This window comes from Dromiciops gliroides, chromosome 2 (assembly GCF_019393635.1).
Source record: "Dromiciops gliroides isolate mDroGli1 chromosome 2, mDroGli1.pri, whole genome shotgun sequence".
Classification (NCBI taxonomy): domain Eukaryota; kingdom Metazoa; phylum Chordata; class Mammalia; order Microbiotheria; family Microbiotheriidae; genus Dromiciops; species Dromiciops gliroides.
Genome location: NC_057862.1, coordinates 521,104,776 through 521,248,954, shown reverse-complemented (window position 1 = coordinate 521,248,954; position 144,179 = coordinate 521,104,776). Strand labels below are relative to the sequence as shown.

The following is a 144,179-nucleotide window of genomic DNA, read 5'->3' as shown; positions in this document are numbered from 1 at the left end:
CAGTAGCTCAAAGAAACGTGAGATGTGCAAATTTAGAGACCTCACTACTCCAAAAGATCAAATGGACTATTTGTGCCCAACCTGGGCTTAAAGCCTTCTGAGCTCGTGTCAGTCTGATCAGCCATAATCAGACACACTGTACTTTGACGCTGACACAGTGATGTCATTTTGGTCCTCTTCTAGAATGAATGACAACAACCAACCAACCATCCCAGGTTTTTAATCTTGGCATTATCCCTCGAATCCTCACTTTGCCTCAGCCCACATAGCCAATTGGTTGCTAAATCTGGTTGTTACAACCTTCACAAAATCTCACTCATCTGACCCTCTCTTTCTCCTAAACCACATTATTTCAGACCCTCATCTTTATTCCATCAGCCTCCTTATTTGTCTCCCTTCCTCAAGCAGCTCCCCATTCTAGTCCACCATACATATTGCTACCCAAGTCATTTTCCTTAAAAGAAGATATGACCATGTGATTCTCCTATTTTATAAACTACAGTGACTTACTATTGCCTCCAGGATAAAACATAAATTTCTCTGACTTTATCCTTTGACTTTTAATGCCCTAAACAACCTGGCCTCAGGGCAGCTAGGTGGTGAAGTGGAGAGAATTCTGGGCCTAGAGTCAGGAAGACTCATCTTCCCAACTTCAAATCTGACTTCAGATGGTTACTAGCTGTGTGACTCTGGACAAGTCACTCAACCCTGTTTGCCTCAATTTCCTTATATGTCACATGAGCTGGAGAAGGAAATGGGAAATTACTCCAGTATTTTTGCCAAGAAAATCCCAAATGGTGTCACTAAGAATCGGACGTGACTGAACTGACTGAACAACAACACAATCTGGCCTCAACTTATATTTCCAATCTCATTGAACATTCATTTTTCTTCTTCACTCTGTGATTCAACTAAATAGGCCATTTTGTTGTTCCTCACAAACAATAATGTATTTCCTCCTCACCTCCACTTCACATAATTTTTCTTTTCCTTCAAAATGCATCAGAAGCTTAACTTTTTTTTGGTAGGGCAATGGGGGTTAAGTGACTTGCCCAGGGTCACACAGCTAGTAAGTGTCAAGCGAGGCTGGATTTGAACTCGGGTCCTCCTGACTCCAGGGCTGGTGCTTTATCCACTGCACCGTCTAGCAGCCCCAGCAGATTGACTTTCTACTTGAAGCCTTTCCTGATCTTACCAACTGCTAGTGAACACCCTACCATACTTCCTTGTAATTAACCATTTTGCATTTATTTACATTTTTCCTTTATTCCATATATGTGTGTATGTATACATATATGTGTGTGTACATATGTGAATATATGTATGTATATATACTTACATATGTACTTCTCTTCCCCTTCAGAATGTAATTTCTTTGAAAACAGAGTTTGTTTCATCTATTATCTTTGTAGCCCTGGCACTTAGCATGGTGACTAACATAGAGTAAACTTAAATAAATGCTTGTTGATTGATTAATAGAAAACTTAGCATAATGCCTATGAAAGTGCCCTATGAAGTGTACCCATGTAGAGGCATGTTCATAGGATCATAAGATTTAGCTGCAATGGAACTTGGATTGGATCTAGTCCTGCCCCATCATTTACAGATGGAAGAACCAGGGGGCAGCTAGGTGGCACAGTGGATAAAGCACCAGCCCTGTATTCAGGAAGACATGAGTTCAAATCCAGTCTCAGAAACTTGACACTTACTAGCTGTGTGACCCTAGGCAAGTCACTTAACCCTCATTGCCCCCCTCCAAAAAAAACAAAAGCCAGATGGAAGAACCTGTCCAAGGTCACACAGCCAGGATTTAAATCTGACTCCAAATGCAGGGTCCTTCCCACTACGTTATGCTGCTACTAACCCTTACGGACATTAGTGACAATATATTCTCTCTCCTAGAGATATTAACATTTCAAGAGAAAGCTAAGGTAATGTTTAACCCAAAGGAATCCTACAATCATTTATTAATTAATTATGATAATATCAATAAATTCAGTGGACTTTTACAAGATAATACCCATTCATGTATAAAAGTTTTTTTTTAAAGAAAACATAGGAAAAAATAGACTTTTCCTTAATCTGTATATAGTATCTATGTAAAACCACTATATGTAATGGGGGGAAATGAGAAACTTTTCCAACAATAACAGGGGTATAAAGCAATGCTGTCCAATATCAACACTACTATTTGATGTAGTACTAGACATGCTAGCTATAACAATAAGTCAAGAATAAGAAGTCAAGAGTGTAAAAGCAGGCAAAGGGGAAACAAAGTCACTGCTTTTTGTAGATGATATAATAACTTCTTTAGATAATTATTTTTTTTCTTTAGAGAATTTTAAAGTTAATCAAAAATTATTGAAACAATAACTAACTGCAAAGTTATAGGATGTATAATAAATCCAGATGAATTGTTAGTATTTTTATGTGTTATCAATAAACTCCATCAAGAAGAGATAAATTCCATTTCAAGTAATTACAGAATGTATAAAAGTACCCAAGATTACTGACTAGGATATGTATTTATATATATATATATATATATATATATATATATATATATATATATATATATATGAATAATATGAATACAACTATAAAATACTCTTCATGGAAGTATAGACCTAAATAATTGGACTAATATTAATTATTTATGGGAAGGTCAAGCCAATATAATAAAAATGCTAATACTACCTAAATCAATTTACTTATTTAGTGGCATACCAATTAACCAAAGGATTACCTTATAGAGTTTGAAAAAATAATAAATAAATTCATCTAAAGGAAAATAAGTAAAGAATCTCAATCATGAAAAAAAATTAAGGAAGGGGTCTTAGAAGTACCTGATCTCAAGCTATATTACAAAGCATTAATCATCAGAACAGTTTGGTACTAGTTAAGAAATTGAGAGGTCAATCAGTGAAACAAATTACATACACAAAATCCAGAGGCAAACAAACAAAATAGTCTAGTGTTTGATAAATCTAAAGATCCCAGCTTTAGAATAGAACTCACTATTTTATAAAGACTTCTGGGAAAACTGGAAAGCAGTCTGGAAGAAGCTAGGTGTAGATCAACATCTCACAGCTCTAAATGAATATATGACTTAGACATAAAGGGTGGCATCATAAACGAAGAAGCAAGGAAAAAAATTCTCTCTCAGATCTATGTCTAGGGAAATGTTCATGATCAAACAAGGAATAGCAAGAATCACAGAAGATAAAATGGGCAATTTTGTAACATAAAACCAAAACATTCTCACACAAACAAAGCCAAAATTAGAAAAGAAATGGGAAATTGGGGAAAAGAGGTTTATCTGGTAAGCATCTTATTTCCAAGACATGTAAGAATAAGATCTATCTCCCAAAGGATAAAATGATCAAAGGCTATACACAGGAAATTTCAGAGGAAAAAAAATCCAAAGTATCAATAGACATATGAAAAATGCTACAAATCAATAATAATTAGAGAAGTTCCAATCAAAGCAACTCTGGGTTTCTACTTCATAGCAAAGTAGATTAGAAGAGTTGACAAAAATGGAAAATGACAAATGGTGGAGGGGCTATGGGAAAGGAGGCATGTTAACATACTCTTGGTAGAGCTATGAATTGCTTATCATCCCATAAAGCAGAGGGTTTCATCCACTGTTATAACAAATACTTGCTTCCCTTGGATAAGAGACCCTACAGTTTGTTTGTTTTTTCTAAAAGGACTGCTTTTACAATTGTCAAAGTATGTGGTCTCTTCCCCTTGTCCCCTGTCCTTTAACAGGGAATGTTTTCTTGTTTCAATAATAAATCTTACCAGTTGCATTCCATACCCTCCCCTTTTCTCCCTTGGCTGATCTTCTTCCTTCCTATCCCATCCTCTCCTGTGAAATGCTTTATTTATCCATCTTGATTTGCCACAGAATGCTGCTGATTGGCTTTGTACCATAAGCAGGCTTGAAAGGTTATCAGAACCAAATCTGTAACCCAGGAATATGAATCTGTTCTCAGCAAGAACAGATTCCTAAGCATGCTAAAAAAAAAAAATCTCTTGTCCTCCCTTTGGCCTCCCATCTTTGACCCACAGTCATGGGACCTCTGCTAATGGGTATGCTTCTCCCAAACAATGGAGAGAATTTCCAGAGTCCATGTGAAGTTCCCTTTGGGTGTGTGTGGTTCTCTGTTGCACTCCAAAGGTCAGGCCATTGTAGAGTCGTGAAGCTATAATTCCTCCTGACTTGAAGTTGTCTTTCTTCAAAGGGCTTAGCTTTGCCTCTCCAAGTCCCTTAGCTAGATTTTTACTGAGTCAGTCTCTCTGACAAGTTGGTTAATGGAGGAGAGAGGGAGCATGACGTGCTCTGGTCTCACTGCCCATCCCTCTTTTGCTGTCCTCAGGCGAATATCATAAGGGCTAGGCCTTCTCAAAGAGCTACCAAAGCTTGGCTCCTGAATCAGGTGCTAGAATGATCCTTCTGCGATCTCCTTCCTTCTCTGATATACATAGGCTCAGAGACGTCTCTTTCTGTCAACTATGCTCAAAAAATTTTGTTATCTGATTTCATTCTGAGGCTCAATGCCCTTTACTCCTTGCTAATTTAACAACATTATCCTTATCTAGTTTATGCCTTTGATTCATTGATTTAGTGGTGGTGTCTAGGAATTTTTCACACCTATTTTACAACTTTGAGTGACTGATAAAGGTATCAGGTAGTAGAGTTACATTATTTAGGGCTGCTGTGATGACACTTCATAAACTAGAGAAGAAGCAATGAAGCCTAGAGAAGAAGCCTGGCCTAGGATGGTTGTGGTAAGAATTATGAGAAATGCAAGAGATATTGAAGAGATAGAATTGACAAAAATGACAACTAATGCCTTTTGGGCCCTGCTCCTGACTCTTTGGACTTTTTTTCTACTGAGGTCCCAGAAGTCTTCTCAGCCTGGAAGATCCCTTCTCCCTTATAGCTTTCTCACTCTGAAAGATCCCTCCACCCTGAAGCTCCTTCCTCTGATTGGTCGTTTCCTCCTGGAACTTTCATTGGAAAGAAAGGTCCAGACCAGACTTCTTTACTGCTTCATTCTTCTTTGGACCCTGTTGTGATCCTTCAGATTTCTTTCTCCTTTGTGGCCCTGTATAGATAAATTTACCACTTACTCTGATTTTTCCATTTTTAAAAAATATATTTTGGTTTCCCCCATTATAATGTAAGCTCTTTGGGCATAGGGACTACTTTTTAAAAATTCTCTTTGTATTCCCAGAACTTAGCACTGCTTGGCACATAGTAAGTGCTTAACATATGTTTGTTGACTTGATTTGACTCATGGGGGGCAGCTAGATGGTGCAGTGAATAAAGCACCAGCCCTGGATTCAGGAGTGCCTGAGTTCAAATCCGGCCTCAGATACTTGTCACTTACTAGCTGTGTGACCGTGGGCAAGTCACTTAATCCTCATTGCCCCACAAAAATAAAATAAAATTGACTTATGGGGGTAGAGGGGGAGTGAGAATGAAAAGAATCAAAAATGACTCCTAGGTTGTGAACCTGAGTGACTGTTGTACCCTCAACAGAAACAGGGAAGTTAAGAGGAAGGGTGGACTTGGGGAGGAGAGAAGGAGTTCTATTTCAGACATGTTTAGTTTGAGATGCCCATGGGCCTCTTCAGGCAAAGATGGTGGAGTATACAGGTGGTGATGTCAGACTAGAGTTATGAAGGTAAATAAAGGCTGGGATATGTAGATAAGAGAGTCATCTGCAGATTCTTTGACTATAACATCTCTTTTAATAGCAATCAAGGGCCATGAAAAGTCTATAGTCAAGGAGGTATTATAACCCAATCAGGGCTAATTCTTCATGGATTGGGAAGGTTATGGGCTAGAAGATTTCTCATTATTGGGAACCACTCAACTCTCAAGTTGGTACATTATATATACTTTTACACATGTTATACACCATATACACATGATACGCCTCTAATTCATCCTCAGGCTCCCTCTAAAAGAGCAGATGCTGTGTAGGTCCAGGGACGTGCTGGAGCCAGCTCAGACCCACTCCAGAGAGTCAGTTGTTAAGTTTTCAGGGTAAGCATTTGAACTCAGAAACTGACAAACTTTACAAATTAAGTCTTTATTGTTTTATTGATTTTTAATGTAATAAACATTTTTATTTATAGTTTTGGGTTCCAATTCTTATCCCTCCTTCCCCTTTCCCCTTCCTGAGGCAACAAGTCATCGGATATGGATTATACATGTATGATTATGTAAAATATTACCATATTTGTCATTTTGTACAAGAAAACTTGATTGAAAGAAAAAATGAAAGAAAATGAAAAATAGCAAGCATCAGCTTGTTCCACCAATATCAGTTCTTTGGAGGTGGATAGTATGTTTCATCATTAGTCCTTTGGGATTGTCTTGGATCATTGTATTGCTGAGAATAGTTGTCACTCACAGGTCTTCATCCGACAATATTGCTGTCTCTGTGTACAGTGTTCTCTGGGTTCTTTTCACTTCACTATACATCAATTCATACATGTCTTTCAAGGCCTTTCTGAAGTCATCCTGCTTGTCATTTCTTATAGCGCAATAATATTCCATCACAATCATATACCACAGCTTGTTTAGCCATTCCCCAATTGATGGGCATTCCTTTGATTTCCAATTCTTAGCCACCACATAAAGAGCTGCTGTAAATATGTTTGCACAAATAGGCCTTTTTCTCTTTTGGGGGATGTCTTTGGGATATAAATTGACTAGTCTTAAGAATGCAATGGAGAAGTGAATGATGCAAATTAAACTTTAACTTGTGCCATCTTTTTTCCCAGAGAGATGCTTGTTAAACATTTACCACTATACAACTGTCTAGACCCTGCTACAAGCAGAGGTATAGCATTTTGGTGAAGTTGTTGACATATGGAACCAGTACTTTTGCATAAGATCTACTCTTTCCTATTTTCTCACATTATTCCTCCTTCCTAAAATTCTTCCCCTTCTCCCATTGTATCCAAGTCCACCCAAGCTCTAGTGTCCAAAGCAAGCACTTTCACATGCCTGACACTTACTGACACTCCAGTCTACACTGATCTCTTTTCTCCTCTGAATCACGGTCTTATGATCTGTATACAGCTCCTTGACTCCAATGACATTCTTGTCAACTCTTCAACCCATTGTTATGGCCCCATTTTAATCTTTACCATTTTGCTTTGCTATACCACCTATATAATGATAGATTCTGAAGTCCCATTCTCTGACCACAACCTTTTCTTTTTATAAATTTTCCACTCCCTCATAAAGCATTTGCTTCTTTTTCCCTCAATGGGACCTGTTTCCTATTCTTCCAATCCACCTCAATGGTGTTTCTTCTGTTGTCTCCATACTCAGCTTAGATGCTTATGACCTGTCACCTTTCTAACACACCAGCCAACACTAGAACCCCTTTCTTGCTAACCCCCCCTTCTCCCAGACCTTCAACTGTTCCCAAACCACTACTCCATAGCTCTGGATGACATCTACCATCTAACTCCATTATAGCATATACCTTTAAATGTATGATACATAATTCTGAAAGAGTCATACTGCAACTTGGCAATCATTTTATTCTATTGTTATCGACTCCCTCTGTCCTTCACAATGATTATTCCAAGACATTTTCTTCTTTCAAGTTCCCAAATTCCTGCTCTTATAGCAGATGACAATCTTTTTTTGTGGGCCAATGAGGGTTAAGTGATTTGCCCAGGGTCACACAGCTAGTAAGTGTCAAGTGTCTGAGGTTAGATTTGAACTCAGGTTCTCCTGAATCCAGGGCCAGTGCTTTATCTCCTGTGCCACCTAGCTGCCCCCTTAGTAGATGACAATCTTATATTCAACCAAGGCCATCTGATGGGAATCTACTCAACCTCCCCCATGCATTATTCAAAAAGTCTCTGCATCTCACCCTCTCTTCCATTCTCTTCTGGTTCCCTGATAGCAGTACATTAAATTAAGTCCAGTTAAAGGAAGACTGGTTTGGAGAATAATGGGTAATAAGATTTCAAACTTGAAGGAAAGTTAGAGGTGAGCTAGTGAAAGTCCTTCATTGGCAAATGTGGCCAAGAGATGTTTTAAAAAATACTACAAGGGGCAGCTAGGTGGCGCAGTGGATAGAGCACTGGCCCTGGAGTCAGGAGGACCTGAGTTCAAATCTGGCCTCAGACACTTGACACTTATTAGCTGTGTGACCCTGGGCAAGTCACTTAACCCCAATTGCCTCAGCAAAAAAAAATACTACAAGCATCCAAAAAGAAAGAGTTCAAGTAACAAGGAATCACAGGACCATTCAAGACCTGGAACTTTCTACTTCTTTATAGACCTTAGGATATAGAACTCCAAAAGGAAATAAAAGAAAAGATACAGCTTACAACAAAGAATGACTTACCCTTCAAAGCTGATTATAAGCATATAGGGGGAATAATAGTAACAGTGGCAATAATAACTGCAGCTAGCATTTATATACTTACTATATGCCAGGCGCTGTGCTACACACTTTACAAATATTATCTTGTTTGATCCCCAATTTTACAACTGAAGAAACTGAGGCAAGCAAAGGTTAAGTGATTTGCCCGATGACACATAAGTAATGTGTCTGAGGCTGGATTTGAACTTAGTTCCAGGACTCCAGGACAAGTGCTCTATCCACTGTGGAAAAAAGGAAGCTTCTTTTTTCCGTTTTAAAACAATTTATTATTTATTTTTAGCATTAAAAAATATTTTTAGTTACAAATTCTCTCCCTTTATCCAGGCCCTCTGATAAAGGCAAGCAATATGATATCAATTCCACTGACAAGGCAAGCAACATGATATCAACTATACATGTGAAATCATGCAAAACCTATTTCCATATTAGCTGTGTCACCAAAAAAACGCAAGAAAGTGAGAAAATTATACCTGAATATGCACTGAGAGTTCATCACTTCTCTCTCTGGGAGTGAATAACATTTTTCATCAAGAGTCCTTTGGAATTGTCTTTGATCACTGCGTTGATCAGAGTAGCCAATTCTTTCAAGGTTGATCATTGTTACAATATTTTTATTACTGTGTACAATGATCTCCTGGTTTTGTTCACTTTCCATCAGTTCATATTCATGTTTTTCTGAAACCATCCTGCTCATCATTTCCAATGGCATATTATTTTCCCCTCACAATCATATACCACAACTTAATCAGCCATTCCCCAATTGATGGAGATACCTTCAATTTCCAATTCTTTGTCTTTTTATAAAAGAGCTGCCATAAACATTTTTGTAAATATAGGCCCTTTCCCTTTTTCTTTGATCTCTTTGGATACAAACTTAGTAGTAGTATTGGGGAATAGCTCTTATTTTTATAAATTTGACTTAGTTCCTTATCAAGGCCTTTATCAGAAAAACTGGCCATAAATTTTTTATATAACTTCATTGTCTATGGTACCTTTTAGTAAAATGTAGTTTTCCTGATTATCTCTTTTAATTTGGTCTATTTTTGCTTTTGCTTTGTCTGAGATCATGCTTGCTACATCTGCTTGGAAAAATAGGTAGCTTTAATGGAATAAAGGTCTTTTGAGCATTTCTAATTAAAAGACCAATGAAATACAAACAGAAGAATCCAAAGAAAACTAGAAAGGTCAATTTATTTGAGCAGTTAGAAAGGGCTATATGATAATATTCTAATAGGAAGAAGATGCAAATATCCCTTCAGAAGCTTAATGTCTTCAAAGAGTAGTTAGGGAGTTAAATAAGAAAACAGACCTGGGGGTGGCCTGGGAGATTGATTCTGTGATGAGAGTTTAAAAAGAAGGAAAAGGGAGGCAAAAAGAGGAATCTGATAGTGTAGAAAAAAGGTAGTAATAGAACTTGATATTTCTCATAAATGGAGAGGAGTATATAGGAATGGGTAGGGGAAGAGGACATCAGATAAACCTCACTCATATTTGAAACAGATAAAACAAGGTTGGACACATACACAAAAAGAGCTTGGTGCAGAAATACATCTAACTCAACCTGGAAATAAGTAAAGATGGTGATAGAGTTAAAAAGGGAGAAAATAGTTTCAAGCAAAACAAATTACCCAGTCTTGAAGAGCAGATTAAAAAGAAGGGTTAAAAAGTAAAATAAAGTAAGAAACTAGAACCTAAAGGACGTCCATCAATTAGGGAATGACTGAACAAACTGTGATGAATGAATATCCTTTGTTTGAGGAGGGCACAGCAGGAATTAATTTCATCATTTCCCAAATAGCTTGTCTCCTGGATTTGATGATTTCCAGAAACTCATCATTCTGAAAGATAAAATCAACTTGGAAACTCACACCCTCTCAAATCATTTTCCACCCTAGCTGTAGGATTTCATAATATGCCTGACCCAGGTACTTCCCCACTCCCTGCTTTTCAATCTCTCTCTCTTTCTTCCTTTCTCTTTCTTTCTTTCTTTCTTTCTTTCTTTCTTTCTTTCTTTCTTTCTTTCTTTCTTTCTTCCTTCCTTCCTTCCTTCCTTCCTTCCTTCCTTTCTTCCTTTCTTTCTTTCTTCCTTTCTTCCTTTCTTTCTTTCTTTCTTTCTTTCTTTCTTTCTTTCTTTCTTTCTTTCTTTCTTTCTTTCTTTCTTTCTTTCTTTCTTTCTTTCTTTCTGTCCTTCCTTCTTTCTTTATTTTTTTTGGCAGGGCAATGAGGGTTAAGTGACTTGCCCAGGGTCACACAGCTAGTAAGTGTCATGTCTGAGGCCAGTTTTGAACTCAGGTCCCCCTGAATCCAGGGCCAGTGCTTTATGCACTGTGCCACCTAACTGCTCCCTCAATTTCTTTTTTTTTGTGGGTCCTTTTCCCTTTTCCATGATCTGGTGAGATTTTAAATTGGATATAAGAGCATTAAACTCCCCTTTAACCTTTCCCTTATATATCTCCCAGACCAGTAAGAGAAAGAAGCCTCTGAGCTTTAATTAGAGATGGATTGCTTAGCTTTTATTGTTTGGGAATTAATTAGCCAACAAACAAGGTGATGCTGATTAGGGAAATATGAAAGTAGAAATACAAATAAATAGTCTTAGATCTAAGCTTAGTCTATATTCCTTATAAAACTCACCGAATCCTCAATTTCTTTTTATGTTGTCTCACCCCACACACACACCAATTAGATTATAAGCTCCTTGAGGGGAGGAATTGTTTTATGCCTTCTTTATATCCCCTAGTGCTTAGCACAGTGCTTGGCATATAGTAGGTGCTTAATGAATGCTTATTGATTCTAGCTCTGACTATATAGTCTTTGACTATATTACACCATAAGAAATAACGAAAGAGATTATTCCAGAGAATCCTTGGTGATGTCTAGTGAGGTGAGAAGAATCAGAACAACTGATACAAGGACAATTACATTGTAAAGGTTAAAAAAAAATTCTGAAAGACAATGTTGATTAATGAAATGACCAAGCAAGATTCCAGAAGACCTTTGATGAAGCAGAAGAAGTGGTTATGGACTCAAAGTCTGGGAAAGGACAGCAATTTGGGCCATGATGACCACTGTGTGAATGTGTTTTGTTAGCTTATCCTTACTTGTTATGAGGTCTGGGGATTTTTCCCCCTTCTCTCTTGATTTTTCATTAGAGAGGTCTTGGGTTGGGAGAGAAGTTAGCAATGGCGATGCAAAAAACAAAAGCAAAAAAGTTAAAATCAGGGCTTTTGGAATTTTTTTTAATTCATAGAAGGTAACAGAAAGAAGGAAGCATAGATAAACAGGACAAATATGAAAATAATGTGTGAAATATATGTGCTTTTTAAAATACTATTTTATTTTCCCCTAATTATATGTTCTCTCTCTCTCTTTTGGGGGGGGGTGTGGGAGAATGAGAGTTAAGTGACTTGCCCAGGGTCACACAGCTGGTGCACGTCAAGTGTCTGAAGCTGGATTTGAACTCAGGTTCTCCTGAATCCAGGGCTGGTGCTTTACCCACTGCACCACCTAGCTGACCCCCCATTATATGTTAAAACAATTTTAAACATTTTTTTTTAAGTTTGGAGTTCCAAATTCTATCCCTCTTTCCCTCCTCTTTCTCTTCCCTGAGATGGTAAACAATCTGATATAGGTTATACATGTGCAATCGTGCAAAACATTTCTATATTTGTCACTTTGTGAAAGATAGGAAGAAAGAAAGGAAAAAAGGAAGGAAAGAAGAAAGGAAGGAAGGAAGGAAGGAAGGAAGGAAGGAAGGAAGGAAGGAAGGAAGGAAGGAAGGAAGGAAGGAAGGAAGGAAGGAAGGAAGGAAGGAGGGAAGGAAGGAGGGAAGGAAGGAGGGAAGGAAGGAGGGAAGGAAGGAAGGAAGGAAGGAAGGAAGGAAGGAAGGAAGGAAGGAAGGAAGGAAGGAAGGAAGGAAGGAAGGAAGGAAGGAGGGAAGGAAGGAGGGAAGGAAGGAAGGAAGGAAGGAAGGAAGGAAGGAAGGAAGGAAGGAAGGAAGGAAGGAAGGAAGGAAGGAAGGAAGGAAGGAAGGAAGGAAGGAAGGAAGGAAGGAAGGAAGGAAGGAAGGAAGTCTGTATTCAGATGCCATCAGTTCTTTGGAGGTAGATAGCCTTTTTCATAGTGAGTCCTTTGGAACTGTCTTGGATGATGGTATTACTATCACAGCTGATCATCACACAATGTTGCTGCTACTGTGTACAATGTTCTCCTGGTTCTGCTCACTTCACTTTGGTGTCCTATTATATGCTTTTTTCAAAAAGCAAATATAGAGATTCATAGTTTTATATGAAAAAATCCTCTTTTTATTATTTTGTATGTAAAACTAAATTTTTCTCTCTTTTTTTGGTGTTTGAGTTTAGAATAAAAAATATTATTTTAATGAATGGCAAGGGACAGAAGTACTGGGACAAGTTCATTATCTCAGACTAACTGTTTAATTTGCTCTGGAATTCTTTAAAGCCTCAGAATGTCTTCTAAGGTGTGGAATGCTTCACTTCCACCTGCAATAACTCTATTCTTACTTTTGCTCCTTAGGACCTGAATTCTGAATTCAACTTTGCCGAAATCTGAGCAAGACAGATTCTTGTACCCTTCCCATCTCTTCCCTTCTTTCCAACCCCACATAAAAATAATAAATAAATAAATTAAAAACCAAGCTTAAATGATAAGTAATTTTTTATTGTTTTTAAGAGCATTTTTTCTCAACCACATGTGAACAATTTTTAGCATTCTTTTTTTTTTTTTTTGCAGGGCAATGGGGGTTAAGTAACTTGCCCAGGGTCACACAGCTGTTAAGTGTCAAGTGTTTGAGGTTAGATTTGAACTCAGGTCCTCCTGAATCCAGGGCCAGTGCTTTATCCACTGCGCCATCTAGCTGCCCCCTTTAGCATTCATTTTTATAAGCTTTTGAGTTCCATTTTTTTTCTCCCTCTCTCCCCCCTTCTGAAAATGGTAGACAATTTGATATAGGTTATACATGTGCTATATGTTAAGTATTTCGATGCATCCAGTCAATAATTTATTAATCACCTACTATATACCAGGCACAATTCTGGGGATACTAAGAAAAACAATAATAATAATAACAACAATAACAATAATAATAATTCCTGTCTTGTAGGAGTGCTCACAATCTAATGCAACATGCAAGAAACCCTGTACAAACAAGATAGATGTAAGTTAAATGAGAGACAGTCTCAGGGGAGGGAAGTAAAACTGCACAAAGACTTTTGGGACATGGTCACCAAGCATGCTCACAAAGGTTTGAATCAGAGTGAGAACTCTTACAACTTTGACTCCCATTGCACAGAAAATCAGAAATTCTTCTGCAGACCAGTTTGGGAAACATGGTTAGGTCCAACTGAGCCTAAAGGACCAGAGACTTAAATTCCATCCAGCCCACGAGCAGCTCTGAAGTGGCACTTTACTCTGACTTGCCCTTCCTATCTCCTGAACAATGCTCTTCAACAATTCATTAAGCCTCCCTCTTGACAGGTGATGCCATTATTTCCTCCGATGAGTAGATTAAGACTTAGAAAGGGTGTCTTTGTTTGATCATGGACTTAGAACTGGAGGGGTCTTAGAGGTCATTCAGTCCAACCAGCTCAGGCAGGATGCAGCTTTGTGGAGGAGACCCCTGTTGGGGTGTATGCCAGAGGGCAACAGAGGCGGGAGGGGTTTTCTCCTCCTCTCCTCACTCCAGCCACTGACTGTGACATTTTGCTTCAGAGACAATGTTACCTTCAAGGAGGAGAGGAACACATCCTGTAGGTAGACACAGAGGCAGTGATTTGTCCCAGATTCTTTGAGCAGAGTTGACAGAATCAGCTTTAAGAAAAAAAAAAACCCTAGGGGCAGCTAGGTGGCGCAGTGGATAGAGCACTGACCCTGGAGTCAGGAGTACCTGAGTTCAAATCCGGCATCAGACACTTAACACTTACTAGCTGTGTGACCCTGGGCAAGTCACTTAACCCCAATTGTCTATCTGAAAGAAAAAAAGAAAGAAAAAAAAAACCCTAATGTATTATATATGCACATACAAATACATACATACATATACATATATGTATATATAAGTATATGTGTGTATATATATGTATATATAGTGCTTACCATGTGCTACTCTAAGTACTTTACAATAATTATCTCATTTGAGTCTCACAACAACCCTGTGAGGAAGTTGCTTATTATAATCCAGAGACAGAATAAGGGTCACACAACTTTATAGTGTCTGAGGTGAAATTTGAACTAAGGTCACCCTGACTCTTATGTCCAACACTCTATCCATTGTACCATCTATCTGCCCTTCTTTAAGGGGGTTAGGTGGCCAGTTTTTGTCTAGCCAATGACCTTGATCTGTTTGATTCAATCAAGGAAAACCCTTTATGCTTGGTTGAAGGATGATAGGAAATAGGCAATCAGCTGCCCCACTAATTCCATCAAGGAGAAACTTTCTCATACTTTGGGTATGAGTATTAACAGGTATTAAGTGGGGGTAGGGCTGGCTTGGCTGATGTAGCTTCCATATGGTTGGGGCCCCTGCTTCTGTATATGCATGATGAGATCTAATAGAAGACCCTTGCTCCCTAATTTGGAGCACCCACAAATATTCTGTAACTGGTTTTGGGCTGCTAAACTTGTGGTGGAGAGACAGATGGTATCAATTGACTACTGAGTTGGAAGTGGAGTACATTCCAAAGGTTTTGTTGTTCAGTTGTGTCCAACTTTTTGTGACCTCATTTGGTGTTTTCTTGGCAGAGATACTGGAGTGAATGAACTAATGAATGAACGAACAAATGAACAAATAAATAAATGAATGAATAAATAGATAAATGAAAAATAAATGAATGAAGAAAAAAGGAAGGAAGGAAGGAAGGAAGGAAGGAAGGAAGGAAGGAAGGAAGGAAGGAAGGAAGGAAGGAAGGAAGGAAGGAAGGAAGGAAGGAAGGAAGGAAGGAAGGAAGGAAGGAAGGAAGGAGAGAGAAAAGGAAAGAAGAAAGAAAGGAGCTAATTGATTTTAAATGGTTCAGTGGAACTGGGGCATTAATCACTGGCTGTTAGCAATGGGAAGAATGTGCCAGAATGGGCATTCAGTTGGTTACCTTAGAGAAAGTGGCTCCCAACTCTTCAAGGTAAGGTCTTCTAAGGCCCAGAAAGAGAGGGACTAGTGAACTTTGCTCCAGGACAGAGGTGTCCAGCACAGAGTTAAGCAGCACATCAGGATCAAATTAAAATGTAATTGGGAAATATTTGATAAAATTAAAATACCGTAAAACACAGATAATGTTAATGTGTGATTTTTCTAAGTCATTTTAGGGATTCTTATGTATGGTTTAGTGGCCCATTTCTATGTTTCTATTTAATAAGACTGGTCTAGGGGACTTGACTCATTAGCATGTGAGATGAGATACCTGCTTCAGTTTCTTTACCCAGGTTATTTGCTCCCAAATAACATATACTCGGGACTTGGCCCCACTCAGGCTGGTCCTCTAGTAGGTTATGTTTTATACTGGAATGAAATGATACACTCATGAATCGTTCAGTATTTAACAAAAGGAGATTTACTTAGCCCTAGCAAGAGAAGAATATTCAATAAGGATACAGGCATTAGGAACATTCTGAGTTGATTTAGCTTAAGTTCCATTACTTGGGTTGACTATTGCTAAGCTCTGGAGTCTGAGTCCACAAGGCACCTGGAGCTCCTCTAAACTGTTTTATATACTCAGGTGACCACGAAGTGATGTTGACCTTCCTAGCCTTCAGTCCCCTGTCAATTCACTCAACTTCCATAGGGTAGAAGTCGAGCACTATCCCTACTGCAACACATTCATAATGCTTCATTAACCCTGATATATGCACCTTGCATTTTATAATTACATCAACTGGAGGATGGGGGTGGGGAGGAACCAGGAGAATCAGTTGTTATAGACCCACCTCTGTCTCCATTGATCCCAAATAAGATATAAACAAAAAGGGTGATTCATTAGATTCTCCTATCTAGACTTCTGCATTGCCCAGAGAGTTGATGGAAAACTTACTCAAGATACACATGAGGATTTTCCCATGTCACTGCCAGCCCTCCCCAGACTTCTATGGCCTGTAAAGAGTATCTTTTTTTTTCTTTTCTTTTTTTGCAGGGCAATGAGGGTTAAGTGACTTGCCCAAGGTCACATAGCTAGTAAGTGTCAAGTGTCTGAGACCGGATTTGAACTCAGGTCCTCCTGACTCCAGGGCTGGTGCTTTTTCCACTGTGCCACCCTGAAAGAGTATCTTTCAATAAATTTCATTAGGACATAATATTAATAACTAGCATTTATAAAGTGCTATGAGATTTGCAAAATGCTTTACAAATATTTCATTTGAGGCAATAATCCTTGAAAGAAGGTTCTATTATTATCCCACTTTACAGATGAAGAAATGGAGGCAAATAGGGATGAAGTGATTTGCCTAGGGTTACACAGCTAGTAATTATAAGAGGCAGAATTTGAACTCTTGTGTTCCTAACTCCAAAATCTGGCTCTTTATCCACCATAGCACCTAGCTGCCTGAAGATAAAGTTCTGTGCATGTCACCTTATTTTCTTCACTTTGTGGCTTCATTGGCCCAGTTTTCTTACCTCTTCTATGGGAGGTCTTCTATATGACACTGGCAGGCAAAGAAGGATTATCAGGAGAAGAAGAGCTAATCAGAGCTCACAGAACATTTGAGCTGGAAAGGACCTTCATAAGAATCACAGACTGAGGGGCAGCTAGGTGGTACAGTGGATAAAGCACTGGCCCTGGATTCAGGAGGACCTGAGTTCAAATCCGACTTCAGACACTTGACACCTACTAGCTGGGTGACCCTGGGCAAGTCACTTAACCGTCATTGTCCTGTCCCCCCCCCCCCAAATCTACAAACCCTGAAATTCCTTCCAAGCAAAAAGTAAAAAATAAAATAAAACAAGAATCACAGATTGAGGGCTGGAAGCAAACTTCTAGTCCAGAGGTGGGCAATATTTTTCTGTAAAGGACCAATAGTAAATATTTTAGGCTTTTGGGACCAAGAAGTAAAATCAAGAATATTATTAGGTAATTAAATAATGAATAAAAATAGATTTCCACAAATTGTTATTGATGAAATTCAAAATATAATGATAATGCTAACAGAGTAAGTTTTTTCTCATTACTCATGAGAATCGAATTCTTTTGGGGGGGAGATAACATTTTTCTTAATTGGGGTTCAAAGTTAATGTTCCCTATCATGAAAATCAAATGTAAATATTAATGCTGATATGCAATAAGATTTTACATATTTCATCACTGAAAATGTATTTTCACATGAATAAGTACTGAGAAATAATGATATGTTTTGAATGTATGGTTCTAATTGATCATATTCATTGTTTGGAAAGCATTTATAGAATTTTAGTAGATTCTTCTCTTTATCTTGTAGCATGTTGCAGGGTTTTTGTTGTCGAGTTGTTTCAGAGATGTCCAACTCTTCATGACCCCAGTTTTTCTTGGCAACAATAGTGGAGTGATTTGCATTTCCTTCTCCAGCTCATTTTGCAGATGAGGAAACTGAGGCAAATAGGGCTAAGTGACTTCCCCAGGGTCACACAGCTAGTACATGTCTAAAGCCAGATTTGAACTCAGGTCTTCCTGACTCCAGACCCAGTGCTTTATCCACTGCACCACCTAATTGCCCACACTGCAAGTTAATTGCTTCCAACTGAAGGGTAAAAAGAAGCTCCTCGGGGCGGCTAGGTGGCGCAGTGGATAGAGCACCGGCCCTGGAGTCAGGAGTACCTGAGTTCAAATCCGCCCTCAGACACTTAATACTTACTAGCTGTGTGACCCTGGGCAAGTCACTTAACCCCAATTGCCTCACTGAAAAAAAAGAAAGGAGAAAAAAAAAAAGAAGCTCCTCAACTACACAGTTAAATGGTTTTTGAAATATGAAGATTTCTTTTGCATATGTATGAAGGTCCAAAAAAACCACTGCTAGAACTGAAGTTTGAGATAAGAAAATAACTTCTGTCACAAATTTGTTTGGGGATGAGGATCTTGCTTGCTTTACCTTCTGACAGCATGAGCAATGCATAAAGCAGCTTGACATTATTTGTGATGCAAACAACGTTGGTTGTCATCAAATTGACTTTACTGCATTTGAAGTTTCACATCTAAAGGCTGCTTTGCTGTGTAATCTGACATTGAATTTGTTAAAGAAACACAATCAAATCTGCAGTAAAATCTAATTTCCCAAGCCCTGCGGTGGTTGATAATAGTTGTTGAAAGTAGTTCTTTTTCAGAAAAATTTCAATCCTGGCCCTGAGCTCAAAATAATCATGAGAAAACCTCTCCCCTCTTTTCTTGTTTTGACATAAGTATGTACTAGTGATAAAAAAAAAACCCGCTGCAACACACAAAACACTGTTGAGTTACAGCTATGTCGCTGTGATTTATAGTGTTCTGAGCAGCACTTGAGAACCAGTGAGAACGCCACGTAGTCTCCGTGGCAACTCCTCGGCTGTCATCATGCAGTGGAAGCAGACATAGATAAAGGAATCAATGAACATGCATGGCTGTGTTCCAATAAAACTTTATTTATGGAAACTGAAATGGGAATTTTATGTAATTTTCACCTCTCTCAAAACACTGTTCTCCTTTTAATTGTTTTTCAATTACTTAAAATTGTAAAAAAAAAAAAAAAAACAAACCCAGAAAACAATTTTTTTCTCTGTCGGATCATACAAAAAAAAAAAGGATGGATTTGGAGGCTGTTCTCGTATAACCCTTTCATTTTTCAGATGAAGAAACTGAGGCCAAGAAAGATGAAGTGATTTATTCAGTCACAAAAGGAGCAAGTGGTGGGGCTGGGACGTGAAGCAAGATTCCCTAGTCTCCGATCCAGCATTCTTTTCATTGTCACACTCCTTAGCAATAATATTAGCTAATATTTACATAATACCTGCTATGTGGCAGGGACTGCATGCTAAGTGATTTTTACAAATATCATCTCATTTAGGAGGTAGGTATTATCATTATCCCTGTTTTATTATTGAGGAAACTGAGGCAAATGGAGGTTAGGTGACTTGTCCAGGATCACACAGTTATTAAGAATTTGAGGCTGGATTTGAACTCAGATCTTTCCCAGGCCCAGCATTCTAACCAGCTTTTAGTCACAGACCTAAAAACACAGACCTTTAGAGGTGCCAGAAGGAACCTCAGATGTCTACTTCAACTTCTTCAATTTTATAGGCGAGGAAACCAAGACCCAGCAAGGCTATGATCTGCTTGTGATCACATAGCTAATTACCCATAGCACTAGAACGACCTGGGGCCTAAGGAGGTGTGATTTCACTCGATCATTGAGTCCCCTTTAAGAATCCTACTTATGGGAATTGAATGAAAATTTTAGCTTGTGATTTCTAAGATACCTCATCCAAAGTCGGGGAAGCGTTTCATGAGGGGTGGGGGTAAGAATCAACCCCATGCTCCAAAGTCAATGAGCATGTTATTTTCTGATTCAGAGCTGTCATTTCTATTTTTTTTTTTTTTTTTAGTGAGGCAATTGGGGTTAAGTGACTTGCCCAGGGTCACACAGCTAGTAAGTGTTAAGTGTCTGAGGCCAGATTTGAACTCAGGTCCTCCTGACTCCAGGGCCGGTGCTCTATCCACTGCGCCACCTAGCCGCCCCCAGAGCTGTCATTTCAATGGCTCGTGTGAAGACTCTCTCAGTTGTTCTTCTGTAACTAAGACTTAAGTGACTTCCATAGTCACAGGGCTGATTTAGATTAGGGACAGGAAGGATTAAGCCCGGCTCAACTGGATTCCCCAAACCACCCATATTCAATCACACTTTGCCTCTTTTTCCAGTTTATTCCTTTCCAGACTTTCAGTGAGGAGTTTAGGAAATGGGGTAGTCACAGAACTATTTGGAATTGGAAATTGGAAAGGACTTCAGTCCTGCATCTAGTCCAGCCTAGACTTCCCCCACCCCCACACAAAAGAAATCTCCACTATAACATTGTCTACCAAGGGCATCCTGCCTTTACTTGAAGATACCCAGTGAGAGTAAAAGTACTACCTCCTGAGGCAGCCCCTTCTGCTTTGTGATAGAAATTTTTTTTTCTAATTTTCTAGATTTGCTTCTTTGACACTTCTGTACACATTGCTCCCAGTCTTACCTGCTAAGGCCAAATACAATCAATGTAATAATACATCTTCCATGTATCAGCCACTTGAATACTGGTCCATTTGAGAGTAGGAGAAGGTATTATGGCATCAAATGGAATATGGAACAGGAAAGATTTCCTGGTCAGGAGGAAGATTCCTATATACAGGCATACCATGTTTTATTGCACTTTGCAGATATTATGTGTTTTTTACAAATTGCAGGTTTGTGGCAACCCTGCAGTGAGTTAGTCTACCAGTATCTTTAAAAAAAAAAAGCATGTACTCATATCATGTCTCTGTCTCACATTTTCATAACTCTCACAATATTTCAAACTTGGGGCAGCTAGGTGGCACAGTGGATAAAGCACTGGTCCTGGATTCAGGAGGACCTGAATTCAAATCCAGCCTCAGACACTTGACACTTACTAGCTATGTGACCCTGGGCAAGTCACTTAACCCTCATTGCCCGACAAAAAAAAAATCAAACTTTGTCATCATTATTATATATTAAGGTGACCTGTGATCAGCAATCTTGTAATGTAATTGTTTTGGGTACCATAAACCATGCCCCTATAAGATGTGAACTTAATGGATAAATGTTGTGTGTGTTCTGACTGCTCCACCAACTCTCTCCAACTGCTCCATTCCTCTCTCTCTCTCTCTCTCTCTCTCTCTCTCTCCCCCCCTCCCCCAGCTTTCCTATTCTGAGACACAACAATATTAAAATTAGGCCAATTAATAACCTTACAAAAGCCTTTAAGTGTTCAAGTGAAAGAAGGAATGGTTAATTGATGCAATAAACTTAATTGTCTTACTTTAACAATTTGTCAGTCACCCCAACTTTCAGCAACCACCAACTTGATTGGTTGGCAGCCATCAACATCAAGGTAAGACCCTCTACCAGCAAAAAGATTATTAGTAACTAAAGGTTCAGATGATGGTTAGCATTTTTTTAGCAATAGTATTTTTAATTAAAGTATGTATATTGTTTTAGACATATTATTGCACACTTAATAGACTGGAATATAATATAACTTTTGGATGCACTGGGAAACCAAAACATTCATGTGACTTGTTTTATTGAAATGGTCTGGAACTGAACCCACAATATCTCTGAGGTATACCAGTAAATAAAGTGCTAGACCTGGAATTAAGACCTGAGTTCAAATCCAGTCTCAGGTACTTATTAACTGTATGACCTCCTTGAGTAAGTGATGTAACCTTTATCTGCCTCAATTTCCCCATCTGTAAAATGTGGATAAAAATAGCACCTACCTCAAAGAGTTATTGTGTATTTTTGTTTGTTTTTAGGCAATGGGGGTTAAGTGACTTGCCCAGGGTCACACAGCTAGTAAGTGTCAAGTGTCTGAATCCGGATTTGAACTCAGGTCCTCCTGAATCCAGGGCCGGTGCTTTAACCACTGCGCCACCTAGCTGCCCCGTTGTTGTATATTTTTAAAATGCTTTGCAAACCTTAAAGCACTATGAAATACTAGCTATTAGCTCTAAGCCTTCCATATCTGGAGGGCTATGACTACATCTTCTACAGCCACATTACACTTATAAAGAATACATTTTGGAGGGTTGGGAATAGTAGCACACTTAACATTTGCTACGAAACTTCTACTCTCACATTCACTAAAATTACTATCTTTAACTCTTCCTAACTTCTCCCGGCTATCCAAGTTAATGCCCATTTCCTTGTATGCAACAGTTCCCTGAATGTTTATAAAACGCTTTCTGCATGCAAAACATTGTGTTCTAGCGGTAAATTTAGAGCCATGTTCTTTCAGTACCACTGGAGCAGCTTTGACATTCATTCCTCCAGACTCAACTTTTTCTCAACAGCCATCCAACCAAACCTTATGAATATTTTGTGAACCCATTCAATTTTATTTTATTTTTTCTTTTTGGGCAATGAGGGTTAAGTGACTTGCCCAAGGTCACACAGCTAGTAAGTGTCAAGTGTCTCAAGATGGATTTGAACTCAGGTCCTCCTGAATCCAGGGCTAGTGCTTTATCCACTGTGCCACCTAGCTGCCCCCTATTCAAAGCAGTAAGTTAAACACAATTTGGGAATAACTACTCTTTATCTCATCCGTGACCCACAAGGCTGCCAGGTCCCTTCTGACCTGATTATTCATCCACATTTTTTCAAGTCATATATAGTGTCAACTTGATAACAAGCCAGTACCTTGGGCCCAAATGTCCAGTGGGATCACACTTTTACAGGAATGATTAAACACATACTTATTAAGAACTTACACTTAAGGGGCAGCTAGATGGCGCAGTGGATAGAGCACTGGCCCTGGATTCAGGAGGACCTGACTTCACATCCGACCTCAGACACTTAACACTTACAAGCTGTGTTACCCTGGGCAAATCACTTAACCCCAATTGCCTCACACACAAAGAAAAAAAGAAAAAAAAGAAGTTAGAGGAAAGACAACAAAGGCATGAGTTGTGGCACAGGTTCATTGCACGGAGACTGAAAGGGGAATTATAATATGGAAGATTACAATCAAAGTATCTGTAGATATATGGCTATGCAGGACAGAGCCAGTACTTGAACAGTAATAAGTAGATCTTGAGGCAATCCAAGCTGGAAGCTTCACAGAAATTGAGTGAAGAATGGGTAGAGGCTAAATCAGAATGTACTGAAGGTTCTTAAACCCCTCATTCTGGTTATAAAGAATTTGCCCAAGCTTTCTCTATTGGAATAGGGAGTAGGAAGGGGCTTGGTTACCGAATTACTTTCCAGAGAAAGCAGGATGAAGTTGTTCAGAAAATTGTGATGCTCCTCATTACTATTCTTGGTTATGTTTTGCTCTTTGGGGGGTGGTAGGGCAATGGGGGTTAAGTGACTTGCCCAGGGTCACACAGCTAGTAAGTGTCAAGTGTCTGAGGCCAGATTTAAACTCAGGTCCTCCTGAATTCAGGGCTGGTGCTTTATCCACTGTGTCACCTAGCTGCCCCCTTAAATGTTTTCCTCTTAAAATACTTTTGATTATGGACCCTTACTAGTTAAGCAAAAATTTTGAGCATGTAATACCTAATGTGTATTATTGGCTCACTTATACATTACAGATGCCTATTACCATACTTACAATTATGTATTTTGCAAGGTATCTATAAGATATTAAAAAAAAAGGATAAAGATTAAATATTTGGTCCTAGAATCAAAAGGAAGTCATTGACATTTGAATTAGAGGAGTGGTATGGTCAGGCCTGAACTTTAGGGAAATGATTCTCACAGCTATCTGGAGGATGGATAAAAGGAAACAAACTTGAGGTAGGGAGGCCAATTAGAAGACAAGTGCAATAATCCAGGTGAAAGGTAAAGACATCAACTAAGGTGGTGATTGTATGAGTAGAGACAAAGGGACAGATGTGGTCACTGGTTGGACATGTAGATATGGGGTAAAGATGATGAAGTGAAGAAGACATTTGAGGTCAGGAAAAACAAGGGTGACTAGGAGAGTGGTGCTCTCAGTAGAAATAGGGAAGTTTGAAAGATGGGTGGGTTCAGGGAAAAAATAACATAAAGCTAATCTGTGATCTAAATCACAATCCATTGATGCCTACTTATCCTTTGACTTGAGTCGAAGTATCATTCAGTTTTACTACATACTAAAAAGGTATGTCCTGTGGTGATCTGAGGAGCTAAGGGAATTTTTCCAAAGGCACATGTATTGCCACTGTGGGTAATGAGTTCAGGTTTACAATTACCAAAGGGGCTTTCACCTTAAAAAGGGGGAAATTGGGAGTTTGAAAAGCAGAGGAAAAGATCAAGAATGGTGGACTGTTGGAAGATAAGGGTGGTTTGGAGACAAGCCCCTAGATAAGCTCTTTCAGCAAGAGTGGAGTACAACCTATCTTCCTATCCATCAATGGATTAATCCCTTGGAGTCAAGGCACAGTCTACCTGGAAAGACAGGTTCCTCTTCCCTCCACTTTTGAGAGACTGACCTATAATTAAATTGGTTGCTGAACGGCTAGGTGGTGCAATGGATAGAGCACTGACCCTGAAGTTGGGAAGACCTGAGTTCAAATCTTACCTCAGACACTTGCTAGCTGTGTGACCCTGGGAAAGTCACTTAACCCCATTTACCTTAAACATCTGGGGCCATCTCTAGTTGTTCTGATCTATATCTTGTCACTGGATCCAGATGGCTTTGGAGGAGAGAATTAGGTTGATGACCTTGCACAGCTCTCCCTTACTTAAATCCAATTAAGCGCAAGTCATGACATCACCCTGATGTCATGGTCCTCTTCTACAATGAAGGACAAACAAGTTGGTTACTTCAAGTTTTCAGCCCTTCCCCACCCCCCCATTCCTTTACAGAACAAAAGTGAGACAGGGAGGTAAATAATATCAATTATTCCTTATAATTTGAACATGTCAATGAGACACTTTGGGGTCTTTGGGTGTCAATGACACCTTCATCCTCCTACCACTCACAAGCTACATGAGCCTTTCAACTGGATTAAATGGTTGGTACTCACTTTAAGAATATAGTTTTCTGGTCAAAGATGATGACACAGGAACACAGGATTGCATCTAAGTCAGCTTTTATTTATACTGAACAGCTTTAAAAATACAGAATAAAATAGCTTTATCTCTACTATTTATTCACAACATCTGGTCCAAATATTACATATTTTTAAATATTTAAACGTTTAATGAAGCCATGTTAGAAAAACAATATGAAATCTTTTAAAAACTCCATAAAAGAATTACACATCTCAAACCCTCCCCCCCCAAAAAAAAACCAAACCCTTGGTATGCAAAATAATAAAGACAAACAAGAGAAAAATAAAAACAATTCCTCCCCCCGCCCCATAAAACACCAAAAAAACCCAGAAAGGTTTACAGCCAAATTCAGCCACAAAACTCATGGAAAATATAGGCATCCCCACTGTTTTAAGAACATCCAGTCTGTTAATATGTCAAAGGTTGTTCTGAACCAACAAAAAATACAATAATTTGAATTATCAGCAAGATGGCAACACTGGTTGAGATGTCCTAAGTGCCTGAAAAATACAAACAGCAATCTAAGCACGTTTGATAGTGATAATATATACCGATGACAAAGCACAGTCACAACCAACCTAACAAGACAGGAATGTTTTTGGATGCTGCTAAAAATGGACTCCTCAATACAAAAAGCAGCCCAGCACAAAGCTAGATGGATGGATCCTTCGGCAGAAGCAAACAAGTGTACGGCCTTCTCGCAATACTGCTAATGACTGGCAGACTGTATGGTGATGTAGGAGATGTCTGATTCTCTTAAAAGCCACAACAGGAAATACTATGATATATGCAGCATGTGGGAATCAAACCATTGGTCACTATTTCAATTACGTCTCTGACTAAGGGAGAGAGTTGCCTTGTTTCTCATCTATGGAACTGAAGAAGGCCACTCCATTGGAGCATTGCATTTGTGTTAGGGCATTATACGCTGTACATTAATATATGAATTATGTGCATCGTAGCACAAAGGGATGTGAACTGTCCGTCCAACATCTAATGGTTAAGCTATTTTGAAGCTAGCTATGTCAGTCATTGTTAATCTGCAGTCCCCTTTACACCACAACTCAATTTAACCTGCTGAGTGTTCTCTCTCCCCTAAACCCTGAAACTCTAGGTATAAAGATATTGCCACAGCTGGTTGTTCTTTGACTGATGCATCTGGTTTAACCACTCTTGTGGCACATAAAAGCACAGAGGATTACATCTGCAAATGTTCACTCTAATTTCCTAGGACCGATATTACAGCAGGGACATGAATAAAAGAAATAACTTCAGCTCTTTGTTATAAAACAGAAGCGTGGGTAAATAAAGTATACACAACTACTAGAGGTTCATCAATGGAGAAATTCTATTATCACATGACATTGTCATGAAAATCATATCACTCCCTCCCTGGAAACCTGTGACCATTATCCTGGGTGGAAATGTTATTTTAATATATGGAAATACTGCCATATTCATGTACAAACCAAGCTGTTGTATTTAAAGTCAGTATTTAAAGGTACAAAGCAAATTCTGTGTATCTGGTCACGCACGGAGACAGGAAAAGTCAGAGATCATGACTGTTTCTCTCTGTTCACTAGTCACTCAACATGACCTGGTGCATTTAATATAGTCAATCACAGGTAATTTGCTACAAAACTGAAATCTGTGGGTTCCTTGAAATAAAAACCTTAATTTTAGTGTATTGATTAATTCTGAATATGATTCTCAGTTATACTGCTGGTAAGTTAGAGAAATCCAGGGTGAGTTTCCAATTCTATGACTATGGTAAAGAAAGTGAATATTTCTGCCATGAATCAGGAGTTAGGACACATTTTTCATTCTGAACATGTCAGACCTTTTACATACTTTCTACTACATACATGATTTAGTGGACAAGCAATTCAGTAAATCGCTCTATTACACACACACACACACCCACACACGCATGCACATCCATACACTACACATAGTGTGAGACACAATTAATTCACCCTTATATTACCCTCAGCTTCACACCTAGCTATTTCTGTAAACAGGAAATAGAAACATATCAAATTATTCCCCTGCACCAAATTAACATCTTTTATTCCACAGTTTATTGGCCAGCAGTTGAGACTATACTGTACTATGTGATTAACTTTATGTGCTGTGAATATGCAAGAAATGTATTATTGTCCAATTCAGACACTGGACTCCTACCACATTCTGGTTATATTTTCAACTCTTTACAAATGGACCTATTGGGGACCTGGTATATTGTCCTCTTTAGCACATTTCAGTCCCTGATTCACAAAATTGTTCAAAAAGGGTTCTTAATCTGGCAACTCTTAAAATTCATCCCACCAGACATGTCAACAAGATGGGAAATTTTCTCCAGAGGAAGCCTAGTTACTTTATGTCTCTTCTCTATTCGTTTAAAGTAAAAGGACATCACAGGCGGATGCTACAAAGTTAAGATTCTCCTGTGCTGGAAGAGTTGAAAACAACACCCCCCCAAATCTTTTGCAAATGAGGTTTCAGAAGCAGTTTGGCATCTGAATCAACACAAAAACCTTTCACACATATCAAAAAGGCAAGTCATTCATGTTAAGCAGGATGTGTTACTGAATTACAGTGCTAAGCTTCAATTGTTCTGCTGAGATATTTGGCAGCAATACTGTGCTGGACAGCTAGAGATAGTGTCAAGGCACATTTACCAAACACCATCGATTTAGCTTAGTTTTCTCCATTTGTCAGGGCAAAGGAATCAGACAGGGTTAAACTAAGCACAGCTTAACAGAGAATGATATTGTTTGACTCAGTCTCATACAACAAAAAGGATGAGACTAATTGAACCACTGGGTAATTTTCTTTTAAACAATACTGTATCTAATATACACCCAAACAGCCAGAACCTATAACATATAAAATCACAAGAGAGTCTGAATACATGTGCTTCATTTAATCTGTAATAAGATCTTGGCACAAATCACAGCCTCTTAAGCCAGGGTGTCCTAATGCAATGCTCACTGAAGTTTCCTGGAGTCGAAGGGTTAAAAACAAATAGATTATTTAGCCAACAACCTCAAAAGGTGTTTTCTCTCCTTTTATAACAAACTAATCTTGACTCTGACTTGAGTGTCAAGACTGGACATAACAAATTATTGCAAAAAGAGTTGCACACTACTTGAAATTATCCATTTTGGGTCCTTTTAGCTGCTCAAACAGCAGCTGACTGACCACTTTCGGTATTTGGTGTAAGTAAATGTAATCATGTTACTAAGTTTCTGATTCTTCTCTTTCTTTACCTTTCCCTGAGCTGAATACTCCAAACCAAATAAACAGGCTATTTTTACTAATAGTTTAGTGTTCTCAATTAGAGTGCCCAGCAGGGAGCAGGCAGTAAGGCAACATTCAAACACATGTCTTTCACTTGATGTGGATCAGTAACAAAAAGAAAAAAAGGCTTTGTTCAAATGGTTAGCCTAACCTTTATCTATTGCCAAGGAGGAGCAGGGCCTACCTCAATGACATCCAGTGGATACGCAAGTGGCAAGCTCCTGAATGTTTCCATGAGCTAAAACGGCTTGGAAACGTCTTCCTTGCACAGCTGTGCAATACAGCATTTATGAAGATATTCCATAAGCCAGAAGCAAAGGCATTTATACTCAGATGTGGGGTCATTCAATGCTGAGTGATCCAGTAACTAGACTGGGAGAAAACCATAGCCTTCCCATGCTCTGGCCCAGTAGTCAGTTCAGATAAATTTAAAAAGTGAGTTACGGCATCTACCTTCATTTGATCAAGAAATACAAAATGCAACCACAGAAATATCATACTGGCCTCAAGAGCACATTATACTGAGCTTCCCTAGTGATTTCCATGGCATTGCAAACTTGAGTTCTTTTTCCTGTTTTTCTTTGGGGGATGAAGCGGGTGGGTGGGTGAAGGGAGGATGATGGAGATGAGCTGGACGGATCACAATGAAAAACACTGATGTAAAACTAATTTGCAATAGTCAGAACATTAAACATAAAGAGAGCTTCACAATGATGAATGCCTGGTAACTAAGAACATCCACACTACAGGAGAGCCCAAACTTTCAGATACCAAAGGTTGGTAATCTCAGGTGATACCCTGTGCCCATTCAATAATCCTGGGGATGAGGATGCTACCTATATATACATAGTGCCTCTGCTATTAGGAAAGATTTTGCTGATCCAAAAAATCTACTGCTCTAAGCCTGGAATGGGAAGTAAAAACATACAGTAGTAAATGATTGCCAACTAGACTCCTGGGCAGGTTCTTTAGTGTTAATAATTTGATATGAATGACAGCGGGTTAACAGTTAATAGATATTGACTCAAATTACACATGACCCTCCCCTCAGATTCATTCAAAACAGTATCTGTGATTCTCACAAATGTGTGCGTCTATATGGGCCATAGGGCAATCCTATAATTCTAGTTCAAGAAAGCTTACTAAAATGCTAATGCAAAAGGAAAATATGACTGTATTGACAATTAAGTCATAATGATGCAGGAGAAAAAGAATTTTTGCTTCCCCTAAAACTTTTTTAGGCACAGATGAGATGAAGAATTGTAAAGAAAAAAAAAGCTATCCAAGGAAGTAAGTACGATTGCTTGAAGGACCCAGGAAGAGGTCGTGTGAATTCACCTGTGCAGTGGGTACAGAAAGTATAGGTGAAGAAGAGAAACTGTTGACAAGCATCTTGGATGACTTGGCATGCAGTCAAACATTCAGAATGCTGGGATGAAAGACAGCACAATATCCAAAACAGTACTAGGCATTTACCAAGAAAGAGGAATGAATAAAACAAAAATATAAAACCCCAAAAGAACAAAAAACCCACAACGAATTCCAAACATCTCTCTTCCACAGGAGGATCGGGAATTTTCAGGCGCAGCTATCATTGCCAGCAATGGATGCCCTGAAAAGAGCCAGGATCAAGGATTTAAATAATAAGATGGTCGAGACACTATATTAGACAATATCACCACCCACAACAGAAAAGCTATGTATAATCAGTCTCGGCTCTGGGTTTCAAAATTTAAATGCAGATATACAAAACATATATTTTAATGCTTATTAATCAGTAAAGAACTTCAAATACATCTTTTACTACAACTAGATAATAGAATTTCAACTAAGGCTATACAGTAGCCTCTGAATCTTCATCTGAATTTCTGCAGTTACTGCTTTTCCTGAAACCTTTCCATGTGTAACCCATAAAGGTTGGGCTGATGGGTAAATAGCTAAAGCATCGGAATTTTTTGATAATGTTCATGCCAAATGGCAAATCGTAGGATTCCATGCCATCAAGTGATTTACTCCCCTTTCCAACTCCTTTCTTCCATTTCCGTATTCCTCTTTCTTCTGGAGTACCTGTCAAAAAAACAGGGTGAATCATGAAATGGGAAGAAGGACCCAACTGGGGAAAAAAAAGAAACAAACATGTTAATTTAACAGCCTTATTTGAGAGGAACACAATTCTTCTTTAAAGAAAGGTGCTTCATAAGCAAGGAAATCTTGGAACTGCCCTTGAAGCAATGAATAAGTATCTGGTCAAGTTCTAGCTTAATAAATGCCCAATTGCTATTATGTTTGATGTGTGATAGAAAGAACAAAGGATATAGAATCAGACAGCAATGGGTTTGAAAAGCACTGGATCTGACAATTCCAGAGGGTGCACCTGAGGACAGAATGTCTGATTTTTCTGGGCTTTGGTTTCCTCTTATGCCAAATAAGGGATAAAAATGTTACCTGTGTCAGAGGGCTACTGTGAGAAACACTATACAACTGTGACTTATTACTAAGAGAATGTGTCACTATGGAAAGAGCTCTGGATTCAGAGTAATGAAAGTGGGATCCTCTTCCTTGATCTGCTTCTCAGACAGCTGTGTGACTTTCTCTATCGGAGCTTCAGTTCCCTTACCTGTAAAGTGAGGGTTGCTGTGAGAAAAATTACTAAATAAAGTTATATGGTATTTATAGGATCCTTTCTAATAAGGGAAGTTGGTTACAATCCATGAGAATGAACCAAAGTCCTTCTTGTTTGAAAGAAACTTCAGTAGTAATCTAATCTAGCCTAGCTTTGAAAAAGAATCTTTACTCCAACCTATGCCACAAGAGGTAATTAGGCTTGTCTTAAAGACTAGGGAGGGAGAGAAACCTGGAAGGACTTGCATGAACTGATGATGAGTGAGATGAGCAGAACCAGGAGAACATTGTGTACACAGTATCAACAACATTATGTGTTGATCAACTGTGATAGACTTGATTCTTCTCAGAAATACAATAGTCCAAGATAGTTCCAAAGGACTCATGATGGAAAATGCTCTCCAAATCCAGGAAAAAAAAAAAGAACTGTGGAATCTAGATACAGATTGAACCGTACTATTTCTATTTTGTTGTTGTTTTTCTTTTTTGAGGTTTTTCCCTTTTGCTCTGATTCTTTTCTCATTAACATGACTAATGCAGAAATATGTTTAATGTGATTGTACATATATATAACCTATACCAGATTATTTGCTGTCTTGGGGAGGGAGGGAGAAAAATTTGGAACTAGAAATCTTATAAAAACAAATGTTGAAAACTATCTCTAAATGTAACTGGAAATACTAAAATATTTATATTTTTTAAATTCCCCAAAAAATGGTAGAAAGGAAGTTTTGAGGAAAGTTTAAGGGAAAGTTAATGAGTTTCGTTTTAGACGTGTTGAGTTTAAGATGTTTGTGGAACATTCAGTTCAAAATATCTAATAAAAATTTGGAGATGAAAGGGATTTGTGCTAAATAAATAGACCTGAGGGGGGAAAAAAGACTGGGGAGGGGAGGGGGACTCAAAGGAAGAGAGGGAGGGGTAAGCTCCCAAGGCAGCACATTCAACTTATGTATAGATATCATGATTATGTAAGTCTTTCCTGACATAGCAAACCTAAATTTACTTCTTTGCAAGTTCTAGCCCTTGCCCCCAAAGGGGGAATCTAAGATTTCCATAGGGAAATGGGAATGGAGAAAGGTAATGAAGAGAAGGCTTAAAAGCTTCATTAAAATGGTCACAGATTCACAGCTGTGCCAAAGAAAGGCTCTGCTCACTGTTAACAGTTGGTTGGAAAGTGAAGTTAAAGGTTGTGACCTCATGGCAAATGGCTACCTTTGAACTGATAGGTACCAAATTTTAAGGTGTCACAGATTGTCAAGTATGTTCATTATTATGAATATCTTAGTATGATGATAAATATCCCATTTATTATTTAAATTATTTATAATGAATTTTAAAATAAAGATTTAATATAATAAATGTTTGTCATTATTATTATAAAAAGCAGATGAAATAAAAATAAATATTAGCATTTACCTGGGATGGTGTTATCCAAAACAAAAGCAACACATCCACCTACAAACATTGCTGTGGTGAGAAGGACATTTAATACTTGATCAATTCCTGTGATCCCTAGAAAAAGGAAGGAGGAATCGAGGGATTACTGTAGCAGCCAGTAAACATGCCTAAATTAGGCTTATATGGCATTATTCCATGATAAGAAACTTCATCAAGACCAAAAAGTTAGGTCTCTCAACTAGACAAAAATTTGATCAGATACTGCTCACAATATTTTAGAAATATGACGAGTATATTAAAAATAGTGTAGCCGAGAAAGCAGCAGATTTGGAACAAGAGACTGTGGGTCCAAAACCAAACTCTGTTCCTACTCTCTGAAGGATCTGGAATAAATCACTACCTTCTTTGGGTCCAGTTTTCTTCTCTGCAAATGAAGGAGCCAGATTAAATTAGCTCAGAATCCTACGACCCTCTATGATCCAACCAACAAAAGATTTCCAGTTAAAATTGTGTATTGACACACAACAGAAAATCACTAATAAAGGGGGTTTGCAGTTCTAGTTGTGCATTAAACAACTTCTGTTCAAAGCAATGGCATAGCCATTAAAGAACAAAATACTTCAAAACTGGTGGAGTGTTTTTTTTGGGGGGGGCAGGGGGCAGGTAGAGATGCTGGGGGGCAGGAGAATAAATCAGTATTTAATAGTTATACAATATAACACATGATTGTACAATATGTCACATGCAAAATAATGTAATAATTACATATATGTAAATTAGTATTTAAAAGAAGGAATCTAATTAAAAAGATATTTGGTACCTTTGGCAAACAGGACAGATAAAATTTTGAAAGTTAAAAAAGTGAATAATGAGAAAGCAGAATCCTGGTATATCCTGCAAGCTCCAATTGCAAACATTTTGTGTGTTCCTTTTAAATATTTCATATCATGTGTTTATAACTGGAGAAATAAAGTTGAATATTACCCAAAGGTCAATGAAGAGATGCACAGTGGGTATGAAAAAGCTCTAATATATTATAAATTAGGAATTATGTTGGTGAAGCAGGGTAAATGATTCTGTCAGAAATATATTATTGGAAAGTAAGATAGACTAGCCATACTGCCAAAGTAAGGGATAACTGATGGCTAGCCTGTATGCTCTAGCAGTACCCATGTGACATCTAGAGAACATGAGCAAGGCCTCTGGCACAATGGATGGATGATTCTTCAACATGAAATATTTGAAGAAAGACAATGAACCAGGATTGCATAAAGGCAGAAGCATGGATGGATTGTAATTTTCTTTTCTTTTCTTTTCTTTTTTGGTGAGGCAATTGGGGTTAAGTGACTTGCCCAGGGTCACACAGCTACTAAGTGTTAAGTGTCTGAGGTCAAATTTGAACTCAGGTCCTCCTGACTCTAGGGCTGGTGCTCTATCCACTGCACTGCCTAGCTGCCCCTTGGATTGTAATTTTCATCACTGGAGGGAATATCCACATTACAAAGGTCAAAGATCTCTTTTCATCAGAGTATTAATGTATTGTTGTTAGTGTAGACACAGAGACCACAGGATCAGAGTATTAGAGCTAGAAAGAATGACAGACCATCTAGTCAACCATCTCATTCTCAGATGAGGAAATTTAAGGTATAGTAGTAGCTGCTACAGTTGTTCTTCCTTTGGATTTTTCTTTGTGTAATATAACTACAAAGAATCAATGCAGGGATTAAAAAAACTGAATAGGCTTGAATGTAATCTAAATAATATTTCTTAACACAGCAGAAATGCCAAAACAGAAATTCATTAGAAAATATTTAAAGCAGTTCAAAAAGACAGCCTTACATTTGGCATTCTCCAGAAGAGACAGACATATAGAACGAAATAGATTCTTGATTTATATGATAATTATGACTGTGAGAGGTTACTGCTGACAAATATGCATTCCAGTGGCAAGTGTTACATGAATAGACAAAACATATCCTATTAAAATCTAAAGTAGATTGACAGCTAGGCTCCAACTCAAACCACCATAGAGAATAAAAGTGTTTCTCAATACCTGTGACTAGTGGGTTCTGCTTGAGGTAACTTGGAAGAACAAGTCCAAAGAAAATGGAAAATCCGAGGACAAAGAGGTTACGTGAAGAATTTAAATCTATGAACTGAAGATTTGATAATCCAACAGCGGTGATCATTCCTGAGGAGAGAAATGAACAAATCTAAGACTTAAGACCTCCCACTACCCAGGCAGCACCTTTGAACAATCACTTGAAAGGCAATCCACTATTTGGAAGCGAAGGGAACAATCATTTAAATAACACCTACTATGTGTCGGGCACTGTCCTCAGCACTTCACAAATATTATCTTATTTGATCTTCACAACTCTAAGTTAGGTGCTGTTATTATCCCCATTTAACAGTTGAGGAAACTGAGGTAAACAAAAGGTTAAGGGACCTGGCCAGGGTCACACAGCTACTAAATGTCTGAAGCTGGATTTGAACTCAGGTCTTCCTGATTCTAGGACCAGTACTCTGCTCCCTGAACCACCAGCTGCCAAGACTCTAATTTTTACCATATCATCACGTTTGTTTTAAAGGAATCAACATGAGCATATATTGCATAATAGAAACAGCAGTGAACTTTTAAAAACATGATGTTGTATCCTGGATTTGTAATTTGCTAGGTCTGTGAGCTTGGGTAAGTCACTTAACCTATCTGACCCTCAGTTTTCTCATCTATAAGTTCAGATAACACCACTTGTACTATTTTTGCTTCAGAGCTGTAAGGCTCAAGTGGGAAAATATTTGTAAACAACTTTGTAAACTGTGAATTGCTGTGCAGATATAAGGTATCAACATTAATATGTGGTAGTATAAATAATATTCCATTGTCTGGGTAGATTATCTGTGGCTATTTGAAGTCTTCTCAGTTCATAGTTCTACATCTCAACCCATCCCCATCAAGCTAAGCTGGGAGATGTATGACCTAAGCTTAGAAGAGAGTGGAAGGAGCAAGTGTTCGCTCTCTGAGCTCATTGGACACACTCTATATAATCAAATCTAAATGACTTTTGAACTAAGAACTTTGGGATTGATGATATATGCCAGATTTCATTCCCATTATTATGGACAAATAAAAAGTGACTGTAGTTCCTTTACAACAGAGAGAAATCCAAAGCCGTCAAGTTTACATGGAAAATCTTGAAATTGCAAAACATACCAAAATATGTATTACGTAATTAATTCTAATGACTGGGTAATCCTTTTTAAATAAGACAAGTCCTGTTGTGGAAAAAAATAGCCTGTCTCAAATGGAATATTTTTAATTGGAAGTTTCAGCATTTATCCTTTACAAAAGTATTCCTGCTGTACGTATGAATGAGTCTAAGTTTTTCCCAGCTCTAAAGTTGTGATTTTAGAAATTCCCTGACTAGACATATTGAAGGTGTAGTTCAGTGCCATCTTTAGAAAAAGAGTCATCTAAAAATCTCACTGAAGCCTTAAGAGTTTTAAACTAGTCAATGTAGAAAGAAAAGGGGAATGAGGAGAAAAGAGGACATAGCACAAACATAGTTTTTACCAAAGAGTGTGCAAAAGAGAGCGCCAAGCACAGGGTCTGGAAGGGATGCAAACAATGCACTGAATTTCCCTATCATTCCAAGCATGAGCATTAAAGCTGCACCATACTGAATGACTCGACGACTTCCAACCTAGGAAGCAAAATAAGAAAACAAGAATTAAAATGTGGACAATTCTGTCATCTAACAATATATTTTTCCTTTGAAGACATTCTGTTGCAAAGAGCTACCAGGAAAATAGCTATTCTGCAGCAAGTGATTCTGCCTCAGGGTTAACAACGTATACCATTTTTTTTTTTTTTGCAGGCAATGGGGGTTAAGTGACTTGCCCAGGGTCACACAGCTAGTAAGTGTCTGAGGCCGGATTTGAACTCAGGTACTCCTGAATCCAAGGCCGGTGCATCATCCACTGCGCCACCTAGCCGCCCCCCTCAACGTATACCATTTAAAATAAAGTTTGTAAATGTTTAAGTCTGTAAGTTTGTAAATAGTATAAACTGTTTTTTAAATTCCCAAATTTAAGTCACTTACTTCAAACAATAGACAAGATGGTACAGGGACTATTACCAACTATACTACCCATGATTTCACTGGTTATCAAGAAATCCCAGGTGAGGAAACACCCTTTCCTAACCGGGAGTCTCAGAGTTGCCTGGAATGCTGAGAGACTAATGACTGACTTGCCCAAGGCCATGTGGCCAGTATGTGTTAAGAAGGGGAAGTTCAACCCAGATTTTCCTGCCTGTCTCCATTACATGCCACATCTCAGGCTACAGAGTACAGAAAACTGGATTGGGAATCAAAAGCCCCAGGGTGCAAATCTTGGATCTGTGAGTCATTAGCTGCATAACCAGAACAAGACACTCCACCACTCTAGAGGGTCAGTTTCTTAGCTTGCAAAATGAAATTAAATTAGATGATATTCTCTCTAACTCTAAAACTCTGTGGTCTCATGGTGTTTGAAGCAAAGCCCAGTACTCTAAAAGAATGTGAATAATTTTCTAGGATTTGAAGGACAAGTGGCAAGAATGTTTATTCCTAAGCCCACCTACTTAGTACCTTCAATGAATTCTTGGTTCACATTTCAGTCACTTAAAGTGTGGAATGATGCTCTTTATGCAATGAGCCTGCCAAGCTTATTTTATATAAATGCAAAATATTCTCATTTACCAACACATACCTAAAAGATGTTGTTACCTGACAAGCCTAACCAGAGAATAAATAGGGCTACCTTACCCATCAACTTTTGTCAAATAGGTAGTACTTTGCTAGGTAATTTATTTTCAGCTACTGAATCTGATTATTTCAGATTTTTCTTTTATAGTCTGTCCTACTTATCTATTTTTCTAATCAGTACCAAATGATGATCATTTTTATAATAATTTGAGGTGTAGAAGTGTTTATTAATCCCTTTCATTCTTTTTTTAAAATTAATTTTTTTTTATTTTATTGCAGGGCAATGAGGGTTAAGTGACTTGCCCAAGGTCACACAGCTAGTTTAGTGTCAAACATCTACGGCCAGATTTGAACTCAGGTCCTCCTGAATTCTGGGCTGGTGCTTTATCCACTGCACCACCCAGCTGCCCCCAGTCCCCTTCATTCTTACCATTTTTTATTACTCTCTTTGATAATCTAGACCTTTTTTTCTTCCAAATGAATTTTGTTATTTTGTCTGACTCTATAAAGTATCTGGCTAGTAATCTTTTTTTTTTTTTTTTGCTTTGTTTTGTGGGGCAATGGGGGTTAAGTGACTTGCCCAGGGTCACACAGCTAGTAAGTGTCAAGTGTCTGAGGCCGGATTTGAACTCAGGTACTTCTGAATCCAGGGCTGGTGCTTTAGCCACTGCGCCACCTAGCTGCCCCCCCCCCCCCCCGCTAGTAATCTTAATGGCAAAGGACTAAATCTGTACATTACCATTTCTTACCCTGGCACTGCCTAACCATGAGCATAGAATACTCCTCTAGTTTTACTTAAGTTCTTCCTTATTTGTTTAACGAAAATTTTCTAACTGTATTTATATAGGTACTGACTGCTTTGGTAGAATGACTTCCAGAAATCTTATCTATTTTGTAGTTATTTTAAAACAGGGCTGACTTTCCTGTTACTGTATCCTGGATTTGGTTTTGCTATACTGAAACGTAGCTAGGTCTTGATTAGTGTAAATAACCAATACCATAAAGTAGTTGCATTATTCAAATTTTCACAGCATATATCCATTAGGCTGGAACCAATGACCATATTTTTTACGTAATTATAACGTTGATGGTGTTAATTCAAATACACTTAACTACTTTACAGGATTCATTACTCACACTAATTAGGACCTAGCTGTGATATTAATTCTTGTGAGTTTATTCTGCAGTCCACAACTCTACTGACATTGTCTAAGCTGGTTTATTTGCTAACACCCTTGAAATTTCTAAGCAAATTACTATGTCACCACCAGATAAGGATAGTTTTATCTCTTCTTTGCTGACCTGTATGCCTTTAACTTCCTTCTATTGCTTGGTTCCATGGGAAAGATCATGACTGTATTTCCAATGATAAAGTTTTAAACAGCTATGCCTAACTATGGAGAAAGTATTTTGTTGTATTACTATAAGGGTGAATGTAAAAGCCATTCTGTTCATCATCTGTTTGTAGAAAATGAGAAATTAAATCTGAATATAGTTAGAAGGGCCCTATAAAAGGAATGTTAGTTTCCTAGAAGTGCCTCTAGGATCAACTAAAAGACTTTAGGAAATGTTGTAAGGTTTTTCCATTTCTTGATGAAATAAGTAACAGAAGCTTAAAATACTTAAAATCAATGAACAAGCATTTATTAGGCACCTGCTATGTTCTTAGGAACTACACTAAGAAGTGAGGATACAAAGGCAAAATTGAATAGTTCCCACCTTCAAGGAGTTTATAGCCTATCAAGAAAGGCAACATATGAATCTATAACTATATGTAAAATATACTAAATAAACCAAGGTAATTTTGGAAGGGAGGCACTCAAAGCTTGGAGGGTGGAAAGGGTAAACAAGACTACCCTCATATAAGAGGGTCCAAAGAGTGGGTAAGTCCAGAGAGAAAAATAACATGCTCTTCTGGACATGTTGAGTTTGAGATATATACAAGATAGCCAATGTGAAAAGTTCAGTAGGCAGCTGGTGATGCTGCACTGGAGAGAAACTACACACACACACACACACACACCCCAATTATTTACAGGATTCATTATATAGGCAGGAGAATCAAGACAGAGCAATGTCACAAAAACAAACAAAAACAGATATGAGAAAGGGTGGTCAACAGTGCTTTATGCTACAAGCATAAAGAAGAAAGGCCATTGAATCTGGCAATGAAATTATCAATGGACCAAAATATTCACTGGACCATCTGTGTTGGCAAAGAAGTAAGAGAGAAAAAAGCAGATTTCCATCAATTGGGGAATGACTAAATAAGTGACAGTACATGAATGTAATGGAATATCACTGCTCTATAAGAAAGTATGACTATGAAGGACTCAGAGAAGCATGAGAAAGATTTAATAAAGATGATATAAAAACAAAAATATCAATAATTGTAAAAAATATTAAACATCACTGGTAACAGTTGAGAGAGCAGTTTCAAATGAATGATGTAGCTGAAAACCAAACTGGAGGGGGCTGAGAAGTGAATGAGATTAGAAAAAGTAGAAACAAGCACAGACACCTTTTCAGGGTGTTTATAAAAACAGAGGAATTGGACAACAATGTGACAATCATGTAATACATTTAAGTTTTGCAAAGCATTTTATAGACATTATCCAATTGATCTTCACATCCTATGAAGTAGATGTTAGTAATATCTATAATTTTACAGATTAGGAAACTGAGGCTCAGAATGGTTAAGAGACTTTGCCAGATCGGGCAACAAACTCAGTCCCTTCTTAAGACCAACTCCCACCCCCAACCTCTATTCCCCTGATGAAATAATCTTTTAGTTATTTTTATATACAGTATCCTGTATTTACTCATCCATCAATATGTTCCAGTAGAATATAAGTTTCTTGAAAGCAGGCACTGTATTGATTTTCTGTGTGTATCTTCTGGTGTCAAGCACCGTGTTTGACATACATTGAGTGAGAGAGAGGAATACTTCACAAAAATTCCATAATCCCACCTCTACCCTCCAATTTTTCAATGACCTAGAAATTTTGTTTACTATCTGATATATACATTTAGGCCTAACATATGTGAAAAAGTCTGCTTTTGAGGATTTCAGCAAAAATTCTAACATCAAATTTGAGAGGCTTCTCAGAGGGATAATCTTCTTCTTCAAGTATCATCAGTAATGTGAGTCAGGGAAATGCAAAACCGTTTCCTGAAACAGTGCCACTGGTAAGAGTGGGCTAGTGTCCAAAGGTACTCAGAAGAGGTATCAATTAGCTCGTTAAACAGAGCTGGCATGATGCCTTTTCAGTAATAAACTGGTACAATTCATGTTGCAATTTCAAGCAATTCAAAATTTTAATGAAGATAATTATACCTACACTCCCTCAGTAACATTTAAGAATGAAGTCTTTTGTAATATTAATGAGTACTGGTTATGCACTTCAACAGTACTGGTTAAGTTACAAGGCACAGTTTTAAAGGGGGTGTTGAATGACTGCATGGGTAAAAACTGAGGCACCATGTTGAAAGGAGGCTACCTTGTTAAAATTGCTCTGCCCAAGTCTCCCTCCCACCTATCAACAATATTCCTAGGTGCATAACTTATCATTAATTGCCTACTGAAATACTGCTTAGTAGGTGATAGCCTAAAATCCACATCATTTGCATGGTAGTTTCCAATTAATGGGAACCTTCCTCTTGGAGCTACATCATATCACATCAAAAATCTCTACTCTCTGATTTTCAAGGTTTTTGTTTCTTGCACACACTTAACAACAATACCAAAAAGTTGATTTTAAAAATATCTCCAGTACCATAAAATTTTTCTCTCAATTACTGCTGTAATAGTTTGTAACAAGTTCAAAAAAAGAAGAGAAAGAGTCAGCAGATGGGGCTATCTAAATAGTTTTATGGAAATGATTCCTCCCCCCCACCAATCTGCTAAAAAACCAGTAAAGAAATCAGATGTGCAGCACTACGTACTACAGAATCCTGTCCAACAGCATTATCTATTCTTTGCTCTCTCAATTACCCTGAATTGCAAACAAGTATTACTGATGTTTATTTTATGGTACCTTCTCAGCTTCACTCCTCTTGTGAAGGAATCTCAAAGGCTGTGTCTTTGAGGTCCTCAGCTGGAAAAGCTGAGAGAATGATTCTAGAAATGGATCGAATGCCTCTTATCATAGGATCAGCTTGGTTAAGTACAGAGAGGCCAGTGATCATAAGGTTGGCAACAGAGTGACAAGAACTATTAAAAATGGAATGGAAGCCTTGGAAGAGAGTGGGCTGCCCATCACTAGACGTTTTCAAGCAAAGGCTGTGTGGATTGCTTGTTGGCTATTTCCTAAGGGCAATTCCTCTACGGGTACAGGTTGGACTTGATAGCCTCTGAGCTCCCTCATAATTGTTTTGGCCAGAGAGCCTCATAAATATTATCTGCTCAGGAATAGAAATGGGAACTATTAACCTTTTGGCACTCTAGTGAAGACTAAAAATAATGTTTTTAAATGCATAAAATAAAATACATAGGATCACAAAGGAAACTGTGTTGAATGACACTTACCAAAATGCCTAAAAAAAGAAAAGTTCAGAGACCCCAGGTTAATAATCTCTGATATAGGGGCATCTGGGTGGCGCAGTGGATAAGGCACTGGCCCTGAATTCAGGAGGACCTGAGTTCAAATCTGGTCTCAGACACTGGACAATTACTAGCTGTGTGACCCTGGGCAAGTCACTTAACCCTTATTGCCCTGCACCCCCCTCCAAAATCTCTGATATAGATTATTGGCTCTAATGAACCTACACTAACAACATCACAAATACTTTTGTGATATTTTAAATGCTATATCTACTGATTACAGAATTACAGGAGTTGAAAGAGGTCTTAAAGGCTCATTAGCTGAGTAAACTGAAGGCCAGAAAAGTGAAATGACTTACCCAAAAATCAGAATTATTTAGTGGCCAAGACAGGATGTTTAATTACAAAATGGCTCCAAGTATACAGTTCTCCAGTGAATCCAATCTTCGGTTCATTTTTATATCTACCCATGCTTCCACAGGTCATAAAGAATGACCCAATTAAAATTTCTCTTCCCCAAAGAAATCATTTGTAAAATGAGGGGGTTGGGCTAGATGATCTCTAAGGTTCCTTCTAGCTGTAACAGCCTAAAAATGATGAATCTGGATGCTGACTACGATGGAAAATTATTATTGGCATCGATGATCCCCATATCATCCCAAAGACCTAAAAATAAACTATCAACTCATGGAATTTGTGTGGAAAACTACTGATAAAAATCTCTTCTTATACAAGGTGTAGCCAGGCAGAATTATGTGGGTTAAAAAAAAGGACTGGGTATGGAGCTAGAAGACATGAATTCAAGTCTGATCACAGAATCATAGAATTTTCTAAGCTCTTAAAGGCATGTCAGTGTGCCTTCTTGGGCTTCAGCTTTCCAAGGTGTAAAATGACAACTTTGGATTAGAGTTTAGGTAACATTTAAGATCATATCCTGCTCTAGATTCTAGGAAACCATGAACACTCAGTTTATAAAAGCAAATGGTAAACAAAAAGCACCATAGTGAATAGCATCTATTTGTCCTACTGCATTTAGGGTAAAACGGTCTTTTCCTAGGAATGAATTATAATAGTGTAGAAGATAAGCATTTTCAGAAGAGGTTTCTTATGGAATTTTTCTGGTAGTACATTATAATAAAGGGTATATTATAAGGCATTCCCATGCCTCTGCTAGATCTTTAATAAGAATTCAAAAAGGCATTAGATCCTTTTTCTCCTAAAGGCAAGCTAAGGATAATTTTCTCAGTCCTACTTCAAAACACATTAAGAAAAATATAGATACTAGAGAATTCAGACTTTCAGAATTCAAAATGTTCAGGGAGAAGATGGTAACAAAATACATTAAATAGAGAAAGATTTGTACCTTAGTTATTCCTAAAACTCCGATATTGGGACTTGATGAAGTGGAGCCATTCCCAGTTCCAAACACACCATCTAGAACACAGGATAGCCCCTCAATGAAAATCCCCCTACAATGCAAAGGAGAGACAAAGAGAAACAGACTCATTTTAGAGGCAAAATATTCTGAAACCCTAGAACAAAAAACACTGTATACAAATGATTAAAATTTTATGTTAGAGGCAAACTGAAAATTCCTCTACATCAAAAGTATTTTAACGTAGGTTGTAGCTAGAAAAGAAATCCAATTTTCAAGATATATATAAAATTCAGAATGAAGGGTAATAGAAAATATGTAGCTGACAGAAAGAACTGGAGTCTAATCACTTCTGGAAGAATATACTAAATTTTAATCTTATAAAAACCAATGATATTTTTTAAGAAATCTTTTAAGCACTAAAAATCATAAGAAATAAAGTTCAAGCAATTTAGTGATTCTTAATGCCCTTATTAAAGATATGGAAAAAGAAAAAATATAAATTAGTCTAACAAGGCATAAGATAGTAGAGTCATACAAACAAGGCTTATGTGATCATATGTTTAATGTGAAAGGCCTCTTTTACTTTTTTAAAAGATGTTTTATTCACCTTTGTAAATAATTGCTTTCTTTTATTTAACTTTCATGGTCACTAAAGTCTTCCTGATCCTCCTGTGCAAAACTGAAACACAGGCTGCCCTGAGAGACACTGGGGTGTGCAGGCTATAATAGAGAGGGGCAAGTTTGAAGGCAGGACAATTTGGATAGGACAAGTCCTGTCTTTAACTTATGATATCTGAGTGATGCTGGGCAGTTCATTAACCTCTGTGTCTAAAGCAACTCTCAGGGCCTACGTTACAAAAAACAGTTACTGGTCTACTTAAGAAGAACTATGTACAATGATGAAATTACAGACCTGGGGGGGGGGGGAAGGGGGGGGAACGACACCCTCTTTCCAGAGGGTTTCCAGTCTCATGTGGGTCACCCATGTTCATTAATAACAGTACGTCATGCCAAAATGACATACAACCTAGGATATGAAACTGGTTCTCCGCCAGCCTTTCCTTAAACTACCAAATAAGGCAAGAGGCAATATCATTTTTGGTGAATCACAGAATCAAAGATTTGGAAAGGATCTTAGAGGTCATCTAATCCAAAGCTTCTTAAACTGTGGGTCACAACCCTATATAGGGTCACATTACTGAATATGGGGGTTGTGAAAAATTTGGCAAGAGCAAAGGGTTTCAGAATACGCAATGACCAAAACGTATATACCTATATAACCAGGGTCATGTAAAAATTTCTTTGGTGAAAAGGGGTCACAAGTGGAAAAAGTTTAAGAAGCTAGGCAGCTAGGTGGCGCAGTGGATAGAGCACCGGCCCTGGAGTCAGGAGTACCTGAGTTCAAATCCGGCCTCAGACACTTAACACTTACTAGCTGTGTGACCCTGGGCAAGTCACTTAACCCCAACTGCCTCACTAAAAATAAATAATAAATAGATAGATAGATAAAAATAAATAAAAAGTTTAAGAAGCCCTGATCTAATCCAACCCATGCCTAAACAAGAATACCTTTCTGTAACCTACCTGGCAACTGGTTACTCAGTCCTGACTTAAAGACCTCCAATGACAGGGAATCTATAAAAAGAAGGCCTTTGACTGTCAGACACTTACCTATTTATTGCATGAATGGGAGGTGGCGGAGCACAAGATAATCTTGCACAGGCATAATAATCACCGATGGATTCAATAATACTGGCAACCACTGCACTGAGCATTCCTATAACTCCAGCAGCTGAAACAGTTGGAAGTCCCCACTGAACTGAGAAAGAAAAAAACAAATATGAAATTCTTATTGGCTATCTCAGACAGGCAAGCTAAAGTTAAAATGCTTGATCCTATTAATAAAGTGAAGCTAAAAGAGAATTATTCAATCAGGCAGGACACTGAAATTGTTATTCATTCCATTAAACTGTTTAACAATTATAGAGCTATTTGATTTTTAATCCAAGTAGCCAGATTCCTGGGACCCACTGCTAATTCAAATGAAGTGGGCTATAACTGGAACTACTCTGCATGTTTTAACTTAAGAATAAACTGTTTGGCCAAAAGAGAAGCTTTACAATTTAATTCAACATATGTTCATCAAGTACCTGCTACTTGCAAGGCACTGATATGTGTGCTGGGGAAGGGAGACTGCATGGGGGTACACAAAGCATCTACTCTGCTGTGGCTCTGACTGCAAGTGCCACAAAGCCAAGCCTGATTGCTTCTGCATTTCCACCTCAGTCTCTGTACTTAAGAGGGAGACTCAAAGGTATACCCCTAGAGATCGACTGAAATTTCTATTGATCGCAGAGTGACTAAAAAGAAGTAACAACGATAGAGCAGGTGAAGTTGTCAGTATGGCTAAGCATCAAGGATAAATAGTGGGTCAGGGTCCAGTGAGCACATATGTCTTCTAATTGTTCTCCCTCATGGACTCCACAGCTCCTGTCAAGAAGCTTAAAAGCTAGACGGTAACATAAGACACAAATAGCTCTGAAATAAAGAAAATATAAGTGTACTGAAGAATAAAGCAAGTGCTATGGAAGACCTAAAAGATTATTTCCATCTGGGGGCTCTCAGGAAAAAGCTTCAGGGAGAAGACACTATTTGAGTGGGACTTAAACCATCAAAGGAATGTAGTGCCCTTGACAGAAATACGGAAGGAGGAGGAGTAAGCTTAGGGAGAAAAAGAATGAGTTCCATTCTGGACATGTTGAGTTTGAAATTACTACCTGATATCCAGGTGGAGACATCAGGCAGTTAGTCAGTTGATAATTAGGGCCTGCCCCTCAGGAGAGAGGTAAGGGTTGGGTATGTAGATTTGGGAGTCACCCAAACTAGTCTAGTTCCCAGTCGGACTGTGGAGGTATAAGCACCCAACTTCTCTTACCAGCTTTGCCTACCAGTAAGATAAGAGGATTCCTCCATAGAGAATTTGGTTCTCCAGGTAGAAAATCTTGATTTGTGGGGCAGAAGTGGAAAATTGGGGGTTGGGAGGGGGGAGGTTGTTGGGAAACACAGAATGGACCTTACCTCTCTAGGACTGGTAGCTGAGGCTAGATCTGGTTTTGTTGCATTTATACCTCCTCTCAGTGTCTGGCTATTTGGAAGTGAAGGTCCCATCTCTGGCTATCTTCCTGGCATATGCTGAGGTCCTGTCATATCCTATCTACCCTTCAACATAGGGAGCCCACATGACCTTGCTAACTTGTCCTTTTAAAGTTTGACATTGGGTACTGGGAGAAGGCACTGTCAAAGTTCACAGAGACTGACCTCAAATTAAAGCTACTTTCTTGATTTGCTACAAGGTACATATTCCAGGAAGAGAGGCAGGAAAGGTTGGGATGAATTCAAGGAATAATTGGTTAGGTGGAAGTACAGAATAAAAGGAGACTGGAGCCAGTCTGGTAGGGCCTTGAACTTTATCTATTAGGCAAAGAAACATTGAAGGTTTTTGAGAAGGGAGGCAAAATAAAAATGCTACAGAATTCACCCTAAGCCATGACAGAATAATGCCTGAAGACCTTCTGTGAGGGGAATGACCTCTAGATCAAGCCCATTACTCTTGCAGACAACTATAATAATTATCCTTATACAGAGCAAAATATGGTACCCTACAACTGCTACCCAATTCTTGCCTTTGAAACTGAGCAGAACAAGTCTAATATTTCTTCCACATGACAGACTTCAAAATATTTTATGACGGGGCAGCTAGGTGGCGCAGTGGATAGAGCACTGGCCCTGGATTCAGGAGTACCTGAGTTCAAATCCGGCCTCAGACACTTAACACTTACTAGCTGTGTGACCCTGGGCAAGTCACTTAACCCCAACTGCCTCACTAAAAAAAAACAAACAAAAATATTTTATGACAACAAAGGTCTAGAGTCTATATAGATAGAAAATTAAATCACAAAGGAAATGTAATTGTAATCTCAAGCAAAATGAGTAAAACAAGGTATAGAAAACTACTCTTACTACAATGCCAACATTTATCTTGCACATTCAATGCCATGGAAAATTAATAAATAGCCACATAGGATAAAAGATTTGGAGCTGGAAAGTACATTAGAAGCGATCTAGTTCAATGCTCTCATTTTACAGAGGAGGAAATTGAGTCCCAGGGAGGTTAAGTGGCCAAAGTCACACATCCAGTAAGTAGTGGAACCAGTATTTGAACTGAAGTCCTGTGACCCCAAGCTTGGCTTTTTTCACTGTAGAACTCTTTACAGATTCACCTTGGGGAAATGAGCTTATTACATCATTTTAGTCCTAGTTTTGCCCCTTTAATACACCTGGTTTGGATGTTGCCTCAAAGTCTTTTTAAAAAATTACTTTTGGGGGCAGCTAGGTGGAGCAGTGGATAAAGCACTGGCCCTGGATTCAGGAGGACCTGAGTTCAAATCCGGCCTCAGACACTTGATATTTACGAGATGTGTGACCCTGGGTAAGTCACTTAACTCTCATTGCTCCGCCAAAATAACAAAAAAAATTTTTTTAATTACTTTTTTTTTTCAATCAGCAAAATTCTGGTTTTTTTGCCTTCCCCCTAAACCTCACTTCACCACCCAACTAACTTAAGAACTAAAAAAACAAACAAAAAACCAACCCCAGCTACAAACAGTATGTCAATCAGAACAAATGTCCACATTGGCTATGTAAAGAAAAAAACTCTCATTCTGTACTGTGAGTCCTTTGCCTCTTTATAAGAAGGTGGGAAGCCTGAATCATCATTAGTCCTCTGGAATTGTGGTTGGCCATTACGCTAACAAAAGTTCCTAATTCTTTCAAAGTTATTTGTCATTACCATACTTCTGTCATTGTATAAATTACTCTCCTGATTCTTTCATTTTATTAGGCATGAGATCATACAAGTCTTCCCCATTTCTTACTTTCATCATTTCTTACAAAACAATAGTATTTTATCATATTTATATACCAATATTTGTTCATCCATTCCCCAATTTATGAACACCACCTCCAACTCCCATTCTTTGCCAAAACTCAAGAGTTATGAATATTTTCAAATCCTTAGAGTTTGTTTTAAGACTAATTTTCCCCATAATCTACCCTTCCTTTATTTTTCCCACCTCCCCGTTCCCCTTTCTCTCTTAGTTCCCTGCTGAGTGAACTTTACTTCTGCACCCAACCATATTCTTCCTTCCTTTAACCAATTCAGATGAATGAGGCTGAAGGACCGGTTTCTCCCTCCACCCTCGCCTCCTTGCTTGGATAGATGGTTATTTGTGTACCCTTAATTATGAGATAATGTCCCCTAGTTTTCCTTTCTCTTATCTCCCCCCCCCCTTTCCATTCTTCTCTTAATATCAAGAGATAACAGAACCACTACTAGGATTCATCTAATTAAACTCCTGTGATTTCTCAGAAGACAAATGTATCATTTCTCTGTCTCACTATGTCAGTAGTTTATCTTTTTATAATCCCCCCCACATCTTTTGACTCTGTTTTAATGTTTCTCATTGTCTAATTGGCTTTTATTTGGTCCACTGTAATTTTCACAAGTTTTGTTGCTTGGGCAAGATTTTCTATCTCTTCTGCAATACTATTCATTCCCTTTCCAATTCTTTCTTCTATGCCTTTCATTTCTTTTCCAATTTGTTCTTAAGTGCTCTCATTTCATTTATAAAAACAAACCCTGATTCTTTTGTTAACTCTTGCTTCGTTTCTTCTAGGAATTCTAGTTCAATTTGCCTATGTTTTGCTCTAAGGCATTACTCGTAGATGTTTTGGAATCATTCTCTACTGTGTCTTGAGCAACCTTTTTTGCCTGTCCATTCATTTGGCCCAATTCCTGATTTTGAACTTCTTGTTAGAGTTTGGTTCTGCCCCATTTCTGGAGGGAAAGGCTGAGTGGGACCTGTTACTGCTTTTTTTGACTGTTGTGTCATTCCAGCATATCAAGGATAGGCTGGGGATGTGTAAGCTTTCAGTACTACCAAAGCAGTCCAAGCCAAGGTAAGTCTGACTGCTATTCCCCTAGTCTGAGCTCTGCAAGTCTCTGGCCTGAGATTTGGTCACAGCAACAATACAGTGCTACTGAACTCAGCCTCTATCAGTCAGGTAGGAAGTTATGTTGCTTCAGTGACTGAACTACATGGGTGCCCTTTAGTCTAGGATTCTTTCTGTGGTTATTCCTCTGCAGAATGGGCTGGATGCTGGAACTGAGATTGTGCTCTGCTCCTAGGATCTGAGCCAAACCACTGCCAGTTGCTTATGAAAGTCCCCCTTTCTCTGTAGACCACCCAGGGCCTTCCTATCCAAAATGTTACCTATGTATGCAGGTCCTTCTTGGATGTGTGACCCAGAACTAGACAGTGAGTGACAAAGCTCCCAGTAGGCACCTGTCACCACTGTAGTGCCCCAGTACAGGTCTTGGACCTCCTCTTGACTGTGTGTACAACCTCTTCCTAGATTCTGAAATGCTCCACACATGGGCTTATTCCTGCCCAGAAGTGGAGTGGGCAATCTCAGTACTCAGTGTCAGTGTTTTTTGTTTTTTTTTTAGTGAGGCAATTGGGGTTAAGTGACTTGCCCAGGGTCACACAGCTAGTAAGTGTTAAGTGTCTGAGGCCGGATTTGAACCCAGGTACTCCTGACTCCAGGGCCGGTGCTCTATCCACTGCGCCACCTAGCTGCCCTCAGTGTCAGTGTTAGCAGGCCTCTCTCTGTCTTCCTATAGCAACCTAGATCTGACAAAGGACTTACTGGATTTTCCTCATCAGGATTCAGTTTGATGCTATTGCATTTTCTATATCTTTATGGAGGAATTTTGTGGATGGGAGCTCAGCTACATTGCTTCTTGCTATTCTAATATCTTCCCAGAAAGTCTTATTATTTAATATAAACTTCCTATTTCAGATTACTACAAGTGTCAATAGTGTGTGTAAACGTAGAGTAATGCCAATGTGAACATTATGTGTGAGAAACATTTAAGCATTCAACATTATGTGTTTGCTATGCATAGATAAATACAACTAGCACAAGAGTAAATAGTCATATTCAACACAAAAATAAGGACTGTCACAAGGGAATATATGACAATACCATACACAAATAGGAAGTATTTTAAGTTCAAAGGAGGGAAAGGGAATAAGAGAACTGGAGGATGGAGTAATTAAAGAGTGAGAAAGTTTTGTGAACAAATCTATGCAACTACAGAGGAAGGTTTGTGTCAGAGAGTAATAATAGGCAGAAAGTCTGGCAGGATGAAGTCTGCAGGATTCTGAAAGGCTCTAGAAGGTAGGCTGAGCTTAGATTTCAAAATGTAATCAATGGGGATCCATTGAAAGCTTCTGAGTGGAAGGGAATTATAATAATGAAAGTTGAGTTTTTGACATATTAATGTTCCTAAAAGAAGAGTAAAAAAAAATATTCTGGGGGAACTATTCATTTCCAGGATTTCCTCCATCTATCCCCCCAACTTTAAAGTATCTCTTTTTAAGCAATATTTCATTAAAGTATACAAAAACTATAGCCTACCATGGAGAAGAACAAATTGCCTACTTTGAACTAAATTCTAAAAACCTACTAAGGCACTAGATGTTATACTCTTCAAAATACTAAACATAAATCCAGACAATTCTTTTACTGGGCCTTGAGCTTCAAATAAAGTTAATCAACTCAACTATTATCATTTAAGAGCCACAATCCTCCCCTTATGTTTGTTGCTTTACATATAATCATATCATCTATCCTTTTGCAAGAAAACCCAATAATAATAACAATATTCAATTGTTAATTAATTAATTTCAGGTGGCCATAAATGTTTATTAAGCAATCATTCCTATGCATCTCAATATTCTTTGGTATCCTCTACCTTCTCTAGCCCTTCTCTGTTTATAACCTCCATCCATAATAGCCACTCGTACTTCAAGCAGCCATAACATGAAACTGGACTCAGGTCACTTATTACCCAGAGATTATGCCGTGATCTCTTCCACCAAAATAAACCAGTCCTTCCCCTCTCCTCTCAAAGGTGCTGACAAGCCCATTTGAAAAACGAATACTCTCTGGTTATCAAGGATTGCTAGAGCATGCGTTTCACATGCATTTTAATTGTCTTTCTTTAGACAACGTTCCATTTTTGTTATCAGACTCTCACTGTCTCCAATGGTAAGAATTCCTGGCCATGAAGACAACCTATGACTGCTAGAACTCCTTCCCCTACAAGTGGAGCCTGAACTGCCTTTCAACTGCCTCAGGTATACTTACATGGATAAGGAACTTTAAACCACGGTGCCACAAGAAGCACGCCTTGTCTAGCATCTGTACGAGCATAGAACCCATACTTTGTGCTGTCAGGTGGAAAGACATCTGTCACAGTGAATATGAAGCACAGTAACCAGGATACCAAGATAGCCAGGATTATCTGAAATTGGAAAGGGAGAAGACTATTCCAGGCTAAGTATATTAGTGGTTATTGTTGATACATAAGTCTACATCCTTGCGCTCTCTCTCGCTCTCTCCCTCTCCCTTCCTCCTTGCCCAACATGGTACCTTGCCATCAATAACTTATATGCAGAAAAAACATATAATGATTAGTAGATTTTCTTTTAATGATAATGCATTTTAAATGCTTCACACACTTAACTTCAGCTTTTTTTAAATGACAAATACCACCTAGGAATGAACATCTATAAGAATGACTCAATTCATGTTTGTAAAAAAGACTGGCATAGAGCTAACCCCCACTAAGTAACCCCTTGGGGAAATAGGGGAAGTCTAACAGTACACTTTTCATTGTCAGTTTATCTTGAGCACTACAAAAACATGCTTCTGAAAGTTTAGAACTGGAGTATATTATTCTGTTTATTATCACTATGGACAATGATCATTTGTGTGGCTTACCTATTATTGTTCCATAACATAGAAATTTAAAAATTAAAATGGCCTTCGTAGGTTCTCAAAAGATATGCACTGACAGTAATTTTTAAAGTAAAATAGAAACGATTACTTACAGGGAACATTTTGAAAAGCTGCAATTTGTAGGCAGTCCATCCTTTTTTGGATTTGTAAATTGGGAGAGGAAATTTAACATTTCTGGCATATTGAGAAAATAACAATACTAGAAAAATAGTTCTGGGGGAGAAAGAAAGATTAGTTAGGTTCACATACTGTCTACTGTAAATAATCCTTTAAGGTTTGACAAAAGCCACTAGAAATCAAATTCTATACTTCTTCCTTCAGAAAACTCCTAGAAAACTATGCCACAGCTCTCATTTAATTTAATTTGAGAGATTATGACATCTTTCTGAAATTACCTTTTTAGGCAGATCTTAGAACTCTTATCTAATATCACTCAACACTGGAATAAAATATTACAGAAGAACTAACTGACAAACCACTAACTTGCATAAATAGAGAAAACAGCTCTGGCTGAACTTTGTGAATAAAAATATTCAAAACACAGGCATCTTCACGTTGGAATTTAGGGAATATAAGACACGCCTTTAGAAATTGCTTCTATTTTGAGACTGATATCACATGAACTTCACAATACAAAAATGGGGAAAGATAATCCAATCTGAAGAACACAAAGAGTGTGTGGAAGTGGTCTAGAAAAAGATTCTGAAACAAAATACAGCAAATCTAATCCTCCACCAAATTGAATGTTTTACCAGATGATAGGTTGTTAAGCAAGTCTCTAATTAAGGGTTCTCAGAACCCAGCTTGGCTCTAGAATTCCTGAACTTAATGCTCTATTATTCTATTCCTGCTCTGGCCCTATCCCTACCCCTCCCAGTAATCCAACACACATGTCCCCTTACTCCAAATCAAACAGTATCCATCAAAGCAGAATATCCACTAGTCCATCTCCCAACAACTTTGGGTTTTGCCCACCTGAGCCCAACTCATTCATCTGTCCTAAAATTTCAGCTTCACTCTCAATCAGAAAGTCTGACTGAGGATAGGTTTTTGGTACTGCTTACCCTCACATTCTGCCTTAATCACTATCTAAGCAATTGCTGCCTCTTCTCAAGAGTGAGAGCGGAGAAGAGATTCCATGAGAAATATTTTTTTACAATTGTGTCCATGAAAAAAATCATGTCCCAGAAAAAACAGTAACTTCAATATAACACTATGTTCATCCTCAATATGTTCCTAGGACTTTATTCACAAAGTCACAAAACTAGTTGGTGGTAGAAGTAAGACTTGAATTCAGATCTTCTGTCTCCTAATTAATACTCTACTAAACCTGTGAGATTTTGTTAGCTTTCTGTGGAGATGTAAAAGAGCTCTCCAATGGGTTTTATGATCCTACACTGGCCCATAAAGACAAAAAAAAAAACAAATCAGCAATCAAGACATTTTTGTGCTGGCTTCTTTATATGGCACAAAATTCCAATGTTCCCACTAGAATCAATCTTTACAATTTGTTCAATTACATGACCAAGCCATTACTTTCACCAGCCTCTGAAGACTTCTGAGAAGAACCTTTCAGTGGTTTTCTACTGATTCCCAAATAAAGGCCAATTTCCTCAGTCTATGTAACTTCCAGAATACGGCACCTCTCGGTCTTCCCAGTTTTTCCTTATGTTATTGGCTTCTACAAGCTTTCTACTCCAGCTGAACTGAAGGAATCTGCTATCCTTGCACAGGACCTGTGCTAATCCACTTCTATGCCTTCTGCTTAGGTTGTTTCTTTTCACCTGCAATGACTTCTATTACCTCTCTATCTGTTTAAACCCTACTCATGTTTCAAAGCCCAGTCCGAATGGCACATCTTCCACAAAGGTGCTGATCTTCGGATCTTTGACACTCTTAGTAATGATCTTTGCTGGTTTAGGCTTCACATACAGCATTTGGATTATACCTCTCCTATACACTTATCATGTGTCCTTTTGTTTCACAATTATTTATGGGTCATACTAGCCAGCAGATTGTAAACTGTGAGGGCAGGAGCCACATGTCATTGGTATTTTATTTCCCCCACTGCCTAGTGAAAAGCAGACTTTAAAGTAAGAAAAGTGAAAAGATAAAAGAGAGGTAGTTAGTTCTTAACTGAAGAACATTTAACTTATGATAAATCTGTACATAAGAACTGTTCCTCTTACCCCCATTCTCATGATGTTATTGTCAGAACACTCAGACTGAAGCTGTTACACTTCTGCCCTTCAAAGACTAGCCTGGGGCTCAGTGCTTAAGGCTATCAATATTAAAATACGATCATTGGGGCTAGCATGCAAATTATTATATTATGGGAAAACACATTCTGAACTACAAACAGTGGACTGGAAAATAAACTTTTGGGACAGAAACATAGAAGTCATTAATGATTTGAGGGCTGCCAGGTGGGTGAGTAAGAAATATTTCCTTTTTGATTTTGTGGTTATGTGTTTAATTATGACAAAGAGACAATTCAACAAATATCTAAATTTTTAATGTGAGCAAGATATATTAACATTCTGATGCTGATCAGCTATTAAACTGGATGTACCAACAGTCAATAAGAACAAAGATTTAGAGCTAGAAGGGACCACAGAAATGACCTAATCCAGGACCACAAAAGCCCTTTGTCCTTCCTCATCTGTAGGTCATACATTCAGTTAAATAACAGAACCAGCATCTAAAACCAGGTTTCTGACTCTAAATATAGTGTCCTGAACACTATACAACACTTTCTGAATATATTTGTTTTGTTGGGATCAAACAACTTTCTATTTCTTATATAGTACTACAAAAAAATAATTTTCTACAAGTAGAAGGAATTTTACTTTCCATATTCACTATTATTACTTTATTTATAAGATGAAGGAGTTGTGTCATCATAACAATATTCACATTACCAAAAAAAAGGAATTGAACTTACAGCATAGCTATGCCCCAGTGTTTCCCTGCTCTTTCTCCTGCTGCTTGGAAACCGGAGAGACCAATTAGAGCCACTGTTGGTGTAATAGTCAAAGGTCCAATATATTTTAGCAGAGCACCTGGCAGGCCAAGCAAGCCAATTACGACTTCTATCAATGAAGACATGATAATGGCACCTTGGATCTGAACCAAGAGATGAGAAAAGACATTATCAACTTTCCCTATTTCCTCTCCCCTTTCAAATGTTGTCTTTTATCCTTTAAAAACAAAAACAAAAACCCTCAACAGTTATTTCCTGATTAAAGAAAAGCAGATATGCATAACTAACCAACTCTGATGATGCATGCCATACTTCATACCTGTAGTTCCACATTTCCCTACTGTGGAAATGACCAAATGCCACATGCTCTGCCAAGTGTATAAGGTGCCTTACTCACCACCAGTCTATGAAATAGGTGGTCTAAGTTTTATAGTCTCCATTTTGCAGATGCAGAATCTGAGGCTCAGAGAGATGAAATGACTTCCTTATGGTCACAAAGCTATTAAATCATAGGGTTTGGATTTGAACCCAGGTCTTCTGACTCGCAAAATCCAGCACTCTATATCCATTATATGAGAGTAGAAACTCCCCAACTCCCAAACTGAACAGAATTCTAGAAGATTCCTAGTTATGACATTCACCCTAGCCAGACTTTTTGTGGCACACATCTGGGTGAATCAGAGCAGGATGGGGTACATGTTCAGGGAAAAACCAGAGATCTACAGAAATATTGAAGGGCTTCTGACACAAAAGAATTTCTATGTAGTGTACAAATCGCTTTTCTCTGTATATTCAGCCATCTGCTTTTCATATGGCGGTACTAGTGCTAGAGTCTAACCATGAATTATCACTCACTAATCAGCTGATTTTGAAATCTATTTCAAAAATATTGATGAGCAGAGGGGCTATCATTTGCAAAGTACAGATCCTCATTCTGCAGTAAAACCAGATGATTATTTCCCTACCTGATTGTAATGGTACTGGGAGTAAAGCTCAATTCATAGAGCTTGGCTTCACACAGTTTTAAATACATTTTTATGCGATATCATTATTTAAATTAAATATAATATCCAAAAGAATTTTAGCAACTGAAATTACTAACAAATCTATTAAAAATAGCTACCTGATGTTTATAGAATATTGTTATTTGTTGCAATATAATGAAAATTTAAGATTGATGAGAATGACAAAGAGAAAATAATGCTTATATTTTACCTCTCGTATTCTTGGATACCAGATGTGCTCAGTATGCAATAATTCTATTGTTCCATTGGTAACTGAAAGATCTTGAAAACAGAAAGAAAAGCATTTTATCTCTTAATATTTGGAGAAATGCTGTTTTAATATGATTCACTTAATTTTAGTATTTTAAGTCGCCTCTGCTCTACATATATATCTAAACCTATTCTTATTGATATCAACAGTATAGCTTGCCATGATGAGAGCTGAATTCATAGCATTAATAACACATTAGTTAACTTTTGGTAAAATCTTAATTTTCATTAAAAGTAATGGAATTATGGTATAATTCATTTTTCTGTCTTACATAAAAATCAACCTTTACAAGTACAAATTTAATTATACTATAGTAAGCCATTACCTTACTGAAGTATCAGGGAATTTGAAAAAGAAACTAAATCAAATGAATGATCTCATAGTAATTTCATGATACCAATTCCAAAAGCCACCAAGGAAATCAAGTAGAGAAATTCAGCTCCAAGAACTTAAAAATGTAGTCTAAAACTACAAATGTACATTAGGACAGATATATCTCTGGCTTTGATATCTTTATAATTCCCTACTTTCTCCTTAACCTGATCAAAATATTTAAAGTTATTATAATTATAAAGAAAATAAACATCATTTATAAGAAATTTACATCTACATATTTCAGAAGGTATTTCTCTGGTGCATCAGTGATTAAAGCACTATATATTCACAAATACCTTTGAAAAAAACATTGGCAAAAAAGTGTCTCAAATGCTTCTCTATCACACACACTCACACACACACACACACACACACACACACGTCTAACTGTATTTCTTACCTATATCTGCTTGTACAGAAAACTTGAGTAATGTGTAAATTGATTCTTAATAAAAGAATAAAGATGGAAATGACTAAGACAAAGAAAAAAGTGGTGATAAAATCAATAAACTATTTTTGTTGAATTTAAAGAACTATTTACAGTAAATATTTCATATATTGTAATCCTATGTATGTTTTTAAAGTTTAAATGTATAGCTTTTTTTCCCCTTTCAAAACAGAGATCTCATATTATGGGTACATTCAACATAGTATTTATTCATTTCATGAATAAAATACATTTCTAGGACCTGAGAATTGGCAGGCATGAAGAGAAAGGAAAAGTTATGCTAAGAATAAAAGGGCTGCAAGTCAGTATTACATTTTTATTACTTAGTTCACAGGGTACAAATTATCTATTTTGAAATAACAGTAGTTACCTGTAGTATTACATTTCCATTTATCCAGAGACAAGATAGCTCGAGCAGGGGCCAAAAACGCAAAAGCACTGGCCTGAAATAGAGGTAACCTGAAAGAAATGAGAACAAAACGACAATCGTAATACCAAATCTCATACAAATAATGGTATGCTTCAAAATTAACTTTCTAAAAATCCAAACTAAGCATATATTACTTAGGATAAAACACGTGAAACTAGATTCTGATCACCTTCTTTCTTTCTCCTGAGGGGAGATTGTGTTATACATGCTTCCCTCATTTCTTATAAGACTTCAAGACAGAAAGGATCAGAGAGATCTCACAGTCTAAGGCCCTCTTAGAATCACAAAATTTAAGAGGTTGAAAAACTTTCAGTAGCTCCCCAGTTGGATTCATACCTGAAAGAGAATCCTTGCTATGATAAGAGCAAGTAAGTGATCATGACAAGGAACCCACTAGCTAAGGCAGGCTATTCCACTTTTGGACAACTAATTGTTAGAAAGACAGCCAATGTCTTGAACTCCCTTGTAATGCTAACATCTTTGATTCTATATATAACTCAAATAAAATATATAGACTATATAATATTTGAAAAGAAATTTGGCAAACAGAACAGATAAGGATTAGGAAGAACTGAACTCATTAATCCAGTATCTGATAAATTCAAGAACATAAAGTACTTAGAAAATAATTCCCTATTTAATATAAGAAGATTGGTGGAAATTATATTTGGACTAATACCTTACACTATACTACAACAAACTAAAAAGAGATATACTATCTGACTGATTATACCACTAAAAATAGAAGAGAAAAAAAACAGAAGAGAACCAGATCAAAAAGCTAAATCTCAGAGGTTAATAAAAATAAAGATGGGGGGCAGCTAGGTGGCGCAGTGGATAAAGCACCAGCCCAGGATTCAGGAGTACCTGAGTTCAAATCCGGCCTCAGACACTTGACACTTACTAGCTGTGTGACCCTGGGCAAGTCACTTAACCCTCATTGCCCCACACACACAAAAAAAAATTAAAAATAAAAATAAAAATAAAGATGTAATTTTTTTCCTGTCAAAGTTCATGGACACAATAAAAAACAATCCAGAAACCAAGGGGTCTGAACTAGTCAAACCACCTCATTTTAAAGAAAACTGAGACCCAGAGAGGTTGAATGAATTGGCTAGTCCTAATTATTAATTATCAGAGGCAGGATATCATCCAGGTTCTCTGACTCCAAAACCAGTATTCCTTGCACTGTGGGAATGATGAATGAAAAATGAATCCTCTGAAATAGTGTTATTATTCAAATCCACACTTCATATTTCTGTTGGGATGTAACCACTGATAGCATTTTACAATATTATAACTCTGAATAATGTGAATTCAAACACTAACGAATTCTGTGGAGTGGGATTCATTCACACTAAATGAGATCTGTCAGTAGATGATAAAAGGTAAGGGCAAAGAACAGATACCAAGACACTTTATGAAAATTTGAAGGAAAAGAGATCGCTTATCTGGCAAAAAAACTTCATGGACAAAGTAGCACCTGATCTGAGCCCTGGAGGAAGAACTGGATTCAAAAAGATGGTTATGAGCAGAGAGAATACTTGATTCTGAGATAAGTAGTACAGGGTGAGATCAGGGTACAGTTTACAAAGGTATAAGCACGGAAAGGCAGGACAGTCAGAGTGGGCAAGGGTCATGAATGCTAGGCACAGAGGTTTTGGAGCAGGCGAGTGTCATGATCCAATACAATTTTCTCTTTCATCTCAATTAGACAGTTTCCCTTAACTACGAATCTAAACCATCTCCCACTTCAGTATGCATCCCTTTTGATACAATTACTGAGCAGCAGGAGAAGAATACACACTCTGTCAGAGCCTGAGCTTTCCTTCCTCATTTTTTAGGCTTTTGTCATCAATGAAACTGTTAAATGCTACACCAGGGTGAGATCTGAATCAAGGCCTGGCTGAGGTCCCTCCCTACCCTCCCTAAAAAACTGACACTCAAAGTATAGTCTTTGTAATGAAAATACCCAAAGAATCTTTACAAAACTGTAATGTTATCATCAAAACTCACGGAATCACAACACACATATGTGAATGTGTGCAGGTGCACACTTGTGCACATGCGCATGTGCATGCACGCACGCGCGTGCGCGCGCGCGCACACACACACACACACACCTGATACCATCCATACATTCCTCAGTCTCTGTATAGAGATATGAAACAAGATTCATCTCCAAAAGTTCTTAAGCTCAGCTGCTTTTACAAAGGTAGTAGTAGAACTAGCCATATCACTGACCTGCCTTAGCCAGCAGGGGCTCTATTTAAGATTATAAGTCAAAGAAGTATGAGAGTGCTCTAGGTCCTACAAGTACATTTTCATAATGTCTCTGCATACTCCTTTCCCATTGTCTAAGCTGTCTAACCACACTACCTGTCCTCCTGTGCAGGCCAATTTTTAGTCAATAACTGGTAACCTAATGTTTCATGACAGCTCCATTGCATTTGATCATAAGCAGGGCCACAGTACATATTTCATAAAATTACACATGCAAACACCACCAAAGTCCTATGTTCCAAGGACTAATTTTTAATTAGAGCAGCTTAACATCTCAAATCTTACCTGCATCCAAAAGTTGTCTGTAATAAAGTTGTGATTCCCACACAAAAGAATATGGTCCCAATAAGCTGACTTGTAGCCCACTGGTCATATCCAACACACATAGCATCAGCTAGCAAGAAGGGCACAGCTATGGTACCACTGAAACAGGTCAGATAGTGCTACAGATAACAGAAAGACAAAGATTTTTTTTTTAAAGTACATATATACACATCTCTCTCTCTCTCTCTCTCTCTCTCACACACATACCACTTCAGTTTTATAATTCTGACTTAAATCCCTGTCCCACCTCTATTTAAAAAATAACCTAGGACTAATTCCTTTCAAAGTTGTGTCTTTTGATTTTACTATTAGAGAATGTTTAAACTATTAACAATACAGATTTTCTTGTACTTTATAAAACAAATGACCTCTAAATAACAATCCAGTAATGGTTTAATCTCTAATATTTCCCCAAAAAGTAGGTGGAAGGAAAGGGAAAGGAAAATTGGAAAAATATATCCCCATAAAAGATTGTCACAAAGTTAATATTATCTGTTTATGGAACAATAGGCCAGTTATTCTTTGTGTCTCAGAACTGCTTCTGGTTCAGGTAAGTCTGAAGGAATGAAAGAGGGTACACACAGGACTAGAGAAGATTATTTCTGATGGGCCGGGGGGAGATTGGGAAGAGATGAAGAGACACACTGTCCTGTGACCTACCTACCTATGTAATCTAAGGGTCTCAGGAACTCATCATCTGTCTCACTGTAATACCCCTCAGACTTCCAGATCTTTCCACATGCTCTGCAGCTGTACTTTCTTTTATATCTGATTTTCCCCAACTAGAGGGTATCCAAAGCACTCAGCATATTGCTTGGCACAGAGTAAGTATTTAATAAATTGGTTTTTATTTAATGAATTCATTCATGGGAGATACCCTATTGGAAGACAGCCTTTAAAGTAAGTATTATTTTGCTTTACTAGAATAAATACCTTTTCATATGAACACACAAAGTAGAATAGTATATTCTCTACACCCTTTTATCAATTGCAAAATATGATCCAGCATTGAATATTGCTTGCAAAAGCCTGCTTGTTCCCTACTAATAATCTCAATAAAGATTCCCTAGCTTTATATATAAATGATACAAATATTTTGCAAAGATGGAAAAGTAAGCACACATATCAATAGTTCTTGGTAGTCTCTTGGTCATCTTTTCCTAGCATTACTTGAGAGATGAGATTTCCCCCACAACTTCTGTGGTATCTCCCCAGCTTTCAAACAACCATGTATCACTCCCTCAAGTACCCCACAATGGTCACCAGAAGGATGTATCACCAACATATACATCTGGTCCATCACCAATCGTTGGCCTCTTTGCAGCCTTTCCTACTTCCCTTCGAAGCACATCCAGGACAGTGATGCCAGAGTCTAAGTATTTTGGCTCTACTATCCTTGATAGCAAAAAGTTTATTATAACATATCTTTGCAGACCCTTTCCATTTTTATTCTGTTTATTATCATTCTTCCATTTTCATCCTTAAATATTCTCAGGGGATAACCATGGTTAGTTGGCTGTCTTGACTAAGTTCTCTTTAGATTAGTTTTATCTTCCACATCTTTTTCCTGCTCTATGAGACAAATGATGATCAAAATTATCCATCATCCTTTTTGTAAGATTTGATAATTGAGTTTATATTCTAAACCAACATTACCTTTGCCATCCATCACTCCTCACCTAACAAGTGAGTCAAATGTTTGTTGACTTAAGGGGCTTTCTGAGTTCTTTTGGTATTCATGCTGTGGCAGCGTATCCACATCTATTAAACTGTATATACTTAAGTTGAATGGTGTATAGAGTGCTGGACATGAAGTCTGGAAGACATGAGATCAAATCCTGCCTCCAAAACTTATTAGCTCTATGAAGTAAGACACTTAAATCTCTTTAAACTTCAGTTTCCTTATCTACAAAATGAGGGAAGTTGTACCTGATAGCATCTAAAGAAGGCTCCTTCCAACTCTTATGACCATGACCCTTTGACTATCAGTGTCAATAGCATTTTAGTTGCCTATTTTCCAGTTTTCAAGACCACATAATTAGAGAGTGTGGGATTAGGGGCAGCTAGGTGGTGCAGTGGATAGAGCACCTGTAATGATTGGAATGATGCCACCTACTGGAGACTTGCTGTGGGAAAGCTCCACCATGAGGAAAATGCCTCAGAGGCATTGTGGCTTTTCCTTAGCATCAGGAAATGACGTTTGCTCATGGGTGCTGTCTATCAAGGCTACCAGCCAATCAACTTGAGGAGCCTCCTATGGTCTGAGAGGAGACAGGAAGGAGGAAAGGGAGCCTGCGCGGAGAGCTCTGGGGCTTTTTGGCTTCCTGACTTGATGGTGGTGGCAGCAGAGGACTTCACAGGAAATTTGAGGAAAGATAGGAATGCCAGGCTGTTGGAATTCTGTTCTCAATCTTTTTCTTTCTATTTTCCAATAAACCCTTAAAAACCTAAACTCGTTTTATCAGTGATTTTAGTCAGTTTCCCCCAAAACTGGGGGAACAGATTAGAATCCACATTTAGAATCTTAAATTACACACACCGGCCCTGGAGTCAGGAGTACCTGAGTTCAAATCCGGCCTCAGACACTTAACACTTACTAGCTGTGTGACCCTGGGCAAGTCACTTAACCCCAATTGCCTCACTTTAAAAAAAAAAAAAGAGTGTGGGATTAAGTTTTTGTAACTGTATGCCATATTTTTAAAAAATTATCCTTTTTTGACTTGTATGAACTGATGTATAGTGAAGTGAGCAGAACCAAGAGAACATTGTACACAGAGACAGCAATATTGTGTGATGAAGAACTCTGAATGACTTAACTATTCTCAGCAGTACAATAATCCAAAACAATCCCAAAGGACTAATAATGAAACATACTATACACCTCTAAAGAAGGAACTGATGCTGATTGAACACAGACTGAAGCTATTTTTCATTTTCTTTAATTTTTTTCTTTTATAAAAGTTTTCTTATACAAAATGACTAATATGGTAATGTTTTACATAATTGCATATATATAACCTACATCTGACTGCTTACCACCTCAGGGAGGGGAGAGGGGAGGAAGGGAAGGAGGGATAATATTTAGACTCAAAACTACAAATAAAAATGCTAATTATTTTTTTAAATTTTAATTATCCTTTCTTCCAGAATGGAGTTGCAAAGGGTAAAGTGAAATGGCAGAAAATTCTACAAGCTCAGTAAGACCCTCCAACTTAAATTAATATATACTCTGTACACTCTGATACTTGGTTGACCTTCAATATAAAGGTAGAAAAAGATGAGGAGAGTGAGGAAAATTTGGGAAAGCATGGGTTAGGAAGAAGGAATACAAGAAGCAAAAGATTTATGCACTGTACTTTTTCTATAAGAAAAGAAAAGGTACTGGACACCATAAGCGCCAAATCAAATCACCAAAAAATGAAACTAAATCTATTTTAGTCAACAGAAAACTCCTTATTAATGTAGGCACTATCCCTGAATCAGTTATCTGTGCACATTCAGGCCACAAGCTTTGCTTTAGAACAAAGATTAGAATTAGTAAGAAGAAAGAAGTATGTTACTACTACCATTGCAAAAAGAAAGGAATCTGCCTACTTCTAAGAAAATCCTGTGAAATTCTTGAAATCCTGAGATTTTTGGCAACGATGAGTTGAGGAAAGAAAAAACAATAATTTCAGAATGGAATATTTGGGAAAAGGGAAGGCCAACAAAAAACAAAATTTGGTCCATTTCCACTATCAAACTCTCACCCCACCTCATCTAAGGATCCTGCTCCACCACCCTTTTTCCTTCTTAAAAGCAGTATGATTTCAAGGTAAATGTATATGAATTTGTAACAAGGCCAATGAAAGAGGCAACTTACTGAAAAATACAAGCTTTAGAGGTGAGGCTGGAAAATTACATTTCTCTGCTTCTTCCTTCATTTTCTTTTCTACACTCTCCTCAGCTATCTTTCTTTTCCTCCCTTTTTATTATTTGCCATGTCTTGTATCCCTGTACTTTCTTTACATTCTCTTCCTTTTTTCCTCTAGCTTTCTCCATCCTTCCACCATAAATACAGGAAATTTGCCATTTTATAAAAGATTTTGGCATATTTAATTAAATTACTTAAACAAAAATTTCAAATATATACTAATAAATTAAATATATCAAAGCAGAATTTTATGACAATAGAAAAGTAAAACATTTAAGAAATGAATAGTGGTACTAATTTCTAACCACATTTAAGAATCTTACCTGTAGCCCTAAAAATATACAGAGATACCAAGGAGGTACATCTTCTATTGTATAAATCATATCTGTTCTCTGGGGATCTAAACTTCCAGTGCTGTCCAATGTCTCTGCAAGAGAACTCTGTAAATGAAAGAAATAACTATTTAGCATTTTGAGAAAATAAAACCTTATTTTGGGTTAAAGTGGTAAAAGTTTAAAAGTTATCCATTTTACTACACAAAAAAGCTAGCAATAAAATAAAACCTATGACTTTAAATGTTATTATCAAGTATAATCACCCAATGGTAGAATCAATCCATAATTACTTAGGAATATCACATATAAAAACCAACCCTCACCTTACCATCTTCTCTGGTTCAGGATCACAGTATATTTACTGTATCTGGAAAACTTTCTCTGGGAAGTAAACAATTTTAACCCACTTAAAGGTGCTTAACCCACTTCCTTGGTTTGGGGCCAACGTTCCTACAACTTGTAATGGCAACAAAGAAGTTGAACTGTATAGTGACCATAGTGAAAATGCCAAGAGCAATGAGCAGTTTAGAATGGTAAAAAGAACAAAAAACTAAAAAACTTAAGAGCAGTAGACTTGTAAATAACAAACCCGCAAAAGCCAGTGGGGTACAATGCAAAGAGCACTTTGGTTCGAATCCTGACTCAGAAACTATGTGACTTTCCCCATTCATAACATGATGAAACAATTTCTTTTACTACCTATATTTTTGAGTTATTTGGAGAAAAGCACTTTGTGTGCTGCACACACAATCAGGAAAGGAAATGGATGATGGACAGCTTTGGCACTGATTGCACTGATAGTCATGAAACATTTAACAGTCCAAAGAAAGACCCACCAGCATAGTTGGAATATCTATAAAAGATCTGTGTCTGGGCATGGCGGTACATGCCCCTAGGCCCTGCTTACTAGGGAGACTGAGACTGGTAGATAGCTTCATTTTGGAGTTCTAAGCTGATTGGGTACTCATATGAAATTTGACATCAATTTGGGGAGCCACAAAGACCAAGGGGGGTAGGACCAAATTAGCCCAAAAAAGAAAAAAAGCATGTCAAAACTCCCATGCCAATCAGTAGTGGGACTGGACCAATGATTAGCCATTGCACTTAGAACCTGGATAGAAATCCAGTTAAAAAAAAAAAAATAACAAGGAAAAGAAGGACATGGACAAGAACCACATAGGAAAAAATTACAAATTGCCCAGTTGGACAATTTTGTTAATACTTGTTAAGTATTTATATATGAGTATAAATTATATAATTATTGATAAGATTGTGATTTCATCCATGTATCAAAGTAGGAGAACTACTTTGATAGAGAAAGACCTAGGACAAAACATAAAACAAAGAGAAGATGACAAAACATAGAAGAGAATACAAATATAACTGTAACACATTCACATTTGTAGAGCTTTTCAAAGTTTACAAAGTACCTGCCTCACAGTCTGTGATGGAATTCATACAATTATTATGATCTCCATTTTACAAATGATGATGCTCACACAGAAAGCAAGTGAAATATTAGTCTTCAAATTACAAACTAGCACTCTACCCAATTACACTTTAGTGTGCTTGTATACTCTATATTGATATATATATAATGTATATGTCCACATACAAATGGACAAGCAAGGAGATCAAGAGTATATAGGATAGGGGGCAGCTAGGTGGCGCAGTGGATAAAGCACCAGCCCTGGAGTCAGGAGTACCTGAGTTCAAATCCGGCCTCAGACACTTAACACTTACTAGCTGTGTGACCCTGGGCAAGTCACTCAATTGCCTCACTTAAAAAAAAAAAGAGTATATAGGATAACTAACAGGTTGCTACTGTTATTTATGTATTTCTTTCTATCTATCTATCTACCTATCTATTCAGTGGAAATCATTTTGGATATATGTTCAATATATTTATCGAAGTTAATTTTAATAAATTGTTTTATTAAACAATTTATTTCATGCTAGGCATTTTATTTTAAAATCATTGAGTTAAGATAAATAAATAATAAATAAAAGTAAGGGCAGCATCAGCACCCTTATGTACTTCTGCTTTTGAATAATCTCCTTAGTAATAATGGTTGTTATTTATATAGCATTAAGGTTTGCAAAATGCTTTCCATACATTATCTTATTTGTTTAACAATAACCATGTGGAGTTAAGTAATAGAGGTATCACTATTCCCTCCCTATTTTACATATGAGGAAAATGAGACATAGAGAGCATAAGTAACTTATCCCATGATTACATATCAATGAGTTTATGCGGCAGGATTCAAACTCAGTTTTTCCTGACTCAAAAGTCTCCTGGCTCCTTTTCAAAAGAAGATTTGGATATATGTAATATTTTTCTACAAAGAGATCAGCTAGCAAATGGTTAAAACACCAATAAGATGCACCACCCATAGAGAAAAATGAGCCAAAGTATTAGTGTTTTTTATTCTGTTTCTGGTCACAGATTTGAAATACATAAAAAGGGTAGTATTTAATATTTAATCAGAGAAATTAAAAGGAAGAGACAGAGAAAAAAGATGAATAAAGTAATTATCAATGAAATTCAAGAAATGTGCTTTGCTACAGAGATATATAAAGATTTCTTGGACAAGAGAAAAAACAATACCTTTTCAGCTATGCCATTTTCTGTGGTATAGATTGCCATTAGTTCAGTGTCCTCATTGTCCTGTTCACCACTTGATGTGGCACCTCCATTTATCACCACCTAAAAAGAAAGATTCCATTAAATTGGTTTTTTTCAATTTACTATGCTTTCTGTAAATAAATCTATCTGAAGCTTTTTCACAAATCCTCTTAAGACCAAAAAAGCTGAAACAGATTTTACTGTTTGCCAAAGAACTCAAAATAACAGCTAATTTATTCTAAAAATGCATTGTGAAAATGCAACAAAACCACCACTATAATTTCTTACAGGGTAAATTTTACTCCAAACATTTTTTATATTTAACAGTGAAGTAAATATTCCTATCATTTTAGCCAAAAGTAAATTTTTTAATCCCCTCATGGGTTCTTACAAAAGCATATTTGGCTCTTAACAACTGTTCACCCACAAAACAAAACATTCACAGGATATGTGTTCCCTGCTAAGCGTCTCTGGTCTGTATCAACATTCATTAACTAGAAGAACATTATTGCTTACTACACTAAATTCGCTAATTAACTTGACTCCAGTTTCATTATTGAGATTCTGTTCCAAGTCTTACTATCAACAGTACGTGACCTATTAAAAAGGTAAGAGATATGAACACAGTGAACTCTTCAAAAAATAAAATAAAAACAAAGTCTACCACCAAACCCACTGAGTAACTCAGATCCTGTGTTAAATCCTATATAGCCTTCATTTTTTGCAATTAATGTTATGATGTTGCACAAAATCTAAAGTATGAATTTTATACATCAAGTGCCAAGAAGGAATTGTTGGCACTGACAAACAACTAAGACTGCTCCCTTACTTGTCATACACCCAAAGAAATGAACAAATAAGTACTAAAATAAGCAATCCCTAACTTAAGAGAGTGAATTACAAAAGTTTAAATCTAAGTTAAGTTGTTTGAAAATCACTTTTCCCACAGAAACAATGTTATAATGGGAATTAAGTTTCCCAAGTCTACTTAACCCTTATTCTATTGAACATCCCCAGAAGTCAATTTAACCCTTAGTAGGATTAAACTACAACACTAAAGAACCTAATGTTTCTGTGAGATGTTTTAAATTCAAATTGGAGATATCAGGAACACATCCATACACTGCTCCCAAACATACATGTCCTATTCTGTACCTACCCCCCAAAGGCCTACCAACTCATACATGCCAGCAACTAGGGTTTTTTTCTCTCATCTTCCCATAGATTCAGCTTTTATAGGGACTTGCAGTGACAGAGCTAAATGGATAGGAAAGAACTGTAAAGAAAGATGAAGGGCAGCTAGGTGGTGCGGTGGATAAAGCACTGGCCCTGGAGTCAGGAGAGCCTGAGTTCAAATCTGGCCTCAGACACTTAACACGTACTAGCTGTGTGACCCTGGACAAGTCGCTTAACCCCTCAATTGTGAAGGAAGGAAGGAAGGAAGGAAGGGAGGGAGGGAGGGAGGGAGGGAGGGAGGGAGGGAGGGAGGGAGGGAGGGAGGGAGGGAGGAAGGAAGGAAGGAAGGAAGGAAGGAAGGAAGGAAGGAAGGAAGGAAGGAAGGAAGGAAGGAAGGAAGGAAGGAAGGAAGGAAGGAAGGAAGGAAGGAAGGAAGGAAGGAAGGAAGGAAGGAAGGAAGAAGACCATGTTTAGACAAAATAGGGTAAGGCACCAAAAATCTGACAAATAGGATTAGCAGAAGAGAGAGAGTGTTAAGAATTATGAAGGCTGGGGCAGCTAGGTGGCGCAGTGGATAGAGCACCAGCCCTGGAGTCAGGAGTACCTGAGTTCAAATCCGGCCTCAGACACTTAACACTTACTAGCTGTGTGACCCTGGGCAAGTCACTTAACCCCAATTGCCTCACTAAAAAAAAAAAAAAAAAAAAAAAAAAAAAAAAAAAGAATTATGAAGGCAGAAAAATTTCTTAAAGAAGAGAACCCTTCTGCTGGAGTAGCACCCAGGATAGGGTAGAGGTCCAGCTGGTTCTTTACATTCTCTTTGGCCATCATTTCACTTCCATCTCTTCATCTATGAACCTATAACAGAAGAGAGAGGAGGGTGGGGAGGGAGAGGGAGAGGGAGGGGGGGGAGAGGGAGGGAGAGAGGGAGAGAGGGAGAGAGAGAGAGGGAGAGAGAGAGAGAGAGAGAGAGAGAGAGAGATTGTCTGTGTCTGTGTCTGTGAGGGATGGTGAGGTGTTTGCCTGACAAAATTCATCTGCTTTATACATATTTTTCAAATAGCTTTTAGAAAATAATCCAGTCTCTTAAAACACATTATAATTTAATGTTAAAATCAGTTCATTGGGAAATGGTTTTTAATATTTGCAAGGTTTGGGAGGAAATGCCATTAAAACTGCTGGAGAGTAGTAATTTTAAAGAGTTAATTGCTAAATATTATTTCAATATTAACAATATCTTAAGACTATTTGTCTAAATGTAATAATAATGTTGGTAGTTTTCCTTTATATAATTTATAGTATTACTTAGCTAATAGAAAACTCCCACTGACATTTCATTTCTTCAATGGAAAATTATTCTTATATGACATTAGCAAAGTATTACAATTTGGGAGGATAAGATATACTTTCATCTCATTTGAGACCAGTCACAGCTTTCATTTGTTTTTCCTTCACTGAAGGTAAATGCCCAACCAACTAAATAGTTGGTTGGCTGCTCTGCCTAACTTCACTATCTGTCAATATTTATTAAGTACTTAACAAGGTACGTGAATTTTTAGACTATTGAACTCATATTAAGGGGTTTTTTTGTGTTTACGCCCCTCCCCCCCAATAATACAACAATATCATTGAGGATCATTAATACAGCATGTTAAAATTTCCAAAAGTTAGAATAAGACTTATGATTTTAAAACTTTTTAAGTCTCCGGAATGTCAAGTAATATGTGACCAATTTCATAAGGAAAGAAACTAGTGATAAATAGTAATAGATCACAGCTCAAAAATTAGCTTAAGTTCTCAGTGTTCCAAGGCTGCCAATCTGCATAGTCAAAGGAGTTTGACATTGGGGGTTCCTTTACCAATTAATCACAACTCTAGATCCTCCCCTCACCATCCCACCTCTAAATTCACTCTTAAGTAACTAATAGATAATAATTATTATAACAACAACAAACAACAAGAACTAGGATTTATATAGCACTTTATGGTTTGCAAACTGCTTTATAAATATTATTTTATTTGATCCTCAACAACCCTGGGAAGATGGCACTATTATTATCCTAATTTTACAGATAAGGAAAATGAGGCAAAAAGAGATTAAGTGACTTGCCTAGGGTCATAGTGCTAATAAGGTTCTGAAGACGAATCTGAACTCAGGACTTCCTGACCCACTCTATCAAATGTGTTCTACCTGGCTGATCCTATAAACAAATGGGAAACTCCTAGGGCTCTAAAACCTAAGCAAGGCCAAAAGCTCTTAAGCTCTATAGTTTTTAAACTTTTACCACCCCTCTGGGTAACTGGGATCTCTTCAATGTGACTCCCTCTAGTGCTTACCTTACTGGACTGCTCTGTACTAACCTTAGTTTTAGGATAGAAAGGAAAAAATCCAAAAAAGGAAAATTATTCTACGATGACTTCTGAACAACAGTCACAACAAAGTAAAGCTTTTGTCACACTTCCCACCCTGCCCCGATCCCAGCCAAAGTAGGACAGTGTAGTGGGTAACACACATGGTTGAAATAGAAAACCCCAGCATTTCTGGATGCACTACAAATATCTTGATGATTGCTGACTGACCATGATTCTAGTGACTGACTCGCTTCCACTAATCTCATTTTCCTCAGCTGAAAAATGGGAATGATACTTTCCCAATGTACCTGATGGGTATTTATGAGTAAAGTGTCTTGCAAACTCTAAATACTACAAAAATGTGACTTTTGTTCAGTCTCTCTCCTTCAGTAAACAAAAACTGTTGTTGCTATTTGTCCTTCGTTCTTGAAGAAGACCAATGACATCAGGAGGCGAGGTCTTGACTTGCAGTGAATTGGATTTGCAGGGCTGTGCAAAGTCATCAGCCTCACTCTCTCCTCCAGAGTCATCTGGGTCCAGCGGGAAGATACAGATCAGGACGACTGGTAATGGCCCTAGATGCAACGAGAGATCTTGGCCTTTTTAAGCTAAGGTCTCTCCCAGGTCCCACTTTGTCTGAGACAACACCCATTTAGTGATTAAAGGCTAGGTAAGAACTGAGGTAAAACATGGCCTATTTTACCTTCACACAAAAATCCAATCTAGGAGGGGAAGACCTTCAGATTCTGGCCAGAGCCAACAAAAAAACTACCTCCCACTGAAAAGAGATTATAATGAAAGATTTCATATATATGGGCAATGAGGGTTAAGTGACTTGCCCAGGGTCACACAGCTAATAAGTGTCAAGTGGCTGAGGCCATATTTGAACTCAGGTCCTTCTGAATCCAGAGCCAGTGCTTTAGCCACTGCGCCGCCTAGCTGCCTGCCCCCTATGGCTATCAATTTTGAATTTATAGTAGAACCCTCTGCAAAGAGGAAGCAAGTACTAAATCTAAGAAGCAAACAGTTAATTTTACATTGCTTGGTGCTGTTAAACAAATCTCAAGTTTACTACCTATTTAAAAATGTACTAGCACTGGTCAGCTAGCATCTTTCAAGAACTGACACCATGGTGAAATGTGGAAGATACAGAGGCCTTCATCTTTGTAGACTAAATTTCAATATAATTCTTCTACAAATAGAAAATATCTGAAAAATTAAGAAATGCAGCCTGATACATGAGAGAGAAAAGAAAGGCACATATGGAAGTGAAAAGACTTGACCAAAGGTACATAAGCCAGTTAGTCACTAAAGCAATCTGTCCACTACATAACCCTAGCTATCTCCTTAATGTACTTCTGACCTTTTCTAGGTCTATAAAAATCTACATCAAAGGTATCAGGTGGATACAATTAATCAACAAGCATTTAAATGCTTACTATATGCAAGGCTCTGTGCTAAGTGCAAAACCTGCTCCTGCCTCCAAAAACTTACATTCTTACATGGAGATAGGATACACATAAATATGTACACACATACAAGATACACAAATACAAGATAGAAGGGAAGACTCTGATAGCTTGGGGGATCAGGAAACAGGAAAGGCTTCACTTTGAGCTATATTTTGGAGGGAGCCAGTCCCTCAAAGAGGTAAGTTAAGGTGAGATAGGTTGAGTATTACAGTCATGGTGATGGAGGATGGAGCACTGTGTAAAAGGAACAGCAAGTGGGTCACTTTGTTTTTGTTTTTGTTTTTTTAGTGAGGCAATTGGGGTTAAGTGACTTGCCCAGAGTCACACAGCTAGTAAGTGTTAAGTGTCTGAGGCTGGATTTGAACTCAGGCCCTCCTGACTCCAGGGCCGGTGCTTTATCTACTGCGTCACCTAGCCGCCCCAAGGGTCACTTTGATTAGACATCAAAGTTTGTGAATGAAAGTAAAATATAAGAAATCTAGGATAGCAGGAAAGGGGGCAGTTTATAAAGAAGTTTTAATACCAAAAACAGAATTTATATTTGATCCTAAAGGTAATAAGAAATTGCAGGAATTTATTGAGTAGATACTAACATTGTCAAATGTGGATTTGGGGTTCAAAAAGAGAAATCCAAAGAAGAAAGAGTAGTCAATAATTTCCAGTGCTGCAAAGCTCAAAGAACAGAATTAAGAAAAGGTCACTCAATTTGACAACTAAGAAATTACTAGAGGCTTTAGAGAGAGCAGTTTCAGTCTAATGATAATGTTTTCTGGAAAAAAACAAGAATTTAATAAACATTTACCAAGCATCTACTTCAAGATATTATATAGAGAAAGAAAAAATGCAATAGTCTCTGTCCTAAAGGAGCTTACATTTTGCTTGGGAAAGAGGGGCATAGTAATTTGAGAGAGTCTATTAACAAGTGAAAAGGGCCAAGGAAAAGTCTGATAGCAAGGAGATACCTAAACTGATACTTTAAGGAAGATGAAGATTCTGAGAACTGAGGTAAGGAAGGAATGTATTCCAGCTTGGGAGGTCAGCCTACATAAGCATATAGAAATGTAACATGAGTTCCAAGAAGAACTACTACATCGGTTTGTCAAGAAATAAGACAAAACAAAGGGGAGAATTTTTTTAAGTCCATAAAGATGATCACATTAATTTCAAAATACGAAAGAATGTACAGAGACGGCAACAGAAGAATAAAAGTCTACATGAGGAACCCCGAGGTAGCCAACTCTGCCTCATGGCCCAGTGGATTAGAAGGTGTCAAAGGAGAAACCTCCACTGGAGAGGGTACCCTAAGATTCTTAAGAGTCAAGGTTTCATGAGTGTCAGAAAATGAAGAGATGTGGGGCAGCTAGGTGGCACAGTGGATACAGCACCAGCCCTGGAGTCAGGAGTACCTGAGTTTAAATCCGGCCTTAGGCATTTAACACTTACTAGCTGTGTGACCCTGGGCAAGTCACTTAACCCCAACTGCCTCACTTAAAAAAAAAGAAAAGAAAAGAAAAGAAAATGAGGAGATGTAGAATGAAGACTCAAAAACAAAATGAAAGAGAAAAGCAGAGTTGTTAATAACACTGTTCTCTCCTAGTTCTCCTACCAGAGAGTTTTGCTCTATCATCCTCATTCTGCCCGGTAACCTTGAAGTTAGAAAACAAGTCTTTATTTTGGATCCTATATTTTTTCTCTCACTACAAGCTTTTCTTGGTCATTTCAACAGCTATCATGAATTCAATGATCATTTCTATGCAAATGACTCCCAGGTTTCTATTTATAGACCTCTCATCCTGAGTTCCTGTCCTACATCTTCAACTAAATGTCTATAATAAATATCTAAACATGTCCAAAACAGAACTCATTCTCCCCACCATACCAATCTTCCTGATTTTCATGTATCTGTCTAGGATATCACCATCCTTCTTGTTATCCAAGTTCATAACCTCAGAATTATCTGGACCACTTCTTTCTCTCTCATCCAATCAGTTGCGATTCTTGTGAATTCTACCTCTATAACATCTCTGACATGTCCCTTCTCCATAATCTCACAAGCACCACCCTATTTGGGGTTCTCATCACCCCATTGCCTAGATTGTAATAGCCTTCCTGACTTCAATCTCTCAACAATCCAATCTATCCTCAACAAAAGTGACCTAATATCATATGTCATGTCTCCTTCCTCTAACCTTTCATATCTTCCTATTATATACCACTAGAATGGCATTTAAAGCTGACTAGACAATCTGGCAATATGACTCCCATTATCTTTATACGATGTTCTTCCTGATGCATTCTGTGATAATAGATAATTCTCTAATAGGTCTACTTGCTGATCTGCATACATGATATTACATCTCCCTTCTCCATACCTTTGCATAGGTTATCCTCTATGCCTGGAACATAATGCATTCACTCCCTCACCTTTGCCTCTTGGAATCCTTAACTCCCTTTAAAGCTTGGCTCAAGTACCACACTCATGAACATGCCCTCCTTGATAATCCACACTTGAGTCCTCCTACTCCAGTTACTTTGTATACATTTTTATTGACTTAAGTGGGTACATAGTGTTCCTCCCAGGGGAACCTATGTTCCTGAAGGGAATTGTTTCACTTCTTGAAAATAATGGGTGCTTAATAAATGCTTTCTGAATGAATAAATGACTGGAGGAATGAGATGAAGTGGCAGAGATGAGAAGACAAAGAAAGGTGAGGAGAATTTTTTAATTAGGGTTTTTTTTTTACTTTTATATCATATCAATTTGTATATGTGTGTGTGTATCTGCACTACCCCCATCTAGCAAAGATTTTTTTAAAAGTTCACTAAAAAAAATGAAATGACTGTGTCTGGCAGTATATTCAATGTCCTACCCCTCCACCTCACAATGAAGAGAAGTAGGTACATTTTCTCAACTCTTCCTTAGTTTGGTCATTATATTACCTATATGTCATTTCATTTGTTCTGTTTTCCACTTATATTGTTGTAGTCATTGTGTATATTATAAATCTCTCCCAATATTTCTAATGCTTCAAATATTCCTTTGCAAGGAATTTAGGTGACCTATTTCAAAATACGTAACATGGAAATATTTAATAAATATTTGTTAAAATACCTACTATGTGTCAAGCACAATGTATATTCAAGTACATGCAGAACAATTCTACTAAGTTGTGAACAAACTAAAAGATACCAACTTCCCTTAAACCATACTGTAATTCCAATTCTTTGTTTACAAACACAATAACAATAGAAGGAGCTGAACTACTATATAAAATAATGGGAAACTAATTCTTATTCTTAATAATGATGATGATGATAGCACTAAGTAGCATTTACATTGACTTCCTTCAGGTACTTATTAGTCTCAGTAAAATTCCAAGCTTATCCCCATAACTGTATGCTCATTCCAACTCCTCTCCAATTCATTCTCCATACAGCTGTCAAAGTGATATTCCCAAATGCACATAGGTCTGATGCTATCACTCCCCTATAATGACCAACTTCTCTGGCATGTAAAGCCCCTACCTAGCTTTCTGGTCTCACTACACATTACTACTTTTATAAAACTCTACAGAACAGCCAGGCTGAGCTCCTGCTGTTTATCACCCCCACCCGTGACAATTTGCATGCTGCCTATCCTGCTCATCTCTGAATTCCTAGCTTCCTTCAAAGATCAGCTCCAATGCCACCGCCTCCATGACACTTCCCTCGTCTCTCGAGCTACTACAGCTTTCCCTGTAATATGTCTATGCACACACACTGTTTTCCTCCAATCAAATATATAAGTTCCCTAAGGAGATAAGTTTCCTTTTTGCAAAATTCAATACTTATAAAAATACTCTTCTTATATGATATATAGCCAAAAAGAACAACCTGTTTATTATAAGGAGATTATAATAATTATAAAATCAGGACAGAATTTTAATACAATATTATGGAATGTTTAAGGAGTTAAGGGCTCTGACTGATGATCTAAGCCAGAGCATCTATCATTAAGTATTCACATAAAGGATTCAACATTTTTGTCTCATATGTTTCTTCTGAAAATGGGACTGTTTTTACTAATCCCTGCTTTAATTTCTTTCCTTTGTAGCTACTGAAAAAAGTTCTCTTTTTTGGAAATCTGTCTCTTAGAAAATTACTGTTAAATGATTTACCACAAACCCCATCACTTCTCTGAAAGAAAAAGAAAAACACATTTTCCTATATTCTACATCCTCTTATATTTGTCATTATCATTCACTATGAACTTCCCAATACTCACCTCACTCCCTTTCCATTTATCCATTGGTCCACAAGGTTCTGCCTCTTGTAATCCTTAGCCTAGTTTCCTGAGGGATTGATTAAGCTCCTTATCCTCTCTTTTTAAAGTTCTACAACCCTAAGTCCCACCTACAATTTGACTTTCCTTCCCACTGTTAACTGTGTGGCTCCTCCCAAATCTGGACCACTTGGTTTAGTGTTTTCTTTCAGGTACCTTATTATGCTTGCAATTAGCTTTTCTATACATCAGATAGCATTCCTTATTTTCTTTCTTAGTCTTGTTTCTGAAAAATTCTCCAAAGCTACCACCTAATCAAACAACTATTTCAAACCTAGCTGCTGTGACCTTGGTGTCCTTATCTTAGAACTTAAAAACGAGAAAACTATTTTCACTCCTATAAATACCACTTATTTTCCTGATGTTCATAATAAGCTCCACTTCATTTGTTCCCTAGATTATAGAATTATATTAATTGTGTTAAGTATCAATTTACAGCAAAAGGAAAAGTTCAGCTACAAATGAAGATGGGGGAGGAATTAAAGCAGGTCTTTTCTGATGAACTCCAAATTTCTACCAGAGTTATGGTTTTAAAATATGAACATTAGACAAAAGGTAAACATTTTGTACAAGGGAAAAAACCTGACAAGCCAAACTCTCATCTGAAGTTATAACAGAATTGGAAACTTACAGTGGAAATGGTTAGCTTATGCTACTAACTTTCAACAAAAGTCAAGTTATGATGCCTGGGCACGGAACCGCTCTTTCCCAAAAGATGAGTTTTGAAAATTATTTCCACGCTCAAAGATGTTGACACAAATGATGTCTACATGCCTCATTTCAAGCAGCATGGAAGCCCATTCAGCTGTCTTAAAATGTGAAATTTTCAGGTTCATCATATGAGACTTGTGTAGAGGGATGAAGTTTTTGAAATGGATGACCTGTAACTATACCTTTACCTTAAAGGAAAGATTCTTTATGTTCTTCAATTCAACATCCTTAGTACTTACTGCAGAATTTTTAAGGAAGATATAAAATACACTAAGAAAACCTCAAACCAATAAGTTCAATGATATTAAAATTAGTGGCACTATCTAACAGAAAGAGTACTAGACCAGGAACTAGAACTCATTTCAAGTACTAGCTCTATCACTTATTAACTGTGAAGGGGTACCTTGCTATAAAATGGAGAAAATTCTGCTTTCCAGTTACTCAAAGAGTTATTATAATGAATAGGATTTAGAAAATCTATAGTGCTATATAAATTTGAACTTTACATTAGATTTATTTTCTTCTGTAACCCATCCTTCTATCATGACTCTTCTACCATTTTCATTTTTTGTTTGGTTAGGCTGAACCCCAAAATTTCACTTTTTAATATTATTCCAAGCGTGTTGTCCATAAATCCTCACACACCCCTTTCTTCATTAAATAACCTGCTGTTTCCATCCAAAGAAAAGGCATAAATAATCCTAGACAAATGGTTTTTAAAGAAGGTGGGGGAAGTAAAAGCTTAAGCATTCTTAAAATATTTCCTCAAACCTGAGCTCAACAGTAAAATACTGACCTTGCTGAAACAAATAGTGGATTGTATTACGTATCTGTGCCTATGCCAGCATTCATTTAGTTCAGGTTATTAACTTGGTTTCTTTTGGAGGCCCAACAGGTTCAAACAGTCAATAAGATACTAATCCATACACTGGGACTGCAGAGCTGACATGCTATCTTTCCCTGGCAGAACTTTCCTGAAGGTATTACTGACAAATGGTAGCTCTTCAACAATTTCTGCTGTTTTTTGTTCTGATTTATTGCTATGCTTCATTCACATGTAACCTCAAGCCCACCAAGTACTGCCTTTCAAGATAGATGATGGGTTTATTTTCACATGGTTCACTTGAAGTAAAGGTTCTTTTTTCTACATGCTCCTATTATCACCATAGATCCTCATTTCTATAACTGCATATGACAAAGTTTTTATCTGATCTCCTCTCATTATTTTCTAACTGTAGAATTACCAGATGACAAACACTAGATTCTATCCCTCATGTACTCCTATAGATCTAGACTCTTAAATACCTTTGGGTACTTAAGGAGACAACTTCTGACTACTAAGAAATCACAGAAAATAATGACTGTTTATCTCAAAATCCATCAAAGCACTGCTCAACAACAACAAAAAAAGGTTGTATGAATTCCTCCTAGGAACCTCCATTTGAAGAAGTGAGAAAGTCAACGATGCTCACTCCTTAGTTCTTCTCCCAGTTCAGGTCTCGAATCTAAGGAGCAGGTCTGACACTGACCACCCAAGTGACCCTAAATAAGTCATTTAACATCTCAGTTTCTCCAGCCAAAGAACATTTTAATTTTTTGCCTATTGAGCATTTACTGTGGATCAAGGCATTGTACTTGGTGCTGAGGGTAAGGAACAAAAATATGAAGCAATCCTTGTCCTCAAAGTGCCTATATTCTACCAGGGAAACACAACATAGACACATGTGTGTATATACATACACACACACATACACAGACATGAATAATGTGAGAGCACACTTACAACTAGAGGAATCAAGAGAGGCTTCCTGAAGGAAGTAAAAGCTAAGGATTCTAAGAGGAATGGGGTGAGAGAAAGGAAAGCATCAGGCTTCCATCTGAAAACATCCAATGATCTTATTTCTGGATAGCTCTAATTGTTATAAAGTTTAATCTAATATTGAACTAAAATCTGACTCTCTGGAACTTCCATTGCTCCTGGTTCTGCAGCCAAGAAGAACATTTAATTCCTTTTTTCCAAGGCTGAAGTCACAAAGACATTAGAACATAGGCTGTCTATCCATCATGCCTATAACACATGTGGTTTTCACCTCTGCCTTTCTTAGCATGTTTTATTTCCTTCAAATCTTAACTCAAACATCAACTCCTACAAAAGGATTTCCCTGATTCCCCCCAACCCTTCTAAAATAGATTGCATTTATTTTACATATAGCTTTATAATCACATGTCTCTTCCACTAGAATATAAGCCTCCTTTAAAAGGGTAGGGACTACTTCAGTTTTGGCTTTGTACCCCCAATGCCCTGAATACTGCCTGTCACACAACAGGCACTTAATAAATGCTTGTTGATTGACTGATGCTTTCCATTCCTTCCTCTATTCTGGCCATCTTCACTGTTAAACTACTACTACGTTTCAAGATATCTCCTCATAGTAACCAATATATTTGCTTCATTCTAAGCCCATTTCATTTTATCATGTCTTCTGTTTTCATTGCAAAAAAGCTTCTAAGAAGACAGTTCACTGGCCTTTCCTAACACTTTTGCTCTCTATTTTTTAACTTTAGTGTAAGACTAAAATAAATACAGAACCTGCATTTCTTTCTTATATCTCCCCTTGTCTTCTAGTTCTGAATTAAGTCTGAGTATGATATTATGTACTTAAAATATTAATAGGATCTATGATTTCAGCAATATGGGTATTCCCTCCAACAACAGTGCTCACATCCCCTCTTAACACAGTATTAGACTCTTCATGGGTATTTTTACTTCCTAGTCAACTTCTGGAGAGAAGTAACAAGACCACATTTTAAAGCAGTTAGATCTTTTTAAAGGTATGACAGAGTAAAGGAAACATCAAAAATACAAAAATAATTTAAGTTCAAGTACTGAAAGATTTTATTTCCAGATATTTTTAAATGCAGAACCATGACTATACTACTAATGCAAATTCCACATTATTTTAAAAGGAACTCTAAGGTGTTATTATGCTTGATAGTAACCAAATCAAGTAAAACAATGAGTGACAATCTTGTACAGGAAAATCTTCACTGGTATAAAAAGCAATACCAAAGAAACCAAGGCAAACCACTCAAGAGATTTTTAAAAACATACCCACTTAAGGTAATTTTAAACCTACCTGATTATCCTGCATCTTGAAAATAATGTTAGTATTATATATATAATACATCAAGGTAATCTACCATATCTGGCTGATATCACTTATTCAGATAAAATTATTTCACCTTTAATTATGTGCATTTGTATTCTGAACAATGAAATTCATTCATTTCCTTACTTGAAGTTCAAGTATAAAAGTTGAGTAATATCCTACCACACTTTTACTGATAAAGTTAAGCCTCAACTTTTCCACATTGTGCCCTAACGAACTCTTAAGTTTTTAATGACAATATATGCCTCCTTCCTGGAGTTAATTCCCAGTAAGTGCTTTTTATAGGTAAAACAAGGCTAAAAAGGAAAAGTCCAAAACTAGCTACTAACAGCACAGGAGTTCTCGTATTCAAAAGCACTTTCTTCCTTAGATACTTTTACCCTTGGATGAAAATATAGTTATTCGAGATGTTATATTGGTTAAATACTAAAACTATTTAGTCTATGAAGATTATAAATATTGTTACCGGAAGAGTAAAGAAAGCAGGATGCTTAGATTCATCTTCATATTTGCCCTCAGTAGAGCTTCCAGTTTCTACCGACTTTGATGTGGTGTTTTTGCCAATACCCATTATTAAGAGAAAACAAATGTTTGTTGAGCAGCTTGGTTCCAGGGGACAGGGCCGTAGAAAAACTATGAGGAATGTGATAGATTCAAAGAGCAGCTCTTCCAAAGTCTGAAGCTCTAAGTCCTCAGAGAAGCATCCCGTTCCATTAGCACTACTTCTTTGGACCTAGAAGGGGGAAGAAAAGAAGTCAAATGAATTCTAACAAATAAGCAGAAACATAAAGCAGTTCAGTACTTCGGAAAACAAAAATTGCATGTTATGTGTACTTAGAAGAACACCTCTAAGTAATATGTTGTTGTGGAAATGTAATGAAAAAACCCTTAACACTATGACAGTAATGGAGGAAAAACAATGGCATAGATAACTCAAAACAGCAAATAACTGAAAAATCATGTATTCTGCTTTGTCAAAACCTCATCTTGACAATTATATTTGATAGCCTAATATTAAAATTATACTGTAACAAAACTACACAAACACAGAAATTTTCGGCTAGGAAAGGGGCATGCTACTATCAAAAGAATCCAGTCATTGAAGCTAATAATCTTATGAATCACTAGGGGATTCTGTGGAAGGATTTTAATTCAGAGGACCTCAGTTCATATGCTACTTCTCATGACTGCTATCTTTGTTATTCAGTCCCTTAAGCTCCCTTAGTTTCCTCATTGGTAAAATGAGGGACTGCAAGAGAGATGGCCTCTGAAGTGTCTTGCAGCTTTGAAACAATGATCTTATGAACTTCAGCTTCTCCCTGTGACCCCAAACATCCAATCAATTATCAAGTCCTATTGATTCAATCTCTTTGATCTCTCTCTCTCTCCCTCTCTCTCTCTCTCTCTCTCTCTCTCTCCTCCCCCCACCCCCCTTAACTTTTCCCATTGCTACTACCTTGCTCAGGTTCTCTCTACCTCTTGTACGGACTTAATGGAATAGCCCCCTCACTAGCCTCCCCTGACTACCTCAGTCTCACTTCATCCCAATCCAGTCTACAGATCCCCCTGCCAGAATGATCTCCTGATACACTGATATGATCCCCATTACTTCATTGATCAAAAATAAAAACTAATCTCACATTCAAGGCAAGAGATACCCTAGAATAGCACTGCTTGATTAAACAAATGTTTGTCTATTGGAAAGCTCTCCACAACATACTTCAGTATCAACCTTCCTCCTAGCCTGATTTCACATATTTCCCTTTACATACTCTATTTTTCAGTGAAACTGGATATCCAGGAACCACCTTCTATGCTTCTTCTACTTCCACAACACTTTTGCTCAGGTTGTTCCCTAACACCAGGAATGGCCAACTACCTCATTTCTACCAGCTGAGATTTGATGCTTAGCTCAATTGCTAACACCTCTATTAAGCCTCCCGTTACGGAACTGATTTTAGCTTAAATCCAGCCAATTACTAGATGTATGTCCCTGAACAAGTCACTTAACCTGTCTGTCTCAATTTCCTCTGCTATAAAAGGAGGGTAATAATGGCAGATACCCTGAAAAATTATTGTAATGTACTATATAAATGCTTAGGCCCTTCTCTTGTACCACATAAGGAGTCTGAGACCTTGAATGGCTCATAATCTGAAAGATAATATTCACAGATTATAAAGGACCTGAAACTGGAAATAACCCATTCATAGTTTATAAAGTGTAAAGGAATATTTACATTTCATCCCCTTTGAAAGGCATGAAGTTCTTAAAACTAACCATTAGCTAATCAAAGGACCAGTCATACCCAGTGGTCTTCAAAAAGCAAGGTAATCGTCAGGAGTACCTGAGTTCAAATCCGGCCTCCGACACTTAACACTTACTAGCTAGCTGTGTGACCCTGGGCAAGTCGCTTAACCCCAATTGCCTCACTTAAAAAAATAAAAAAAGCAAGGTAATCAATATTAAACAACATGTATGCGCCAAGTGGTATAGGATCCAAATTCTTAGAGAAGTTAAATGATTTACAAGAGGAAATAGACAGTAATATTATGCTAGTGAGGGATCTGAATCTTCCCCTCTCAGAATTAGATAAATCTAGCCACAAAATAAATAAGTGAAAGAGGTGAACAAAATACTAGAAAAGTTAGACATGATAGATGTCTGGAGAAAACTGAATGGGGATAGAAAGAAATATACCTTTTTCTCAGCAGTATATGGCACATTTTCAAAAACTGACCATGTATTAGGGCACAAAAACATCATAGTCAAATGTAGAAAGGCAGAAATTGTAAATGCATCCTTCTCATATCATGATGCAATAAAAATTACATGTAATAAAGAGCCATGGAAAGGTAGACTGAAAATCAATTGGAAACTAAATAATTTCATTCTAAAGAATGAATGGGGGGGCGCAGCTAGGTGGCGCAGTGGATAAAGCACTGGCCCTGGATTCAGGAGGACCTGAGTTCAAATCTGACCTCAGACACTTGACATTTACTAGCTGTGTGACCCTGGGCAAGTCACTTAACCCTCATTTCCCGGCCCCCAAAAAAAAAAATGAATGGGTCAAACAACAAATCATAGAAACAATCAATAACTTTATCCAAGGGAATGACAATAATGAGACAACATACCAAAATCTATGGGATGCAGCCAAAGCAGTGCTTAGGGGAAATTTTATAGCTCTAACTGCTTAAATGAATAAAAAAGAAAAAGAGGAGATCAATGAATTGGGCATGAAACTTTAAAAGCTAGAAAAAGAACAAATTAGAAATCCCAATTAAATACTAAATTGGAAATCCTGAAAATTTAAGGAGAAATTAATAAAATTGAAAGCAAGAGGGGGCAGCTAGATGGCGCAGTGGATAGAGCACTGGCCCTGGAGTCAGGAGTACCTGAGTTCAAATCTAGCCTCAGACACTTAACACTTACTAGCTGTGTGACCCTGGGCAAGTCACTTAACCCCAATTGCCTCACTAAAAAAAAAAAATTTGAAAGCAAGAAAACTATAGAATTAATCAATAAAACTAAGAGCTGGTTTTATGGGAAAAAAAATAAAACGGATAAACCATTGGTTAATTTTGATTTTTAAAAAAAGGGAAGAAAACCAAATTACCAGTATCAAAAATCAAAGGGGGGGGCAGTTAGGTGGCATAGTGGATAAAGCACCAGCCCTGGATTCAGGAGTACCTGAGTTCAAATCCAGCCTCAGACACTTGACACTTAACTAGCTGTGTGACCCTGGGCAAGTCACTTAGCCCTCATTGCCCTGCCAAAAAAAAAAGAAAAAGAAAAAAAAAATGAAAGGGGTAATTTTACCACCAATGAAGTAGAAATTAAAGCAATAATTAGGAACTATTTTGCACAACTGTATGCCAATAAATTTGACAATCTAAATGAAATGGATAAATATTTACAAAAATACAAACTGCCCAGGTTAAGTGAAGAGGAAATAAAATCCTTAAATAAGCCCATATCAGAAAAAGAAATTGAACAAGCCATTAATGAACTCCCTAAGAAAAAATCCCCAGGGTCAGATGGGTTTACAAGTGAATTCTACCAAACATTTAAAGAACAATTAATTCCAATATTATACAAATTATTTGGAAAAATAGGTGAAGGAGTTCTACCAAATTCATTTTATGACACAAATATGGTGGTGATACCAAAACCAGGCAGAGCAAAAACAGAGAAAGAAAATTATAGACTAATTTCCCTAATGAATATTGATGCAAAAATCTTAAATAAAATATTAGCAAGGAGATTACAGCAAGTGATCACCAAGATAATACACTATGACCAGGTGGGATTTATACCAGGAATGCAGGGCTGGTTCAACATTAGGAAAACTATTAACATAATCAACCACATCAATAAGAAAACTAACCAAAATTATATGATTATCTCAATAGATGCAGAGAAAGATTTTGACAAAATACAGCACCCATTCCTAATAAAAACACTAGAGAGTTTAGGAATAGGTGGAACTCTCCTTAAAATAAAAAGCAAGGTAGCCAATTCTTCAGACACCCTGAAGAAAGTCAGTAAAGACAGTTGAGTGATGTCTGTAAGGCATTAAGATAGCACACTATGAAGGAAAATTCAGCTTGACAGGGAATCACTGGTGGCCTTTTCCCATTTGCTTCCTCCAGAGTACAGAAGTTGGGAGGAAGGAGATTTCTCTCTCCTCAACAGCCCCTCTCCCTGAACAATGGCATCTTTCAGTAGAGCAACTGGCCCAGAAAGAGATGCTATAGGAGATAATAGGCCCAAAGAATCTGGCTGTGCAACCTGCCCAACAAAAACCATGAACAAAGGGAGCACAGCAAGAACACCAAGGACACAAAATACTATAGCACTGGAGGCGTGAGTTTCTGTGGCACATGTGTTCCTTACTGTACTCTATGTTTGTATACACTCTTCTCACTCAGGCTGAATTTGTCAAAGACTACATAAACTCCAGGTGAATCGTGGCAATACTGCTATTACTGTTGAAACTATCATCGTCATCGTCATCACCATCATCATCATCAAGGAAATGTTCGACCAAAAAAGTAAAATAAGCTGTTTATGTGGCAAGAGGAGCAGAAAACCGATGCTAGCCCATTTACTGTCCAGAGAAGGCAAGAAAGGTCTCTTTGAAGTGATTTTGTTGGAAGGCATGGAAAGGAGAATCACAGGTTAAAGAGGCATAAACAGACGGCCATCTGTATCTTTGGAGGGAACATCCATATCAATGAAGTCATAGTATTCAATTTAATATTCTGAATAAATAAAAATACTCTTAACAATTAGATATATCCAGAAATAAAACAGGCTGACTGAGAAGATAGTATGTACTCCCTCTTTGGAATAGTTTATATGGAGGTCTTCAAGTAAAAGCTGAGTACCAGGTCGTTATTTGTAGGGAAGATTCTTGCTCCATTAAAGGGTGGGCCAAATGCCCTATGAGGTCTTTTCAAATTCTGCAATTCTGTCATTTTAAGATTCATGTAACATTTATAACCTACAAAGAACTTTTCACATATGATTTGATACAACAAACCTATAAAATAGTTCTACAAACATTATCCCCATTTTACAAATGACGATACCAAGGCTTCATATCTTGCTCAACATTATATAGTTAATTCAATTTAGTAAATGTTTCAGTTCCTACACTATGAACATCACTCTAGATGTTAGGGATACAAAGACAAAGCAACAGAGTTCCTACCTAAATAGGGTATAGTAATCTACTGGGGATGGGAATGATAAGTTGGGAGAAATATGAGAATGATAAATTGGGAGGAATAACATGTTCTATACATAGATAAATTCAATACAAGGTAGGGAATAAAAAGAGAAAAGGAGAGATCAAGATAAAGTGCTCAGGGGCAGCTAGGTGGCGCAGTGGATAGAGCACTGGCCTTGGAGTCGGGAGTACCTGAGTTCAAATCCAGCCTCAGACACTTAACACTAGCTGTGTGACCCTGGGCAAGTCACTTAACCCCAATTGCCTCTTAAAAAAAAAAAAGATAAAGTGCTCTAGGAAAATTCTAAAGTATCTTCTGTCTTCAAATATTTGAAAAGCTGTTATATGGAAGAAATAAATATACGCATTTAGCATTGCTCCAGAATTAAGAACTAGACCAATGAAGAGAAATTAAAGAGAGGCAAAAAATATCACTTCTATGTTCAAGAATTATGAAATTCCCTTATCTAACCATAATCTATTGGTTTTCATCTCTCCCCTCTGCCTTCCCTTAAAAAGCCCTATTCTTCCTCCACACTATGACTTCCAATCCATTGACCCCTTAATTCTCTCCCAAACCATCTCCCCTGCACTAGCAACTCTCTCTTCTCTCGATCTTAACTCCTTGGTGAACCAATTCAAGTCTACACTGGCCTCCTATCTTGAATACCTAGTCCCTATTATCCACCAATTACTCCCAATTAAGCCTTGGCTGTGGATCACTCCCACCATTCATATTATTCTCTCTTACCCATGATGCTGAAGACAAAGAAAATCATGCAACTTTTCTGACTGGGTGCACTACAATTTTATGCTACATAACTTTGGGCCTTTAGACAATCCTACTATATACTTTCCTTATCAACTCACCATTGCACTCTGCTGGGTGGTTCTTTCAAACCTTTTCAGACCTCCTCAAACCTCCCCCATGGCTCCTTCTCTCCCACTCTCTCAGCTGAGAACCTTGCCTCATATTTTACATTTAAAAAATAAGGCCAGGGGGCATCTAGGTTGCTCAGTAGATAAAGCACTGGCCTTGGATTCAGGAGGACCTGAGTTCAAATCCAGCCTCAGACACTTGACATGTACTAGCTGTGTGACCCTGGGCAAGTCACTTAACCCTCATTGCCCTACAAAAACAAAAACAAAAGAATTGAGGCCAAATAAATAAATAAATAAATAGATTTTTAAATTTTTGTAAAAATGTTTTTTAAAAAAAGACGTCATGAAAGGGGCAGCTAGGTGGAGCAGTAGATAAAGCACTGGCCCTGAATTCAGGAGGACCTGAGTTCAAACCCAGCCTCAAACACTTGACACTTACACTTAATAGCTGTGAGACCCTGGGCAACTCACTCAGCCCTCATTGCCCCGCTCTCCATCAAAAAAAAAAAATCAAAAAATTTGAAATGGCTAATTTTGGTTACATAAAATTTATGTTTTACACAAATCTTATACAGTAAGTATTAGAAAGAAAATGAAAACAATATAACAGGAAGGAAAATCTTTGCAACAAGTTTACCTAGTAAAGGGCTCATATCCAAGATGAATAAGAAAATTATTCAAATTTATAAGACTAGGAGCCATTACCAAATAGTCAAAGAATATGAACAAGCAGTTTTAAAATACAAACCATCAACATTCATATGAAAAAGTGCTCTAAATCACTAATAACCAGAAAAATGCAAGAAAGCAACTTCGAGATTACACATAATACCTATCAGGCTGATAAAGACGACAAAAAAGAAAAATGACACACATTGGTGGGGATGTAGGAAGAGAAGTACAACAAAGCACTGTTGATGGAGCTGTGAACTTGTCTACTCCTTCTGCAAAGCAATATGGAACTATGCCCAGAAACTTATCAAACTGTTCCTTGACTCAACTACACCATTACCTTAATAAAGTAAATCAGAGAAAGAGGAAAAGGATCAATATTAACAAAAACATTTATACCAGTTCTTTTGGAGAGGGTAGCCAAAATTTTGAAACTAAAGTCGTATTCTACTGGGAAATAACTGTTATAGTATATGCATTTAATGGAATTAGATAATTTAATGGAATATAATTTTTGTGCCACAAGAAATGATGAAATGAGTAATTTCAGAGGAAAGTGGGAAGAACTTTATGAATACATATATAGTGAAGTGAGAACTATGAGTCCAAAAGAATGAAAATGAAACATACCACTCACCCACCCCCAAATAGGTAAGTGATAACCTTAAAATGAAAAAAGTATCATACATATTGGAAGGGATGTCAGAAAACTGGACCACTAATCCACTGTTGGAGTTGTGAAAAGATCCAACTATTATGGAAAGCAATTTGGAACTATGCCCAAAGGGGTATAGAACTGTATATATACCCTTTGATCCAGCAATACCACTACTAGGTTTATAGTCCAAAGCCATCCCAAAAAGAGAAAAAGACCTATTTGTAGAAAACTATTTATAGCAGCTCTTTTTATGGTGGCTAAGAACCGGAAATCAAAGGAATACCCATCAATTTGGGAATGGCTAAACAAGCTGTGGTATATGATTGTGATGGAATATTATTGTGCTATGAGAAATGACAAGCAAGATGATTTCAGAAAGGCCTGGAAAGACTTGTATGAACTGATGTATAATGCAGTGAGCAGAACCAAGAGAACATAGAGACAGCAATATTGTTTAATGAAGAACTGTGAATGACTGAACTATTCTCAGCAATACAATGGTCCAAGACAATCCCAAAGGACTAGTGATGAAACAATACTATCCACCTCCAAAGAACTGATATTGATGGAACACAGACTGAAGCACCCTATTTTTCACTTTCATTTTTTTTCTTTTATTCAAGTTTTCTTGTACAAAATGACTAATAGGGTAATGTTTTATATAATTGCACATGTAAAACCTTTATCTGACTGCTTACTACCTCAGGGAGAGTAGAGGGGAGAGAGGAAAGGAGGGATAAAATTTGGAACTCAAAACTATAAATAAAAATGCTTATTACTTAAAAAAAAATAAAATACATAAAAAGTATCATACATTTTGGGGCATAGCTAACATGGGAATGTACTCTTCTGGACTGTGGAGTGATGTATGTATACTGAGGGTTTAATTTTTCTGATTTGTTTTCTCATTGCTCAATGTGGGGATGGGAGGAAGAGACAGAACACCAGAGGGAGGAGCAGATTATTTTTTTATTATTTTTAAATTTTTAAATTAATATTTAAATAAAAACACAAAATTTATTAAAATTTATTTTTTACAAGCCAAAAAGATGCAGAAAGGATTCCGATGAGAACTAATGGCTTTTTAAAACACATTAAAATAAAAAGAAAATAAAATCTCTTTCCCAAACATAATAAAACGTATTCATTTCAAACCAACAGTCCAATGGGAAAAGAGTAGTAAGATTCCCAATTCAATTAAATTCAATAAGCATTTATTAAGACACCTATTATGTGATAGGTACTATTGCCTAAAAACCACCTATACAAACAAGGGTGCTCATGCTGACAACTTTATTTGGATGGAGTATTTAGAAATATTAGCAATCTTTCATATACCCCCAAATATTTATACTAATAGTTTTTAATAGAAGCAAAAACATGGAAACAAAGTAGATGTACACTAATTTGAGAATAGCTAAACAAAGATACATAAATATAATGGAATATTAAACAATGACCCATCATAAAGACCACAGAGAAACATGGGAAGACTTAGATGATCTGACAGAAGATATAATGTGATAAGAAAGAACCAGGAAAAATTAAACATGAAATCTGTAAAGTTATAGTGACGTGACCATGTTTGGCCCTAAAGAAGAATTATAAGAACACGCTTTCCTCCCTTGTTTGCAGAAGTAGGGCATTATGGGTGTGGGTCACTGCATATTATTTCAGATAGGGTTGAAAATGTGTTGGTAATGAGTTTTGCAGAACTTTTAAAAATCCTCTTTTTAAATTCTTTGTTGTTGTTGTTTGTTTTTTTTTTCGAGGCAATGGGGGTTAAGTGACTTGCCCAGGGTCACACAGCTAGTAAGTGTCAAATGTCTGAGGGTGGATTTGAACTCAGGTACCCCTGATTCCAGGGCCGGTGCTCCATCCACTGCACCACCTAGCTGCCCCTAAATTCTTTGTTAAAACAAGGTACAGCCTTCTGGGAGATGGAAAACAAAAGAATATTCTAAGAAATGAAGATGTTAAAACCAAAGTTAAATAAACTTTGAAAAAATGGCAGTCATACCATTTGCAATAAAAAAGAGATTAATGCTATAAATGAACTTTTCAAAAATATTGACAGGTGACAATTGATTATGTAGAAAATCACATAATCAACCAAAAAATCAAACTAATAAAAAATAAGTGCAATAAAGTTTCAGAATAAAGGTGAAATCAATTAAATAATTTCTATTCTTATATGAAAGCAAAAACCAGGAAAATACTGATTTTTTAAAAAAGAAACATTACTTATAATGGAAAACATTAAATATCTGGGAATTAACTCTAGACTTGAATATTATTTTTATAAAGATAACTATTCAACAGAAATAAAATAACTGGTAAGGCACTGAATATTAAAAGATTTATGAATCTAGTAAAATGATAATGCTTCATAAATTAATTCACTAGTTAATGCAACATCTAATGCAAATAATTATTTTTAAATAGAACTGAATAAAATTTTAGCAAATTCTGCATGGACAAATGAGAGTGGAAGAATTTCAAGCATACTTTGAAAAGTATTTGGTAGCAGGAAATACGGTGAGCTCTTGTCTCCCCCAAATCCTGATGGGGAAATCCAAAAGAAAGTCACAATGAATCACTTTTCCAGCCCTTGTCTGCCTAGGCAGACAGAGAAAGAGGTATGAAGATGCTGAGACCAACCATGGCCTGAAGCATGCTGCCCAAAACACTCGAAGTGCAGAGAAAGGCTGTGCTCTAGGGCAAGAGGAGGTGCCAGACCCATTTGGGGCTCCTTGTATAGGGTTCGTGATAAGTGCTACCTGGCATCTTTGTTGCCCTCTTCCCAGTCCCAAGTCACATGTTGGAGCAGACTGAAGAAATGACCTGTGCAGAGGTGAGAGCTGGCTATCCAGGAGTAAGAAGTAGTAGAAGGACCTGAGCCTGTGTAACCAGCAAAGATGAAATTAATTCAGAGGCAAGTAGCAGTGATAAAGTAGAGGGGGTTCTCAGTTCCAACTTCTGAAACCTGTAGAAGAATAACCATGACAGAAAACTCAGACCAAAAGGAAGACTGTAGTTCTGTCACACAGAACCAGGAGAGATTTCTAGCTGTCTGATAATGGCTGAGTACAAAAGCAGTTTACTGTGTCTCAAACCCAAACAAGTCAAGAAGCTGCAAACGTAGAGGGGTGGCAAGTGAGTGATTAAGGGTGGCAGGACAGCACTCAGGCTTTGTCCTGTAACAGACTACTTCAGAAGGAACACTGATGGTTTGCAGGTGAGCTTGGAATAACACAACATTCATTACCCCAAGAAAGCAGCAGCAGGATAGGTCCAGAACTTCCTTCCAGTTCCAGAAGTGCATAGAGCCTGGTCCTAACATAAAGTATGATGTCAGAAGTAGGCTAGAAGAATGAGCAAACAAAAAAAGAACCCCACTATAAAAAGTTATCATGGTAACAGGATACTCAAGTAAAAACCCAGAAAAAAAAGGATGACTCAAATATCTACAAGCAAATCCTTGAAGAAATACACAGCTTGGGCATAGATTCATCTAGAACTCTTGGAAAAGATGAAGAAAGAGTTTTTTGAGTGTTCTTATAAATGAGATGACAGTGCTAGAGGAGAAAAATGGAAAAGAATTAAGGGCTATAGAAGAAAGAATCAGAAAGGGAATTTAGCTTGGCATAACAGGCAAATAACCTTGCCCAAGCAACAAACTCCCTAAAAACTAGGATGGAGGGAGGGAATAAGCATTTATTTAATTTCTACTACGCACCAGGCACCACTAAGTGCTGAGCCTCACAACAATCATGTAAGGTAGGTAGGCCTATCATTTACAGAAAGGAGGAAAATGTAGCCAATGATTCCATGATAACAGGAATAACAACAATTAGCATTTATATGACCCAATAAGATTTGCAAAGTGCTTTACAAATTTACCTCATTTTATCTTCACAATAGGCCTGGCAGGTGGATACTATTGTTATCCCATTTTAAAAGATGAGGGACAGGTACTTGCCCAGGGTCATATGGCTCATAAGTATCAGAGACCAGATTTGAATTCGTCTTCCTGACTCAAAATCACATCCTCCATCCACTGTAACATCTAGCTGCCCGAGACAAGAAATATTAAAACAAAGTCAAAAGACTGAAAAAGATGAAGAAAATGTAAGGCATCTCATAGCAAAAACAACTGACCTAGAAAACAGGAGAAATACTTTAAGAATCATGGGACTACCTCAAATCAATGACACCCTAAAAAGGAGGGCATATACACAATATTTCAAGAAATCTTTTTTTAAAAAGCCCAATCTCCTAGAACCAGAGGGCAAGGCAGAAATACTTTATTTGTTACGTCCTGAAAGAAGCTCCAAAGTAAAAAAACTTCCAGGAACATCACAGCCAAAATCCAGATTACAGGTCAAAGAGAAAATAGTGAAAGTAGCTGTTAACAAAGAATTCAAGTGCTGAGGAGCCACAGTTAGAATAATACATGATTAAGTATCCAACAACATAAAGGAGTGGAGAGCTTGGAATGATAGTCTAGAAGGCAAAGGATATAGGCTTACAGCCAATAATTACTTACCCAGTCAATCTAAGTATAATCCTACAGGGGAATACCTTTTTTTGTTTTTTGTTTTGTTTTTTGTTTGTTTGTTTGTTTTGGTGAGGCAATTGGGGTTAAGTGACTTGCCCAGGGTCACACAGCTAGTAAGTGTTAAGTGTCTGAGACTGGATTTGAACTCAGGTTCTCCTGAATCCAGGGCCAGTGCTCTATCCACTGTGCCACCTAGCTGCCCCCAGGGGAATACCTTTAATGAAATACAGGACTTCCAAGAATTCTTAATGAAAGGAATAAAGTTGAATAGAACCTTTGAAGCTTAAACATAGGGATTGAGAGAAACACAAAAAGGTAAGCTTGAATGAACAATGAGAAAGAACTAAACAAGGCTTTGTTATAATATGAAGATGATGTATGTGTCCCCTCCAAGCTGAAGAAAATTATATATTATACAGTATCATTTGATAATTAATACATTACTCTGTAACCCATTCTTTTCCCCATTTTGTAAAAACCCTGTCTCTTAGCCTAGCTCAAAAGAAAATCTCTCCCAGGTAGAACTAAGATATGGTTTGAAAAATATGATCATTCTGTCCCCCCCACCCTCACCCCCTACACCCCCTCCCTTTCTGTTTACTCTGTAAACAGAGAACCAGCCTGGGCTAGGACCTCCCCAGGGGAATACTCTCCAGTCCTAGCTTTTCCTCATCATAAGTTAGAGGTGACTTGGTCTTCAAGTAGGAGATCAAAGTGGAGGGGGGAAAGTGGGTGGAGAACCTCATTGAGATGGTTTTTGTTTTTCTAGCCATAATCGCTAGAAGCAGCTGGGTCTCATCAAGCAATTAGTATTCCTTAACTGCCAAGAGAGGAGGTGAAGGGCCTCACAGGAAACTCACTTTCCCAAGCTGAAGACTAATCCTTTCACCTACAGATTGCTCCAGTCTCCTTAAGAGTAAGTAGTAAGGAAGAGCTAAAATAACTCTTAATATACCTCCTCATTAAAAGGTCTAGCAATCAATATAGTTTTGCCTTTGCCAGGGGCAGTCACAGGTTTAAAAGAGCCTGTCTGCACTTACTTAGGGTCTTTGTTCATTGAGAGAGGCCACTGACTTAGTCCATTGGTTAGTGATAGCCTAACTAATTGTTCATGCTCAGGTCCCTGGCTTTTTGGCTGAGATGGCCAGCATGACCCAGTTTACATGTTACTATTAATAAAATGTTATCTTGCCCTGAAGAAAACTGTGTCTCAGTCTGCCTTTGCTGCAATTTTACTCACCACAAAACCTAATCATCATCAATAGTCAAAGAACCACCTGGAAGTGGTTCTATAATGTCTTAATGAGCTTAAAAGAAAAATGAAAAGGAAGGAGAAAAGGAATACACTGAAGGGATTGGGGGAGGTTAGATAAAATCATTTCACATAATTAGGGTGATAAGTAGAAATCGATAAAAATGAGGAAGGGAGGGGACAGCTAGGTGGTGCAGTAAATAAAGCACCAGCCCTGGATTCAGGTGGACCTGAGTTCAAATCCAGCCTCAGACACTTGACACTTACTAGCTGTGTGACCCTGGGCAAGTCACTTAACCCTCATTGCCCCACAAATAAATAAATAATAAAAAATGAGGAAGGAATGAAGGGAACAGCTGACACCTGAACCTCACTCTCATCTGAAATGATCAAAGAAGGGAAGAAAATACACACACACACACACACACACACACACACACACACACACAGGTGGTACAGAAATACATTTCATTCAACAAGGAAACAGGAAAGGGGAGAAGGGAAAATTAAGAGGTAATTTAAGGGAGGGATTAAGGGATGAATTAGTCCTAAGCAAAATAAACTATAACTAAATATATTTAATATATTTTAAATAATTTAATATAATAGTAATATAACAATAGTTAATATAATTTAATTTATTATATATTATAGCAATAATTAAATAATATATTATTTGATATATTAATAAACTATAAATATATAATACAAATATATTTATAGATCTTTTTGAGGTGGCAAAAAACTGGAATCTGTGGGGATGCCTATAAATCAGGGAAGGATTGAATGGGTTGTTGTATATGGCTGTGATAAAGTACTGTTGTGCTATAAAGGATGAAGGGTTGGTTTCAAAGAAATTTGGCAAGATTTGTTTGAACTGATATAGACTGAAGTTAAGATAATCAGGAGAACAATTTTTAGAGTGACAAAAATATCGTAGGGACAAACAGCTTTGAAAGACTCAGAAACTCTGATCTGTGTAATGACCAACCATGATTTCAGAGAACTAATGATGAAACCTGTAATCTACCTCCAAAAAGAGATGAGACTCAATGCAAAATGACATATATATACACATACATTACATATATATATACGTGCACATAGAGACACATATGTTTGGGAAAGGTTTTTTTCCCCCTTCATTCTTAATAGGGACTGGGGGGAAGGAAGGAGAGCTGATTTTTGATTATTGAAAAAATTCATTTAAAAATAATAAAATAAAAAGAAGTGTTCTTGCCCTTCTAAACTTTAAAACACATAAGATAGCTATAGATTCAACCCTATCTGCTAATAGGCATAGAATAAAAAATTAAACCAATAGAACGAAGTAGAAATGCCAAATACAGAATCAAATATATCCAAAGATTAGTTTGATAAAACTATGGAAAATAAGAACTGAAAAACCCCACTTTATTATTTAATCATCTTTAGGAAAACTAGACAGTAGTGTGCCCAAATATATTAGGAAATACCACAAAGAGATTTTTTTTAAGTGAGGGAGGAGGAAAAGAACAGTTTGTACAAAAAGATTTATAGCCATTCTTTTGGGTAATAGCAAAGAACTGGAAACTAAGGGAGTGTCCATCAAGTGAGGAATGGTGGAACAAATTATAGTATATAAATATAACAGAATATTATTGTGCTATAAGAACTGAGGAGACAGTTTCAGAAAAACCTTAGAAGAGTTTATGAACTGATACAGAGTGAAATAAAAACAGCAATATTGTAAAGACAAACAACTTTTCAAGACTTAAGAACTTTCTCTGATTAACCACAATTCCAGAAGACTGATGATGAAGCATGCTACTCAAGTTCTGACAGAGGTGACAGATTCAAGATGCAGAACAAGATATACATTTTTTGCACATGACTAATGTGGGGATTAATTTTGCTTAACTATATATTCATTATGAGGTTTTTTCCCCCTAATGACTGTGAGAAAATAAATGCTTGTTAACTGAAAAAATCCCAATGGTAAAAAGAAAATACTCTAATGTTGAACTTAAAATAGCAAGAAAGATATATTTGTTTTCAGTGGAAGGAGAAACCAAGATCATTTCTGGTAATGTTTTGCTTTTTGATCACTGAATTGGTTCATTCATAATCAAAATTAAGTAATTAAGGGTTTTTTTTTCCTTGATAGCAGTCTCAATGCATCTTTGGAAGCTTTAGAGAATCACTGTAGAGCTAGAAGAGACTTTAAAGTCTACCTAATCCAACCTCTTCATTTTAGAAATGAGGTAGCTGAGGTTCAGAAGTGACTGACTTGTCCCAAGTCACAAAGCAAATTAGTGCCAGAATAAAGAAGAGAACTTGGGTCTCTTTACCCTTAAGCCCAGGGATATTCCATTCTATCACATTTTTGAGGCTAAGAAATTGAAGAGGAAGACATATGGTTGAATATAAAAAGGAAAATAAAAGAAATTTCCAAAAATCCTAATTTGCCAAATGAGCTGTAAGGTTTAAAGTCTTTCCTTCCCTTGGTACACTATGTCCTTAACTCACCTGATCCATTACTACACTGATCTTTTCCTAATGGTCTAGAAATTTAATGAACTATTCTTTCTCCTAGACTTTCAGATTTATCTTCCCTGTTCAAAATCATTCCAGCACTCTTCTCTCCTATATGAACTTATAATAAGGGAAGCATTTCTCACCTACCTTCCTTGCTAAACTAACTCCTGAGGTTGCTAAACTCTAATGATTTTGCTTATTAGAATGATATACCCCTCACTTAAAACTCTCACTAATATACTAGTTCTTTCTTGCCTAGATTTCAACACACTATTTGGAAGTGATCTTGGGAAATAAACTGAATGCCATCTTAAATTTTAAAGTCTTTTTCACTTTCAGCAATATATTAAATTTTCTCATTCTCACTCTTTTATGAACTTCCATTATCACTCATTTAATTTCTCTCTCAGAATGAAGATAATTAACATTTTGTACTGGTATTCACAGTGCTTGGCATCATACTAGGTGGTTTATTAGAATTTACTAACATCTATAAAATACAGTCTATTTTTCCTTCCACTTCTACTTTCTGCATTCTCCCCTGTGGAATTCTTGCCTCTTCTTCATTTGTCAGGTAATTTTAAAGAATACTTCTGAAATGTATTTTCTACTAAATGTTTTAAGTAGTAGTTCCTTTACCTTCTTCCTGTTTTCTTCTATTGATAAAAAGGTGAGAGTGAAATCACCGAACTTATGAAATTCATCCTTCTCTGATGGAATACAGTATTAGCTTATTTGTTGGTCTGCCTAAATTAGAGTGTAATTGCCTGGAGCAAAGAATATGTCATTTCTTATGCCTCTCAGGTTAAAAAACAACAGTGAACAATGTAATAAAATTTTCTTTGCCCTTCATGAAAATATGTCTTATGAATATTCTAGACTTTAAGTATTCTGTATCAATAAATACTTGGTGAAATTTTTACTCTACAAAGAACTCAACTAAGTTTAAGATGAAGAAATCCACTAAGGACTTTGATTTATTTTTTAAAAAGTCTAAATTTCAATTACCTATTATTTTTTTAAAAACCATAAAACTGACTTTAAGAATAGCTGTTTTATGCCTTGAAGTGATGGCTTTTAAAATCTTAGTATCTCTTTGCATCATTTTTTTTAAAACTGAAACTATGGGAGCCTTTCAAAAATCTACTTAGTTTATGATTTAATACTGTATATAATGGAAATGTTCACAAAAATCCTATTACAATACTTTGTCAAGGCATAGAGGTAATTTTAAATAATCAAATATTATACCAGAAAAGCCCAACCTCCAGCAGATTTTAGAATCATCATCATCTCTTTGTTGTCCACCAGGTGATTAATTATTTTATAGCAATAGCTATTCACGAAGAGTAATCTATTAAAGCATGGAAGAATTTCTCTCTCCTAGTTAACTTTTGAAATATATTGCATCCACTTTCCCCATCCTTATATTTCCCCAAAAATTTCAAACAATCTCATCTTTGTTTTTTATAACCCCTTAAACAACTGCCTTTGACATTTTACATAAAAGGAAAGCCTGAATATATTGCTATATATTGCTTTGGTTATATCTGTAATTTTCCCATGTTGGTATAGTGAAGAAAAAAGATCTTAAATGGTACTGAATTCAAAATGTTAATTTTTTAATCTGTCAGTATTTACTTTATGTAGGCTAGGTAACTACAGCATTGAACTATATTTTTTTAACTCTACTTAGGTAGAGCTTAAAATCTAATAAAGATACTCACCATCAAAAGTGAAGATTTTTATTACCTTCAGCAGAGTCCCTCTCAGTCTTGGCTTGCCTACCAAGTTACTGTGTTGGAGACTTCACAGTATGGTAATCTATGGCTTTCATTCTTTAAACACCTAGACCTACTGAAGGAATTTCGTTTTTTATAAGCTGTATGGGCTTGCCAAATTATATAACTATTCTACCCAATCAGCAGCTCTATTTATATTACACAACAGCCACCACATGGATACAAACTGTTACTGCACGTCTCTGTGATACTCTGTGACTTAAAGTAAATATGCAGGAGGTTTCTACATAACTGGTTGACGTTTTAGAAACGGAATTAAGAGCTTTTAGTTTACATTTCTCAAGTCTTCATAGATAAGCAGAGTTATAAAACAATCCTTCTCTAAAACCCAACGACTCAGATGTTTACATTATTGAATAATCTCAATCAAGTATTTAAAAAAACTACTATGGTCAGTCATAGGATCAGAGGATTTTAGAGCTGGACAGAAATCTAAACATCATCTAGCCCAGCCTCATTGACAGATATAGAGGTTGAGAATTAAAGGGGACAAGTGACTAGCCCAAGGTCACATAGCCAATAAGTATTCTTCAGATATGGCACCCAGATCATTATAGGAAGGTCTAGTATTACAACCAGAATATCCCCCATTAAGTGCCTAGTGGCACTGCGCCTAAAGGCAGGAAGACCCAAGCTCAAATTTAGCTACAGACATTAAAATTGTGTGACCCTGGGCAAGTCATTTAACTTTTGTCTACCACTGTTTCCTCAACTGTAAAATGGAGATATTAATAGCACAAATCTCTTGATGTGAAGATTAAATAATATTTGTAAAGAGTTTAACAGAGTGCCTGGCACATAGTAGGACTTAATAAATGCTTATTTTCTTCCTTCATTCCTTTATCCCTTCCTTCCTTTCCTATGTTCAAAATTTTTTTTTAAATTAAGACATTAATACTTAAGTTGGACTCAAGATTCAAATTGTTAAAATATTCACAAAAATGGGGAAATCGCATAAAAATAAAATTTTTATCAGAATAAATTTACAAATTACATCTTTTAATGGTAAAATTCCCCCACCACATACACATACATACACACATACATATATACACACAGACACATATAGGATAAGAGAATTAAATTGACTAGATTAAACGCTAGGCTATTATTTTAAAATTGCTACAGCAGTGCTTTTGCAAATATGTAAAAAGAGGTGTTGATATCTATGGACACATGAGATGAGAGATTTTTGGAATAAATATATCCTGAAATGGTACAACCTGTGGAGGAACACCTCATCAAGAATAAATATATTCAATGTCATATATAGCCTACCTGGTATAAGGCTAACTTTCTATTATAGATAAACTAAATAAATGTAAAGTGATAACAGTCTGATGCCCTTGCCATTTTAATACTAAACAGTGCTATATACCATGTATGTTTATAATAAGGGGACAAAAAGAACCATGATTTTAAAAAAGAAATTTAATGCAAAAATTCCAGAAACAATATAAATGCATTAACATAGCACCACCTAGTGCCCTAATGTTTAGATGACACCTGTGGAAGACAGGAATCTATAGGTGGGATAATACTACTAAGGTCAGACCCTTAGAGGTCACCTAGACTAACTCATGAATTTCATAGGTGAGGAAATTAAGGTCCAGAGAGATTAAGTAACCTGCCCAGGGACATACAGGCATTATGTGACAAAGTCAGCATTTGAACCTAGGTACTCTTTCCAGTATTCTACACTCTTATTTTTTTTAAATGAATTCCTGTAGCATTATTCAGGGAACTCTGGGGAAATTTAAAGTATATTAGATAGGGGACAGCTAGGTGGCACAGTGGATAGGACACTGGTCCTGGATTCAGGAGAACCTGAGTTCAAATCCGGCCTCAGACACATGACACATACTGGCTATGTGACCCTGGACAAGTCACTTAACCCTCACTGCCCTGCAAAACAAAACAAAACAAAACAAAACTGAAAACTGAAAACTGAAAACCAAAACAAATGAAGTATATTAGATGATAAAAATATTTTTTTAAATTAAGGATCCAAATTAGATATTTAAAATTGTGTCTTGTTATTGTATTCTGAAAAACCCTCTAATAATAGTTTTAAGATCATCTTAACCTATGTTCAAAGACTATGGAACAGAAATTAGAACAATATCAATCTTCTTTTTCTTGTCAATACCTACTTAAAAAGAGTAAACCATAATCTAATAATTCAGTAAATATAAGAAATAAATCTTAACTTGTTTCTCTTGTATCATTTTCATTAATTACTACCTGTTAGACATCTCAAACTAGATGCCCATACATATCTTAAGTTAATTCAAAACCAACTCATAAATTCTAAAACTCAACTCATTATATATAATATTTCCCCCCCAAAAAAACCCCTCCCCCCTTCCTAACTTCCATATTACCATCTAAGATACAACTGTCCTCCCAGTCACTCAGAGGTCATCTTCAACTCCTCCCGCTCTCTTATCTTCAATACCCTGTTGTCACCTCCTATTATTTCTACCACCATAACAACTCCAGCCTAAGTATGCCCTTCTGTCCTCTGACAGTGCAGACCTTCTCCCTCATGCCTGGACTCCTGCAACAGCCTGCTGATTGGTCTCCTTGCCTAGTCTCTCCCCTCCATTCTCCACTTGGCTGTCAAACTCATCTTTCTAGAGTGTAAATCTGACCGTACAACCTCCTCCTCCCCATTCAATAAACTCCATGGCTCCCCATCTCCAAGATCAAATAGAAAAACCTTTGTCTGGCTCTGAAAGCCCTTCATAACCTGACTCTTTCCTACATTTCCAGTCTTTTTATGCCTTTCTCCCCTCTTCACCACTCCAAGATCCAGTGACAAATAATTCTCCATCTCCTGACTCCAAACGTTTTCATTCACTATCCCCCCTGCCCATATCCGGAACGCTCTCCCTGCTCATCTTTTCCTCCTGCCTTCCCTGATTACCTTCAAGTCTCAGCTAAAGTCCCTTCCCAGGTCTCTTTAATCTTAGGGCCTCGCCTCTGATACTAACCCCCAAATATTTTTTTGTACATAGTTTTCATGTTGTCTCCTCCATCAGGCTATGAGCTCCTTAAAAGCAAGGACTGTTTTTTGCCATTGTTTGCATCAGTGCTTAGCACAGCATGGAGGGAGAAAGGGAGGGAGGAAGGGAGGAAGGGAGGAAGGGAGGAAGGGAGGAAGGGAGGAAGGGAGGAAGGGAGGAAGGGAGGAAGGGAGGAAGGGAGGAAGGGAGGAAGGGAGGAAGGGAGGAAGGAAGGAAGGAAGGAAGGAAGGAAGGAAGGAAGGAAGGAAGGAAGGAAGGAAGGAAGGAAGGAAGGAAGGAAGGAAGGAAGGAAGGAAGGAAGGAAGGAAGGAAGGAAGGAAGGAAGGAAGGAAGGAAGGAAGGAAATAAATCCAGTCTTGGTCTATCAATAATAGTTTGTGAGAATTTTAGACTAACTATCCACAAAAGAAAACCCAAGTGAATGAAGAATATATTGTAGAGATAATGAAATGAAGCTGAAAGGACAACTTAGATCTCATCCATCGGTATTTAAACATGTTAGACAAACATTGCAAACAGACAATAAGTTGGACCAAGGATTGAAAAGAGGAAAAGGACTGGAAGCCTGTCTTATGACCTTCCCAGAGTCACATAGCTAATAAGTATCTGAACTCACATCTTCTGGTTCAGTGCTCTATCCATCTACACCATTTAAATGCTCCATATTTTAATATTATACATTACTTTAAAACCCATATTCTTTTTTTTAATTTTATTTATTTATTTTTTAGTTTTCAACATGTTTAGATAAGATTTCCAATTTCAAATTTTTCTCTCTCCCTCCCCCCTCCCCTAAACAGCAAGTGATCTGATATAGGTTATATATATATATATATATATATATATATATATATATATATATATATATATATAAAAACATTAAACATATTTCTGCATTAGGCATGTTATAAGAGAAGAATCAGAGCAAAAAGGAAAAACCTCAAAAAAGAAAAACAACAGCACCAAAAACAAAAGAAATAGTACGGTCCACCACTCAGCATCCATAGTCTACAGTTCCTTTTTTTTTTTCTGGATTTGGAGAGCCTTTTCCATCATGAGTCCTTTGGAACTTTCTTGTACTGTTGGATTGGTGAGAAAAATCTAGTCTATCACAGTTGATCAACACATAATGTTGATGATACTGTGTATATAATGTTCTTCTGGTTCTGCTCATCTCACTCATCATCAGTTCATGCAAGTCCTTCCAGGTTTAAAACCAATATTCTTCAAGTCCTGAAACACTGAAGTTCCTAAAGACCTGAAAGTATAAGTCATCCAAAAGGGAAGAGAGGAGGGAGTGCAAGGCAATTATGAGTAGGCAACATATTATGCTCAAGAAATTACAAAGGAAAAGTAAAGGATTTCAAGGAAATCCAAACACAGAAGAAACAAAGGTGGGCTGATCCCAGGGCAAAAATGAGCAATGAGTACCCCAATGGAACTCCTGATAAGAAGAGAAAGGAGTGAGCTGAATAAGAGGCAGGCGGGCATTGGGATCCCCATTTTGAGGGAACACCAACCAACACCTGTTAAAGCACAGATTCAGGAGTATTTATCTGAATGTGTTAGTCTATTAATGACATTGTAAAATTTTTCCCTTTCTAAATGTTCCTAATATCTAATCACAAAATAAACCCAGTAGCAACCAAGGATAACTTACACCTACTTAAGTGAAGGAAGCACAGAATCTTATGCTCCCAAGGACTCAATATAAAATTCAAAAATAGACACAAAAGTCTTTAATTACCACATTTAACCATAAAACCAGGGTACCCATCTAAGACATACTAGATTGGTTGTGAAGTCAAGAGGACCTGGACTCAATCCCACCTTTGGACACTCACTCCCAACCTGCATGTAGCTGCTTAACGTCTAAATTATTATTTTTTCTGTGAGGCAATAAGGGTTACGTAACTTGCCCAGGGTCACACAGCTACGTCTAAATTATTTTTAACCAATAAATAGCCTTTAATGAATAACTATGTCACTGTTGTATTTTGCATACCTACTGAGAGCTAACATAAGATCTGAAAATAAGATTCAAGAACTTAAAAATAGAAATGACATCAGCAATGTATCAGAGAACCTTTAAATATTAATAATAAAAGATATTTCAAAAGAAAATGGGTTATTCCTTAAAATTTTATGCATCACTTCATTTTTAAATTACACAAGGCTTATTAATATAATTAAAACTGTAATCCAAGCAATTCAATCACTGCTTTAAAAGAAATCATATGCTCTATAACAAGTTTTTTCTATTCTAAGATTAGTCTTTCTCAGGCTAAGAGATCTTATAATTGCTTCTAACGTTAAGAAAGCATGCTCTCATGCCAAATTTTTATTTTCACAATATATAAAACTGACTACATATATCAATTCTTCTCCTACTCTGTTAGGTAGGGGAAGGAGTGAAATCAAAATAAATGTTCAATTAGTTATATCAACCTATATTTTTAGGTTTGAGAAGTAACATGGTATACAGTAGAGCTCTAGACTTGGAGTCTGGTCATCTGAATTCAAATCCCAGTTCTGACAATAGCTAAGTGATACATTTTGAACCTCAGTTTCCCCAACTGTGTAACAGGAATAATACTTGATTTATCAATATCTCTCAAAGTTGTTTTTAAGAAAGTATTTTATAAATCCCAGAGAACTACAAATACTATTTACAGATAATCAAAAGCTAATCACCAGGCAAATGTCTTACAAAACCAATCAGTTATTTTAAATATAATACTTGATCTCAACCACAGACTTAGAAATAAGGAGTTGGAAAGAAAATACTGATAGGTCAGTAAGCAGTACTGAGTGGGTATTCAATTCTATTCAACAAGTAATTATTAAATGTCTAATGTGTGAAAGATGACTAGGCTAACTGCTGGAGAAGGGGAAAGAGAGATAGGGGTGAGTGGGAGAAGGGAAGATACAAAGTTTGGATAAATTCCTACCCACAGGGAGTGAACAATCAAATAGGACATCACACAAATAATTAGACTGCAAAACAACATGACAAGCATAATTAGAAAGGTGCAAGTAAAATGGTAACATAAAATGGGGGGGGCTCAGTTGGGAGAAGGCATTCATGGAAGATATAGCATATCTGGGCTAGGCTTTAACAGATGCATAGAAATTTGGGAGAAAGGACAAAGATGGGAAGAAACTAAGGATATTTTTCCACAAGAAGCCTGAGGGATGTAATTACCATTGCCTCCAAATATCTGAAAGGATGGACTAATTCTGCTTAGCCCTATATAGCAGAACTATAACCAATGAGGCCAAGATGTTATAAGAATATAGATCTTAGTCAACAGGTATTAAGTGTCTACCATGTGCCAAGCACTGTACTAAATATAAGAACAAACTTCCTAATAATGAGAGCTTTCCAAAAAATATAATGGGCTGTTTCAGAAAGTCATAAATTCTTCATCACTGGCAAAATTCAAGCAGCAGGCCTGTTGAAGATATTATGAAGGGCATTCAGCTAGGGGTTGGTCTGGATGATCTCACTAACACTAAAATTCTATAATAAAGCCCATTTATCCCTACTGAGACTTTTCAAGTAGAGCAAAATCAAATGAAGCTTTATATTCCCATTTCTTAATATAGAAAAAAAATTAAATGGAGAAAAGAAATTTTTATTAACAATCTCTTTAAAAGCCTAATTCAAGGGGGCAGCTAGGTGGCGCAGTGGATAGAGCACAAGCCCTGGATTCAGGAGGACCTGAGTTCAAATCTGGCCTCAAATACTTAACCCTTACTAGCTGTGTGACCCTGGGCAAGTCACTTAACCCCAACTGCCTCACCAAAAAAATTTTTTTTATTAAATTTTAAAAAGTCTAATTCAAGATATGTCAGGAATTCACAAATACTTAAGAACACAAGCCACTCCCCAAGCGTTAAATATTCAAAAAGTATTAACTATTTTCCGTAAAATGCAAAATACCAACAACTAGACAGTTGGTTAAAAGATAGCTACAAATTAGAAGTATAATTTCACCCTATACCCAGCAAGTTCATAAAGTTAATGTGAGAAGGGCTGTGGGAAAACTGCTAGGGGAGCTACAAATATGGAATTATTCAAAGAAGATTCACTAAATAGTTTACAACCCCTCACCCAACAATCACACTATTAGGCATATACCTACAAGGAGGTCCAAGATACACAGGCCTCAAATATACCAAAATTCATAGAAGCAAAGAAGTAGCAAAAAAAAAAAAGTGATAACAAAGTAAGTGAATGTCAACTGGGGAATGGCTGAATAAACTGTAGCATGTGAATTATGATGTGATATAATTCCTGTAGCCATAAAAAAAAAAACAAGGAATATGAGGAATTCCAAGAAAAGTGAGGTGACTTGCAAGAACTGATTAACATGCAAATCCAGAAGAACAATATAAATAATAAATAAAATAATGAAAAGAACAGTCAGTAATCACTCCCTGTAACTATAACAGAAGTCAATCCTATGCTTGGAAAACACAATGACATACACTTCCTCTTGGAAGCATTCTATTACTTCATGTATTATAACATTTAGTTTTGCTCAACTATTTTCCTTTATTTCAAGGAAGCATTAAGGAATCAAAGGCAATGGTGATATACTCAAGAATAACCATTACTGGGGCAGCTATGTGGCGCAGTGGATAAAGCACCGGCCCTGGATTCAGGAGGACCTAAGTTCAAATCTGGCCTCAGACACTTAATACTTACTAGCTATGTGACCCTGGGCAAGTCATTTAACCCCAATTGCCTCACTAAAAAAAAACAAACAAAAAAAAGAATAACCATTACTGAAGGGAAAGGGAGCCCATGCAGCAGATAGGTGACACAGTGGATAGAGTGCTAGGCCTGGAACCAGAAAGACTCATCTTCCTGAGTTCAAGTCTGGCCTCAGACACTGCTTATGTGACTCTGGTCAAGTCACTTAACTTAACCCTGTTTGCCTTAGTTTCCTCATCAGTCAAATAAGCTGGAGAAGGACATGGCAAATCACTCCAGAATCTTTGCCAAAAAAACCCCAAATGGGGTCACAAAGAGTCAACATGACTGAACAGTGAACATACGTGATCCATGATAGGTAGTCCCTGATAGTAGAAAAAGTTCCCTCTTTGTCCTATATATTTTCTTGTCCAACAGCCACGCAAATATTTCATAGCCAATGATGATTATAATTTTCAAGTCCTTAGGAAGAAGGAAAACAATCAAAATTACCCTTACTTTGCCCATGATGATGACCTTGGAATACAAAGTCCTCTCTAAGGACTCACAGAGAGTAAACTGAAAGTTATCATAAGACAGGTCACACCACTTACCAGTTCCTAAGATTGTGAAAAAAGATAAATTTTGTTATGTTCAAGGTTTGTATCCACTAAGAAATGACCTAGCATCAAAGCATAAGATGGTTACAATGCAGTATTCAATATCTAATGCAATTTTATCAATGATAGTTTTGGCTTAAAGGAAATAATTATTTCAAACCACCTTTAAGTTTTAAATCAGATTTTTAATGGGTGTTTCTGTTTGTTTTGTTAAAAATGTGACATGATCTAAAGCAGAAGGTCCATGAACCTGGAGCTTTTAATACTCTGATAACTATTATTTTGATCTAATTAATTTATTTTGTAATTCTATGTATTTTATTTTGTGCATTTAAAAACAGATTTCTAAAAGGGCACATACACAAAACAAGTTAAAAACTCATGGCCTAAACAGTTTGTCACTTGAGATAAGAGAAACGCACCAGACTTCAGATTAGGAGATCAAGGTTCTAGTTCTGGTTCTGCCACTAACTAGAAAATGATCCCTAGGAAAAGTCGCTTATCCAGGGCTCAATTTACAAAAGAAGTGAATTGGCCTAAATAATGTCTAAAAGAACTTTATACATCTAAATGCTGAGTCTATAATTCTAAAAACGCTCAAAAATGAGAAAGAGATATTATAATTATATACATTTAGAATTCATATCTTTTTTCGGATTGTTAAAATATATCAGAATGAGCTATAAGCCATTACCATCAGGACTATGCAGGGCAATCCTTCACTGATGAAGACACTTCAAAGCAACCACCTCTGCATAATACCAAGTAAAATAAATGTCAAGTCTCAGAGGGAGACTATAAAGAAATATGTTTGCTATATTGTTGTTCAGTCGTGTCTGACTCTTCTAGACCCCATTTGGGTTTTTCTTAGCAAAGATACTGGGATAGTTTGTCATTTTCTTCTCCAGCTCATTTAACAGGTGAGGAAACTGAGGCAAATAGTGTGAAGTGACTTGCCCAGGGTCACATAGCTAGTATCTGAAACTAGATTTGAACTCAGGCAGCCGATTCACCCTAACTCCAGGCCAGTGCTCTATACAATGTGCCACCTAGCTGCCCTCTGCTTGCTTTATTGGGGCTTATAATTTAAATGAAGCCATACCAGTGAACTGGTTTAAAAAAGAAGTCACTTTGGTATCTGAATTCAAAATATAGCATGATAATCCAATTTGCATCAATAATGTGGATTAAATTAATAAAGATTCAAGGAATATTTTCTTTTAAATTGTTCCAAATTTTGTTTAAAAACAAAACAAAACAAATTCAGTCTTCCTGACCAGCAATTTAAATCAAAGCTACCCTACACACACCTATAAATGTATGATTTTTAAAAGTCAGTTGTAATGCAAGCTTTTCAGCATGTCAGTGTCCTCTATGACTCCAGACATTCATTCCTAAAGACTTGCTAGAGCAACTCTGAGATGGCTTGAGGCCTCACTCCGCTCTGACTTCGGAGTAACGTTATAAAAAGCTCAGATATCATAGGCTAAACTTGGAAGGATGAATGTTTTTGTCTAGTGTGAAACCAAAGCTGCTTCTGTATAACTGAATTCTCTAATCTTTAGGTTTAGGATTTTCATCAGCTTTGTAAAGGGAACAGAAGGAATATGGAACCTTCAAGATGTCGTTGTTACTCCCTTGGACTTCGGAACTATTAAATGATGCTTAATAAATCTAATTTTTACAATTTAAAAAAAGAGCCAATTGTAGGGGCAACTAGGTGGCGCAGTGGATAGAGCACCGGCCCTGGAGTCAGGAGTACCCGAGTTCAAATCCAGCCTCAGACACTTGACACTTACTAGCTGTGTGACCCTGGGCAAGTCACTTAACCCTCATTGCCCTGCAGAAAAGAAAAGAAAAGAACAGTCAATTGTACTCCTGCTGCAACATCTCTAAAATATGTAACCTTTTCCAATTCTACTGATACCACTGGTGCAGCAAGTGGATAGAGGGTTGGTGTTGGAATCGGACAACCTGAGTTCAAGTCCTGCCTTAGACACTTATGTAACTGTAACTCTCAGCCTCCATTATCTAATCTATAAAATGGGAATACTAATAGAACCCACATCATAGAGTTGTCATGAGGATCAAATGAGATAACATATCAAGCACTTTGCACATCTTAAGTGGTTATATAAATTCTACCTATTATTATTATTATTCATTACTTCTCCCTGAGCTATCATAATAGTTCCTAATCAGATCCCCTGCTTCCAGCTCTCCATTTGTCAACCTACCCTTCACTACACTATTGGAGTAATCTTTAGTAAGTGACTTATCCTTGCTCATAGGGGAGATTATGAACATATATTCAAATGACATTTATCAATCACCTACTATGTGCCAGGTACCCTACTAAGCATAGTGGATACAAAGAAAGACATAAGGAAAATCCCTGACCTCAAGGAGCTCACAAACTAATGGGGGAGGTAATAAGCAAGCAAATATGTAGTAACAAGCTATAAATTGGAAATAATTAAGAGGGTTTGGGAAAGGCTTCTTGTAGAACATGAGATTTTAGTTGTGAATAAAAGGAAGCCAGGAAAGTCAGTAGGGAGATGAGGAGGGAGGAGCATTCATTCCAGGCATGGAAAACCACCAGAGAAAACACCCAGACCTGAGAGATGGAAGGCCAGTGTCGCTGGATCAAATGGTACACGGTATCAAAAGAGTTAGGTGGAAGAGGGCTGGAAAGGTAGGAGGGGTCTAAGTTGTGAATGGCTTTGAATGCCAAACAGAATTTTTTATTTGATCCTGGAGGCAATCTGGAGCCACTGAAATTTATTGGGGGGGGGGGGCAGTGGGGGAGTTAGCATTGTTGTACTTGTGCTTTAGGAAAATCACTTAAGTGGCTGAATGGAGGATGGACTGGAATGGGGAGAGACTGGTGGCAAGCAGACCCACCATCAGGCTGTTGCAATAAGCCAGGCATGAGAAGATGAAGACCTGCACTAGAGTGGCAGCAGTGTCAAGGGAAAGGAGAATATTTGAGAGATGTTGCAAAGGTGAAATCGACAGGCTTGAGAGAAGCCTGGATATGGGATATGAGAGAGTGAGGAGTCCAGGATCACTCCTTAGTTGAGAGAGAGCCTGAGGGACTGGGAAGGTGGTGTTGCCCTCTACACTAATAGGGAAGGTAGAAGGGGGACAGAGTTTTAGAGGAAAAAACAAGTTAAATCAGTGTACTGTAATTATTATAAAAGGAAAACTATATTCAACAGCTTCATCACTGACAATTAGAAGCCATAATCTCCCTCAAAAAACACATCCACCAGAGGAGAAACTATCAAATGTCTCTATAGCTGGGAAGAGAAAGAGTTGTAGACATATAAACTAGAAAAGAAAAGGGAGTCAGTATTATCAAAATCAAGTTATACAAGCTATTTTAAGCTTTCATGGTCTAAATTTTACCTCAGAGTAAAGGACAATAGAGTTGATACATCTGGAGACCCAGCTCTACTACTTGCTACCTAAGGGAACTTGAACAAGTCTTTAAGCTCTATAGGTCTCAATCTCAGCATCTGTAAAATAAGGTAAACGGAAAGACTAAACAATGGTCACTCTACGCATCAGAAGAAGAGACAAATAACAGTAATCTGTAATGCCTTTCTAAGAGGTAAAGATAAAGATATTTCTGACTTGTCAACAAAAGAAACAGCTGCTCTCTTCCCAAGGCATAAATCTGGGATGTCATCAGAGAACATGGCAAGATGTATCAAATTTAATGACTATGAGAGTTCCTGATTAAAGCAGGCTCGTGGAGGAGGACTTGAGGAAGAACCCAACCAGGCTGGAACTCTAGGCTAGGTATCATTCTGGAATATGAAAAAAGTGGAGAACTAAAGACTAAATCCATAGACTTACTTGATCTCAGTCCCAATACAGATGTAAGTGCTTTAGTAGAAGAGATCTGGAAAGCAGAGCCTCTCATCACAGCTTCACGAACAGATTAAGTCAAACACCAAATTTAATGACTACTGATAATACTACCAGGTTTATTCCCCAAAGAAACCAAAGAAAGAGGAGACCCATAGATATATGAGAAATGTGTGTGTCTGTGTGTGTATACATATATAGATGAGAAAAATATCATTGCAGATCTTTATGTAGTGGCAAAAAACTGAAAACTAAGGGGGTAACCATCAGTTGGTAAATGGCTGAACAAATTATGGCATACGAATATAATGGAATACATCATGCAATAAAAAATGACAAGAGACGATGTTAAAAATTAGAATAGAAATAGATAAAAGAAAAACCATAAAAATAAAGCTAAAAGATAGTCCTTTGAAAAGACTAATGAAATTGATAACCCTTTAGCCAATCTGATTAAAGAGAAGAGGGCAGAAAGTCAAATCGACAAAATAACAAGAAAAACAAAACCAGAAAAAAATTATCAGAAAATTATGTAGCTATATGCTGCCAAAAGAAACACCACAAAATAAACAGGAATATCTTTAAAAATATAAAATATTCAAACTAATATTAGAACAAATAGAGATCTTAAATTTCCAACCTTTGGAAAGGAACTACCAAAGGAAAAATGCATTGCTCTGATAGATTCGTGGGAGAATTCAATCAAAAAAACAATGAGTACCAATATTACTACTACTGCTGCTGCTATTACTACTAGTAGTAATATAGCACTTTAAAAATATTTTCTCATTTGATCCTCACAACAACCCTGAGAGTTAGGTGCTATTATTTATCCCCATTTGACAGATGTGGGAATTGAAGCAAAGAAAGGTTAAGTGACTTGCTCAAGACTCCTACAGATAAGTGTGTGAAGATAGTTTTAGACTCAGATCTTTGTGCTTTATCAGACCACCTACTAGTCACTAACAAATTATTTTCAAAAATTGAGAAAGTATGCTATTAGAATCCTTTTATGAGACAAATATAGTCCTAATAACCAAACCAGAAAAAGATAAAGTACAGAACTATACAATTTCATTAATGAATATCAATTCAAAAAATTCAAATAAAATAGGCAGTAGTTCATTCAAGAAATCATACATGACTAAGTTGAATTTATACCAGGAACACAATGACTCCTCAACATTGGGAAAACAATTAACATAATCAACCATATTATAAATAAAAACATCCAAGACCACATAATTAACTCATTAGATACAAAAAACATCTTTGACAAAGTACAACAATCATTTAAGCTAAAAGTCCTACAAAATATAGGAACAGAGGAACCTTTTTTAGTATCAAAAAAGTATTTTATCTAAAACTAAAAACAACGACCATATGCAATAAAGATACACAGAAAGCTATTATTAGTAAAGGAGTAAAAGCAAGGATTTCCATTCTCCCTATTATTTGATATAGTACTAGAAAAGCTAGCAAAAGCAGTTAAGACAAGATAAAGAAATGAAAGGCATAAAGACAGGTAAAGAGAAGACAAAGCAATCCCTTGTTTACTGATAACATGTTTTTCTTAGAAATCTTTTCCCAGACACTTAGATGAAGATAAAAAAGCAACTTTACAAGTACAAAGTGGGGAAAGTCATGATTAGACAATAATTTGTCTTAAAAAGGAGCTTTGTGCACTGAAAGATCAATGAGTTAGCAATAACAAAGTAGCAAAAAAAAAAAACCTAATAAAATTATGAGTTGCCATTAAAAGCATAGCTTCCAAGAACAATTCTGTCCTGATCATACCACATATTGAGTATCATTCTCAGGTTTGGGAGCCACAGTTTAAGATGAATACTGTTAGACTGTAGAGGTTCCAGAGAAAGGCTATCGGGATTGTGAAGGGCCCTGATTCCATGTCTTATAGGAATCAGTTGAAGGAACAGGTAATGTTTACCCTGATGAAGAGAAGAGGGGATTGGGAAAGGGTGAGAGGGGAAAAAGGGAGAACCCAGATAGCTGTATTTAAACTGTCTCCAAGTGTTTCTAAAGTACTATTATGTGGAGGAAGAATTAGATTCTGTTTGGCCCCAGATGGTAGAAGTAATAGGTAAAAGTTGCAAACAGATAAATTTTAGCTTGATTTAAGAAAAAGATTCCTAAAATTAGAACTATCCAGAAGTAGGATGAGTTGCCTTAGGAGGTAGTTGGTTCACTCTAATTAAATTTTCAGTTAGAGGATAGAAGACCAACACTAGCCAACAGTTATTTGTTAAATGCTTTCTACTACTTTTATCAGGCACTACATACTAAGAAAAGCAGCAAAAATGGTCAGACTTGGTCCTTAGAAAAATCAGTTTAACAGCTGAGCAGAACATAGTCTAGAGTAGGAAAAGACTTGAGGGAGGGTCCCCAAGTATTGCAACAGACCAGATGAGGTGAGGGGAGCCTGCCCCAGGGTAGTGATATATTATAATAAGGATTCCTTTCCAGATACAGGAAAGACTAAATAGTTATTGTATTCTCTTCCAACTCTAAAATTTTGTGATTCTGTTTGTGACATTATCAATGTTACTTTTAAGAAATGTATTTATCTACTGAAGGGGATGTGGGAAAACTGAGGCGCAAATACACTGTTGGAGTTTTGGAGGAATTGAGAACTGATTCAACCGTTCTGTAGAGCAATTTGGAACAATACTGTACACGGCACAGCAATATGGTAAGATGATCAGCTGTGAATGACTTAGCTATTCTCAGCAATATAAAGATCCAAGACCATACTGACCATATTAACAGACACTACAACATGAATCTTTGTATCTCAAATTATCTGAGTCTCCACCTTAACTGGATGGGTTATAATGGGTTTAATAAAAACCTGAATCATCACAAAATCCATAGTGCCCTAATGTTCTAAGGCAGCACATCAATGTCTTCTGGCACTAAGAAGTTCCCTCTCTCCAGGATATCTTTAAATGCTCTATCATCCCAGATGTTTCAGCTCTACCCCCAGGTTTCTCCGATATGCCTTTAAATATTGTAGTTTTTATCTCCACAGATTTCATCTGCTTTAAATATTTACAAATCCCTTATACTCCTTCTTATCTACCATCCTTTTAGCAAGCCACATTTTCCAACGGCAAATTTTCCTTCTTGAAAAGCAAGGGGGTGGCTAGGTGGCGCAGTGGATAGAGCACCGGCCCTGGAGTCAGGCGTACCTGAGTTCAAATTCAGCCTCAGACACTTAACACTTACTAGCTGTGTGACCCTGGGCAAGTCACTTAACCCCAATTGCCTCACTAAAAAAAAAAAAAAAGAAAAAAAAAAGAAAAGCAAGGAAATTATTTCACAAAAATCTAAACAAAACAGAATTCGAGACCCTGGGCAAGTCACTTAACCCCCACTGCCCTGCAAAAAAAAAAAAAAACAGAATTAGATTTTAGTTTTTAAATCTTATGTAAAACTAATAATTTTAAAAAGACATCAATTAAAATTTTTGTTTGTTTTTTCCTCTTTTAGAAGGTACAGAATAAGGGGGCAGATAGATGGCACAGTGGATAAAGCACTGGCCCTGGATTCAGGAGGACCTGAGTTCAAATCTGACCTCAGACACTTGACACTAGTTGTGTGACCTGGGGCAAGTCACTTGACCCTCAATGCCCTGCAAAAAAGGGGAAAAAAAGAAGACAGAAAGTACAGAATAAATAAAGCAAATAAGTATATGGCCACCACCTACTTATCTATACAAGCTAATTATTCCCACTATAATAACTACATCTTATTAAATTAGCTTTTTAGAGTATAGGCCAGGCAGCAACCAAGTAATAAATCAGAATCAATCAATCAACAAGCAGCTATTAAGTAGCTATTTATTATATGCCACATACGTGCTAGGTACTGGAAATGAAGAAACTACTTTTAAAAATCCAACAAATTAGAATAGACTATATTGCAGAAACCAAAATGTTAAGTTCCTGTTATGAAATACCAAAAAAAAAAAGGAAACCTTAATGAAGTTGTCCTCAAATCCTCAAATTTGGTGGTAAAGATTTTGTCTATAGACAAAATGCATGAAAAGGAAACAGAAAAAATTAATCAGAGCATCCTGAAATGATCATCAGTCCAATTCTCCAAGTGCTTAATTTTGTAAATGTACATACAATGGCAGACACACATATCAAAAATTTCCCTAATTTAAGAGTCAAGCCAAAGTCTTCATAAGTATTGTACATATTCAGCACTGTTATGCTCAAGTGACAATAGGTATGTCACCTTGACCTACTAATTCCATTTTATATTAGGCCAACATTTTGTAGTGAAGTGTTTTATGTTTTTCATAATTTGCTTTTTCAATATTAAGGTGGGTATAATGTTTGTTCATAAACATTTGATAAAAAACATATTGTAGGGGCAGCTAGGTGGCGCAGTGGATAGAGCACCAGCCCTGGAGTCAGGAGTACCTGAGTTCAAATCCGGCCTCAGACACTTAACACTTACTAGCTGTGTGACCCTGGGCAAGTCACTTAACCCCAACTGCCTCACTAAAAACAAACAAAAAACCCCCCACAAACCCATATTGTAGCCTAAGAAAAAACAGATCACCAATGGAAAAAATCTGGAAAACAACCTCATCATTACCTTATCCTCAGGTGCCAACTAAATTAATTGGTAAAAAAAAAAAGTAGGTCAGGGGGGCAGCTACATGGCACAGTGGATAAGGCACTGGCCCTGGATTCAGGAGGACCTGAGTTCAAATCCAGCCTCAGACACTTGACACTTATTAGCTGTGTGACCCTGGGCAAGTCACTTAACCCTCACTGCCCTGCCAAAAAAAAAAAACTAGGTCAGCTGCCACCAATCAGAATCTGGGTATCATCAGCTAATGTCCATAACCAGAACTATGAGAAACCCAGAAGAAGGTCTCAGACTTCCACTTGTTCCTTGGTTAGATTAAGACTTTCTCCTGGGTGCTAGCACCTGGTAGAGTTCACTTGAAGGCAGCACTGACAATGACTTGACTTGCCAGACAGACAACCTCAGCAAACACTGGGCCTCCAGCTCTAATGAGTAACCCAGAATAAGAGATACTGGTAAAGAGATCCAATAAAGGGAAAGTCCTAAGAAATCAGATTGGTTGTTCCAGTGGGATTGGTGTTTGTATAGTCCAAGAGATATTATAAAATAATGTGTGCATGATTTTAACTAATCAAGTTTGATTATTAGCACTGAGAAGATTAAGTCTAATTAGTATGTCTATTTGTACTAGTAAGCATAGGGAATAGTAATTTGGTGGTATGTGTGCATTGTACATTTCATCTGCTAACAAAAGAAGGAGAATAAGGATGCATGCATATAAATCCACGTATACATATATCCCTCATCCTATACTTATAACACATAGGACCATATTAAAAAAGTTGAAATTCTCTGTATTCTATAGTCAAAAACTATTCAGATGACAGGCAGGGACCCAAAATTTGAACAAAGATCAAAGTTAGACACATTAAGTAGACCCTCTTCAATGCTGTCATTTTTAAAAATTGACATTTACAGAACTTTCATTTATCCCAAAGGATTAATAAGCACAGAGAAAAAGAGTTTAAAAACATTTGTAAGGATGAAACAGAAATATTCTCTTCCAACTCACCAGACAATCTTAAGCAGTTTATAAACATCTGTTATTTCAATACTGGAGTATTGATAAATTAAAAAAGGTTAAATAAATCAATTGGGGAAATCTTTTTCATGGTTACTTACAAAATTACTCCATTTCCTCACCTTTTAAAGTAAATTTTGTGGCCAATGTTAATGTTTACATAAATCATTGAACTAACCAATCTGCCTAGTAAATATTTAGTTCTCTTAATGCTAGTAATCAAAATGAACATCTAAATATTTTTGTGTAATTTATTTGGTTAAAAAAGTACATCTGAATTCAAATAACATGTGCAAGCATACATAACTAGAATAAACAATGAAAAAAATACCAAAACTGTAGGATACAGCCAGGGCCCATTCAAAAACAGTAAACCATAATAAGAAACTGATACAATTCTCTTGGTACTGGTCACAACTTAGTTTATAAGCCTAGATCCTACATTTTCTGTGGAACAGCTAAAACAGGCTGTTCAGATGATGCTGATGTGAAGTTGCTAATCTTGCCACCATTAAATAAATTCCTTGGCACTAAAATAAATGCTAAGTCACAAGTTTTTAGTCTTCATGGATCACATACATTTGTTCTTTATAATGCTGCAAACAAACAAACAATTCTGGCATTTACTTACCTCAACAGTATATCTACATTTGTGCATTTTCTAGATTCAACCCTAAAGTAAAATATAACTTATCAAACAAACTCTAGCCATACTATGTTCTTTAAGTTATGCAGTAGCATAAAGTGCTGCTGGAACTGCAGATGATTATGACAAAGCTCCTGCCTTCAAGAAGTTTACAATCTAATTGGTTGGGAAAATAACTTTAATGAACATGAAACAATTTCAAAAGATTGACACTAGACAGGTCATGGTTAAGTGCTCTACAAAATACTGTAAAGATCCATGGGAGTGCCAACAGTGAAGGTTGGAGGAGGCACAGGAGGTTTCACTGGAGCTGGAACTTGCCATGGGAAGGATGGGGGTTGATAGGCCTTGGCAAAAAAGAAAAGTAAAGTGCATTCCAGGAGAGGAGAAAACTCAGAGGTGTAGCTAAGGATAGTGTTATTTATTATACTTACTGCAACAAATATGCTTGACTATGAAAAAAACTAAAGATTAAATCGAAATCCTGATTACAGACTATTTAGCATTGTTTCTCAAAATACTGCATACTTTTTTGAGATGTGGAAAGAGGACTAGGACAGTGCATGATAAAGAGAAGGAAAAGAATTATTACTGATGAATCAGATGGTATAAGAGCAAAGGGTTGGAAATTAGGAGACCAGTTCTAGTCTTGGTTCTGTGACATTGGGCAAGTCACTCACCACTGTTATCATTAATAAAGCATCATTTGCTTGTCTCATTCATTACTTGGTATTGATGCTTTCTTAATAGGTCTACATTTTTTTTACATTCCCACCTCCCAAAAAATCTTAAAGCATCTTAAAAGCTGAGATACTTTAATGTCTTTTTGCATCCTCCATGATGGATATATATGCCTTCCAGTAAGTCCTCAAATGTTTGTTGATTTTCTAGCAGTGTCTTTAAACATAGATGCTTAACATATGTTTGAATGGAAGTGAAGGATGAGGAAAAACAGGTATTTAACTCCTAACACTGTTAATAATAGGTTATTTTGCATAATAAAACTGTCTATTTATAGGACGTTGTACAAGATCCAACCCTTAACATAGAACTTGGGCTAAATACCACACCATTATAACCCTCTCACTAGCATTACCTAAGCATTTCATTCAGATGATGATCCATTTACATAATTCTTTATTTGTGTCAAGTTCAAGGCAGAAAATGAAAGTATCAAGGACTGTAAGAATAAATCTGTCCACAATGTATGAGGCTGGGAAAATATTCACAAAGGCTCTAGATGAACTACAGGATGAATGACACATAGATAATAATTGCACAGCGATTGCTATGGGCCAGGATTTCCTAATATTGCTACATTTCTTTGTACAGCTTCTAGTCTTTGGACAAGGGCAGAAGTACAGTATAGAGACCTTCTGTATAAAAGGTGAAAAGAATCTTCCTTTTTTAATGCTGACTCAATTCTATGACCTCCCTATTTCATTCTTTAACATTGGCTTTAATCTTCAAACTTCTAACAACCATATATCCAGGTACACCATCTCATTCAGTTTTATGGTTTTTAGAGCTAGATGAGACCTTAGACTAAACCACTCACTTTTCAGAAGATGAAACTGAAGCCCAGAGAGATGAAGTAGTTCTCCCAAGGTCACACAGGCAGTTAAACAGAAGGGCTGGGATTCAAGCCCAGCTCGTCTGACTCCAACTCTAGCATTCAAGAAAGGTATTCCATCTTGACTGAAGCACAGAATAAAATGCACGCATCAAACTCCATACCTCACTGCCCAATATTTAAGAAACTAGGCATTTGTCCTTTTATATTTGAGAAGGAACATTAAACAGAGTTTTGGGATATTCTCATCAGGTTTAACTAATCTAAAGATATGAAGAATTTAACACCTGAAACTAAGAGTAGACTGGGATAAACAATTGCTTGCCTACAAGAGGAGTGGATAATCCAGTTACTTATTTCCCAAAGTGATACCTAAAATGATTAAACTTAAAACATTTTTCAGACATAATAATAATGAAACAGACAGAAAAAACTTAATACTACTAAATCTCAAGTGAGATAGAAAGGAAAACATCCCGTAACTGAAGTGAGAGCACAGCATGGGGAAAAAAATGAACCATACCACAAAACATGGCAAAGAGAATTCTAAAAGGATGGTAGAAAATATTTTAAGAGGAAAGAATTATTATTAGCCAAGATTCATTTTATCTATAAACCAACAAATACAAGTAGCAAATCAAAATCTATGATCTAGATGAAAATTAGTTTTAGAACATGTCTTACAAAAGTAGCTGGAGGAGGAGGGGGGCAACTTTCTAACTATTTCTAACATTCTGGAACCAATATAAAATTTCAGCAGAAAGTTATTTCAACAGAAATATGTAGCACATTACCCTTAAAATTGAAGAGTAAGAAAAAGAAAAACATTAACCTATTAGCTAATAAGCTGAGTATCATTGGGCTTCTGTCCCATGACTGAGTCTCTCTTTCTGATAAGTTGAGAAACTCAACTTGTGTTCCTCTGGAAATATGAAAAATTACCATATTGGAAACAAGCCAATGACTCTGATCAAAGCAAGATTATGCATGAATGGTTATGGGGAAATGCAACTCATGAGTACTGGATAATTCTTCACTTAACTCTGTCCTATGAAATACACACTAAGTTCACATAAAACCAATTCAGATTTATTTGAAAATGAGGAATGAAAATTGTCTCACTAAAAACGTTTACAATACAACTTAAGTTGGCTTAAAAAAACAAAAGATAAAAGAAGTTACCTTCCTCCTAGCCTTTGCAGACATGGGGAACTATGCATGTGGAACACTGTATATAATGTCAGACTTTTTTATTATGTTGATTAGTTTTGCTCTTCTGCCCCCCTCCCTTTTCATTCTCTTATAAAGGATACCTGTATACATTGAGAAATGTAAGTGATATGAAAACAAAAGAGAAATAAAAAATTATTTTAGAAAAAAAAATGTTTACAATAGACAGAAAAAGGCACTGTAACATAAAACGTGCATTTTGGCTTAGTTTCTTTACTTATATTACAAAGGCTCAACAAAGTTATCTCCAGGAATATTAAAAATCTTCTACTTAAATATTTTTTCCATGATAAATGATTAAAAGAAAATTCTAATAAAAAGCACAGAAATCACCTATCCACATAAGTACACTGAAACACCCAGGTCTTTTTCAGTAGTTCAATGTGGGTATAACTCCCCTATCTTACTTGAAATTGATTTTTCATACCTAAGTGCTTAAGACTTCAAATTTATCCCATATTAACTTCATCTTATGATTTGTTCTTTTTACAAATAGAATGCAAAAGAAAAAAATTTTAGTATTCCAATTATGTTCTAATTAATTTAAGTTTTTGTCAGAGTTTAGCTTAAAAGCAAGAGAAAATGAAAGATGGGCAAAAGAAGACCATTCTGCCTATAAGGAATCAAATTTGAGCTATTAATAACATAACTAGATAAACAATGTAGTGAATGGAGGACCATTGATTCACGAAATCCTGTCCCAGGTCCAAATCCAACCTCTGATACATATTAGATAAGTGAACGAAGGCAAGTCTTTGAACTCTCGGTACCTCAGAAATTCAAAGTTGTAGACAAGTTTCATCTGTACCACTTAATTCTATCGGAGGAGATAATTACACATTACACTATATCAGTTCACACAAGTCTTTCCAGGCCTTTCTGAAATCTTCCTGCTTGTCATTTCTTGTAGCACAATAATATTTCATCACCATCAGATACCACAGCTTGTTTAGCCATTCCCCAAATGATGGACATTCCTTTAATTTCCAATTCTTAGCCACCACAAAAAGCTATTTTTGTACAAATAGGTCTTTTTCTCTTTTTCGAGATATCTTTGGGATATAAACCTAACAGTGGTATTGCTGGATCAAAGGGTATGCACAGTTCTATAACCTTTGGGGCATAGTTCTAAATTGTTCTCCAGAATGGTTGGGTCTTTTCACAACTCTACCAACTGTGGAATCGTGTCCCAGTTTTCCCACATCCCCTCCAACATCCAATATTTTCCTTTTTTGTTATATTTGCTACTCTAATAGGTGTGAGGTGATGGCTCAGAGCTGTGATCTAGAGCATTTTTTCATATGATTATAGATAGCTTTGATTTCTTTGTCTGAAAACTCTTTATATCCTTTGACCATTTAGCAATTGGGGAATGACTTGTATTTTTATAAATTTGAGTCAGTTCTCTATATATTTGAGAAAAGAGGCCTTTTTCAGAGATATTTGTTTCAAAAAATCTTTCTCAGCTTTCCACTTCCCTTATAATTTTGGTTACATTAGTTTTATTTTTGCCAAAACTTTTTAATTTTATATAATCAAAATTATCTATTTTATATTTTGTTTTTTTCTCTATATATTCTTTGGTCCTAAATTCTTCCTCTGCCCCTAAATCTGACATAAACAATTCCACACTCTCTTAATTTGCTTATGGTATTTTTTTATGAGTAAATCATGTACCCATTTTAACCTTATTTTAGTTTATGGTGTGAGATGTTGGTCTGTACCTAATTTCTGCTAAATTGTTTTCCAGTTTTCCCAGCAGTTTTTGTCAAATAATGAGTTTTTGTTCCAAAAGCTTGGATATTTGGGTTTATCATATACCAGATTACTATAGTTATTTGCATTGGTGTAATTTCTACCTATTCTATTCCACTGATCTACCTCTCTATTTCGTAGCCAGTACCAGATTGTTTTGATAATTACCGCTTTATAGTATAGCTTGAGATCTGGTACTGCTAAATCACCTTCTTTCCTATTTTTTTTTCATTGATTCCCTTAATATCCTTGAGCTTTTGTTTTTCCAGATGAATTTTGTTATCATTTTTTCTAGGCCTATAAAATATTTTTGATAGTTTGATTGGTATAGCACTATCAATAAGTCTTTGACAGACTATCTCTCTAATTCATAGAAGACCTTCCTCCAATATATGGTTCAGTTCAAGCATTAACTATATTCCTTTTCTTTTCTTTCTCTTTTTTTTTTTGTGTCAATGGGGGTTAAGTGACTTGCCCAGGGTCACACAGCTGGCAAGTGTCAAGTGTCTGAGGCCGGATTTGAACTCAGGTACTCCTGAATCCAGGGCCAGTGCTTTAATCCACTGCGCCATCTAGCCGCCCCCTATATTCCTAAAAAATAATTGTTTCTAAGAAATGTGGGGATTGTTTGAAAAAAGAAAAAATCCTGCCTGAATCAACAGTGTACAATAAGGATAAAAATCTAAGAAAAAGTTTAGCCATCTTTTTCTTAGCCTATGCCAGTATATGCTATGAAAATTTAAGCTAGCACATTTTTACTTCAAAGCATAATATATACATATTACAAACATGTAAATACCATAACATCCTCATTAGCTTCTAAAAAAGGCCAATGGGGGGGGAGGGTGGCTAGGTGGCACGGTGGCACAGTGGATAAAGCACCAGTCCTGGATTCAGGAGTACCTGAGTTCAAATCCAGCCTCAGACACTTGACACTTACTAACTGTGTGACCCTGGACAAGTCACTTAACCCCCATTGCAAAAAAAAAAAAAAAAAAGCCCAATAGGAAGAAAATTACTGAAGAAAAAAATTCAAACGTTTTTCCTACAAATAAGTCAAAACATGCTTTTTCTATATCAGGTTATCTTTATATAAATATAATTTGCTATATTTGTTACACAGGTTTTCCCCCAAAGGAGGGAGATGGGGGAAAATAAGATTAACACTTGTTGAAAATATATAATTTAATTTTTAAATAAAAATAACGTGCTACTGTATTTCCAAAAGGCTTAAAAATCAGTTTTTATCTGAAGGTGCCCTAAAAAAAATTATATATATATATATAATATAATATAATATATATATAATATAATATAATAATATCATATATATATAATATAATATAAATTATATATATATATATTCCATTAATTCCTCTTTGCAATTCTAAATTTGACACTAACAAGGCTTTGTAATGTGAATACTTATGTAAAATGAAAAGCACCTCTCTTAAGAAAAAAACTCTAAAAATTCACATACAACAGTTTTCACAATGAAAAACATCTGTTAAACCAGTAGGCTAAACATGTAGCAAGAACTCCATTTCTAGTCCCCTATTCTTCTCCTAGTAGCCAACATAGGAAAGTAAATATGAGGATGCCAACAGCTATTTGTAGGAAAGAGTGCTAATAATATCACTACCAATGATGCTTCTTTGGCTGGAGAAAGGGCTTGTATTAAAGTCAGATTTTGTTCCACATTAAGCTCTACATACCTAGAAAGCTACCCATCCTTCATTGCTATTCTTTTTTTTTTTTTTGCAGGGCAATAAGGGTTAAGTGACTTGCCCAGGGTCACATAGCTCGTAAGTGTCAAGTGTCTGAGGTTGGATTTGAACTCAGGTACTCCTGAATCCAGGGCCAGTGCTTTATCCACTGCGCCACCTAGCTGCTCCCTATTGCTATTCTTTTTTGACCAAAAGGTAGGGAACACAGATTTTTTCAGAGATTCATGCCATAGACCCTTGGTATTAGATTGCCATCCAAAATTGAGAACCAATAATCTAGTACAATGACGCCATGGGCCAGAAAAGTTTTAGCAGGAAGTAAACAAGCATTTATTAAGTATCTACTATGTGCTGGGAACTTTAAAAAATTATCTCAATTGATTCTCACTATAATTCTTGACAGAGGAAGATGCTAAAAATCCCAATTTACAGTAGAAGAAACTGAGGCAAAAAGAGGTTAAATGACTTGCCCCTAGTCACACAACTAGTATTAAGTATCTGAGTCTGGCTTTGACTTCAGGTCTTCCTGACTCCAGGCCCTACACTCTATCTACTGTGCCCCTCATCCCAAATTATGAAACTTGCTCAAGTTAAAAGAAAAGTTGGGACTAAAACCTAGGTCCTTTGACCCCTGCTCCAGTACTCTTTCCATTACATTGTGCTATCCCTTAACATAGCTTCATAATTGGTTCTGTTGTTACTGAATTCATAAATTTGATCAGGTATATATTTTTGGGTGGGGCAATGAAGGTTAAGTGACTTGCCCAGGGTCACACATCTAGTAAGTGTCAAGTGTCTGAGTCCAGATTTGAACTCAGGTCCTCCTGAATCCAAGGCCAGTGCTTTATCCACTGCACCACCTAGCTGCCCCATGGTATACATTTTTTAAAATCAGAAATATATCCCTAAAAACCTAGAACAGAGAAAAAAATCCTTAATAGTAAGGTTAAATATGCCTTTAACACATACAGAGCATTCCAAAAGTCTTATTCAGTTTTAAGTTAGTAATCTTAAACCTTGTATTTAAATTCAAGGATAAAGCAAAATACTGGGGAAGACAATATTAAAAATATAAAGAAGACATAATACTTGTCCTTAAGTAGTTTACAGTCTAGTAGGAGATACCAAAACACTCATATTAGCAATTTTTATATGGAATGGAGGTGTCTCCCCAAAATAGGAAATAGGTTCAATGAAAATTCAAAAAATTGTGCAATCATTTCCATCTAGGATAATCAGCTTAAGTATATTAGAGAAACACTAACTCTCAAAGACTTAGAGTTAAGATGATGATATGAATGATTATGGGAAACCGAGTTGTCCCACATACACTCAAGCAAAGATATAAAAAGAGTACCTGATCACAGCCTGATACATACACACACACACACACACACACACATACAAGCGCGCGTGCGGGCCCTAGTAAATGGGTCCCACCAGGCACCCTGCGCCCAGGTCAATAGTCCCCAAGCTTTGTGCTATGTGCTTTGACCAGATATGGGAGGTGGAAGGATGGGGATGAGCCAGTGGTGTTCTGGATAGGGGAGTCAGAGCCTTCAAATTCTCTGATTATAGGAAGTGAAAATTGGGTGAAAGTTTGCAGAGCTCTGCCAAGGAAGCTCAGGAGACCACCACCCATCCCCAGCCCACAGGACTGACCCCCCAGTCACAATGAAGAAACAGTAAGCCCAGCAGGGAAGTAGCTCCACAGCAACTATGAGCCTGAACTGAGAGGGAAAAAACAGTTTGGCCACAAAAAATTCTAGAGTGGCTGGAAATGAAGCAAGAGACAGAAAAATGCAATCAGAGCTCCAGAGGAAAAAACTTGAATAGCTTAGAGCAAAGGGCAGAAAAAATTCCTGTAGTGGATTCTCCAGAAATCAGGTTGAAACAAACAGAATTCAGATTCCTGGAGGCCACCAAGAAAAAAAATTAGGACAAAGTCAAAAGATTAAAACAGAGGAAAAATGTAAGGTTCCTGCTATTAGTAGCAAATAACCTAGAAAACAAGTTGAGGAGAGACCATTTAAGAATCATCAAACTCCCTAAAAACCATGTTCAAACAAAAAAGTCTGAATACCATATTTTGAGAAGTCAAAAAAACTGGGCAGATATAAAAGAACCAGAAGGCAACGTAAAAATAGGAAGAATCTATCAGTCATCTACTAAAAGAAAGCCCAAATTGAAAACACCCAGGAATGTTATAGCTAAACTGCAGTGCTTCCAAATCCAAGAAAAATACAAAGGAAACACAGTTAATTATTACACAAGATTAAGCTGCAATTATATAAAGATAAGAAAATCTTGGAGTACAATACTCCAAAAGGCAATGTCTTATGAGCAAGAATAATTTACCTTGCAACATATAAGAATAAAAGGAAATTCAGATCTTTAATAAACTAGAGGACTTTCAAATATTCCTGATTAAAAGGCAGAGCTAAATACAAAACACAGAAGTCGTAAGAAACCTAAAACGGTATATATTTGAGCAACTGGAAGGAACTGAAAGATGAAGAACTGCTTATATTATAGTAGAGAGAGAAAAGACAAGTACCCCTTCAGAATCTCACTGTCATCAAAGGTCACAGGATTTTACAAAGATAACCAAAACCTGGACGTGTTTTTGTTGTCCTGAAGGTATTAAGAGAGGGGGAAAAATGCCCGGAAAAAAGGAACAATATAGAAAAGAACTTACTATTTCTCATAAATGGAGTATGTGAAGATAAAAATGACCAGTAGAAGGAGGGGACATATCATAAATTTCATTCTAATCTGAACTGGATAAAGGAAAATTAAAAACATCCAAAGAATCTAGTATAGAGGTCCATTAGACTCAACAGGGAAAGGGAATAAGAAATTTTAAGATTGGAGAGGGAATAAAAAAAAGTAAAACATCTCTCAAGCTAGCAAACTGCTATTGTCTAGAATCGTGCAGAACCTTTAAAGCTATTTTTAAAATTTCTCAATGTTGCACAATGTAATCAAACAAAAGAACTTCTTACCAGGGCCGGTGCTCTATCCACTGCGCCACCTAGCTGCCCCAAACATTTATTCTTTAAAATAATCTCCCCAAATTTATAAAGTTTATAAAAAGGAATAAAATTTACATGTATTTATTTATATATTTATAAAATGTATATACTTATAAATTTATTTATATTTTTCTTTGAAAAAAAGGACAAATGTGAAAAATGCCAAAATCCACCTTTTAAGAAGCAACAAATTACAATAGTATGCTTACTTCTTAATCTCTAAAAATTATAGACATTGTCTTTAATACTCTCAAATCTGAATAAAAGTTACAGCCTTATATCTAAACTTTGGGGAAAAGATTCATATGGAACAGATGTACAAATATAAGTGTAGTATTCTCATGTAAATGAAGTTTCATGAATAAATTCTATTAATAAAACTATCCATTTTGGACAAGCAAAAAAAAAAAATTTGATTCAGAGAATTGTCATCCTACCTTCCACTACATCATGATGCACAGCTCTTTATTCTGTCAGTTTTCTACTTCTCACGGTGTCTGAGGGAAAACAAAACAACATTTAATTTTGGCACTTTCCATTCCATTATTTCCTTATAAATATTATACATAAAATATATACATGGGTTTTCAATGAAATCATAATATTACCTTGTTAATTCAATCCTTTATGATTCCTATAATGGAAGGGGCCTAAATAAATCACTTTTCCATCAGAGAGCCTTTTCAGGCTGATTTTTATTGAGTATCTTAAAATCCTCAAATGACTAGTCACTAGAAGAGCCATAAGGTTGGGGGGAGGGGGGGCGGGGAAGAAGGGAGAATCACAAAGAAAGAATATTCAAAAGGAAAAAAATTATAAAATGGCTCTGAAATCACAGCCAATCTCTATCTTCCAGAATCTTTTATTATACTTTCTCCTTTTATTTGGACTGTGTTCCTGAGCAGAGAAAACAGACAAAGCTAGTGAAATCAAGAGCAAAGAAAATACTATTTCTTTGGTGAGATCATTAAAATATGATCTACTTTTACCAGTACTAACTATATAAGCCAATGGGGAAAGTAAAGAGAAAACCCCAAATAGATTACCTCTAAACATAGGATATGGAAAATATCCCTTCTTATTCAAAAACCTTGAACTTCACAACAACCTTATGAGATAAGGTACCATCATTATCTCAATTTTAGAGATGAGAAAACTGAGGCTGAGAAAGGTTAAGCAACTTGTCCAGTGACACACAGCTGGACATGGACTGAGCTTGTCTAAAGCAGTATTAGAACTTAGTGAGCCTTCCTGACTCCAAACAGAATGTCATCTAGCTGCTTCAAGAAAGTATAAGGTTAAAAAAAAAATGTATAGAGTAGCAATACCACTATTAGGTCTGTTTCCCAAAGGTGGTCAGGGGAAAAGGAAAAGAACCTATATGTTCTAAAATATTTATAGCAGCCCTCTTTGTGGTGGCTAAGAGGTAGAAATTGAGGGAAGGTCCATTAATTTGGGAATAGCAAAACAAGTTGTGGTATATGATTGTGATGGTATACCACTGGATGGTAAGAACTGAGGAGCAAGTTGATATTAGAAAAACATGGGAAGAACTACATGAAATAATGAAGCATGAAATGAGCAGAACCAAAAGAGAACTGGATACAGTAACAGCCATATTGTTCAAAGAATAACTGAATGACTAAGCTATTCTGAGTATTATAAATATATTAAATAGTAAGTATGCACAGTTTGGTTCTATATACAAACACACACACCTATTGTCAAATAGCCTTCTCTAGGGTGGGAGGGAGGGAGGAAGACAGTTTGGAAATTAAAACATAAGGAAAAGATTTAATTTAAAAAAAGAATATGTAGGGTAGGTAAGAAAGGAGAGGAATTAAAGAATGACTCCCAGATTTTGAGCCTAGATTATTAGGAAAAGAGTAGTGACTGAAAGGGTCATAATACCATCAACAGAAACAGAGATGCCAAGATTTGAAGACAGGTGAACTCAGTTTTAAATATAATGATTTCGGGGCAGCTAGGTGGTGCAGTAGATAGAGCACCGGCCCTGGAATCAGGAGTACCCGAGTTCAAATCCAGTCTCAGACGCTTGACACTTACTAGCTGTGTGACCCTGGGCAAGTCACTTAACCCCAATTGCCTCACCAAAAAAAAACCAAAAATGATTTGAAGACAGGTGAGGGGCAGCTAGGTGGCACAGTGGATAGAGCACTGGCCCTGGAATCAGGAGGACCTGGTTCAAATCCGACCTCAGACACATAACACTTACTAGCTGTGTGACCCTGGGCAAGTCACTTAACCCCAATTGCCTCACTTGAAAAAAAAAAAAAAAGAAAAGAACGAAGACAGGTGAACTCAGTTTTAAATATAATGAGTTCAAAACATCCTGATGGATATCTGGCAAAAAAGAAATGTAGGCCCTTCGAGTTCTTGAGAGAGTATGTAAAGTTAAGAGATATACCAGAGTATTTTGAATACTGGCATGACTTTTCCCACAAAGCTTGTCTGTGTAAATAAAATCCAAGTCAAACTTATAATCAGGTTCTTATTTTAACTCATTTTGATCGTGATTGCTCTCTTTGTGAGAAGACAGAGCAATGACAATCAAAATAAATATCTTGACCTAAATTAAAATATAAATATTTCAAATTTTCCCTCATATTAATTTAGACTTGCACAAGTAAATAAGAACACACTTTCTATCCCCAAGTAGAACATAAGCTCCTTGAAAGCAGACATTGTTGTTTTATATTCCCCAGTAGCAATGTCATACATGTGATAGATGTTCATTGTTTGTTGAAATGAACTGAATTTTTGTTTTGTTTTGTTTTTGTTTTTTAGTGAGGCAATTGGGGTTAAGTGACATCCCCAGGGTCACACAGCTAGTAAGTGTTAAGTGTCTGAGGCCAGACTTGAACTCAGGTACTCCTGACTCCAGGGCCGGTGCTCTATGCACTACACCACCTAGCTGCCCCTGAAATGAATTTTTAATAAGGCAATGTTATTTACCTTATTACATTTACCTTATTTAATAAGGTAACAGTATTTACCTAATTAATGTTACAAAGGATGGCTCTCTGGGGAGCGGAGAAATTTACTCAGAAATTAAGAGATATCTTCAGAACTATATCAATAAACTTTTTTAAAACAAAATGTTGTAGAATTATTTTTCAATGTGGGTATGTACTATACATACAAACATACCTTTCCTCCCCCTTCAAAGAATTCTCACTTTAGGAATACGGACTATATTGGGGATTAAACTAGATTGGCAGTGGATTTAGTGGTCATCCCAGAGAAAGTATCACTGAAACTAAAGGAATAAAGGAGAGATATAGTAAAAAAAAAAAAAAAAAACAAAGGTCAAAGACAGAATAAAATGTGGACAGGGCTAGTGATGGACCAGGTCCATTTGTTATCTGAGGACTAAATAGCTCAGAGACTTGATCATTATCAGGCTGGCTATAAGGCAATGAATTTTCTGACCATAGTAACTCTGGGAAGCTTACTATCACATACCCTTGAATTATCAAAGTATTAGTTATTATAAACAATATTATTTAATTTTTATTTGCCTGTGCATCACATCTAAAGTATACAAATTCCTATAGACAAGAATCACAAGATTTTTTTTCCTAGACTACCTACCCCCAAACTCAATGACTAAGAGGGGATAGGTATCATGGGAAAATTCAACTGTTAATTCAAGAATGTAAAGTACCCAGTTCAACAAAAGCAGTGAATTCTTTTAAAGAGAATAAAACTTCCTGATGGATTGGATTCCTGTCAAAAACTGGGTGACATCATAGAAGTTGTATAGTGGAGTAAGGAGCACTGAAACCTGAGCTGAAGTTAACTCTACCATCTACTCATGACTCACCAGGCTTTTCTGTGCTCTACTTTAGTATCTTCTGTAAAGGGGAAGTGAGTTTTACTAATAGTTGCCATATACACCCGAACCACTTCACAGGGTTGTACAACTGCTTATTAAGTCTCAACTACATACAACCATATGTAAATACGGTTCCCTGCCCTCAAATAGCTTACAGTCTAGCAGGAGGATGATAGACTGCAGTCTATCATCATTTTAAACTGCCACCACCATTACCCCTGCAGACCCCTAACTCTCCTTTATTTCAAAAGGATAAAGTGACCTAATAAATATGAAAAAGCTCTAAAGATCCTCTATTAAAAACAAGGAATAATTATTAGAGGTATAAATTTTGAGTAAGTCATTGGGATTCTCTGGGTCTCAATGTTCTTATCTGTAAAGTCGAGATAAACTTTTGTTCCTACCACGTCATAGGTTTTAAGAATTAAATGAAAAAGGAAACTAAGGTAGAGAGATCCAGAATTCTAGGGTTAGTGGCAGAAGGAACCCTGAAAGTACAGATGAGGAAATTGATTCCTAAAGAGGCAAAATGAGTTGCCCAAAGTCACACCAGTGGAAGAACTTTCCACAGCACCAAGGATAAGAAGGTGCTCCACTCTAAAATTCACCTGTCTATTAAGTGAGAATAGCCACTTCCTCTAAAGAAACCTCTTCAGTTGGGGATATCAGTAACAAGTAACTTCAAGTAAAACTTTGCCACGATGAGTGTCTTCAGGAACCAAACAAAGGGCAGGACTGACGGCATGACCTCGGAATATCCCAAGAAAGGTTGTAGAAGAAAGACAGAACTGTGCTTGGCCAGGACTCACGAAGGGCCAGGTACTTTTTTCATGTAGGGATAGTTTTAGACATTTTAGCTGGTACACTGAACAATCACAGACAAGCCACACAGATGATGTTCAAGAAGCCATGGAAGGGGCAGCTAGATGGCGCAGTGGTTAAAGCACCAGCCCTGGATTCAGGAGGACCTGAGTTCAAATCCGGCCTCAGACACTTGACACTTACTGGCTGTGTGACCCTGGGCAAGTCACTTAACCCCCATTGCCTACCAAAAAAAAGAAGCCATGAAAGCAGGGTTTCAGGTCAGGGACAAGGACCCAGCACTGAATCCTGCCAAGGAAAGACGTAGTAGCCAACTTCTCAAGACTATGACACAATAGAGGGCAGACTGTCACAGCCCAGCCAGTTTCCAGAACCCAACACAAAGCATCAAATAAAACCAAGCTTACGACATATACCTCAAATACAGGAAAGTTACCTGGGGCTAGAAGAGAAGGCAATAAATAAGACTATCAAAATCAGGGGAGTTAGATGGTGATAAGGTGAACATGTGATAGGAAAACCAGGTGGATGAATGGTGAAGCTAGGGACTGGACTTGTGATTTCAGTAGGATAGGATACTCCCGGGTAAGAGATCTCCCTCTCCAACCTAAGTAATGGGGTGTTCAGGGAAGACTGGTATCTCCGATGTGAGGGCTTACCAAGCCCTTTTCAGGGCTGCTCACCTGTCTTTGGCATCCCTCTGATTCACTCAATTATCACCTATGGTTCCAAGAAGGTATATAGCATGCACAACAGCCATACCTCCTTAAAACCTCCCTTCACAGCAGACATGCTAAACCAGGTTGAGGATAACCAATAGGCCTCAAAGCTGTCTGAGATACAGGGATGTCTAAGCATGTGAAGATTTTTCCCAGTGGAATGGGTAGATGCATACAATCTATTCCAACAGCCATAAAGGCAGCTGAAGCAGATGCTATGGAAGGCTTAGAGTTTGGTCAGGCATCAGAGACACAAGGTCATCCACTGCATCTCAGGCCATCACCAACTGCCTTTATTTTTGTTTTCCCACTGGACTTCAATGACTCTGGAAGAAAGAGTGAGGCCAAAGACTTCTCCTAGATCTGCCTCACTTAAATCCCATTGATAAGCCAGTCAAGACATTACCTGTGATATTTTGAAAAAGACAAAGAACAACAAAGTCAGCACCTCCTTTAAAACTACAGTTCTTGGGGGCAGCTGGGTGGCACAGTGGATAAGAGCACTGGCCCTGGAGTCAGGAGTACCTGAGTTCAAATCTGGCCTGGACACTTAACATTAACTAGCTGTGTGACCCTGGGCAAGTCACTTGACCCCAATTGCCTCACTTAAAAAAAAAAAACTACAGTTCTTGGCCTACTTATACAAAAATATTTATAGCAGCTCTTTTTGTGGTGGCAAAGAATTGGAAATCAAAGGAATGGCCGTCCATTGGGGAATGGCTGAACAAGTTGTGGTATATGATGGTGATAGAATACTATTGTGCTGTAAGAAATGACAAGCAGGAGGATTTCAGAAAGGCCTGGAAAGACTTGTATGAACTGATGTATAGTGAAGTGAGCAGAACCAACAGAACCTTGTGCATAGAGACAGCAATATTGTTTGATGAAGAACTGTGAATGACTGAACTATTCTCAGCAATACAATGGTCCAAAACAATCCCAAAGGACTAATGATGAAGTGTACTCTCCACCTCCAAAGAAAGAACTGATATTGATGGAACACAGACTGAAGCAGGCTATTTTTCACTTTCATTTTTTTCTTTTATACATGTACATAATCGTACATGTATAACCCATATCTGCTTGCCACCTCAGGGAGGGCAGAGGGTAGGGAGGGAAAGAGGGATAAAGATTGGAACCCAAAACTATAAATAAAAATGTTTATTACTTTAAAAAATTTAAAAATTTTTTTAAATCTTTTTAAACTACAGTCTTGGGGAGCTGCCCAGAGAGACCTTTCATAAGTGACTTGCCCAACATCCCACAATCAGTATGAGTCTAAGGAGAGTTTTTGAACCCAGATCTTACTGACTTCAAGGCCAGCTCTCTCTCCTATATACACCATAGCTTCTTAAACTGTGGGTCTTGTGGGGGGTGGGTCACAAAAAAATTTCTCAACAGTAAAAGGTTATGTATACCTATTTTATGTACCTATATACCCGGGTTGTGTAAAAATTTCTCCGGTAAAAAGGGGTTGAGAGTGAAAAAAGTTTAAGAAGCCCTGATATACACCAAGGCATATCTGAATGATGAAGAGGTATGCAAATAAATATAACTATAGGGAAGAGTACAGTCCCAGATGAGAAAAGAAAACAAGGTGGCTCTGCCCAAAGTCCAAGGAAGAACATCCAGAGAAATAAAGGCAAGGAAAGAATAGTTCTAAAAAAGATCTATAAGATATAGATATAGATATAGATATATAGATACAGATGTAGATGTAGATAATATAGATATATAGATATAGATATACAAGAGGGAAGGGCAACTTAGAGCCTGAGACATGTGGAAATGACTGGGGAAAAAATGTTAAGAGGGAAGAGCAAACAGGGAGTTAAAGGAAACAATAAAGAATTAAATGTACAGAGATCATGTAAATAAATTATAACTGAAAATATAAATAGATTATATGGTAATAGCATTAGAATGTGCAATACCAGAGACCTGACTTCTAGAACTGAGAGCATTAGAGAAAAAAGAATGAAAATGAACTTGAGTAGTGTTTGGGGGAATCCAAATGTATAAAAACTTTTCCCCCTTTTGGGAACTGAAGGAGGAAAGGGGAGTTTGGTAACAGACTTAGGAAGAATTAGAATTACTAATATGTATATGTAGGGGAAGAGGAAATGGGGCATTGTCCATAACTTGTGATTTAGAAGGAGGAGGGTATTCCCAGTGTGGCTATTCACATGTATACAGATTTGGCTGAGGTACTGAAAGGTTAAGTGACTTGTCCAAATGAGTATGAAGAAAGAACTTAACCAAGTCCTCCTAACTCCAAGTTCAATCCTCTATCAGCCTATGTTCCCAATTCTCATATACCCTTTTCTAAAAAAAACCTTTGAGGCTAAAATGAGAAATTATATGAAAGGACTTAGAAAGGTACTGTATAAATTTAGGCTATTAATGTACTGTTGTTGGCTTTCAACTCAATCAATAGTAAGATCCTTCATTAAACCATCTGTAGCAGACAAGTTTCCTAGACTTACCTTTCAAGAAACTAAGAATAGGATTCAGTTCCCATTTAGGAGTTCAGCTTTTGCCTAAACTGGATACACACCTTGCCCCCAAGACACAGACCTTGATAGTATTAAGTGCAGCAAGGCAAAATCCCTTACTACTTTTAACTTCCATAACAATTTCTTGAAACAATTCTAACATAATTAAATTCAGCTTAAATGAGTCAGGCATAGTCAGAAAGCACTTAAATTGCTTAGAAGCTATTTGAAAGAAAGTACAAGATGAAAAGGTCTCTAATATAACTATTTTTAAAATCCCCACATGAACCAGGCAGAGAAACCTGATTAGCAATCACAAGGTATTAGAAGAAATTGGTCTCAGTTTTGGCAAAGAAAATTGTTTGGAACACTGACTTTAAGAGTCAATTGTCAAGTTAATAAGATCTTAAATTATTTTAATAGAGGTTCACTGTCCACAACGAAGAAGTCCCAACTGGTAAAACCATGCTTAGTGACTGCATAGTGGATAGAGCACTAGTCCAGGAGTCAGGAGGACCTGAGTTCAAATTTGGACTCATTCCCTAGCTGTGTAACCCTGAGCAAATAACTTAACCCAAACTGCCTTAAATATCCAGGGCCATCTCCAGTCCTCCTGACTTTTTTTTAATCTTGCCACTGAACCCACACTGGAGAGAATAAGGTTGGGGACCTTGCACAACCCTCCCTCATTTAAATCCAATTCGGTGAAAGTCATGCCAACCCCCAGATGTCATGTTCCTTTTTGAGAAATGAAGGACAAACAAGAACACATTTTTTAGATGTCTTAGGAAATCATGGCACATGAGAAATACTGAAGAAACTATGTTTTAGTCCAGAGAACACTTAGGGGTAATAATGATTGCTATCCTCAAATATTCAAAGGGTTATTCTGTCCAGTTGCAAAGAGAAAAATTTGCTGCAATGGATGGAGATCACAGGGAGGCAGAGTTTAACTCAACCTAAAGAAGTGACGGTTAAGCCGCCCAAAACTGAAATGGGCTATCCCATAAGGGAGCAAGTTCTTCCAAGGTTGGATGTGTTCAAACACAAGTTAGATGACCACCTGTCAGGAATGTTGAAGAGGGATCCCTTTAATTTATTAGGGTCTATGACTAAGTAGACAAAACTTTCTTGACAGGTTTTTATTCTAAACAAACAGCTCTGCCAAGACTTCATACAAGTGCTTTGTGCTGGCTCACGGCATCCACAAAAGTACCAATGATCTGATAAGGTAAGTTAACAAAAAAAATCATACTTTGGACCAGGGGAAAAACTTGGGGCAAGGCATTTATTTCTGGAACCGACTAGCTGTGTGAGCTTAGGTGAAATTTCTTAAGTTCTTTTAGGGCATGGACTGTTGCCTATTTTTGTCTTTGGGTCCCCAGCGCCCAGCACATAAAAATGTACTTAATGTTTGTAAAATGAAATTGTAAAACGAAAAATATCTGTTCCCCTCCATCACAATACTGTGAGAATAAAATAAAATCTCTATTGAAAATTCATCAGGCTCTCATTATCTACTAGAACTACACAAGGCTCAAAAATTTCTTATAGGTTATTTTCTTCCACATACATTTAACTTCTATTTTATACTTCACCACACAGTCTAAAATTTCCCATTAGTCACGTGTAGTACACCCAATTAAGAGGAAGTACTCTAAAAATGATGTATAAATGAGGTTAAGAAACAAGGGGACAGAGCTTTTAGCCCTATGGGTTAATTACAAAGGACAAAAGCCACATTTCATAGATTTATCTTTAGAAGCATAAGCTTTCTAGGGGCAGCTAGGTGGCACAGTGGATAGAGCACTGGCCCTGGAGTCAGGAGTACCTGAGTTCAAATCCGGCCTCAGACACTTAATACTTAACTAGCTGTGTGACCCTGGGCAAGTCACTTAACCCCAATTGCCTCACTAAAAAAAAAAAAAAAAGAAGCATAAGCTTTGCAAGACACTTTACATATTCATGTTATTTGAGCTTCCCAATAACCCCTATGAATTAGTACTAGTCAATTGTCAACATTTTACCAATGAGGAAACTAAGGCTCATTCTGACTTGTGCAAGGTGGAAGCTAATACAGGTCAAAACCACCAAATATGAATCCCACGTCTTCTAACATCTCTTTCCACACTACATACAATGCCTCCATGGGAGCACACATTACAGCTGGAAGGGATTTTTGAGATCCGTAGTTCAACCCACAAAATAAGCCTTTAGAGCCTAGGAGGTAAAGTGATTTGCCAAAGGTAAGTCAGCCAATTCCAAGTCTCCGAACAAGGAAGTAAAGGGTTCTTTCCTTTACATCAATTGCCTACAAGACTTAGATTCTCATTCAAAATTACATAAAGGGACTGCACATATATAACCTACATCTAATTACTTACTGCTTCAGGGAAGGGGGAGGGGAGGGTGCAAAGGAGGGATAGAATTTGGAACTCAAAACTTTAAATAAAAATGATTATTTTTTAAAATTACATGAAGGTCTAGTCTTTGGACCTGAAAAATAAAAACATGAAAGTGTCCCCCTTTTCCATTATCTTGACTGTTTTGATCCATAAATGCTGTGACAAGTAGGTATCACCTACGCCTGGCTCAGAGTCTCCCCCCCTTAGAGGTAAACTGGATTAGATATATATATTTGAGAATGAAAAATAGTGAGTGAATAAGAATCCCTTTTGAGAAATTTTGCAAATGAGAAGGGATAGTGGAACCAACCTGATGAGACTAAAAAAGGGACTTAATTTTCCCTTCCACACTGTCACATCTGGAGAGCCATGCTCGTTTTGCTAGCTCTAGAAGCTGCTGAGGTTTTCCCCTGTTATCAGACAAGCCCAAGGTCCTGTGAAAGTAGATAGCACACCCAGCAAAGGGGAAAGAACCTTTTTAAAAAATGTTAGAAATTGGGTGGTAAGAGGTATGAATGAGAAAGTTGCCAGACGTCACCATGAGTGAGTGGTTTTTAAAAATCAAACAGCATAGATGGGGAAGCTTGAAGAGAGCAGTCCTCGTAGGAGGAATGAGATCTGACAGGGAGGAAGATAGGGATAGTGTAGCTAAGAGGAGAGAGGAAAAGAGGGAATGAAAAAGGAATGGGGTTAAACACTTCAGCCGGAAAGATTAGAAGGGCTGCCTGAGAAGCCAGCGACTGAGACGAGAATCTGAAGCCAAGGCAGAAGCGTGAGGGGGAAAGGCCATGAGTGAGATCTCTGGGTCAGTAGCCGGGGGCATGTGAGGCAGCAGCCCGGCTTGGGCATCAGGACACATGACAGCGGCTGGGCTAGGGGTGACAGTTCAGTGGTGGCAGCTGGGGAATGCGGCATCCTTTTCTGATCCTATCCCTCGCCCCGACAGGGACACACTGCTGGGGAGGGGGGGTGGAGGGAGGAGGATGAAGGGGATGAGCGGGACGAGGAAGGGGTGACGGCATAATGCAGCAACACGGTGAGGCCGGTGCAAGAGGGCAGAGGAGAGGGAAGCAGGAGCGGGGCAGGATGACAAGACACGAGACCCGGCGAGGGCAGGGATGGAGAGGGGCAGGGAGATGGAGTTCGGGGCCCAGAGCCTAGGAGGTCTGCGGGGAGGTGGGGGGGGGGGGAAGGCGAGGGGGATCCTAGGGCAGGAACAGGATGGAGAGGGCCTCGGCCTCTCGTGGAGTGGCTTCCAAACCTGGGTGCGGGGATGCCTCTAAGGGCGGGGAGCCCAGAGATCCGAAGGATGAGCACAGGAAGGAGGCTTGGGGAAACACTTTAAGTGGGGGGGCCTTTAGCGCCCCAAGTGTACCAAATGCACCTGACCCCCAAGGCAGGGACGCGGACAAGGGCACAGACCCGCGGCATAAGCCCAGAGGTGGGAGCCTTAGCACGCATCCGAGGTCAGGAGGAAGGGTCCTTGGAAGACACTTGCGGGCGAGAAAGGGGACGGGGGTCCCTTCTGAGTCCCAAGTGCACTAAGTGCATCTGACCCCCGAGCCAGAGGATGAGGAGGGGCCAAGACCTGAGGATAAGCACGGGGGAGGGGGGCAGCACTTGAGGGAAAGAAAGGGGGAGGCTTGGGATGCACTTGAGGACAGGATAGGGGACGCACTTGAAGACCCCGGGGGGGTTGGGGGGGGGTTCTGAGTGCCCAGGGCATAACTGCCCCTGGAGCCCCGGCATCCAAGGTTTCGAATGATGAGGGATGGAGGGGAGAAGCGCAGGAGGATGCGAATGGAGGAAGATCTACCCCCCCCGGAAGATGAAGGCTGGAGGGGTCCCGCTCCCGGCCGGATGAAGCGTGGGGCGGGGGCTAAGCTCCTTGCGGGCAGGCATTGTTTCACTCCTGCCTTTGTACCCTCGGCGCCTAACAGCGCAAGCACGTAGTAGGCGCTTACTAAATGCCGGCCACGGGATAGACTGCCGAGCCCGGGATGCGGGGCGAAGGAGGACCGGGGGTCCAGGCGGCCCGAGGCTGAGGCAGGCCTCGCGGGAAGGAGGGGGGGGTCCCGGGTCGGAGGCGGGGGCGGGGTGGCCAGGCTCGCGGTCCGGTACCGCCCCGCTTGGGGTAGCCACGCTTGCTCTCACCTGGGCCGGGTTGCCGGCGGCCGCGCCGCTACCTAGCCCGGAGCCGGAGCTGGAGCCGAAGCCGCGTCTCCTCCTCAACCTGCTCCCGCTCCCGCTCCCCCGCCGCCGCCTCCAGTCGCTGCTGCCGCTGCTACTGCCGCCACTGCCGCTGCCGCTGCCGCTGCCGCCTGCAAAATGGCGCCGCCGAGGGGAGGGCAGGAGGCGGGGGAGGCCGCGGGGAAGCCAAACCCCCCAGCCCTCCCCCTGCCGCCGCCGCCGCCGCGGCCTCCTCCTCCCCCAGCCCCGCTCTCTCCTTCGCCCCCCCCCACCCCCCGCGACACACACCCGCTTCCAACCTCCGCGCCCAGGCCCCCCCTCCGCGCGCCGGCACGCGCGGCGCCCTCTCGCCGCCCCAATTTCGTCAGCACCCTCCCTCAGCCCCCGCCGCAGCCCCGCCTCTCCCCCCCCCCCCGCCGCGCCTACCTTCACTCCCCCCCCCCCCCCCCGCCCCCGGCCCTCAATGCCCTTTTCGCCCTGATCTTCCATCCTGCCAGGCTCCTCTCCTCTCACCCCAAATGAACAGAACCCTGCACTTAAAAAAGGAAAAATAGCCAGGGAAGCTAGATTCCGGACCCCCCACACACACACCTTCCATCCCCCCCCCCACATGTCCCAACCCTGGCCCTACACCCCAAACCCCTGGAATCGGGAGCTGAAGGGCATTCTATCTTAAATTCTTTGAATTGGTCCCAATTAAATCTCTTCAAACGTTTTTTTTTTATCATTCCATCACCCCCCAATTCTTTTGAATTCCCTTTCTGAGAAGAGTTGCCACTTCTAAAATTAAATTTTCTTTGCCTTTACACCTGCCAGGCTTTGGCCTGAAGGCGTTCCTAAGAATAACCCATCCACCCGGGGGTGCCCACACTCCCCTAATTGTTAGGGGTCTGTATGCAGAATTCTCTTCCAAATAAAATACGGGTCATGCCTTCAATATAGTAATACCAATAGCTGACACGGATGTGAGCTATATAAGCTTTGGAAAGCACTGTACTTGTTATATATGTCATTTGAACCTCCCAATCCTGTGAAGTAGGTCCCATTATTGTACCCATTTTATAGATGGGGAAAACAAGCTTCGAAGGGTTGAATGATTTTCTCTTGGTCCATAAAGCTGGTACTTAGGGAAGGCAGATCTCCTAGACTCCAAGACCAGCACTGTACTCGCTTAAACACACTGCCTCTCCCAGATATCATAGCATGACAGATTTAGAGCTGAAATGGACGTCAGGTAGAGGTCATCTAGTCTGACCTCTTCATTTTACAGATGAGAAAACAATTTTTATTTCCCCAAATTTTCATTTCTAATGGTGGCTCTTTTCACTATGATTGATAATAAAATGATATGTTTTAGGAGCAGGAATTTCTCTGGGTTTTTAATGAAATTCATAAACAGTGCTTACAGTTTGTTGAACTTAGGAGTCTACTGGGTGGAGAGAGAACAAAAAAGAGGTTAATTCTTAAATCTACCTATTACTTGGTTATAAGATTTTAGGATGGTCCAAGGAGATGAGCCTCTCCAGAGACAAAGTAGACTCCAGTATGGAACATTAAAAAAAAAAAAAACAACCCAACAACTAATGGTTGGCTTTTCATCTTGAAAGTGATTCTGTCCTGGCCAATATTAACTAATTAATTCTCACAACAGGCCTTTGAGGGAGGTAAGGAATTGTCCATGATCAAATTTCACATTTGAAAGAAAGGCTTTCATGATCAGAATTATAAGCCTTTATTAAAGCAGTTCCATACACATGAAATTGTATTCAGGACACATCATCAGTTCACATTTGCTGGGTGCCTAGAGGGGGTGTGGTACAGAACCAAGAATTATGGGAATCTTAAAGAAATTAGAAAGGATGTGGTGTTTATCTTTGAAAAACTCACAAATCCTCATCTGTAATTTTCCCAAATAACCTTTTAAAAATGAATCACTAACAGGAAATGCAATGGTTCATTTTTTGGGGATGTCATTTTTTTAAATTTATGAAGCATTGGAAATCTCCTTCCATGCTTTATACTGGATCTGATGTGACCTTGGGTTCTCAAAAGGCTATATCAGCAGAGAACCAAGTCTGGCAGGGCTACTAAGCCAGAAGAAAAGTTTGAAGTACAGGCCTAGTCGGTCCTCCCAGGACCAACCTAGCTAAATTTGTAGTGACTCGTTATTATCAAACTGTTGGCCACTGCTTGACAATTTTTTTCAGCCACAGAAACTAATAAAGACCATTTATTAAAGAGAGGAAGGTAGTCAAATGGTAAAGTGGATAGAATCCCAGGCCTGGAGTCAGGAAGACTCATTTTTCTGACACTTATTAGCTATGTGACTCTAGGCAAATCACTTGCCCCTGTTTGTCTCAGGTAAAATGAACTGGAGAAGGAAATGGCAAACCATCCAAAATCTTTGCCAAGAAAACCCCAAAATGAAGTCACAGAGAGTCAAAATCAACTGAAATGACTAAACAAAAAAATTAAGAAGAGAAGCTGCAATCTGCATTAATGGAGAGAATATTGTACTAAATCCCAGGTACTTGAAAGACAGAAATAAAAGTTGAAAACTCCAAATACCCCCAAAAGATAGAACCTATTCAATTATGCAAAAAGTCTTTGATAATATTTAATTTCTTTATAAAAGAAAAATGTAACTAATTTCAGGACACAATGGACAAAAAACCCCATCTATTTTCTTAAATATATGTATAAATGTATAGCATTAGAACAATATTTTGTTTTTACAACATAATACAATACAAAAAAATAGTTTCAGTTGCTTTTCTTCTTACCTTTACTAAAGCAGTACTGAGTTTTTGTTTGTTATGGTTTTTTGGGCAGGGTGATGGGGGTTAAGTGACTTGCCCAGGGTCACACAGCCAGTAAGTGTCAAGTGTCTGAGGTCGGATTTGAACTCAGGAACACTCCTGAATCCAGGGCCAGTGCTTTATCCACTGCGCCACCTAACCACCACCTAGCTGCCCCTGGGTTTTTATATAATGTCCCAAAAGTCTTAAGTCCTTAAACTTGAACTAAGACTTTTAGGTCATCTAGTATAAGAGAGATGTAGGGTGAAACTTACATAACAATAGTTTGCATTTATGTATAGCACTTTAAAGTTTGCAAAGCAATTTGCTGCTTTAAGAATATTATCTCATTTTATCATCACAAAGACCTTGGGAGATTGGTGCTATTATTATTCTCTCTTTTGGGGAACCAAAACACATAAAGAGGAAGCAACTTGTCCAGGATCACAAAATTAGTGTCTGAGGCAGGATTTTAACTCCAGTCTTCCAGATTCCAGATCTAGAGCGCTAATGAATCTATGACAGATCAGTGAGTGCCATTTCTAAGCATTACATTCAGATAATCAAATGAGATAGTATTTGTGTAAAAAAAAAACACACAGAAAAAAAAAAAACCAACCCTTAGCAATAGTGTTCACTACTTAGTCATAGTAGACCTCCGCCAGTCTCGGACGACCATGGATCAGGGCCTTGAAGAGCCACAGGCCACAGTGTGGCTGTGCAGTCCGATGTGGGAGCCGCAGCTCCTGAGTGACTTATAACCAGTAACTGCCGCATCCCGTGTTGTATCTACCCCATGAGGAGTAGCTGGAGTGTCCTATCCAGGGTGCTGGCCTGGGTGGATCAATATGGAAAACAAGCTGTTGCCCATGCAGCAGGTTTTCCCTCTCCTCGACATTGGTGGATCCAAAGGAGAGGCAGAGCCAATACAGTTTGGCACCAGTGCCGCTGCAGGAGTTGCCAGAGGGATGTGATGTCCACCATCCAACTGCCTAAGGGACTCCGACTCCTGATTTTTCCTCGGGGTTAACTCCCAAAGCCTTTCCCATATATGGGTATAGCCACAAGGCAACTGAGGTTTAAAATCAGGGTTTCCTTCCCCTGCCACCTGCCAAGGCTAACAAGCCCCACCTGCCCCGAGGCAGGTTTTAAGGTGCCAGTGACTCGCCTTCGCCCCTTCTCCTATTAGTGGAAACAGTTCTGCCATGAGAAGGCCAGGAGTTGTGCTTCGGTTGTCAGAGGCTATTTGAGACGCAGGCCATTGGAGCATTTTATAGAGAGTGGGAGCTTATCGCCACTCCCACCCCGGCATTACAAACCTTTGGAACCCCACTACTTAGTAGATGCTATGTAAATACTTATTCTCTTCCCTTCCCAATTCAGCAAAGATCAAGCATTTGCTGTTACAGCTGCTATCTATTCGAGGTCCTGTGGACATACAAAGTTTAGATAAGTTACAAAATGTGGATAGATTTAGTCCAAGCCATCCTGGAATTGTCTGTTAGGAAGATAGAATGAGGAGGCAACCCTGTGGCTTCTAGCACTATCCCTGTGACTCTCCAAATCAAAGTATCCCTTCCTAGCCACCATTCACTATGTCAATCAGTCAGTCAATAAACATTTATTAAACACCTATAATATGCCAGGCACCGTGATAAATTCTGTGGATACAAAGAGAGGCAAAAAGCAGTCTCTGCCCTCAAAGAGCTCACAATTTAATTGAAGAATGCCCAAGTGCCCACTAAAACTGAGGTGGGGAAAGGAGACCCAGTGGCACCAGGGCATGATGAAGTCTTATAGCCAGGTATGGAATTACGAGATGGCTGGCCTACATATCCTCCTTAAGTGAAGGAGCTAGAAGGAGGTGTCCAATGTCCACTTTTCTTCACCTTCTCCCATCAGAGGGAGGGCAGGGCCCAAGGGGAGGAAATACTGATGATGTATGAGTTTGGGAGTTGATCTTGCTGGAAAATGAATTTCTGGAGACAAAGATGAAAAGCCAGGAGAACAACCCAGCAGGAAATATGTTGTCTCTCCCTATTAGAAGATAACTTTGGGCAGCTAGGTGGCGCAGTGGATAAAGCACTGGATTCAGAAGGACCTGAGTTCAAATCTTACCTCAGACACTTGACACTTGCCAGCTGTGTGACCCTGGGAAAGTCACTTAACCCTCATTGCCCTGCCCCCGCCCCCCCCCCAAAAAAGAGATAACTTACTGAGGACACAGTCTGGTTTTGTTTTTGTATAATGTGTGAAGGATATAGTGAGAACTCTTTTACATATGCATTCATTCATTCATTATGAAGGGCTTTGAATGCCAAACAGAGTATTTTGTATTTACTCCTGGAGACAATAGGAAGACCCTGTGATTTATTGAGGGGGGTGGCGTGTCTGGTCAGACCTGTGCTTTAGGAAAATCACGTTAGTGGCTGAAGGGAGGATAGATTAGAGTGGGGAGAGACTTGAGGAAGGCAGACTCACCAGCAGGTTATTGTAATAGTCCAGGTGTGAAGTAATGATGGTCTACACCAGAGTGCTGGCAGTGTCAGAGGAGAGAAGGAGGCATATTTGAGAGATGTTGCAAAGTTGAAATCAAAAGAAACTGGCAACAGCTTGTATGTGAGACTGAAGTGAAGTGAACTGAAGTGAAGAATCCAGGATGACTCCTAGGTTGGGAGCTTGAAGGACTGTTAGGATGGTGTTGTCCTCTACAAAATGAGTT

General features: G+C 37.6%; 1 protein-coding gene across 4 annotated transcripts; it reads right to left on the bottom strand.

Annotated features, from left to right (window-relative positions):
• Nucleotides 1-25,151: 25,151 nt before the first annotated feature.
• On the bottom strand, nt 25,152-138,854 carry SLC23A2 (solute carrier family 23 member 2). 4 transcript variants are annotated; one of them, XM_043983031.1, is made up of 17 exons: nt 138,624-138,854; nt 126,607-126,666; nt 80,717-80,983; nt 67,031-67,129; nt 64,408-64,524; nt 60,133-60,290; nt 57,505-57,593; nt 56,252-56,322; nt 54,998-55,179; nt 52,146-52,266; nt 51,400-51,556; nt 44,797-44,944; nt 43,111-43,216; nt 36,031-36,160; nt 34,510-34,647; nt 32,475-32,570; nt 25,152-30,500 (listed from the first exon to the last, which is right to left on the bottom strand). In XM_043983031.1, the coding sequence occupies exons 3-17, from the start codon at nt 80,819-80,821 to the stop codon at nt 30,268-30,270; spliced, it is 1,950 nt and encodes a 649-aa protein (XP_043838966.1). In that variant the 5' UTR covers nt 80,822-80,983; nt 126,607-126,666; nt 138,624-138,854; the 3' UTR covers nt 25,152-30,267. The 4 variants fall into 4 exon arrangements, with proteins under 4 accessions (XP_043838966.1, XP_043838967.1, XP_043838964.1 ...); XM_043983032.1 differs by lacking the exon at nt 126,607-126,666; XM_043983029.1 differs by lacking the exons at nt 126,607-126,666; nt 138,624-138,854 and adding an exon at nt 106,426-106,546.
• Between the last annotated feature and the right edge of the window lie 5,325 nt (nt 138,855-144,179).

Bases quoted from the DNA above. Each gene is read 5' to 3' on its own strand.
- SLC23A2 (XM_043983029.1), bottom strand. From the start codon at position 106,515: ATGAAATATTTGCGTGGCTGTTGGACAAGAAAATATATAGGACAAAGA. The intron at 55,180-56,251 runs GTAAAATATAAG...CTCTTGGTTCAG, and splicing joins GGTATCCAAGAATACGAGAG to ATCCAAGGTGCCATTATCAT. The intron at 36,161-43,110 runs GTACAAATCTTT...TTTGCTTCCTAG, and splicing joins GAGTTTTAGGAATAACTAAG to GTTGGAAGTCGTCGAGTCAT.